At 40.4% G+C, this 118,015-nt stretch overlaps 6 protein-coding genes and 2 long non-coding RNA genes across 13 annotated transcripts; 6 read left to right on the top strand and 2 right to left on the bottom strand.

Annotated features, from left to right (window-relative positions):
* The first annotated feature begins 20,325 nt into the window (after positions 1 to 20,325).
* On the top strand, positions 20,326 to 26,422 carry LOC145436903 (RNA-binding protein PNO1-like). The gene is made up of 5 exons (XM_080314093.1): positions 20,326 to 20,521; positions 21,780 to 21,929; positions 22,815 to 22,959; positions 23,921 to 24,038; positions 26,201 to 26,422. The coding sequence occupies exons 1-5, from the start codon at positions 20,393 to 20,395 to the stop codon at positions 26,337 to 26,339; spliced, it is 681 nt and encodes a 226-aa protein (XP_080170219.1). The 5' UTR covers positions 20,326 to 20,392; the 3' UTR covers positions 26,340 to 26,422.
* Positions 26,423 to 28,017: 1,595 nt separating this feature from the next.
* On the bottom strand, positions 28,018 to 31,283 carry LOC145436904 (uncharacterized). The gene is made up of 7 exons (XM_080314095.1): positions 31,007 to 31,283; positions 30,440 to 30,597; positions 30,169 to 30,378; positions 30,033 to 30,107; positions 29,792 to 29,975; positions 29,331 to 29,476; positions 28,018 to 29,093 (listed from the first exon to the last, which is right to left on the bottom strand). The coding sequence occupies exons 2-5, from the start codon at positions 30,446 to 30,448 to the stop codon at positions 29,853 to 29,855; spliced, it is 417 nt and encodes a 138-aa protein (XP_080170221.1). The 5' UTR covers positions 30,449 to 30,597; positions 31,007 to 31,283; the 3' UTR covers positions 28,018 to 29,093; positions 29,331 to 29,476; positions 29,792 to 29,852.
* Positions 31,284 to 33,880: 2,597 nt separating this feature from the next.
* LOC145437981 (uncharacterized) lies at positions 33,881 to 38,408 on the bottom strand. Its single transcript, XM_080315348.1, has 4 exons — positions 38,405 to 38,408; positions 38,212 to 38,328; positions 37,538 to 38,169; positions 33,881 to 33,979 (listed from the first exon to the last, which is right to left on the bottom strand). Exons 1-4 carry the CDS (start codon positions 38,406 to 38,408, stop codon positions 33,881 to 33,883), a joined length of 852 nt encoding a protein of 283 aa, XP_080171474.1.
* Positions 38,409 to 41,821: 3,413 nt separating this feature from the next.
* Positions 41,822 to 45,882, top strand: LOC145436902 (uronyl 2-sulfotransferase-like). Its single transcript, XM_080314092.1, has 2 exons — positions 41,822 to 44,505; positions 44,890 to 45,882. The coding sequence occupies exon 1, from the start codon at positions 42,314 to 42,316 to the stop codon at positions 43,292 to 43,294; it is 981 nt and encodes a 326-aa protein (XP_080170218.1). The 5' UTR covers positions 41,822 to 42,313; the 3' UTR covers positions 43,295 to 44,505; positions 44,890 to 45,882.
* A 4,069-nt stretch (positions 45,883 to 49,951) lies between these two features.
* On the top strand, positions 49,952 to 65,688 carry LOC145436920 (carbohydrate sulfotransferase 1-like). 3 transcript variants are annotated; one of them, XM_080314114.1, is made up of 6 exons: positions 49,952 to 50,106; positions 50,387 to 52,733; positions 55,924 to 56,051; positions 59,188 to 59,290; positions 62,786 to 62,900; positions 63,240 to 65,688. In XM_080314114.1, the coding sequence occupies exons 2-6, from the start codon at positions 52,102 to 52,104 to the stop codon at positions 63,444 to 63,446; spliced, it is 1,185 nt and encodes a 394-aa protein (XP_080170240.1). In that variant the 5' UTR covers positions 49,952 to 50,106; positions 50,387 to 52,101; the 3' UTR covers positions 63,447 to 65,688. The 3 variants fall into 3 exon arrangements, with proteins under 3 accessions (XP_080170240.1, XP_080170239.1, XP_080170238.1); XM_080314113.1 differs by having other exon boundaries at positions 50,375 to 52,733; XM_080314112.1 differs by lacking the exon at positions 49,952 to 50,106 and having other exon boundaries at positions 50,147 to 52,733.
* A 7,691-nt stretch (positions 65,689 to 73,379) lies between these two features.
* On the top strand, positions 73,380 to 117,606 carry LOC145436918 (sialate:O-sulfotransferase 2-like). Of its 3 annotated transcripts, none has more exons than XM_080314110.1 (7): positions 73,380 to 77,392; positions 82,373 to 82,493; positions 97,690 to 97,841; positions 108,496 to 108,703; positions 111,445 to 111,545; positions 114,102 to 114,317; positions 117,121 to 117,606. In XM_080314110.1, the coding sequence occupies exons 2-7, from the start codon at positions 82,465 to 82,467 to the stop codon at positions 117,507 to 117,509; spliced, it is 1,095 nt and encodes a 364-aa protein (XP_080170236.1). In that variant the 5' UTR covers positions 73,380 to 77,392; positions 82,373 to 82,464; the 3' UTR covers positions 117,510 to 117,606. The 3 variants fall into 3 exon arrangements, with proteins under 3 accessions (XP_080170236.1, XP_080170234.1, XP_080170235.1); XM_080314108.1 differs by having other exon boundaries at positions 111,289 to 111,545; XM_080314109.1 differs by having other exon boundaries at positions 73,380 to 77,423; positions 111,289 to 111,545.
* LOC145436926 (uncharacterized) lies at positions 93,330 to 94,994 on the top strand. 2 transcript variants are annotated; one of them, XR_013914490.1, is made up of 4 exons: positions 93,330 to 94,488; positions 94,620 to 94,681; positions 94,782 to 94,838; positions 94,902 to 94,994. It is a non-coding gene; the product is annotated as an uncharacterized LOC145436926 (long non-coding RNA). The 2 variants fall into 2 exon arrangements; XR_013914489.1 differs by having other exon boundaries at positions 94,782 to 94,994.
* Positions 104,711 to 106,813, top strand: LOC145436931 (uncharacterized). The gene is made up of 3 exons (XR_013914496.1): positions 104,711 to 105,651; positions 106,019 to 106,149; positions 106,658 to 106,813. It is a non-coding gene; the product is annotated as an uncharacterized LOC145436931 (long non-coding RNA).
* Positions 117,607 to 118,015: the final 409 nt, after the last annotated feature.

Here is a 118,015-nt window from a genome sequence, read left to right as displayed (position 1 = left end):
CGTTCAAACTGCGTCCGGGAGGAATTTCTAAAATATGCCGAAATGTCCGGAATTTTGAAGGTTTGGAATAGGATCTAAATGTTTTCGTAAATCAACAGAAACGATATTAGTTTTGGGAAGATTTATGCCACTTGAAATTTTTTCTCGCGCTACACCCGATTTAGTGTTGCATTCATTGATCCGCCGCTCTCGCAAAACATGCAATCAGAAACTATTAAAAATATCCAGCATTTACTGAAATAATAAAGTCTAATTGTAATCGCAATTATAGGATAACGGTAGCCTATATTACCGGAATCGGTTAAGGCCATTTAGATGCTTCTTTAGGCAAAGCTATTGGCTCTAAACCAGGAGGTCGTTTGTCTTTATTCTGGGGTTCGCGAAGATGTTGAAGGTAATCAGCTTCCAAAATAGGCCGTGAGTAAATCTGGGCAAAGGCGCTGACCGTTTTTCAGTAATCAGCTTATCAAATTCTGAGCTGGCGGGCCGCAAAACATTTTCAAACTAAAAATGGATTTGCGACCATGAAGGGTAGAAAACCACAGGATGTGCATTGTGCAACCTGCTGGTGCGGATATGCATTCAGGCTTATAAATAATCTTGTCCGTGTGACATGACTTGAGTTTAAGAGGTATAATTCCGTTACCTGTATTTTCGAAGTCATCATCCTCCACCAGCTCTACTGTTCAAAAAACTTGTTGACAACTTTAATCGAACGCAGATGCCTGAATGACCTCAGCAGCTATTGAGATACATTAGGTTAATAAATTTATTAAATACTGTTGTTGGTCTCTCTGGCTTTAAACTTGAATTTTACGTGAAATACGATTTATTTCTAGTATAGGTGGATAAATACGCGATTCGTGTATGGATTCTGCCAAGTACTTCATTTTCCCATATCAGGCCTGCCGACCGGAGAAGTTGCCCACCCCTGATATAACAGAAGTTTCCAAACAGCGATTGCCACAACAATCGACGAGCCGCTAAGTCTTTGTCGCGTATTTAGATATACGGTTGCCAATCCGAATTTTACAAACCATCAACCTGGTTATTTGACGGTTAACTAACTATCGTTTTTTATTAGTTCTAATTCTGATTGTGCATTTTTTTTCAATTCAGTTGACGAGCGCCTTAAAAGTACGTGTCATCGGTTGGCGTGAATCGAGATACCCGCGTTCTGTTGTGCGATGTTTTGCAGCCATTGCTAGCTCAGAGTCATCCCTTGTTACCTACTAACAGTTTCGTAGACAGGGGCGGGTTTTAAGGGTCGGAACCCCTATCCATTCCAACTGGTAGCCCGTCATTTTGAAATGCCGATTCTACCTCCAATATCTTTCCTCGCTCAATTACAATTGACTAATTCGTACTATCAGTTATTAGTTAGTGGTGTTTAAGTTAGTTCTATTTCTAGATGTAATTTCCAGTATTCAACAAATGAGTAGTTCTAGTTCTATTTTGAAAATCCAGTAGTTTGTACGTACGTACATGTCTGTCGGCAATATCAGTCTATCCATTTTTGACTCTTGTGTGAATTACACAATAAATATACATTGTGCATTGTACATTAGCATCAGCCAGTACTAGTAACACCTAACGCTGCGCGTTAGGATCGTATTTCACGATTTCCAATGCCGCATTGTCCCTTGCGTTAATAGCGCAGTAATCTGTGCCGAGTTCGTGAACTGGCCAATCGCGCAAAATATTTACTAACCTCCGCAAAGAATACATCAGCCACGAATAGTTCTGGATTAGATAACATCACAATAGGCCCGCGACTAGTGAGAGCCTGGAGTAATAACATGGCTACTATGGTCGCGATGTAGGCCTGAACTAATACCACTATCGTCAAAACAACAAATGCTACTTTGAATTAAGTTCATGTTTTTCTTGGCTCCGTTGCAGGATATCAGTCCAACTTCGTAAATCATATGCTTTGGCGGAATAGGTAAATGCAGATGCACACCAAAACTAATGTTTCATCAACGAATAATACAGTTGCAATACTTTTTCCCAACGTTACAGCCTCGAAACCTGGGTTTGTCATAACTCAGCAACGCAAAACATGCTGCATAAGGATAAGAATATTCATTATTCATAATGTTCGTCCTCACAATGACCACAGAGCGCGACGAATAATAGTCCCCGATAAAATACGAAATTAGATTGGATGGCGTGTGAAGTAATTAGCATCATTTCCTTGCGGCCGCAAAAATTATTCATATATGAACTATCCAAGTCATTTAATGTGAATGACGACAAAATCGAATTACTCCTACACTCGCTTTTATGTAACATTTATGCAAAACTAACCAGAAATAATTGAAATAAGTCGCTCAAAGCTATTCAGCACGCTGTGAGTGTTTCACTCATACTGAGTGAGCACTGAGCAGTGAGCACATACGTAGCGTAGGATCGTCCAATTTTAGAGACTCCTTGTGGCTAGTAGGTACTTACGTAACCACACAAGCTTCAATTTCTGTCGATATATCGACCCCAATTCCGTTGATTCAACGCCCCCGTCACCCAGGGGTGCCCTACCTGCGGCCGTAGAAGGAAAATAATGCGGCCGTCGACAACTAATTCGATTGGTATGTGATGGCGGCCATCAACGCGCAAATTGTATTTACGAATTGTGAAGAGATTTCAATTAATTTTCAATTAGGATGCATCTTGAATTTTCGATTGCAACGTAGCACCGCCCTTTGCAATCTGAGCCACATAGTACAGTTGCGAACAGCAGATAACGTCACATATAGAAATACCGCACTTATTTAATATCAAGCGAGGTTTTACATAACGAAAAATACAGACATCTCACGTAGTGGTCAATGACACGCAATAACTCGGGCAAGTTTGATTTGGTTTTAAAGTTCGACAGTTCCGCTGATTAAATACGACATTACTACTTGGAAAACCTCACACATCATAAATTTCGTAGTGACGGTAACCAAACGTAATATATCTACGGCTGCGAAAAATTAGAGAAATTCCGTACGGCAGCTCGATTCAGGGCCGAGGATTACGCTCCGAGTCAGTGCTCGACTACAACTTACCAAGCTGTTTTTTCACGTCATAACAGACAGACTTGAAGTGTCCATAAATGTACTCTCCGCGTGACCACGAAGTAAATAATTAAATCATAATTATAATTACAGCTATGCAGCTTTTTCGAAATTAGATTTGAAATTCGCAGAGACTTGAAAATTGAAATTCCGAACCAGAATGAAAAGCAACAATAATTAGGTTCAGTTCATTCAAACCATAGTTCATTCACACAAGCTTGGGAATCGCAAATGTCTGCGCACCAAGCTCGCGGTTCGTTTCGCACTATACCAGACGTTCTCAAACAGTGGGCCACAGCAGCATTTTGAGGTGGGCAACAGCGACTGAGCATTTTGAAAAATTGTAGAATTTATTAAAGTTCAGTTGTATTCGTTATGTCATTCGCTCAAAACTCGAATTATACGTAGGATACATAAAGCTTTTCATCCGACTCTGATGAGACTTAGTAGCACGTACGGATCACAATGTACAAGTCGAAAATAGAAGGGGGAAACGGCGGCTTTTGTACAGTGTACAGCTTGCATATTTAAAAATTCACCCTCCTACGCCTCTGTAGCATCCCATTAACCAACTTCACCACCCCAAACCCACAATTATGGGGATCTCGAAGGGGCCCATAACTATTTCGTGGTTCGTTTGTTGGAAGTGATTTATTCAATTGGAAATTTACGTCGCGTTTCGCGGGATTTCATGTCCCTAGCTGTCTAGATTTAAATTGCAAGAGCAAAATGCGCGTGTCTTCGAGAAAGAGGAATATCGACGCCGGCGAGTATCACGCTTTGAACAGGACTATGACTCTAGGATAAGAGGTGGCCCACAGAACATTTGCAAACCGGAAAATGGGCCACGGCCAGAGAAGGGTTGAAAACCACTGCACTATACAGTTCTTCTGTAACATTTTCCGGAAAACCAGAAATTAGATAACAATTAAAATGAGAGTGTAGAAACAATACACAAATTATATTAGAATTAGATAGCCGGAATTTCGCTTATTTAGTCGAATTAAACAAATAGAATTATTTAGTTCTCCATTTCTGCTACGTCGTATCGAGGTTGCAAGGTTGCCGCCTTCGTTCATAAATTAACACCAGGCGTATAATTGCGACACTCGAAAACATAGGCTCTCAGCGCGTGAAGCGAGTCATAATATTGACAATCGATAAATTTGCGGTACTAAAGCGAAAATTTATACAACGCCGCACACGTCTTTCGTTGGTACACCAATTTGCTACCGGTATACAAACCAGACGATAATGTTAAACAGCAGTACGTTGTACCATCAGTGTTTTTGTTGGCGCTACTTTGATGGTGTTGGGCTTGGGTTAAGTAATAAGTATGTCATCAGCCGTAGCCGGCAAACGTACTGGCGGTTAACGTTGTTGATGACAGTTTGCTGCGAAAAGCAGAATGGCTGATTGCGCGACAAAACGGTACGAAGCACTGACATACCGTGGGTCTATATCGCCATCAAGCGGCGAAATGTCGTCAATGTTTACAACAGTGGTTCTGAAATCTGAACCTTTGCTATCCTGCGGAATACTTGCGCTAATCTGGAAGCCCAAATTTTCGCTACGATATAAAAACAGAAATCTAGCGCAACACACATTTAGGGACATATGTAGCACATTAGAATAGATTATACTGTAGATTAGGGTGCACAAAGGGACCTGTGCATCAATAGAGTTTTGAAAGGATAAAACCTATTAGCACTAGGGATGGGCAAAATCGAGTACCCGAGTGATTCAATTCTGAATCACGTATTATATTTCGAGTCGAGTAATCGAGTATCCCTCATTATGACGCCACGGCAGAATGTAATATGACAAAGTTCCAATAGGTACCTTTTATGTCACCACAAAGAATATAATGCCTGTTATCCATCACATCAAAGATACTTCGATATTTTTCGACCATACCGATTTCATTGCACTTGGTGACAATGTTGTGGGATGATCATGACTTCGGAAATGTGCTATCTCCAGTAACCTTCGTAGCTTTGTTCTATATGTTTCGCATGCTACAATACGGCCAATCAAGGTTTCGAGGTTTAACAGTGAAAATTAGTATCGAAACTATAGTTGTCATTGATAAATTAACTTTCAGCGGAGAGGAGCGTATAATTTCAGGCCTATTCGAAAAAATCGTCCTTTACTACTCGACTCGAATCATTAAAATTATTACACGATTCAGATCTGAGTACTGGAATCATTGTGCCCAGCCCTAATTAGCACTAGCGTACCTTAAAAGGTGGTGCTTCAAAACTTCTCCCAATTCTACTTGAAATTTTTATAGGCAAAACTATTTACTTTAAACACTATGATTTTATAAAGTAGAAAGTAGTTTTGCGAATATGTTCAATCACTGTTAGTGAAACCGTTCCTGCGGACTACATGAATCAGATCTTGCGTCACGGTGACAGACATTCAGTGGGCCCCTCAATGTACACTGTACAGTAGGGCTGTTCAAAAATAACCTTTTTTCTTGAATCTTTCTGGTTACTTGATTAAATCGTTAGGTTGCCTTAAAAAACGACGCACACCAAATTTGAATTCATTCCAACCAATATTCGCGAATTACGTAGAGTTCGAAAATGTTGAATTTGCCTAAAAATGCAAAAAAAAAAATTTTTCAAATTTTTCTGTCAACCCCATGGAATTGTTGCGCTGTCTTCAAAAACGATGCAAAACAAATTTGACTCAATTCGAAGCCGTAGAAGTGGAGTTATTTCAGTTTTTCTTTGGTAATTCTGGGATGATCCTTGATTGGTGGATCATCCCAGAATTATCATCAAAAAACTTGAATAACTCCGCTTCTGTAGCTTGGAATTGAGTCAAATTTTTTTTCCTTCGTTTTTGAAGACAGCGCAACAATTCCATAAGGTTGAAAGGAAAATTTGAAAAAAATTTTTTTTTCATTTTTAGGCAAATTCAAAATTTTTGAACTCTACGTAATTCGCGAATATTGGTTGGAATGAATTCAAATTTGGTGTGCGTCGTTTTTTAAGGCAACCAAACGATTTAATCAAGTAACCAGAAAGATTCAGGAAAAAAGGTTATTTTTGAACAGCCCTACTGTACAGGCTTGTTAATTAAATTTTGTGCCCATAGTCTGGTGTTACTAACGTATCTAAATAGGTGAAAAAATAGAACATGCCTTGAAGAGGCCTTTAAACCCTGAAATCAACAAAACTGTGTTTTTTTGGGGGAAAAATTGTCAACGCGTCGGTGGTGCAGCAACGTCAAATGCAAAGACTAGGCTATGTAAACCATGATTTCAACTCTAGGTAATTGTGAATCAGAATCAGTCACAGTGGTATGGTGGGATCTAAATATTCCATACTGCCACTTAGAGTCAATAGGCTTAGGCTATATCAAGATGAATTATAGTTTCGATACTATTTTCCGCCGTGAAATGCTGTAAACATCGATTGATCCTATCGCAACAGACGGAACAGGTAGGCTAGGGCTGTTCAAAGATATCTTTTTTTCCGCATCCCGGGTATTCACTGATTACATTGTTAGGTTGCCTAAAAAAACGCTGAACACCAAATTTGGCTCAATTCCAACCAGTATACGCCGGCACAGAGCCAAGTGAACTTTTTTGTATTTAATATAAGAAATTAAATATAATTTTTTTTCAATTTTACTGTCAACCCCATGAAATTGTTAAGCTGTCTACAAAAACGATGCGAAACAAAGTTGACAAATTCCAACCCGTAGAAGCAAAGTTACTGTAGTTGAAAGTTTTGGATTTGCAAAAATATACAGATTGACGGTGGAAAATCCCAGAATGATGAATGAAAAACTCAAATAACTTCACTTCTACCACTTAGAGGCTCAAGTAGGCATAATCGATTTTGCGCAATCTTTCAACAACGTTATTGTAATGGCATTTGAAAATTGCAGAATTGGCATAGATCTTTGAGATTTACTTGATACTAATCCATCTCATCTCTCCATAATCGGACTAGACGCTCATTAATTGACCGTCATGATACTAAATCGGATAGGACAGTCATGAAAACACAGACCTTCAATTTATCTGCACCAGAAAAATGTAGAGAAACACTAGCCTACAGAATATACAACTTTGTGCATGGCGGTTCCTAAAAATGCATATTTGCAGACGCGATGTTGGTGGCAACTGCAAAACATCCAACAAAACTTCTGACTAATAGAAACGACCATCAAAATGGGCGTATGGCCCACCCAAGACAGAGGTTTGGTCAGACTCGGTAATATTGCAATACATAATACTAAAGATCATCTTGAAAAAAGGGATGACTTGCTAAACACTACATGTTTCTCCCTTCATAGTAATTCTTATCAAAAATCTACCAATGTTCAACAAGAAAATTACAATGTTATTCGAATTAAAATATTCTAACCATGAACCAAGATATCTACTCTGTAGTTCTACTGATTGATGCCCAGTTAACGCAATTCTCTCTCTCTCTAGAGATCTATCAATCGCGCATATCAACACATGCTGTATTGAATTGATTCATTATAGGTGATAGGAAATCCAAGTCTCCAGAATTCCAACAGTTTATGAAATAGCTTCTCTTTCTATAACTCAAAAGCCAGTACACTGAAAAGACAGAATTATTGAATTATTATATATTGAATACGGTGTCCCGGCGCATGCAATCACGCAGAAACCGTTACCTATGGTATTATTGCCTGTTACTACAACCTGTCTCATTGTGAATCTTGTTACCCTGTATGGAATCGGCGTCCTGTGCTCACACTCACACTATGTTCTATTTTTTATTATTTTTTTATCAAATTACTTCAACTTGGAAAATGGAAAATCATCGCTGCTCGCCTGATATATCAGGCAAAACGGCCAGCGATTCCAGTCAGGCTTGTTACCATGTGCATGCAATAAATGGAGGAAGGGTACCGTAAATCAAACCAGGCGGACAGGCTTAAAAATCATGTATTGGAGTGAAAACATTAGATAGCCTGCATAGCCAGATAGAAGATTATGGAATAAATCATTGCAGCCTACATAAACTCAGAGAGTATGTACTACCGGTAGCTGAAAATATCATGGATCTCTGGTGATACCGTAACATCAGTACAGCAAGTTCCAACTCAAATATTTATATGGATAAATTTGGAATTCAGAGCAGAAATACAGTTTAAAGTCTGTGCAGCGTTTTCTTGCAGCTATTTAGAAACTACTACGGTATGGTAAATGTGTATTTTATCGGTCATTATCCATCTTATATTTTCTCATCTTCACAATGGATGTGACACCCGTGATTCAAGTGCCGGACGGCGGACGTCAAAGAATTACGATTACGGCCGCTACTGCATAGCGAATATCGTTTCCTGTCCGAAAATTTAAAGCAAATATGCTTTTCCTGACGCTTTCTCGCATTGGACACAATTACTACGAACATCTGCAACTGCCTGTCTATTTCCACCGCCTCGCTTCCTTCACATACCTAGTCAAGAAGTAAAAACGACACTCATTAGTTTTGCAATCAACAAATCTCGGCATTTGTATTTGCCGCTTCGCAACCGTTTGCTCGTCCAGGAGCAAATCTTTATTTCTCTTTTATGGCTCACTTCAACGGTTATTGACTCGTTTCAATAACCACGCTACCTAACGAGTGACATCCACAGGGTTGTGGAACAGCCTACCTATATTCATTTATTTGGTCGTTTATTATTTTCATCTGCTCAAAAATCGATGACAGAAGACTGCGAGTTTGTTTGTTTGCTCGTTGTCGGTGTTGTTTCCACCGTGACCTTGTCATGAATTTGGTGTCTTCCAAAATGACCTGCCGGAAATCAAGTGCCTGGCTGAGGTCTGGATCTCGCGGTTGATAGACTGGAGGTTTCCCATTTGGAACTCAATTGCCCCTCTGTTTTAGGGCATCGTCTCTGCCCCATTCATTTCAAACAAATAGGCTACAACCAATAATGTTGTGATCTTAACGACAGGGTTGTAATGACTCGAGTCATGAGATGACCCGACTCGAGTGAGACTCGACTCACGATTTTCTGATAACTCGACTTGACTCGAATCATTTTCTCAAAATACGGAAATGACTCGACTCGACTCGAGTCAATTTCTGTATTGACTCGACTTGGACTCGAGTCATTGTGCATGACTCGAGCCAAGTCATAGGGCCTATGACTCGAGACGCAGACCGCCAAGACCGACATTTCATTGTAATTTCGAAGAATATTAAAGTAACCACACTATTTGGATTTCGTCTATTGGTACTGGTACTTGAAAATGCGACCAGAAACTGATAAAAGTGAGGAAAATTAGTATATTATAAATGAGAACCATTCGATATCACCAAACAGAGTTATAAAAGGTGGGTTTAACAAGACATAAACAGGAATCTGAGCAGTCAACACAATGACCTGGACTCGACTCGAGTCATAATACCGTGACTCGGACTCGACCCTATTTTCGCTGACTTGGACTCGGACTTAATTGACTCGGTTGTGAATTGAAAATGACTCGAGACTTGACTCGAGTCAAAACTATAAAATTGAGATTGACTTGTGACCAGAGGTGGTCAGTAACGAAGTACTTCTACTTTTTGAAGTACTTGAAGTAGATTTTGCCGACTCACACTACTTTTTAAGTAGTTATGATTTTAGACTATTTCTACTTCTACTTGAAAGTTTTCAGTTTTGTAAGCAAAAATAAGCGTAGAATACCTACTTACTTGTGAACCTCCACTCCTACTTCTATTTGAGCAGAAATTCTGGCGTTACTTCTACTTCTACTTGAGTAGCGACGGTGACTACTTTGACCACCTCTGCTTGTGACTCGGTGCCTTGTGACTTGGTTACAACCTGCTTAACGAAGTGTCGCCAGTTTTACGCTTCTGATACTCTTATTTAAATCCCTAATCCAATCGAAGCTACGATATGGCATCCTCCATTGGCGGGGGGGGGGGCTGCCAGTAAAACTGCACTCGAGCCACTGTAAAAACTACAATATAACGTACTCCGTATCATAGCTAGGGCCCCATAAATAGCCAGGTTGTCCATCCAACAAGTCGCTGTTGAGAGAGATTGATTCCGTGTCCTAAACATAAAAGATATGAGGAAACAAGAAATCGCCAAGTTTATATGTAGGCTATCAGGTTCCACAGCGGTCATTGCCCCGAATATTTCGATGACTTTTTTACCTCGGAATCAAAAGCGCACAGTAGGCTACGACATACCCGCCTCCACGCCGTCCAATCATATGATCGGCTGAAAAGATCATCGCTCTTTCAAATATGCCGGACCTGACGTGCAGACTGCAGGTGGAGCAGTATCCCGCCGGCAATCAGACAGTCGACGAGCGCGCATGTCCACATTCAAGTCGAAATACAGGCAATATCTACAAAATGAATACTAGTCCACCCTCTGGAGGAGGTATGGTAACCCTATAGCAAATATATAGCGAAACCCGAGGATTTCAGTTTTGATCGAGAAAATTTTCTGATGTCGTAAAAGTGTCCTCCTTACCAGATTCCAAAATTCGGTAACCCTATTCTCCTCGCCATATCATCCGCGTAAGCGGGTGTCTTACAAAAGCCTAGAAATAGGCGGTGCTACTATAAGTAGGCAATTACGGAATCAAACACAAGGCCTAAATCATCATTGTAGTTAACAGTGAATATCATTAACATCAACGGTGTGTGCCATATTGATACGAATTACCGAGCGCTGCACGACCAACGCTGTTTTACTTATCCGTTGCTTATACCCGAATCTTTTGATGTTATCCGTCGATACAATACATTGGGTTATAATTTTCATCTGAACAAGCTACACATACAATGCACAATACGATAAGACACAATGCAATGTAACGAACAGACAGGGGGATGTCGAACGACACGCATCAGTAGCGATCATTTTACTCAAACATCCACCTCGGCCTGGAGTGACCGATGTCACAGTTCTTTTTCGATGTTGATCTTTTTGAAGCCGCGGCCATTTCTACTAGTTCTTTCCATTCCTTGTGAGTGCTGCTTTCTTTCTTCAGGTCTTTTTTCTGGTAAGAACGGCGACAGCGGGGCAGGAGAAGCCCAAATGAACCTCTGACGGGAATCGGACCGGATCCGCCTGCTTGGTAGGCGCTTATCGTCACCACTACGCTATCTCCCCCGCAATACAGTTTAGGCCAGGGGTCACCAACACGCGGTCCGCGACCTGATTTGAGATTTCGCGCGAACGCTTGGTAATGATGAAATGATTGAATTGTATTCGTAGTTTGAAAATATTGTTGTCCTTGCCCAAAATATAGCTCTTCCGCTGTGTACTATTCCTCAGCACTAGGTGATGCGACTTCGGCGATGGTAATAGCATTCCATGGAGGAAGGATTAACTCGTATATGAATGTATGGGCGTATTTTCGTGACGTGCAATGGTCCCGACACTATAACTAGCTAGACCAGTGGTTCCCAACGTGGGCGATATCGCCCCCCAGGGGGCGATTTGGCGGTCTAGGGGGGCGAAAATAACGAAGGGGGCGATAGGGGGGCGTAGACGGACGAAGGGGGCGATAGGGGGCGAAAACAACAAAGGGGGCGATGGCGCGTTAAGACGGCTATATTGGAGTCGGGACCGTAACTACCGCACCCGGGGGGCCCGAACTCGAAGGGGGCCAAAAATTATTTCGTGAATTAACATAAATTGTAGAGTAATTATTTAGAAATTCATGCAACTTTTTCAAAAAAATTTCCTTGACTTGGGGGTACCCGTCCCCCAACAAAAATACGCATGATTTATGGAAATCGGAGACTTCGGCGTAAGCCATTACTGCGCCACGACGCACCAAGACATATGAAGTTAGAGGCCATGTAACATGCGACTCCGAGAAGTGTACCAGAACGATCAGCAGCGAGAAGACCTTGGCCGAAAACGAATGCCCTTGTGCTGACCGAAAACTTCGATATATATACATACATGTTTAATTGTCCATATGTGCCTCAATGGCTGGCGTCGAATGTTCCTGTCCTGGCGACCTTAACCCTACAGGACAAATGCCATCTCCCAAAGAAAAAATTATTTGCCAGATAACATCATGTAACGAAGTCAATATAACAACTATTCCGCCTAATTTCGTGGCAAAAGCAGACAACGTGATGGGGGCGGTTTATCACGCTATGGGAGCCCAAGACCAAAGTTTATTGGGGGGCCTGACGAAGTGCTGTTTCGTTCCTGCCAACGGGTATACGCCCGAAAATGTATAATTATTATTTAGGCGTGTCCTACCTTTTCCAACACACCACACTCAGCTCTACCGGGAAATCTGATTACGTGAGCAGAAAGAGGATGAAAAAATTCATAGCAATATATATGCAATTCCCGACCATATTGACCGATTCAAACATGAATTGTATAAATTTGTGGCACTTCACGCGTTTGGGCGAAATACGGTGACTCACCGAACCTTACATGAAATAGGGTATAGCTGATATGTAGCGAAAAAAATCCCACTGACTGACAGGGGGTCTGAGGTGGTTTATCACCCTATGGGGCCAAAGACCAACGTTTTAGGGGGTGACGAACTGCTGTTTCGCGGTTCCCAATATTTGGGGGGCGATGATCGGTGTAGAGCTTCAAAAGGGGGCGATGAGTCGAAAAAGGTTGGGAACCACTGAGCTAGACCTAGACGCTTATAATGACCTGGGACTTTCCCACATGATCAAGTTTTACGGGGAGATAGATAAATAGAGGGGGGATAAATAGAGGGAGATAGACAAATACCAGCTGACCCCGATAGCGATTCTTAGGTCGCTGAAAAATGTTGTAATGCAATGTATCATGTGCAGCTTATAATTTGACATATAAAGAATTTGATGATCATGATATTTTTGTTGTATTTGTATTTTTTCAATAAAATACTATTGTATTTGTGGGAACTTTATGCCCATCGCCCATGTTGGAGAGCACATCGTTGTACTGACGTAAAGTTTTATAAAGTGGTTGGTAAAATGTATCTCTTATTTTTCATCGATATTGAATTCATGCAGCCCGCGCCCTCTACGAAATTTGAAAAGTGGCCCGCGACTCGTTTTGAGTTGGCGACCCCTGGTGTAGCCTAATGCCACGAAACATCAAGGACAGAAAACTTAAGACATTCTATTGACTAAGAAACACCTACTCTGTCATGTTTCAAATATATGTACCCACTGGTATATGGACTAACATTCCCACACCACGGGTTATATATGCGTTAACATTACTCCGCCACTTTTTGTCGCTATTATACATTATACAGGTATACTAATAAGTCCTCAAGATTATCGGACCGCGATCTGGCATATATCAACCTCGTCTATCGAAACATATGCTTCATTCCTTTCTATCACTAGTCCAGTGGTTCTCAACCTTTTTCGTCTTCGCGGACATCTTTTGGACCGTCACGGACCCCCGCGGACTGCCTCAAGTTTTCCTTCAAAATTTTCTCAATTATCGTGTACCAGTCATTTGCCTTACACAAATATTAACTGCAGGCTTGCGTGAAACAGCCACAAAATAACTTTTCGTGAGAATAACATCATAGTAGGCTAAGAAATTGGGTAAACTTTTATTATTTCAAGGCGAATTTTGCAGGTGTGTTTAATATCTTGAAATTTCGCGTATTCGATTTGATGGAACAATTGCCGAAAGTATTTCCACAAAGATACGTGCTGGCGAGTGTAATATTAACGCGTAACGCTTCGCTTCCGATGACACCTCTTGGTGTGATCGCAACATATATGGCACCAAAATTGAGAAACAGAGTTGTTGTTGTTTGTGGTAGGCCTATTCATGGTGTTTGTCGACTTCTATGGTCATTTACACCAGGCCGATATGTTTGATTTTTATTCCGTAACGCCCGACTTATAGCACGGCCCACTTCTAGGCTTTTTGTTAGACACCGCTTAGGCGGATGACGTGGCGAAGTCCTCCTCGCTTAGGTATAGGAATTCGGAAGTCGACCTCGGACGGACTCGAACCCACTACCTGTTGGTGTCGAAGCCGCGAATTATACCACCGCGCTATCTCGCCACAGAAACAGAGTTGCAGATGAACATATAACGTCCAGCCTAGTTACAATTTCTATCTAGCATCTCATCTTGAAGTTATTCTGGAAAGTGGTTATGTATATAGCACAGGGGAAAATGGATTTCGTGGCGAGGTTTCAATCCCTTCATTGGGACACATTGGGGAGAAAATCAAGAATTTGTATTTCAAATGACCTAACAAAACGTCTCTAAACAGCAATATGTTTGTATCTGTAGGTAGGCTATTGGAAATTTGGCAATAGAAATGAGTTTTCACAGCAGAATATTAAATCTTAGACGACCATTCTGATGGTGCGAGTCCTGAAGTTCTAGCGATTATGAAGCAAAACTGCTTTCCCCAATTTAAAATAAAATAAAAAATAGGTTATCATTTTATCGTTTTAGGTTATCATTTTACAAATTTAGAGGTTTCGCGGAACCCCGTTTGAGAACCACTGCACTAGTCGTTTTACGTTATTCCTTATTTTAGTCGGGGAATGGCTTCGATTGGTTTTTAGTCAGTGCTGATGGTGACAGTTTTTAAGATCTCAAGATGCTTCTTTGAAGGCAGCGATGTCAGAAATGTTAACCCACTACCGGCCAGAGTTGGATCAATTACATTATTTCAGTTCAATTACAATTACAATTACTTTCATGCATGTTTCAATTACATTACAATTACAATTACTCCATGCTAAAAATATCAAATTACAATTACAATTACAATTACTCCTTGCATGCTTCAATTACATTACAATTACAATTACAATTGCTGCTGTTGAACATGTAATTGCATATTCATAAATTCAACCGTGCTCCTTGACAACCGTAGCGTCGTATTTAACAACAATTCAAGTCTAGTTCAGGTTGTGTAGTAATAAATGCGTTTATGTGCGTACATAGTATGCTACGTAAGATGTCATTGTGACGTAATATAAGCGTGTTTTGTATGCTCGGTAATTATGGCTCACGTAATTGGAAATGTAAAATGTCATTTACCTAATTTCCTATGGGTTAGGATTAAGGATAGGGTGCAGTATGTCGTTGAAAAAGTATTATAATATGTGCACTTGTTGGATTTGCGTATATAGTATATGATTAAAGAAATAATATTATTTTTATCGAGGGACGTAGGAATTAGGATGAGGAGTAAAAACAAAACCGTGCTTTGTCAGATAAGACGTTATATAATATCCAGTGGTCAGGTTAGTTAGCCAGACGAAATAACGATGCAGCATCGTGATCTGAAATCGTATTGTAGATTGCCAACCCACGGATGGATGCGCAAGATGTGAGTCACGGATGAATGCACCGACAAACGTACTGCAGAGCCAGCTAAAAGCAGCAAACTTTATAGTCCTAGAGCTGGCGATCCATGCGTCCAAATTTGATGCATCTGGTCTTTATCGTAAGCTATTGATGTACTAATTCCGAAAATACAAAATAAAATCTCGTCAGGGCTATGTAACTGCTCCAAAATAGCCGTTTAAGACCGACTGTTCTGAAAAGTGAGAGCGCTGCAGCAGCATGACCACAACAATTACCAATTACGCCCAGCGATTGTTTAGAACAATGCCGATTCCCAGATTTTCACGACTATTTTGGGATGGTACCATTGCCTGGAAATAAATTTTATTGCGGAATCAGTTCGACACTAGCTTTCGATTAGGACCATAATATCAAATTTCGACGCTTGGATCGCCAGCTATGGGACTATCAATTCTGCTGCTTTTAGCCGGCTCAGCAGTTCGCTTCTCGACGTATTCAATCGTGAGTCACGTGTTGCGAATCCATCCGTTGGTTAGTAATCTAAAATTGTATACAATGGCAGCCGAGGCCAGCATAGCAGTAAAAATAAAAATAAACTTCGCCCGCAAGGGCGCAGTCAAGGGCTTCCGCGAATGGATCCACCAAATTCCTTGTCGACATTTAAAGAGAATGCATTATAAGTCAATTATTTTATGCTGTGCTTGTCAGCCGTCAGGTCTCAATAGCAATTTAATGTAATTGAAATTGTAATTGAGCAAAATTTTTGTCAAATTACAATTACAATTACAATTACACAAAATAAAAATGCTTCAATTACAATTACATTACAATTACATTGAAAAATGTAATTAATTACATTCAATTACAATTACAAATTACAATTGATCCAACTCTGCTACCGGCTACCTCTATAATACAGACTATAGGCCTAAGCACCAGCCAGTTGTCCGTTCAAGTTCGCGCCGGAAAGTGCCGCGCATGCATCCAAATACTTGACAAAATTAGAAACAGACAACACATTAAAAGTAAGTGGATTATGCCAGGGTTGTAATGACTCGAGTCCGACTCGAGCAGGGTTGTAACCAAGTTACAAGGCACCGAGTCACAAGTCAATGTCACTTTTTTAGTTGAGACTCGAGTCAAGTCGAGTCATTTTCGATTCGCCACCGAGTCAAGTCCGAGTGCAAGTCATCGAGCAGAGGTTCGAGTCCGAGTCATGGTATTATGACTCGAGTCCGAGTCCAAGTCATTGTGTTGACTGCTCAGTTTCCAGATAAAGTCTTGTTAAACCCACTGTTATAACTTTGTTTGGTGATATCGAATGGTTCGCATTTATAATATGCTATTTTTCCTCACTTTTAATAGTTTCTGGTCGCATTTTCAAGTACTAGTATCAATAGACGAACTCACAATAGGGTGGTTATATACTTCATTACTCTTCGAAATTACAATGAAACGTCGCTCTTGGCAGTCTGAGACTCGAGTCATATGGCTTGATTCGAGTCATGCGTAATGCGAGTCAATACACATATTGACGACTCGAGTCGAGTCGAGTCATTTACGTATTTTGAGAAAATGACTCAAGTCAAGTCTAGTCATCAGAAAATCGTGACTCGAGTCTGACTCGAGTCGAGTCATGACTCGAGTCATTACAACCCTGGACTCGAGTCACGATTTTGTGATGAATCGACTTTGACTCGAGTCATTTTCGCAAAATTCGGAAATGACTCGACTCGACTCGAGTCAATCTGTGTATTGACTCGACTTGGACTCGAGTCATTGCGCATGACTCGGACCAAGTCATATGACTCGATACTCAAACGGCCAAGACCGACATTTCATTGTAATTTCGAAGAATAGGCCTAGTTAAAGTTACCACATTATTGGGATTTCGTCTATTGATACTGGTACTTGGATATGCGACGAGAAACTGCTAATAGTGAGGAAAATTAGTATATTATAAATGCGAACCATTCGATATCACCAAGCAGAGTTATAAAAAGTGGGTTAGCAGGACTTTAACTGGAAATTGAGCAGTTAACACAATGACTTGGACTTGGACTCGAGTCATAATACCATGACTCGGACTCGACCCTCTGATCGCTGACTAGGACTCGGACTTGACTCGGTGGTGAATTAAAAGTGACTCGACTTGACTTGAGTCAAAACTATAAAAGTGAGATTGACTTGTGACTCGGAGTCTTGTGACTTGGTTACAACCCTGGAGTATGCTATAGTTTGACTTCCAAAACTGGCGAAGTAGAAGTGGAAATTGAGTAGGTAGTTCCAGGGATATCCCTCAGGTAGTTCATATAGAAAAATCTACCTGAGTACTTCGAAGTATAAGCACTGGCGTAGCAGCATGTGCTGCCGCCCCTGGCTTTCTTGAAAATGCCGCCCCCTAGGTAGACCGCATCAAATTTCGACATAGATTGATGTTCAAGTAATCTTGTCTATAGGAATAATTACAAAAAATATGCCGCTTCTCAGCCTCACCGTCTTGACTTTAATGACGCCAAAAATAATAAAAACAAGAAATAGCGAACGAATGTATTGTACAAATAGAAAATCAATGGCCTCAAAGCAAAAGCAGCGATAATATCCTCAAATTCAAGTTTTTGAACGTATAGTCTCTTTCTATAGACAGAATGGATGGAGCTGATAGCTGATCATTATTCATGATAGAACTAAATATATAAGACTTATTCAGTTTGAGCTTTGAGAAGCTCCTCACACAGCTCGCAGTTGAAACACCAATGTTCAGATAAAGTTTCAGACACGAGCATAAATACGGTGTCGAATCAAGTAGCTTTGCATTAAACAACCACAGTAAAACATCAAACGTTGTTGCACTACGATCAAACGTGGTTTCACTGCTCCGCACCAGCCTCTTAACCCTTTTAAAATCTCAAGTTGAGCAACTTCATATGATTATAAGTTAATTTGTGTTCGTCCTAGAGCAGTGGTTCGCAACTTTTTTTTAAACACGCCCCCCTTTAGGATAGTGAAAAATTCCGCGCCCTCGTATCGTCATATTACAAGATCCAACCGGGATGCTAGCAACCCTAACAGATTGTTTGATGGCATGGAAGGTTATGACTGTTGATGAGAGAATTCAAAAATAAGAAACTGGGTCTATATATAGAGAAACACGCGTGAATTGGAGATAAATCGCGCATAGCGCGAAAAAAAATTCATTTGACCGATTCTTCGCGCTCCCTTAAGATGCTTCCACGCCCCCCCCCCCAACGGGGGCGCGCCCCCCAGGTTGAGAACCCCTGTCCTAGCGGCCTTATATTGGTTTGTACGAAATGTTAGCAATCTTCTGCTTTATATGATTCCTAATTCGAGGTATAAGGCATGACAATTTTCGCAGCTATAACTCCAAAAAGTCCACCTCGTCGTCATAAGTGCTTCTAAAAGCGCTGGTGAATAAATTGTGACTTTCGCTTTGCAGCAGCGCGTGGGAATTCAAAAATCCAAATATATCATTTAAGTGGTGAATGCCGGAAAACCTAGTTTCAGCTTCAAGTTTAAATCTGTCCTATGCTTGAAACATGCATCGTCTAAATTCTTCAACAACACTGAGGCCAGCATCTTCTGTTTGATCGCCAGACATTCTCCTTTTTCTGCGAACTCTCCGAACAATCGGCCGTGACTGCTATTTCGGAGTGATTCCATCGCCATGTTAACATATTAATTCGTGTTTTCGGAATCAGCGCGACACTAGCTTTCGATTGAGACCTGTTTGATTAAATTTTAGCTGACGGGACGCCAGCTATAGGACTACCAAGCACTCTTCTTTTAGCCGGCTGTCTACACGCCGCGCGAGATAGTGTAATGGTGATGCGTTCGGCTTCTTGATCGGTAGGTTGTGGGCCCGATCCCCGGCCGGGTCAGACAGAAGACTCGAAAACTGGTATCCGCGGTTATCCCGCTAGACGCCCAGCAATCACGGAGGAGAGAAAAACGGGGTGCAGACTAGATGACAGCTTACTATAAAGTCCTTATCGCATCTCCGTCGTCAAAGCATCACGATGATGCAGGCATCTCTCGCTCTGTGCAGCCTCATTTTGCCGCCCCCTTGGAGCCTGCCGCCCCTGGCGCAGAGCCAGAACCGCCAGGTGGCTGCTACGCCACTGAGTATAAGCACTCCGTTGCCGACCAATGACCAACTCTGACTTGCAGTATATTGTTCCGGATTCATTCGCCATCTGATCATTATTTAGTTTGCTGTGTTATAGCGTCATCTAGCGTGTAGTGAAAATGTGATCACTTTCTGGTACCGTTATTACAAAAGATTACAACAACAACAACAACTTTACCAGTAGAGTGCTGTAATAAATGTAATACGAAAAAACAATAATATGAGATGTAACGGGAAAAGTTATCACATCCATAAAGTCTTCGCGGAATGGAGATAGATCCCAATGACGATTGAGCGAAAATAACACTCACGATGTGGCGGAACTGGTGCATTCGGGTTTATTATACTCTGTATACTATCGCCAAGAATACGTATGGTTTCTAATCAGGCCACAAGGGATTTAAAAATGTAATGTAAATCCTTCAAGTCCCAAATCATTGGATTCTCGCAAGAACAGAAGCAAAAAGTAGCTATGTAGGTCACGCCGCTACCGCTGTGACTGTTGTTAGCGTAGTTTGCTGAGAAAACACTCCGGCAGAAAGCAATCATTATCATAAAGCTGGTCGCGTGTTGTCTTGTCTAGTAATCAGGGAAGCTTTATACCGGTATCTGTGAATGTGAATTTGTTCTGCTGTAGAGTTGTCATACGTGATGTTCCGTGGTGTGTGAATATAATAAATATAATTTCGTCATTCTTTGCCCCATCTAATTTGTTAGTCGCATCTGTGCAGCCATTCTTCATCTGCGTCTGCGGTACTGCGACGGGACTTGGTATAGTTAGTTAGTATATACATATATAATATTCGTGTAATTTATCCACGATCATAATTGTCATTTCACAGAAACAGCTTTGTCGATTAATATATAATACATTGGAAATTGAAGCGATGGCCAGTAATGAGTCCGAATTTCAAACTGTCAAAAGCAGGAAGAGAAAATCGAACACTAGCATGGATGTAGAGGAGGGATCCTCGAAACGACCAAATTTTCCACAAATTAGCGGCGAAAAGTTGCTCGTAAGTGCTATCAACCGTATTGGACACGCATTGACTTTACTGAGGCCTCAAAAACCTCGATGTAGCCTACACGGTCTTGTCAGTTTCAGCTAATGAATGACCCTTTGAATAACAGCCTGATCACCCCTGATGTATGGCATGTGTATGTGTGCAGTGTCATTTCACTGTTTTATTGCCAATAATATCCCTACATCTTGCTTGTAAATGGTGAAAGGTATTTTATGCAAGAAAGAAGAAACCCTTCAGTCGTTCGCAATCTATTGTCGAAAACAACCATTCTTTCCAGTCATCAGTACCTACATAATATTACAATAAATAATAATAAATCACTCAAATCTTTTATTCCAAAGCAATGGTGGTTCTAGTTCAAGCATTGCATTTCATTCCATGTTCATGTGTCCTCTTTCCATCACCTGGGCGTCCGGCCCACCCGACTATAATGTTTTCTGGTACTGGTATTGGTAACCCAACCTCCAATTTTAATGCAGCTCTCAGATAATTCTCAGCCATCCAGTTTTGCCTGCGCCCTGCACTATTTCGGATAGTTGAACCAGGGAAGACCTCGATTTGTGAACCAATCATTATATGATGTACAGTTCTTCATCATGTTTATTGGTCTGCTCAAAGTCAAAATTCTACTTCAAGTTTTGTGTCTTGTTGAATTTGATCATCAGCCACTGTAATTTGTCAAGGCTGTGTGTAGTGAAAAAGGCAGGTTACTGCAACATGCCTTGCTTTTACTGTAGGCCTACATGTAATTTTCCCAATGGCTTACAGGCATTGGGACAAAATTGGCAGGTTTTTCGGGTTCTAAAATTTCCCTAGGCTTGCTTTGGATACTTTACACTTTACAGGTTTTGGTTAGGTTTAATCAGTTATTTCTCTAATATCTAAAATCTTGGTGGGTACGCAAGTCGATGTAAGAGAAACATACATTGGGCGACATGAATATACCTTGCTTTTGAGGTTACTTTTATGCGATTAGCGTATTGTTGCATATTGCATTCATTCATGATCCTTGGTAGTACAAAAGGTTGTGCTGGGATAGTAGGCTATTACTGCACAGTGCACATGCCTCACTTTTTTGCAATGGTTTCCTTAGTCTCTTGCTGCTCTAGTAGTAGATGTTAAGAGTTTTACAGGTTTTGTGAATCCCACAGTGGTACCACTCGCTCAATCGTATTTTGACATTGATTTGCGGTTCATTTTGCAAGTACGACTTCTTGACTCTGATACTAACCGTATGCTTCTGTTTCAGAGTGGGAAAAAAGACTTCAGAAAGGTTCCAGTCCCTGCCAACAGATATTCTCCGTTAAAAGCCAACTGGCTGAAGATATATACGCCTATCGTGAAGCAATTAGGGTTACAGATTCGGTTCAATTTGAAGACGAGAAACGTGGAGCTGCAGGTACAAACAAATCTTGTCTGCCCGATCATTTATGATTCCTTGCGCGTGACGCCTTAAAATAATAACGCTTGCGGCCTTGCGTCACCGAGAATATTTTTTGACGTTTCTTTGGCTGTCTCAAGTCATTTTTTGTGAACAAATGACGGTTTCCACTAGTTCCTTGTGCATGTCACCACTTTGGAGAAACAACGCAAGCCCTTTCTGCAACCGAGAACATCTTTTGGTGTTTTTCTGTCACCGCAAGATATTTTTTGTTGACTAATGATGGTTTCCAAACTGACCAGAGAGGGGGTGCCGGTTTTCGAACGTTATTGGGGTGAATGAACGGTCCGTGTTTCGGCAAAGTGACGCGTAGACTCTGACATACATCCTTACTCCGGCAAGGGAAATCTTCCTCTACGTCATTGTCCATCATCCCCCCTTTCCAAGATCAAATATCCCCCAAATCTATGCACGACGAGAGCGTTTTACCCAAACAATGTATGCGGCAACAGAAGATAACTTTTTTCTCTTAATCTTCTCTCGCCTGTGAAAACTAGAACTATTTGCCAATCATGTTACCATGCTGTAACCTCGGCATGGTTTCTGGTGCCATACCTTATTTTACAAATACAATGTCATTCTTGAGTTTAGCTTAGAGTAATGAGTCTATAAAACCAGGAAAGTTTAAGTTTGAAAAAATAGGGGGGCCTTCGATTTTTCAAAATTTTAAACGGGGCCACAGCGTAAGAACCGCTGGGAAGCCCCGACTAGAAGCACCCTCCTTTTTTAAAAATCTCCTACTTTTTCTTCTCAACTGGCTATGCGCGCGATTGTACATATGGGCATAGCATGTTTCGTACAAGTTCTGCTGTAATGTGATCAATATTTTTGCTGTCCTTTCAGACGTGTAAAGAGACGACGGAAATCAGCGCGCTCCAACGTGGGGCGGATTTTGTCAAAGCTTTCGTTTTAGGCTTCACGGTGGAAGACGCGTTGGCCCTCGTCAGGCTTGATGAACTTTTCCTCGAATCTTTCCAAGTCACAGACGGTAAGTAGTCTTCTACTGAAGCGGATTTTGAATTTTGAAAAGTAGAAAGCAGTTTGAGATAAGTTTGCGTCGCTTTTACGAGTGAAACTTCCATTTGAATAGCCCCTGTGTGACGGTGACTGAGTAATAGGGCTCTTCAAAAATGACTTTTTTTCTCAAATCGTACTGGCTACTTGATAAAATTGTTAGGTTACCTAATTTAAGCCTGCACACAAAATTTGGTTCGATTCCAACCAGTGGAAGCGGAGTTATTGCCGTTGAAAAATTCGGATTTGAATAAAATAGTATTTACGGTGACCGATTCTTAGTTTATTTATTATAGTTGTGCTCACCGTAAATACTATTTTATTCAAATCCAAATTTTTCGACTGCAATAACTCCGCTTCCACTGGTTGTAATTGAACCAAATTTGGTGAGCATCGTTTCTATAGACAGCCTAACACTTTCATGTGGTGAACAGAAAATTTTCGAATTTTTTATTATTTATTTTTATATAATAAATAGAAACTTTCTTCTCCTGTAGCAAAGCGGTTACTGGCTGGAATTGGACCAAATTTTGTGTGTAGGCTTAAAATTAGGTAACCTAACAATTTCATCAAGTAGCCAGTACGATTTGAGAAAAAAAGTCCTTTTTGAAGAACCCTACTGAGTACGTTTTCGATAGCGACATCGATTTGTAAGGTCATTAATCGCAAAGACGGATCTTGCGTCTTCGAAAGCAGCCATCTCCGATTGACAGCCAAATGTATGCGAACCCTTGACACGATCTACTTTTCGGAAGTAGACTTAGTAGACCTTTATTTTCTACATCCATTCAATGCAATTTTTACGGCTTGGAAAATGCTCCTTCTTATAATTTAACAGAAATTTATCTATCTACCAACTACTTTGACCCCCGGAACCCTGTTGCGTTAGCCGATGTTGTCTTGTGATCAACTTACTCGCGCTTTTTATTTTTCAGTGAAACCGTTGAAAGGCAGTCATTTATCGAGAGCGATCGGCAGAGTCGCCGGTGCGGGAGGAAAAACGAAATTCACGATAGAAAACGTCACCAAGACGAGGATAGTTTTGGCCGATTCGTAAGTGTGATATCTAGAACAGTGGTACTAGACCTGAATTCTGCAGCTAAATTTCCTGAAACACGCGATCATGTCTTGAAAATCAGCGCGAATGTGCTGAAAATCCAATTCCACAAAGATAGGTGGTGGCGAGTGTAATAATAGCGCGCAACGCTTCCGACGACACCTTTGGGTATGTGATCGCAACATATATGGCACCAAAATTGAGTAAGAGTTTTTAGTGAACATATTGCGTCCAGTATAGTCCTTTCATCTTGAAGTTTTTCTGGAGTTAGCTATACCACACGAGAAAATGGATTTTTGCAACCAAATTCTTTCCATAACCCCAACAAAACATCTTTGAACGGCGATATTTTCGTATCAGTGCGCAATGTGGCAATTAAAATGAGTTTGCACAGTAGAATGTTTCATCTCAGACGGCCATTCTGTTTATTGAAGTTTTAGCAGTTAACCTCTAATTAAAACAAATCTAAAATTTGGTTATCAACCATTTTGCAAATTTGGAGGATTCGCGTACCCCAGGTCGAGAACTACTGAACTAAAGCTTCAATCGTTGGTCAATTTTGTCGAACGAACTTGGTTGGAGGTGTTGGATGGAGGATATGCGATAGCTTGATATTTTCTCAAAATGCTTTTAGTTACTAGGGCAGGGCACAATGACTCGAGCACTGAAAGTATACGCTCTTCACCACTGTGTGGGAATTAAAGGGAATTGAAGTTACAATAGAATTTTCAACTGTGGTAGCCTTGAAACCTTGATTCGCGTGATGGATAGCAGGCATCGTATTTTTTGTGGTAGCATGAGAGGTACATATCTGAACCTTGTCATATTACATTCTTTTGTGACGTCATAATGAGTGATAATCTCAAAGCATAAGACGTGATTCAGAATTAGATCACTCAGGTACTCGATTTCGCCCAGCCCTATTAGGTTTTGCCCACTTGCTCTACTCAAGTGGTTATGTATTTTGTAAAGTAGAATTAAGTTGTTAAAAGTCCATTTCCATCGTCTAGTGAAATTGATATAACGAGATTTACGTCTTTACTTCTGCTTCTACGCGAGTGTCATCTATGACTGCTTTGACCTCCTCTGTTACCCCCCTTGGTTTCATTACTGTTTTGCAGAAAAATGCGTGTGTACTGTGGGCAGTGTATGACTCGCGACAGGCATTTGCCATACACAGACTAGCCCCAGTTATTCTCAATTTTACTGCAGTTTACCTCGGCCTCGAAGCAATTTATGATCTTCCGTTTTGGGCGATTGTATTCGAGGTTGGAGCGAAAAATAAAAAGTTTTGAATTTCAAAAAGTGGTCTTGATATGTGGTGCCAAATATCAAATAAATAACTTGTGTCGTGAATTCGGGTTCGTGCAGTAGCCCCGCTTCCGCTTGTTGGAATTGCGCCAAATTTGGTAAGCATCGTTTCTGTAGCCAAGTAACAATTTCTTGGAGCGAACATAAAATTCTGAAAATTTTTTGATTTATTTTTATATAATAAATGAACAATTTTCTTCTCTTGTGGTTGGAATTGAAGCAAATTTGGTGTGCAGCCTTTAATTAGGTTACCTAACAATTTCATCAAGTAGCCCGTGTAATTTGAGTAAAAAAGACATTTTTGAACACCCCTGTCGGCGCTCGTTGTCACTAAGAGTTAATTTGTCAACGACAATTATTGTTCCGATTCTATTTTCCACTGTGAAAGGCTGTAAACCTCGATTTCTTGTATCACAATTTTGTAAAAAATATGTGGGCTCCGACTCTAGGTCTGGCTACTGTGTCAACCATGAAAACAAAATATACAACATTAAGATTATAACCTAATCAATATCCTGATGAAATATTTTCGTACAGTAAAAATTCTAATTAACCAAGTCTCTCTACTAATTAGATTTGTACTGCGCATTTGATTAATATTTCTGTTACATGTCTCGATGCTTTCGCGGCAGCACAACGTGCCTTCACTGGTCGTATGTACCTCGCTGGCCGTAGTTTGTTCAATCTGCACTAATGTGATGTAGGACTGATGTCACACTAGATTCACAATTGAATCACCGAGGTTCCTGATTTTGCCCAGCCTCACTGGCGGACCCTGAACTCCCCACACCAGCACGTGACGTGGGAAATTGGTCATGAAATTTACCACATTTGTGTGTTGTTTCAGGCATATTCACATTTTGGGATCCTATCAGAACATCCGGCTGGCGAGAACGGCGATTTGTAATTTAATATTGGGCAGTCCGCCTTCGAAAGTGTACGGGAACTTACGGGCGGTGGCAGGTCGCGCCTCTGAAAGATTTTAGTTTTCGATTCAATTGTTGCCGTACTTGAAAAATTGTGTTGATGCTGTTTGGCTCTTGTCTTTTTCAACATGGTGGCTAATGCGTATTGGTCTGGTTTTGTTGAGCGTAGAGGCCGTTGTGGAATTGAAATTGTAGCAGGGTGAATGATGAAATATGGGGTGGAGGTATCATTTGCTGGAAAGACACGCCATGTATGGTTTATTTTTGGAACTGCCAATACGTCAACACAGCAATTCGATTTGTCTTTGATTTTGCACAAGGATTTGGTCAGCCTTGGACAAGTAGATAATTCTAATCAAACCCATAAGAGTAAAATACCAATGGTTTGATTATACCAGATTACGGAATGTTTTATGCTCTAATTTTAATTGTAGTCTAATTTCCGGTTTCGTGAAAATGCTATGGGATAATCGTGCGAAACGAGTCAAGCTTGGTGCAAAAACATTTGTCATACTCATGCTTACGAGAATGAGCTTTTATTTGATAGCAATTGAACTTGATTTTTGTTTAATTTCTTTCAAATTATAAAATCATTCAAATTTGTGAGGATTTGCGAATTCGGTAATTCTAATCAAGTTTTAAAAAACTAGCTATAATTTTAATCTAATGTATAAAAGCTGTTCCACTCCATTGGCTTGAAAAATTTTACCGGCTACTACACATCACTGATGGCATAGCTACGTCTAATCAAGGCGTTTGGCGTTCTTGTCATTCTTTGCTCATTGATCAGACTACAATGGGGATGTGCGGGTTACAGTGGACGTACTGGTAGTTTGGAATAAGTTAACCACCAATATCATATGTGAAATTGATGGATTCAAATATGCAGTATCAATTTACGCGGGTTCAATTGATGTGAGTGCAGTCTGCGATGGTACAGAACGATGTGGCATCAAAGATATCATTGGCATGCAGTTGTTGTTTGCGGTATTCATGGTATGTGTCGACTGCAATGGTCATTCACACCAGGCCGATATTTCTTATTGTTTTGATTCCGTAGAATTTAGGGTTACCGTGTTTTGAAAATCTGAAAAGAGGACACTTTTTCAAACTTGAAAACCGATGGAATATTCTGAATAAATCGACAATTTTTGCCACTTCGTGGTTGGTTGACTAAAAAAAAGGTCAACTTTCGGATCATGCAGCTCCCGAAATACCCGCCGGTATTCGGTGAAGATTGACTTGGCCGTAAATTTGACCAAAATTCTCAAAAAAGAGGACAAAATATCAAAAAAAAAGACAAGTTCTCCTAAAAGAGGGCATATGGTAACCCTACCGTAGATGCAGTGTTGGGAACAAGTCACTCGATTTGTGGAGGTGACTCAATTTCAGTCAAGTTGATTTTTCAAAGTACGAGCGAGATAGTGTAATGGTGATGCGTCCGGCTTCTTGATCGGTAGCCCAGCAAACACAGAATATATTGCAGATATATTTTGTATATGACTCAACTACTTCAAAATATATCTAGTCATATGTACTGTTTATATAAATCTGTCGACACATTTGCACATATATAGGACATCTTCAAAGATACCTGTATGACATTGTAATGATATCTTGCTTGACCCTAGATGAACCCTGACCCTAGGTGAACCCTGAACCTGGTTGGGTACCTGGACCTGCCACATCCTGCACTGCCCTTATCAATGAAGACTGACTGATGATTTTACAAATCATGCATGGCTTTGTTCGTGTATTAAATCAGCACAGAACTGCGCAATCACTTCAGCAAATATTGCTGCCTAAGCATAAGTTCGAAATCGTTGTCGGAATTGTCAGACTCTGTGATGACAGCCTTGCTCCTGTATCTTCTTTATCGCCACCCTATAACATAAATGAGTAAATTACTACAATTGATTATTATCACTGTAGAACAGAAGTCGTTATGTGTTTGGTTGTGGGTAAAATGGGATGGTGATCTGAGTTACATTAACCAAAAGACCTCAAGCCCTCTTTCAAAAGCGACATGACCTTTACTTTTACACTGAAGATATAATTAACGCAGTTACGCTTTCAAGATGAGAAACCAGAACCTGTTCAAGTTCATTAATGCCTGTCATTATAGAGAAGATTTTCATGCTATTGGCGTCATGAAGACGTGCTGCTGGGAACGGATTTCAAAACCTATCGTTTGGGCACGGGGTGAAGATTGTTCTTTACATTATCATTTTAATATGAATATGGTAATAGTTGCCTGTGAGAGGCTGATGTGATAATGATCGCTCATTCCATGTACGGCATAGTAAATATATGCAGTGGTTCGCAAACTGGGGTCTGCGAGACAATTTTTATGACTGCGAAGTACCTTCCAAAAATTCACACGATCCAGAAATTTTCGAATATTTTAATTCCCAGAGTATAAAATTTTTTAGACAGGTTATTGTCTGAACCAAAATCGAAGTTGCTTAAAATTATTTTGTAAATCAACATGAAGTAGAGTTATTCAAATTAAATTTTATTCTCCCCGTGTGAGACAAATGCGACCCGCGGAGGGAAATTGTCAAAGGCCTGTCTCGTAAATTTTCTCGTAAAGTTTGGGGACCACTGATATACAATGTTCTGAAGATGAGCGGTAAGAACAATTCACTTACAGTCCAATAATATCATAAAAGACACAACTGTCACACCACACAATCATCAAACTTAATAACAAACTTACCTTGGAAGATCCAGCAACAGTTAGAGATCTTGCAACCTGATCTTTAGTTCTTTTATCTGGGATCTCGAGGTCAGGATGAGCCAATCTGCATGCTTCTAAAAAGAGATATAATTAGATGAAGATATCCACTGTCCAGTCATGGTATATTATACATCAGCCATCAGACAACGAACAAAACTCATCAAAAACTAGAGTACTAAAGTAGATAACTTTGCACATCAGTGACGACATATGACGTCAAACGATTAAAATGTTGAAAAATCGAGGCTTTGGCTCAACTTTTTTTTACGTTGATTACGTTCAATTTCCGTCAATAACCGTTGATAACTTACGTCTAATAGTCTTTTCAAGTGTCACTCTTGCTTTTTTGACCCTTAAGACTAGGATTTCCATATACTTTCTTTACAGCTATGCTGGTCATCATATTTTCGACAGTTTCCGGCAATTGTACACCCCGGAATCCCATTAAAGCGGCTACCTGTAACAACATTATATTAGCGGTACACAATACAGATGTTACTGCCTTGCATCAATGGTTTGCACCAGAATTAACAATGACATTTATGGGCATTCTAGATAAAACCATCCACACCATAAATTTCATGGTCACGCTCATCAAAGGCTTGGTTGACTTTGCGATTTCGCAATAAATCACATTGGCAATTCAATTTTGGATAATAGAACTAATTTCGAAAAGGACCCCTGCTGTGTCTGAAAATGATTCCTTGGTGTCGGCGGACACCCCTGATTTAGACTGTCAATCGCTTTGTTCGAATGAGAAACAAAAATATACCAGTTCAGACTTTGCCGTTGTTCAAAGGCGTTTCAGCTGTGACAAGGTTTCACAGGGATCTTCAATTATATCTTTCAGCAAAATTGGGGGACTCGATTGAGGTCTTTTGGAGTAATTGCCGATATGATGTCTGAGGAAATCCATCATCTGGTTTTTCTGCAACTTTATGTCTTTGATGCACAAGCTAAAAAGGATTCGATTACAAGGAAGTTGGATTGATCTTCATATGTGATAAACTTACCATTACTTTATGACAGGCCGCGTTGTTGATGGTCAAAATTTTGTAGCTCAGCGATGATTTCAAATGAAGGAGCATCTGAAAAACAGCGAGACTTTATTCTCAAATTCGAGAACGCATCAAAGTGCTAGGAACTTACTGCAGGACTTAGATCTCTGGCCGTTACATTCAATGATGGGATTATGCCATTCTTGAACACTCTTTTCGCTAATGATGGCAAACTTGCATTGCGAGCATCATTGATATCACTCCTGCTTGCCAGAATCATAAGATGACCGCATTCTTGAAATTGGCATGTCTTGTATCTGAATACTTGGATTACGTTTCTTCCTTGCAGGAAAAACATCATCTACAAATTATAAACGTTTTACATATATATATACCATATTGCACAGAATAAAAGGGTATACCTTGACCATCAGTTGACGCCGAACTATTCAAAAATTGTTTGTTCCGCTGACGTTTTGGCCGCTGCGCTTCATTTTCAGTCCAGACAATGACAAAGATGTGGGCAAGCCACTACTCTCCGCAACTTTTATTATATCACTAAAAGCTACCTTCCATACATCTAAAACAGATGAATAATGTAGATGGCAAGGTAGGCCCATTTGGAAAACAGTACGCTAATCTGAGTAAACAGTACGCTAATCTGAGTTTATAACTTACTGGATGAGCATTTCATCTGTATCTTTTATACAGAGACCAATTGCGATTATCATATTACGGTTGCTTTTTGTTCTTGGCCTTACTGTGCTATTTGCATTCTTACGCAACCACCAGCCATGCAATACTATTATAGATACAAACAATTTCGCACAATTCACAATTCATAAGATATAAGCTATGGAATCAATGAGATCAATTCTACATCGGTTTTCCAGCTTTTATGTATTACAGCAACAGCAACCTGTTGTTCTTGTTCAACAAAAAGCACAACAGCAAATGATTGCTCGATTTATTGATCGACTAATACCCACCTATATTCATTTGCAGCAAATCCTTAAAGTAAGGTTTGAGTAAGTTGATATCCAGAAAATGTGCTCATGATAAGCCGCACGAGTTCTATAGTTTATTAGTCGATCTGAAATGAATCACAGAATTATATTCAGACATAGCCGCCTAGTTATGATGTGGACATCACATTACCAGAAAGACTAGACTAGTTCTATGAAGTTATATCGTATTACCTCAAGTCCTTAACTATGATTATATAAGAAGCATATATAAATTACCTTGCACAGTGCAGTTTTCGGTATTCTGCTATAGAAATATGCTTGGATTAGCCTCAATTAACTGCGATTTCCCTGAATTCTACTAAAACCAAAACGACAACGATATCTGCACTGCAAGCCGCCGTTATCAGAGCGCTTCTGTCTTTTGTCTGGCGGTTTGAAACCTGCGCGCCGAAACGGGTGTTCGCGTGAGGAGAAAGTGCCTTAAGCCAGTGAGTCACTCGGCTATGACGGCTGGACGGCTACACTACGGAGTACGGATGAGCAGCCGGATGGTTTTCAGCGTAGCCGGAGTAGATCCGTATTCTGAATTTGCTTTGACAGTCGGATTGTAGCAGGATTTTTCTATTGAACTATCAAATAGTATAGCATTATTTTGGCAGCAGTTTTTCGGATTACCCAGAATTCATAAGACTTTCAAATTGCCGCCTGAAGCCGTAATGGATTCGGATTCCAAAATTTGGGATGGCCAAGAATCAAAATATCTGCAAAATCACGCGAAAGCGGCGTGTGACAAAAGGAAAAACATTCGATCATAGAAATTTACAACGATGTAAATTGCTATGATTCGATAGTGGCAATTATGGTGACATATCACCCCATAAGAGTAAGACATCAATAAAATTGATAGTATAGATAAATTATACCATAAAATGAAACAATAATCGAATTTGATTCATCACAAATATATTTTCGGCATTTTGACGAAATTTGTTGGATAAGAAAAATATGTACTCAAGATACGTTTCCGTACAAGATATGCACAAACACAATTTTGAGATAATTAGGATAACAAAAAGATATCCGAACATGTCCGAAATATATCTCGTGTTTGCTGGGAGGTCATTGGTTCGATCCCCGGCCGGGTCAGACCAAAGATTCGAAAACTGGTATACGCGGCTATCCTGCCAGGCGCTATCAGAAATGACGACGGATAGCATGGAGGAGAAAAAGAACGGGGGCGCAGACTAGATGACCTTGCTATAAAGGCCGTATCGCATCTCGGTGGTGCAAGCGAAAAAGAATATGCCTACCAGGCATCTAACTCGCATTTTGCTATAAAAATGACCAAAATTCTCAAAAAAGAGGACGAGGGAAAAGTCCCAGAGGACGTATGGTAACCCTACTATAGTTACATCATTTCATTTGATAGCTGTTTAAAAGTCGCCATTTATTTTGAATCGAGGGGCCGATATAGCGAGTTTAATAAAGATGCAAAAAGGCGTCGTATCGCTCACGCATATGTACGTAGAACTGCTACGTAACTTTATAATATAGCCTCATTCTATAATTATTTTCTGCCAAAATAGATAATAGAATACGAAACCTCAAAAAGTTAAAACTAGAGCCCACCTAATCATCTGTGAGATTCAATTTAAGTCTGCGTCGATGGTTGGAGATGAGTAAAACTATTCAAATTCGATTTAGATAATACAATAGGTTTGGTCGAGGTGAGCAGCAGGCCAACAGACCACATTGGGTCAGTCTATAGAACAGAGATAGATATACTTTCACGTTATATACGCCTACTTTATTATTACAGATTTACGATAATTTCGTGTGTGGTCAATTTATTTGTGACTTGAAATTGGATCGTAAATTTTGCTCCGAGCCACTAGTCAATCCACATTTCTGAAACGCCGAGTGAAGTCAAGTCATTTTTGCGAAGTGACTCATCCAGTTAAGTCAAGCCATACGGAAAAGGTGACTCGAGTCATCCCAACACTGTTGACAATATATCTAATGAAAAAGACGGGCCCTAACTGAACCTTGAGGTAAAGCTACACCTCAATTGACCATCGTTGTGGTGAATGAAAAATAATTTTTTAAAACGAATGCATTAATGCTGGACACGATAGCCTACCAAGAGACGACTCAGGCCACATTATGCCATAGATCTGAAAGTAGGCTACATGCCGACTTTTTAAACGTCACCAAATGAAGCAACTGGAGCATTCAAATGCTATAGATCACATAAAATCAATGTCTTTGTCACTTTGCCAACAATTTCGACGAGAACTTGCAAGGGAATATATAAGCTTACACCTTATAACGGTCTAGGCCAGACTGGACAATGAATTCGGCGTCTGATGACTATTGCTACATTGATATTGTGCGTATTGTAAAACGGTTATCCATATGCCTACTTGCTACCGATATTACCCCATGAACAAGTTATACGATAGCCAACACCCCAATCGCACGAAATGGGTTTTTATGATACAATAAACATATCAAATCAAAATGGATCCCGTATACGCCTGCTACATATTTTTCATAAGAGAACGATGAATTATTTATATCAATCAACAATCATAATTCGCTGACTATGCCTATTGCCTACATGTAGTGTATTTCGCTCTTGATGTTGTGTGATTGCGGCTCAAGCTCACATCAAATAGTCACTAAATATTCACAAACGGAAATTTAATATTTCGAGCAAACTTTTGTATCAAAGCAAGTAAAATTTTTGAGATTAGTAAGGTGCATGCCCGTTAAGTGTTGATTTTTATATGCTGCCAGCCAATGTTCCCTATAATTTTTCACGAGTCTGGGTGCACTTACCAACTCACTGCGCGGTCCTTTAGATAACAGTACGTAACGACTTAAAAATGGTCATCACTGCGGCTTTCTTGTGGGCGGCACAAGTTTTTCGAGCATTCGAACTTTACTGCCGTCCAAAGCATCGAAAGAATACCTCTCGTTGATAAGCTTAGTCTTAGTAACAAGGAGCGTATAATTTCAATAGACCTATTTAACGAAATATATTGGTATAACGCCATTTTAATAATATTCAATAAGGAGTTGGTAAACCTTACGTAATTCCCTGAACTGAGACCCGATAAGACCTTTGTGAGTCGTATATTTTGTCGTGTGAACGTAGATAACAAAATATGAAATCGTACGATGTTTTGTGCATGTAGCCTACTCTCTCGCGGCTATGATATGTATACTATTGTATACGAATGTATTACAGCGTATATACACCAGAGTTGGATCAATTACATTATTTCAGTTCAATTACAATTACAATTACAATTACTTTCATGAATGTTTCAATTACATTACAATTACAATTACTTCATGCTAAAAATATCAAATTACAATTACAATTACAATTACTCCTTGCATGCTTCAATTACATTACAATTACAATTACAATTGCTCCTGTTGAACGTGTAATTGAATAATCATAAATTCAACCGTGCTCCTTGACAACCGTAGCGTCGCATTTAACAACAATTCAAGTCTAGTTCAGATTGTGTGGTAATAAATGCGTTTATGTGCGTACATAGTATGCTATGTGAGATGTCATTGTGACGTAATATAAGCGTGTTTTGTATGCTTGGTAATTATGGCTCACGTAATTGGAAATGTAAAATGTTATTTACCTAATTTCCTATGGGTTAGGATTAAGGATAGGGTGCAGTATGTCGTTGAAAAAGTATTATAACATATGCACGTGTTGGATTTGCGTATATAGTATATAATTAAAGAAATAATATTATTTTTATCGAGGGACGTAGGAATTAGGATGAGGAGTGAAAACAAAACCGTGCTTTGTCAGATAAGACGTTATATAATATCCAGTGGTCTGGTTAGTTAGCCAGACGAAATAACGATGCAGCATCGTGATCTGAAATCGTATTGTAGATTGCCAACCCACGGATAGATGCCCAATATGTTTGTCACGGATGAATGCACCGACAAACGTACTGCAGAGCCGGCTAAAAGCAGCAAACTTTGTGGTCCTAGAGCTGGCGATCCATGCGTCCAAATTTGATGCATCTGTTCTTTATCGTAAGCTATTGATGTACTAATTCCGAAAATACAAAATAAAATCTCGTCAGGGCAATGTAACTGCTCCAAATGCGGAATCAGTGCGACACTAGCTTTCGATTAGGACCATACATATCAAATTTCGACGCTTGGATCGCCAGCTATGGGAATATCAATTCTGCTGCTTTTAGCCGGCTCAGCAGTTCGCTTCTCGGCGTATTCAATCGTGAGTCACGTGTTGCGAATCCATCCGTTGGTTAGTAATCTAAAAATTGTATACAATGGCAGCCTAGGCCAGCATAGCGGTAAAAATAGAAATAAACTTCGCCCGCAAGGGCGCAGTCAAGGGCTTCCGCAAATGGATCCACCAAATTCCTTGTCGACATTTAAAGAGAATGCATTATAAGTCAATTATTTTATATGTGCTTGTCAGGTCTCAATAGCAATTTAATGTAATTGAAATTGTAATTGAGCAAAATTTTTGTCAAATTACAATTACAATTACAATTACACAAAATAAAAATGCTTCAATTACAATTACATTACAATTACATTGAAAAATGTAATTAATTACATTCAATTACAATTACAAATTACAATTGATCCAACTCTGATATACACAATAATACATTCTATTTGATTCGCTGATTCGGAAGCCCATTGCATTACCGTACGCGATTCAATAAAGTTAGAAGTCGTGGAGACAGAAACAAAATATATTCGTCAGTGTGATCCATCGAATACGTGTGCAATAGACAGGCTTCGTGGTACGTCAGCCAACAAGGCCGTACGGCGTGGTTACGCCGGTCCGTCGAACGCAAGGGAACGCGCAGCGAATCGTAAACGCAACCTTCTGGAGTCAGATTTTACAGAGAGAGAGAGAGAGAGAGAGAGAAAGAGAGAGTGAGAGAAAGAGAGAGAGAGAGAGAGAGAGAAAGAGAGAGAGAGAGAGAGAGAGAGAGAAAGAGAGAGAGAGAGAGAGAGAGAGAAGAGAGAGAGAGAGAGAGAAGAGAGAGAGAGAGAGAGAGAGAGAGAGAGAGAGAGAGAGAGAGAAAGAGAGAGTGAGAGAAAGAGAGAGAGAGAGAGAGAGAGAGAGAGAGTGAGAGAGTCTTTATTTTCATCCAACCAAAATACATAACAAACGGCAGTGATGGTGGTACAGAAAATATGCGTGCACACTATTCGGTATTAGATAGGAATGATCGATAAGACCGTGAAGGTCCAGCATCAAACAGGTACACTTGACTCTGAACAGCCTGGCTGTGTATACAACTGTACCATCTACAAACATTCGCTCTGCGTTATATGGTTGACCTCCGACGTTCAATTAATGAAGACCGACCGGCCGACCGAAAACAATCAATATAAAGATTCGCCTTGCACCAGGGTTGTAACCAAGTCACGAGGTTCCGAGTCACGAGTCAATCTTACTTTTGTGGTTTTGACTCGAGTCAAGTCGAGTCATTTTCAATTCATCACCGAGTCGAGTCCGAGTCCAAGTCACCGTTTAAAGGGTCAAGTCCGAGTCATAGTGTTATGACTTGAGTCCGAGTCCAAGTCACAGTATTGAAGTCATGTTCAACCCATATTTTCAATCCTGCTTGGGCGATATCGAATTCCGTGCTTGCCAAACATGCTTATTTCGTCCCTGTCAGAGTCTTGGCACATGTTTATTTAGGCAGAATACGGATAGTTCCTGGCCTCATTTACCGATGCTACAGATAGACGAGACAGGCCGCCAATATGATGACCTTACAAATCTTGGAACTTAAAATAAAATATCTGTCTTGTCAGTCTGATACATCACAAATACAAGCATTCAGTTTTTATTACGAGCACATCGACGACAGCTCACCCTCACAAATAGGTGATTGAGAACCAACGAATTCAAGTCTACATACTATCTGATAGAGAACCTACGAATTCACGTCTACATTATCAGGTGATAGAGAATCAAGAGATGCATGTTTATGTAGATGCATTTTCGCCAGGCCAGCATGCTGTAAAAGCGTGCATGCAGCTATGTGCAGTGATGAAAAAACATATACCTTTTGATATTACTAAAGGTTTTCCCAATTGCATTACGGACTACATCGCAGTTACAGCATTGGAGAAATAATTGTACAATGGGGCTGCTAAAAAACATTTTTGCAAATTTTCCGGCTACTTATTAAAATTGTTAGATTGCCTAAAAAAAATGTCCCAATTCCAACCGGTAGAAAGCAATACTATGAGAGAAAATTTTGGATTAATTACGAATTATTATTATTATAGGTAAAAACATTGGCATGAGTGGCGCTTATCACAACTGAAGGCTTTTTGCGCCACGGACAGAAACAAGTTAAACGCTACAGAAAGTTCATGATATATAACTGAGATAGGTACACATGTGCACATGAAAACGTTTTACAATATTCCTCGAGTCGATCTAAAATATTCAACAACATATCGCAGTACTTGTGGACCAGTCAGTAGGGTTTGCATGTCGAAATTTACATTCTTCGACTCTGCATGGCGTCGTAAGCATTCTCTTTGATAGCGGAATTTTCTGCAATTCATCAGATAATGCTCTACGGTTTCCTCAATACCACATGCTTCGCACAGTTGCGAGTCGATGCATCCAATCTTGTTGAGATGGTGGTTTAGTCTGCAATGCGTCGTTCTTAACCGCAGCATAATCGCGTTTCCCAACCTTGTATCCATTTCAGATAGTCTGTCATGTACCGAGGGTCGCAGATCTTTGTACGCTCTCCCAGTATCTGTGGATTGATAGATGCGGTCCCATTCATCTTTGCAGCTCTTTAGCAAGTACGACCGTACGTCGGCGAGTGGGATGGCATGATTCCGGCGTATGTGTGTATTAGCAGCTCCCGCCCTTGCTAATTGATCTGCAGATTCATTACCGCGTATTCCGGAGTGTCCAGGTACCCATACAAACGATATGGTAATTTCTGCTGTCCGCAACTGATGATTCAGCTCAATAATTTCATTCACCAGTGCCGTGTGATATAGTCCAGAATGTTTGATCGCGTCCAATACACTCAAGGAATCGCTGAATATTGCAACTTTCGTAGTAACTTGACTTTGCCGCACCCATAGTAGGGCATGTTTGATTGCAGTGAGTTCCACTGAAAAGATCGAGAGAATTCTTGGAAGCGGGCACGCAATACTTATATTTTGTGCTGGAACGTAAACCGAATATCCGCATCCCGTTTCTGTTTTAGACCCGTCTGTATAGATCTCTGTGCGTTCTTCATAGTTGGCAGATATGTGATCCTTGAAGAGTACTGTAACAGTTTCTGGAGATGCTTGTTTACTAATTGAGAGTGATAGTGCGGAATCAACATCGGGAAGTGACGTTACCCATGGTGGTATCGATAGTATCACGTTTCCTGCAATATTCTGACAAGACAAGGCATTGACATGAGTAAAGGTACGAAAAGTTGAGGATCGTTCATTAATAAGAGCATAGATATCCTCCCACGACTCTTGCAACACCGAATAAGTAGGGTTGTCCTTCTGGGTGGTCAATTGATATCGATATCTGGCACATGCGTACCAGTGCCTTATGTGAAGAGGCATTTCATTGCTTTCAACTTCAAGTACACATACCGGCGTACTACACATGGCACCACAGCATATTCTCAGGGCTTGGTTCCTAATCACTTCAATTTTCTAGAGGTGTGTTTTAGGAGCAAAAAAGTAGGCCTCCATTCCATAATCGATCACCGAGCGAATTAATGATTTATACAACATCAATAATACATCTTTAGACCCGCCCCAGGTGGTGCCCGATAGCATTTTTAGCAAGTTAATGCGTTTGGCACACTTCCTTATAACGTAATCAATATGAATTTTGTAGTTCAACCTCTTATCAAAGTACACTCCAAGATATTTAAAATTGTCTACGTATGTGAGATCATCTTCACCCAACCGAAGTCTTGGTGCATCCAAACTGCGCTTTCTTATATGAAATCGTACGATGTTTTGTGCATGTAGCTGTAGCCTACTCTCTCGCGGCTATGATATGTATACGAATGTAATTTGATTCGCTGATTCGGAAGCCCATTGCATTACCGTACGTGATTCAATAAAGTTAGAAATCGTGGAGACAGAAACAAAATATATTCGTCAGTGTGATCCATCGAATACGTGTGCAATAGACAGGCTTCGTGGTACGTCAGCCAACAAGGCCGTACGGCGTGGTTACGCCGGTCCGTCGAACGCAAGGGAACACGCAGCCAATTGTAAACGCAACCTTCTGGAGTCAGATTATACACTATAACATCTACAAACATTCGCTCTGCGTTATAACCTACTACAAACAATAATTTCTCTACTCGAAGCATTTGAATTAATCCGAGATCCGAGTACTCTAATCATCGCGCTCAATCCTTTACTTACCGCACATGTATGTAAGCTGTTCGGCAAATCATAACTCAATTCAACTGCGCCCCGGGCGCTGCTGTCTTCATTTTCACGCAGTAATGTACTAATTACGCAGAAAATCTTGCTTCAGTATGACGATATGCGACGAAGTTATAAAATGTATTGGTCTATTTAGTTGGGCAGAATAATAAACAACAATATACGAAGCATATATAGGCGTGTATAACCTACTCAACTCATCTATGAGTAGACAATTGTGCTGTAAGCAGAATTGTGCAGACTGCAAATCTAGTTATAACTACAGTTGAATGTACAGTTGACTGTAAACAAGCTAATATTTGTTGGAATAGTTCTAGTTGTAGTGGTGGATTTTGAAAAGTGCTGTTCAAGTTCTAGTTGTGGTTGCGCGTGTATAAGAGGTTATAGATGCCGAGCAACTAGAAATATGTGTCGTCGTTTGGCGTGAATCGTGATAACGGTCTCCCGTTGTGTGATGTTCTAGTTGTGGTTGCGCGTTTAAAAGAGGTTATTTTAAAAGATTTAAAATATTTTTACATCGTAGCCTATGTAATAATAGACTATGGCACTGGGTAAGGGGATCACGGGATCCCCAGGGTCCCCTGAGCCAGTCTAGGGCTCCGTTAAGGTCAAGACGCACAGCCAATATTTCGGGGAGATGTGGTACCGATGAGACACTGGGACCGAAAATACTCGGAATATTCTCTATGATAATTCCATGATTACACTCCGTGAATTCGTTTACTACTGGATGCTGGCGGAATTTTTCCACACATGCAATTAACTTTGACCTGCGCGAGTTATGGGGTCTGTGACAGATGTTTTCTGATTTGGGGGGTATAAAATAAATTTCCATCGAGGTATACATTTTCCTTAGTAACCTTCAACACGGCCAAACCAGCAATCATTTTTAATCTGAAGTGTAGGGGTTGCATCAGGCTATATAACGAAACTTTTTTGTTTATTCAATATCGTCCATGAGTGGACTTTTTAGCAAATTAATTACAAAATTTATAGCGTGGGGCCGGTGCTAACATAACCAAATCAAAGCAGAGTAGTTCGACTAACTAATCATACTACAACAGAAACACGCCTATACAGGGGGCTGAGGCTGTATTTTAGCGCTATAACGATCTATTTGGAAGTCGAAATGTTGATTTCTGGGCAGTACCCTCCAATGTGTAAGTTCGAGCCTAAATCTAAACATCATTTCCTGCCATCATGTGAGGTAATATTTATTCTAATTTTCTAAGGTGGCCACAAAACATTCTTCTTTGACTTGCTGTACGTTCGAGCAGCAAATTTTCGACGTTCATAAATATATCCGCGGTAGGTAGAGCTTGGATTAAAGCAGGGGCGGGCAACTTCTCCAATTGGCGGGCCGGATTTAGGAAAATTGAGTACTTGGCGGGCCGGATTGCTGAATCGGTACATTATTCGCCCATTTATCCACCTATACTAGGAGTAAATCGTATTTAATGAATGTATTTTAACGACAGCAATGTCACTTCAAAGCCAATTCCCGCCCCTGATGGCGAAGACAATGTGTATTTGAGAATAACATTGTCATACAGGCGCCGTCATGTCTGCTTCTATCTGATCAATCAACACACGGTGCAATCCCTAATTAAGATTTCAAGGCGTTCGATAAGCCCGGTAACCCTAATATACCTAGATATCAATTCATTAGGGTTGAATAGGTGACAGGATAGCGTCGTCGTTCAACTGTGTGGCCTAATTAATCTCGATATTGAATTCATGCGGCTCGCGTCGTCTACGAAATTTGAAAGGAGGCCTGCGACCCGTTTTGAGTTGGCGACCTCTGGCATATGCGGTGCATAAAGCTTAGAAGTGTACCGTGCTACAAGTCGGCGGTTATGGAATCAAAAATAAGATATATCAGCCTGGTGTAAATGACCATTGTAGTCGACAAAAATCATGATTACCACAGACGACATTAGGGTTGAGTGCATCGTAAATGCCGATAATGCAAGTCTTCTCGCTTCGACGATCTTCCGGTCATACACGTATATGATAACATACAGTCACTAAAATTTGACGTAGTAAGCAAGTAGTGGGGAGTCTCGGCAGACTGGGGCCGCGGGCCACATTATCATGCAAGACGGAAAACTGTCCGCGGGCCGGATCCGGCCCGCGGGCCGTATGCTGCCCGCCCCTGGATTAAAGTGTTGAGCTAGCAAAAGATCTGCTGTTATCGGCTAAACATTTTGGGAGAGGGATCATTTTGTAATTTGTGATCCATCGGTACCACATCTCTCTTACATATTATTCGTGATGACATGCAAGGCATGGCGATAAATTGGCTGCAGGCAACTAAGGCCTAGGTCGTACGTCGTATGTATTTATTAGCTCGTCTGCAATTTAGCAATTGGCATGGACATGTTGCGTTTCGATCGAACAATACGAAAGCACTTTATAAGATGAAGCCTCGCATTTCAAACTGGTCTCTCCACGGCAATGGCAGAGGTCACACTGATTTGCAATCAAAATACATTTTACCGTTTCGTTTTGTGTGAAAATCTTATCTTAATAGTTTTGTTATTTTACGCTCTGTTGATGCACCGTTCCTTTGTGCACTATAGATCTACAGCAACTTTTAGATGTGTATGCCTAGTTAGATGTGTAATGTGGTACAATTTTGTTTTTATGACTTAACGAAAATACGGGGTTTCCCGAAGTCTTTCAGATTAGCGTAAGGGTTCCACTGGTTATGAAAGGTGAAAAACTCTGTATATGACTCAAAAATCTATCCAATGGACTGCAGTAAAAATGTTCAAAAACTATTAGTACTAATACTCAAAACTGTGTATTCTTCCTTCCAGGCGCTTAGTTCTCGGCGTGCGTATGGCGTTTGCATTGAAAGTTTTGAAAATCTCGTTTTACTCTTCCATTTTCATATTGCCAGTACTGGGAATACAATTTCTGATCCACAGGAGACGCTATTACCTTAAAAACCACGAGAGAATCGCAAGGGAAGTACACAGAACTCACGATATCGAAAGCTCTGTAGTACCTGCGACATTTCATAATCTGACTGACGTGCGGTCACGGAATATCTTTTACAACAGGCTCAAGAAATGCGGAAGCCGGTCCTTGTTTATGACAATACTGGAAATCGCCAGCGAGAATAAAATATCTGTTGCATCGTCCACAGTTTATCACGATGAACACCCTTCTGAAAGCCAGCTTTCGGATGAAATAAATAAGGTAGTCAGATTAAAACCGCCGACACTCTACAACAGACATATTCACTATATTGATTTCGAAAAGTACGGATTTCCTCAACCTATATATATTAATATGATACGCGACCCTGTGTCAAGGTATCAGTCGCATTACAATTACTTTACGTACGGTGATACTCAATTAGCCAGCTATAATTCGCAGGGAAAAGGTAACATCAGTCGATGCATACTCGAAGGTGAACGGTTTTGCCGTAAATCGGAATTGATGCACTATTACACTAACTACTTTTGTGGTTTTGATCCGATTTGTCAAAGCTCATCGCCCGCTGACAGAGTGGAGATGGCGAAAAAGCACATCAGCGAGAAATACCTGGTTATAGGTACGACTGAAGATTTCGACAATACTTTGAAGCTGCTGGAAGCGATGATACCCGAATATTTCCGAGGCGCCCCGCAAGCCTGGCGCGGGATACGAAAATTTGCGAAGTACAAAACGAAATCTCGCACGAGAGAGGCCGGGAAGATGACGGGAAACGCGTACAAAAAGTTACGTTACGGAATACTGGCTGCCGATTATGAAGTTTACGAGCACGCGCTCAAGAAATACGCGGAATTAAAAAAGCAGCACGGAATTGATTGAAATGTGTTTCATATCTTATACACGACGTCAAGAAAAGTACTACCACAGAGGTGTGGAACGTACGCAGAGGTGATAAAAGTAGCCTGCATCGCTAGATACTTCAGATTATTAGAATGATTAAAGCGAAATTCCGTCAATCTAATTCGTGAAACGTTTCTTTGTTCTAATTCTAATTCCAATCTAGTTTCTGATTTTTTTTGTATATGCTGCAGGAGATCTGCGTATCGTGCGAAACGATCCAAGCTTGCTGTACGGACAGTTGCCAATCTCATGCTCATAAGAATGGATCCTTCTTTGATATGTACTAATTTTGATTCAATTCCCTAGTTTTCGCGAATTCGATCATTCTAATTTTAACGAAATTTCGAAAATACTGTGCAGTTATAATTGAATGGTAATTTAATTTGGAGATGCTTTGTAGCTATTCGAGTATTCAGAAAAAGTAGTTACGTTAGTGACCACCTCCGTCTCGCAGCGAAAAATTTCCGCCCCGCTACAAGTGCTAATTTTGAATGTTGTTCGGGCCCGAAATGGGTGTCTTGTTTAGCCTAGTCCAATACGTTTGAGGCAAACTCGGGTGGGCTCGGAGAATGGAAATAAAATCTAAATCACGAAAATATGCACACGAATATTTCTGAGAAAATTTATTCAATATATTATCAAAACTATTCTTGTCACTGAAATATGAATTCAGTGTCAATAATATCCCGTAGATTTTAGTTTTGTGATGTTGATTTGTAACGTGGATGAATAAACATTGTCTCTCTCTCTCTCTGCATAGTAAAAATCGAACAAGCCGGATCATCATTTTAAATTCAATGTTGTTTTGCACATCGTGCGATTTTCGTTCAGCAAACCGCGATTAGGGTTGCATTTACAACAAAAGTCAGTTCAAAACGAACGTATTCAAAACTAGGCCCATGTTTTTTATTGTTTTGTTTTGAAGGTTGAGGTCACGAATTGTGACATCATAGTCGATTGACATTGCCAATTGAAAATATACGGTATATATAGCTCCTTTGATGAAAGGCTTCCAACCCTTGTCGTACACGGGCCAAAAATATCGTTAACCAGGACTACATCTTCATGCAGCATTTTTGACGGTCGGCGGCCATCATCATTAGAACATTCATTCCTTACTAATGATCTATGCCTGCGTACTGCGACTATTTCGAGGGTTACAACCATCCCATATCGTATACGTCGGCTATGTCGGATGGTAATCGTCTATAGCAGTGGTTCCCAACGTGGGCGATATCGCCCCCCAGGGGGCGACTTGGCGGTCTAGGGGAGCTAAAATGACGAAGGGGGCGACAGTGGGGGCGAAAATGGACAAAGGGGGCGACGGGGGGCGAAAATAGCGAAGGGGGCGATAGGGGGGCGATGACGCGTCAAAACGGCTGTATTTTTTTTTAGTCAACCCACGGAAATTTAGTTACAAAAGTGTGTCAAATTAGACATCGAGCCCAAAATTTGACCTTTTTTTTTAGTCAACCCGCCGGTGATTACAGTTTGTATGCTCAATTTTCGGTACACAAAATTTGGGGGGCGATGATCGGTGTTGACCTTGAAAAGGGGGCGATGGGTCGAAAAAGGTTGGGAACCACTGGTCTATAGGCTCATACCTCATGTTTGGTGGTGGTGACTTCTGAAAAAAGAGGACAAATCCTCCTAAAGAAGGACGTGTGGCAACCCTAGCATAGACAATCTTGTCTACAGGAATCAGTTGTATCTAGCAAATTGAATCCAGTTTTCTTACGATTCATTTGTGTTATGGTGTATTATTAACGCCAATTACCAATACCACTGGTACATTTGACTGAAATAAGTCATTTGAGAGCTATATGTGGTACGCGTTGTAGCCAAAAAACAAATTAGTGGTACGCGAGCGGAAAAAGTTTGAGAAACACGGTTGTAAACAGATTCGTACAGTACTTGCTCTATTGTGATGTACGCCGAAAGTAGGCCATGAACTTTATTACGACAACATGCAAAGAAATACGCTCCAAACGTGATTTTTATTTATTTATTTATTTGTGTGATTAATGGACATACTGGACAGGCGTCCCACTTTCTTGCATTTTGGAATTTGGAAATAAAGTTTTATTATATTTGGAGGACTGGAAGGATACTTGCCACGGACCGGAGGTTGAGAACCACTGCTCCAGACTACACTGCAATTTCCATCCATCATCCACCCTATTTAAGACTAAATGTTCAACAATCACTCAACTGAATATTGTATGTTTGGGCCTTTGTGGTGATTTGCAATATCCAATAAATAACGACATCTAATGACCAGCAACATCATGGCACGCAGCATTTGCGAAAGGCTACTCTCGGTCATGGTCAAGCGAGGACTTCGGGACACATCCTGAGGTACTGCATGCTAAACAGTCGTTTTTCATTGTTCTACATGCTCAAATGTCGGGCTATCGATATCTTGAACAGAAGAGTCGGAATACAGTAATACAAGTTATATTTGTAAAAATCGTGAGTATGCAATAAAAGACAATGATTCACTCTACAATTAGAGAGGCAAATGTCATTTTTGCAATCTACTTCGATTATTACAATTCTATGATGTTTCATTCATCTACGATTCATATAAGTTTACAAAGGTTCTAGAATCAGACAGGCTCCTCGGAATATTTATCTGGTCAGTGTGTGAAGGGTGGGGTGCGTACTGAAGCTATAACCTTTGGTATAGGCTACTAGAAATGCTAATTAGGTCCGTGACTATCCATGTCACGCCCGAGAAAATTCTGTTTCCTAGTTTCAAGGGCCACTTTCCTCATAATCATGTTATCACGAAGACGAATACATATACATCGCCGACAAATTACGAAGCACGCAATTCTAGAAATGTGCCCAAATCAAGGCTCCAGCAATTCATTTGTTGGGATTGATTTTTTCGTGTCTTGTTGATCAGGACCCCCCGCTGACTAACATTTGAGTATAAACGTCTCCATGTATATGAGTATGAGCCGGGGAATTCGATGCAGCAGGTGCTGGTCTGCTTGATGAGGCATCCGCGATATCATTTCTCGATGTTGATAAAGTTATGTTATCTGTGAAATGAGTATTTGACAAGGATGACAAATCAATATTTACCCTAATTTCCAATGAACATTAGTGTTTATTTTTTCTAGTAACAACTTGATCACTTCATGGATTTCGATTGCAGTCATTGGAAACGACCGGAGGAAATAGCCATCGAGTTGAACCACTATCGATACACGCCAATATTACATATTACTAATTTGGGGATAGAATTCATTCATTCCGTCGAGGCGGTGTCCTTAGTTTGAGTAAAGATCATCCATCAAAAAATTCAATTCGTGCTGAACTGGGACGGGATTAAATTCGGACCGATGTAAATTGAGACGTAGGTAAATTAGGAGGTACGGAAATTATTGGGTCGCATGGTGCATAATAAGACTTTTTTCCGTGATGTTTTACGGAATATACACCAAGCACTCATGTAACTTGCCATCACATATGGTACACGTACATACGATATGCGAAGATGCATATACCATGATTGCATGATGTGCATATGCCGCTGGACAAGGAAGTTTCCTTGTGTAACTTGATAAATCTCGCTGTATCACTCATTCAATCCAGGAAACTCTGAGCGCCAACCGGGTAAGCAACGGATATTGATAAGGTAGTTGGATTGAGACGGACTACGACCCACTGATCAACAATCCGGACGCTCCTCCGTTACGCTATCTTTTCGTATGAATCCTTGTTACTAAGATACCGGTTACAGTTAGGTGTCAGGTCAGGGTTAAGTAAGTTTGTGCGATAGGGTTAGAGATAAGGTCGGATTACACCGGGTTAGGGTAAGGGTTGTGCTTTAGGTTTGTTTTACTGTTAGGGTTATAATTAGGATTCGGGATAAAGCCAGGTTATAATGGGTTAGGGCACTGTTTCCCAACCTTTTTTGTCTTTATACCATACTTCAGATTTATTCTTAGTCTCCTTCCCCCACTGCCCAACACTATCGCCGTATTTCCTTTCAACTTTTGTCACAGAGCAGCTATTTGCTTGTTTAAGTACAAAAGACGCATAACCACACCAGTACGCAAGACGATCGCTTACAACTTCAACATATAACGCCTTGTGAACCGATAAAGGTAACCCTCAAAATTTAGCGAAAAAGTTAATTCATGGCATACTTTTCGTGCTGGGTCCGTTGGTGTCGTTATCATTGGTTATCCATAGTTAAAAATGAGTTTTTGTGAACAACACACTATAGAGTTTGCGGTTCATTCCAGGGCAGTTAACTAGTAACGGTAACCCGCGCAAATGTATTCGCAAATATGAAGACTATCCTGCATTATTATTATTATTGATACGTCACAGTGGCGCTTATCGCTGTATCAAGCTATGTGCTGCCACACATAGCGTCTTTGCCTTTCATAATCTTGGGGACGGCTTTCATTCTCTCCTCTCAGTCAATCTTCAGTCCCTCTCACTAGCACGCGTCTCCACCGTCGTCTCAGCTGCCGACTCCTAGCACGGCTCACTTCCGGTCTGGGCTTTCCAATGCACTACCGTAGTAGTGAGATCGGCGATGAGGAGCCCAGAGAAACCTCCGACACGTAGAAGTTGGTCAGAGCTGGGATTCGAACCCACTTCCATCAGTGTCGTGGTTGCGGTGCGTAACCCCACTGCGCCACTCGCTTCCCCAAACTACCCTGTGGATAATGTTTAACAAATGCGTCCATTCTCAACCAGAAACCATTGAATTCCCCAGTATAGTGCGGATTTCCTCACCAGATGGGAACCACTGGCCTAGGGTCCTGGAATATGGTTATCGTACGACGTTGATCTTGTTTGTGTGGAGGCAAGATGTTAGGTTTTAGGATCTTGGTCGTAAGCGAAATGTCCTTATATTCGAGGACTTGCGCAATGCCCGATAACGACTCTTTCCGACTGTACCAATACAGTTCGGTGCTCAATTCTTTCTTACACTTTAGCTGCCAAGGCGTATTATGGAAATTACCAGTAAACGCCAGCAAACACTGAATTTTCGACTACTTGGATATTTAACTGGAATCTAGCGTGCTTACAAGTGTGCATCTTATGATTTTTTACATATCAAGGAACTATAAAAATATTCCAATTACTAAATTAGGGGTACCAGGGTTATCGAACGCCTTGAAATCTTAAATAGGAATTGCACCCCTGTTGACTGATCAGATAGAAGCAGACATGGAGGCGCATGTATGACAATGCTATTCTCAAATCCACATTGTCTTCGTCACTATCGGCGAGAAATGGCTTTGAAGTGACACTGCTATCGTTAAAATACATTCATTAAATACGATTTATTCCTTGTATACGTGGATAAATGGGCGAATAATGTATCGATTCAGCAATCCGGCCCGCCAAGTACTTCATTTTCCTATATCCGGACCGCCGACTGGAGAAGTTGCCCGCCCCTGATTTACCGCTACACGCGTATTAATGAAAATGACATTTCTCTGAGGGTAGTGATAAATCAATGATCAACCTGTGTGTTTTTAGGATGCTTTACGAGTTTACGACTCAGTTCTGGTTCACACATGAATAGATAGGATTTCTGATTATGTGCATCCGATAGTAGCCTATATCATTTGAGGTCGCGAAGCGGCACAAATTTGCACTTTGCCGCGCAGTATGAAGTCATTCGGGTACTCAATTCGCCAAGCCCGAGCAGGTTCATCACAATAATGTAGTTTAAACACCGACTTCCGCGATAAGTCTGAACAGCTCATAAGCGAAATCAAACACGGCAAGACTAACTTAGTTCAAGATGTACAATATTATTTCTCTCAGAGTATCATTCAATACGAACATGGTCACGTTCTTATTTATTTAACTACCAGACAGTTACGTCATGAGGCGGTCTCTCAGTGAATGCGGGTGAAACACAAACAATCGCGGTCGAGACGAACATCTTCCCCTCGCTTTCGATGACGGATTTCAATGGCCGCCGTAAATAAACCGGATTTGTCCCATAATAGATTGTTGGTTTCGTTGACTTGAATACCGTTTCGAGACGCAATCCACCTTGAGATCAGCGACGATTCGGTATGGTTCACTTACATTGCAAGCGTCCAAGTTGTCGAATTATGAATGAGGCTTTCAAGTTGATAAAGATGGAGAATCCATAACATACGACCGCTGATTGAATCTGTCTTGTTTGATCCTCCGTTGAGCAGATCACATCCTCGCTCTGATTGATTGCACCAATAGAAAGGCAACGCAGGAACGAATTCAGGGTTTGTCCATTTAACTCTTTCGACGCCCAGCTAAATTTGACGATTGTCTTCAAAACGGCGCGATTTTCACCAAATAACCCCAAGAGCGAGAGCGAGATAGTGTAATGGTTAATGGTTATGCGTCCGGCTTCTCGAGCGGTAGGTCGTGGGTTCGATCCCCGGCCGGGTCATACCAAAGACTCGAAAATTGGTATCCGCAGCTATCCTGCTATAGGCGCTCAGCAATCACGGATAGCATGGAGTAGAAAAAAACGGGGCCGCAGACTAGATGACCTCATGGGGTCGTATCGCAACTCCGTCGTCAAAGCATCTCGATGGTGCAGGCGAAAAAGAATATCATATCTCTCTCTCTCTCTCTTCAACTGATCGTAACATCGTCGCTACCTTAGCTACCGAGACGTACCTACGTCCGTATTGTAGCCGCGAACGGTATCTATCTAATGATGCGTAACGTGCCTTGATTGATCCTGTCGTGTTGCTAGGACAGGCTTCGGTACGAACTGAAGTTTGGCTGATTTCAGGCGCACTGCTGCCAAGGTATGGATTTTGTTAGTGTTTCTATGGTACTTATAGTTTAGCTGTGACGTTGTAAATTTCACATAATGTTCTTATTATATTATATATTGATAGTATATTATCCTTAAATCGTTAATTCCTTTTCAACGGCAATGCGAAGGTTCAGAACCGTCGTGAAATACTGCTGCCGACGTAATCTTCGGCCGTCGATGCTTCAAGGTTATCATTGTGACGTCAAATCCACAATAATGGCTCGAAAATTTGACTTCTGGTAGTACCGGTACTCAAGTTTGTTTTTCAGGCGCAGTAACATACCGACGGAGCCCATTTGTGTACGATTACAAGCAACGATCTGCACAAAAACATCATTATTTGTCTCCATTGAGTCCTCGTCATCTCCCGAAGCAATTTTACGATTGAAAAACTTGAATAAATACGGATATATTGGTGTGAAGTCTGTGTTGTCGCAGTACAATTGGTGGCTTCAGTAGATCCGTATATTAACTTAACGCGTTATGTGTCGCTAAAGATTGGTGCAAAGATATGCAAAATGTCTTTAGGTATTGGCATCTGTTGAAAATCATTGCCGTCGTGGAAATATATATCAAATAAAGTTACTATTCCGTACACGTAATCCAGCGAAATTGCCTCTTAGTAGCAAGTCTTGAATTTTGAATTCATTATTGCACAATGCCACGACTGCCATGACTGTCACGACTGCTATGTCGACTAGCAGGTTACGCTAGACAGGGAGTTAGTGAGCTGCGGTACGAGAAGTTTGATCGTAATTCACGCGACTGATCAGTGAATGATAGGTCCAGTTGAGCGAATACGCCGTATCCTGATTAAAGGAACAATTAGTTAGATATTATTCATATATAGGACCTACTCAATTAAACATAGAGACTTCTATACTCTTTGATTGTGAATCGGATATGCTGGACTGCTTGTGGCTCGTCCACGCCATTTTATCAAATCTTATGCAAGAATTGCAATTTATAGTTCTACTTCGTCGGCTCTTAATTAAATTCATACAGAATACATATTAATTAAATTGTAATAATTATTATTCCATGTCTTGGTTTTGCACGTAACAAATCGTCACCAGCCGTAGTTGTGAACGTAAAGCCGATTGAGCGTCGTAAGGCTTCCATAAGGAGTCCAAGCACAATCGTCCTACTTACCGGACAATTACAACGTAAACCGTATGTACATTTCCCATTCTGATATCCATCGTGATAGCCACTCACAAACGTAGAAGAATGTAGCTTACTAGTCAGTCGATCGTTGCTATGTGCAACCAATCACGTGGCCGAAGTTCTGCAAATAGCCTGCTGCAGTTAACAATAAGTTCGTATTGGTAATTTATTCTCTAAAAGCTTTTTGACTGATTTTCACCAGCACCAAACAAAACGATGTGGTGAATCAATTTCGTGCCATTGTCGGATTGTGATGCACTGATAGTTATAGCAAACTAATAGACAGTACAAACACGCGTTCGCCAGTCTATTTATTTCTTGGGGTGACCTATATTTCTTGTAATATACCGTTTGAACTGCGTTATAGGAACCAACATATGTTTCATATCAAAGTGGCGAGCATAATTATCTTGATCTGTTATTTCGCTGGTTTCGCATGCATATTCATATTCTAGCTAGTAAGTATATATATTAATATATATTTTTGATAGATGATGACGCCAATGATCGAGTAGCATTCATATAACTAAGAAATGAAATTTCGTTACAGCTATTTTCCAAATAGGCAAATAATGCGATGCATTTTAAATGTATAAATGTGTTCTGACTATACACAGAATTATTTCAAAATTACCTTCATAAGAAGGTTTATTTACTGAGCATTCTCAAGTCAATAATCACGTCGAGGGGGCGTCTTTATCAATAAAACATCCAACCAATTCCGACGATAATAATCAGGAATCATCGCTCCTTCATAATTGATGTATGTGGTCAAAGGAATCACTTATACCTCGTCTGCTGTGGTTATCTCTCGATAATGGATATTCGTCGACGGCAGTTCTCCGTTGCAACCTCGCTGTTCATCAGCGGAATCTTAGTACTGAATTACATCAATGACTCGCCTTTGTCTTTCGGCCGTTTTTCAAGCGAAGATGACCGCCAAAAGGTTTTAATTATATTGACACAAACCCGAAGTGGTAGCAGTTTTACCGGCGAAGTTTTTGCCGCCACCAACAACAGCGTGTACTTCTACGAACCTTTGTATCCATTCGGACTGGACTGCCAGTTATTTAGATCGGAGAAACTTGACCTATTGAAACAAATCCTCAGTTGTAATTTCACGAATATCGACGATGCGTACAAGTACGGATTCGGCGTATCGGGCTGGCAAGACGGGGCATTATGCAGGAAGCACGGATTTTGCTTTACAGGTGCAAGTGTCGGTCTACAAAACAGTTACCGTAAAACATGTGAGCAATTAGAACCGGATATTAATGACTGCGGATATCCAATGCGCGGTGATATTCTGAGAAATGTGTGTGAAAATTCGAGTCTGCTTATCACCAAAATTACTCGGGTCTGTTCGGTGGAAGAATTGGAAGATACATATCGGCATCTGAAGCGGATGAAAAAGGAGACTTACGTTCTTCATCTAGTTAGAGATCTCAGGTGATTTGCTGGAATTGTAATTGTAATTGTAGGGGGGGGGGGATATGTACCATATGGCTGTCTTAGTGTCCACTGCCCATCAGAGTTGGATCAATTGTAATTTGTAATTGAGCTGAATGCAATTAATTACATTTTTTCAGGTAATTGTAATTGTAATTTGATAAAAATTTTGCTCAATTACAATCTTGATTACATTTTCATGGACACCTGACAATCATAACAGAAATAATAATTTAATCAATCATTTATTTGTCGCATCAGTGAAAATTCTGTACGAACCAGGATGACGACGAGGGCCTTAGTAAACAGTCACCACATAGCCTATTTACATCGGTGTTCTATGCGTGCTGCGTTATAACTAGATAATTCAGTCACGCTAGACTGTGTCCCATACTTCAGTAGCAACAGAAAACTTTGTGAAGTACAATATAGGCTAAACCAGTGGTTCTCAAACTGGGGGCGTGCCCCCTCCCCATTGGGCGGCGTGAAAGCATCGGAACAGGACGCGACGCTCCAGTGAACTGAAATCTTTTCCGCGCTTGGCCCGATTCACCTCCGTTTTATGGTTATTGCTCGGTGTATAGTCTGAATTTCGTAGTTATCAGGAGGTTCTTTCCTTTTGCATTTATTTTAATTTTACGAACCTTATCGTTATCATCCTTATCGCTGACGCCTTACCAATTACATTTCATTATCCTGACTCAGCTCTGAGTAGCCTAATCGCTTGATTACATTTCATTGACTGTCCTTTAGCCTATTCCCTGGGAGTCGCTCAAACCTTTGGTTCTTAACAGTCGCTTGAAACCTTTTCCTGTGCTTGTAGTTTTCAGTACCCATGATTAGGAATAGTTCTAATACGTTCGAGTTTTTTTTAATTCAAGGGTATCTACATATCAGAAATGAAACATGAATAGCTTGAGATTGTTGCTAATTACGTCGCTGCGGTTGTCAAAGAACACCTCTTTACTGAATCAATTACCTGTTTAAAAGTAATTGTAATTGTAATTATAATTGTAATAATTACATATTTAACAGTAATTGTAATTGTAATTTGATATTTTTAGCATTGAGTAATTGTAATTGAATTAAAATATTGTAATTGATCCAACTCTGCTGCCCATACATGTACATCATACTGGAATGACTTGATTCGAATCAAATTCGGAAATCACTTAGCTTCGAATACACAATATACACCTCAACAACATTCACCGTCAAGACCAGGGGCGGGCAACATACGGCCCGCGGACAGATTCCCGTCTCATATTATCATTTGGCCCGCAGCCGATATTACCCACTACTTGCTTACTACGTCAAATTTTAGTGACTGTATGTTAATATATACGTGTGTGCGCAGCGTGCGAGTGTGGATCTTCGTCGAAGCGAGTCGACTACAATGGTCATTTACACCAGGCCGATATTCTTCTTATTTGTTTATTCCGTCATCGTCGACTTGTAGCACGGCCCACTTCTGGGATTTTATAACACCAGTTACGCAGATGAGATGGCGATGAGGAGCCTAGATAAACCTCCAATTCTGGAGTCGACCTCGATCGGACTCGAACTTGCAACCCATTGGTGTTGTAGCTGTGGATTACACCACTACGCTATCGCGCCAGCACCCACTAAACCTTAATGAATTGATATCTTGGTAAATTTGGGGTACCGGGCTTATCGAACTCCTTGAAATCTTGCACCGTGTGCTGATGGATCAGAGAGAAGCAGACATGGCGGCGCCTGCATGACAAGGCTGTTCTCAAATCACCCTTGTCTTCATCATTGTCAACGAGAATTGGCTTTGAAATGACATTGCTGTTGTTTAGGGTTACCATATTTTGGAAATCTGAAAAGAGGACACCTTTTCAAAATGTTCAGACCTGCAATACCGGAGGAAAATCCTGAATAAATGGTCAATTTTTCACACTTTGTGGTCAGTTGACTAATAATAAATGGTCAACTTTCCGGCTAAAACCCCGAATTACAGTTTTTCTTTCGCATTATCCGCTGGCATACTAAAAAAAGTCCGCTTTCCGGCTCAACTTCCGAAATTGCCGCCGGAGCATTACGTCAGTGCTGATTTACTGTATCTCAGTCGCATTTTGCCTTGAGGACACTTTTAAAAAAGCAATAAAGAGGACGTATGGTAACCCTATTGTTGTTAAAATACATTCATTAAATACGACTTATTCCTTGCATATATGGATGAATGGGCGAATAATGTATCGATTCAGCAATCCGGCCCGCCGAGTAGGCCTACTTAATTTTACTATATCCGGCCCACCAACTGGAGAAGTTGCCCGCCCCTGGTCAAGACGCTGTGTAATATCGCACTATATCGCGAGATGTAGCTGTCACCGTGTTAGTTCAATTACAAACCGTGTTTAGAATACCGCTTTGCAAAAGTGAAGCGTTAGGTCAAAAAATGTCAAAATTGTAAACGAAGTCAAAATTTTTTACAACCTGCATTTCGTTTGTATCGTAGATTTTGCACTGTCGGGGAACTTATCATTTGACATTGTACCGCCTGTAGCCTACACTATAGGCCTACTGTTGTGGACGGCCCCTTGTCTGCTCATTGTGAATCATAAACATTCAAATAAAACAAATGGGTTGACATGGTGTTATATTCTACGTACCGCAAAATCCTAACTGAAGCAAGACTGCGTGGGCAGGGCATTGCATGGCTCGTATATCGAGAAGCGCTTGATGAATTTTGATGCAGACACCATTGTCAGAATGAGCCAACAACTGCTACTGTTGAACGTTCTTTCTTGGCAAGCAAGTAAGAACAGACACTTTCCACCCGAGAATGTAGGAAAGTATCTGTCGTTTCTACAACAGATTTTAACTACTGGTGATGTAACTACTGGAATTCTTCATAGGGCCATATTTCGTTACAATAAAGTTTTTCATGAAAACATTTTCATTTTTTAAGTCAAAAAACATTTTTCAGGCCGAACTACTTCGTAAGGACATACAGTTCGAACCAGAAATTAGCAGAAATTAGGATAAGTAGTACAATTCTAACATTATATCGGAAAACACCTAATTTGCATACGTTAGGTCAAAATTTTGTCAGAATTAAGTATTTTGACGTCAAATGTCTAAAGTTTGATTTTTTAGGTCAAAATCTTCCGTTTTTTAGGTAAAAAAATTGCCCTAGTAATTATATTTCGGTCTACTTTTGCAGGTCGATAGCATCATCCAATATCAAAATTGCGGGGAGATCAAAATTGCAAGGAATCAAGGAGGGTATCTTGAGTGTGTTTTGCAGCCGTCAAAAAGAAAATGTCGACTACCTTGACCGCGTTGTGCGAGGTTGGAATATGTTTCTTGACTCTCGCAGATAGTTAATATTTGTTGTACACTCTGAGCGAATAGAGTTCGTATTCACACCATCATTGGGATTCAAATGTTGTGTTTGATTTATACCGTGCTGTAAGTCTGAGGTATGTTCTGGTTTCATGTACCCTACTATGGGTATATATTCGCACTCGCACATGACAGGTCGTACACAGTTGTGAATACAGGATTTTTTCGGTAAGAGTGTAAGTCACGAGATGTGTCCGTTTCCGCGTTTAATAATGTTGCATATTGTGTACGCAACTGGAAGCCAGATCACTACAAAGTATGTATTTTGTGTTTCAAACATCATCACACTGCAATGCGTCGCGGTGGAATGAATTACCTTGTGTCCATTTTTCAAATCGATGGAAAATGAATTTTTTGTAGAATATTCATTTTCATCGGCCATATCTTTTCCATCTTCATGTGTATCACATTGTTTCAAAGTTAATCATGGCCAAAATATGGCTGAAAAGATATGAAAACTTTTACGTAAACACAATTATGCAGCATAGTTATTATTATTAATGGCAAATTTACAGTGGCGCTTATCGCCTTTTTCAGGCTTTGTGCGGCACGACGCGAATATTTGTAATGTTCATATTTCTTTGCCTTTCGTATTGTTGCGGACGACTTTCACTCTTTCTCTTACTCAGACTATTGGTCATATGCGTCCCAATCGTTGTCTTTGCTGCCGACTTCTAGCACGGCTCACTTTCAATCTGGGCTTTTCAATGCACTGCAACTGCAGTGAGGTCGGCGATGAGGAGCCCAGAGAAACCTCCGATACATAGAAGTTGGTCCGAACCGGGATTCAAACCACTGCCATTGGTGTCGTGACGTTAGTGCTTAATCAACTGCGCCGCTCGCTTCCCCTTGCAGCGTAGTTAGTTTGAGTCCACTTGTGTGATATTGGCGGTACAATCCATTAGCAAATCTATTATAGGAAGTGTTTATTAATTGTTAAATCTATCACCGTGAAGGATAAATTATGTTCAACGGCAGATACTATGCTCTTGCATATGCGAGAAAACCTTGCTTACAAGTCAAAGCTGTAAGTGGAGTGGGAGGTTAAAATACTCTACACTAGGGGTCGCCAACTAAAAACGGGTCACGGGGCACTTTTCAAATTTCGTAGTGGCCTCGGCCCTAAGTTTGACATCGGTGTTTTAAAACTTTTCGTCAGTTGAACGCTGTGCTCTCTAAGATAGGCGATGATGGGCAATGGGCATAGTTACCACAAAAAAGTAATAATTTATTTGGAGAATACAGATATAGCAGAAAATATCATGATCTTCAATTTCATTTTATTTTGAACTGTTGATTGTGTTGATACCTGTCAACGCCTTCCAGCGTCTAGGATTCGATATTGGGGCTATAGCGAACCACGGCACTAGCTGAAAGACGATCTGCTTGTAAAGCTCGACCTTGTTTGGAAGCCATAAACCCATTTCTATCGTCCCAGGTGGCAGGGGCCATTGTACGTCAAGGCAATATTCCCATTCATATCAGCTGATTCTACCTCGATGAAATGCTGTAGCGTGTTGCCATCAACAAAGCCATTTTAGATTACAAGCCATTTGGGGTACAGAACTTCAGAATAACGCGAAACAATAACTTCATATTGTAGATTTATTCGCCAAAGGCTTTTCGACTGACTCTCATCAGTAGCGAACGTCAGTGATAGTATAGATAACTAACCTACGAGGAAAACAAATATTTACCCCAGTTAATGTGGACGAGCCGAGTAACGTGACACGGCGATGTAAAACCGTGGCGGCTTGAAGATTTAATCAATAAAGGCGGCATTTGATAAGCTCAAACTTTTTTCTCGCTTGTCACAGACATGTTGGAACCAATGTTCCCTCTAATTTTTAACGGGTCTGCGCACACTCACCAACTTACTGCGCAGACCCTTGGAAAACAGTGTGTAACGACCAAAAAAAGGTCATCACTTCGGATTTTTTGTGCGCAACTTAGATTTTCTGTGCGCAGAGACCGTGAAAGCACTGCGCATTTGCGCACGTGCGCAGCTTAGAGGGAACATTGGTTGGAACTGTTGTCGCAGAAAATTTTGACTGTTTCAGAAAAATGAATTTGCTTGCTTACCCCAGATTCAGAGCCCCTGGTTTATATGATTGCTAATGTACTATATCGAAGTGTTGGGATCAAGTTACTATCTTCGAGTCACGAGTCATCTAGGGTCATTGCACATTTTTACTCGAGTCGAGTCAAGTCAATCGATTTTCTAAGGTAACTCGAGTCAAGTCAAGTCACAGTTTAAGTCAAATTGATTTTTCAAAGTATCAGTCATGATTCAAAGTCATTCTCATCATATTTTGCTGGCTGTGTGAACGAAAGATTAATTGACCGTTTATCTTTAATCAAAAACCGAATATAAAGTTAAATATGCATGCAAAAAAGGCGTTGTATCGCGCACGCACACGTAGAAATGCTAATAAAATAGGTGAGTAATTGTATAGCTATACAAGCTACAGTCTGTTATTATCAGTCAAGAGGATCGAATACGAAGCTTCCAGAAGTTGAAACAAATTGATATGGTCGTTTTCCACCGTCTATACGCATCCGGGAAAATAGAAACGCAAAAATAAAGAGGGCTGGTAAAGGGATTACTGCGCATTGAGCCGTCCAAGAAACCGACTAACCGAGACAAGTTGCTATTAAATTGTTCTATACTGCTACTACTACTTCGACAACGTAAGCTATGATGATTTCGCTTTCGATCAGTTTATTTGTGATGTAACAATAGAGGAACGGTGAAATGTACAATCAGTGAACGAAGTACTGGTTGCTCTCACAAGTGACACCGGCGTATCGCGAACAATCCAAACTTACACTTGATGACTTGAAATTGACTCGTACATTTCGCTCCGAGTCAGGAGTCAATCCGCATTTCTGAAGCTCCGAGTCAAGTCAAATAATTATTGCAAAGTGACTCGAGTCAAGTCATATGAAAAAGTTGACTCGTGTCTGACTCGAGTAAAGTCACGACTCGAGTCATCCCCACACTGCTATGTCGATTGTACATGTAAATGTAAAACACATTTAGTTTGTCCTTATCATTAATAGCCAATTATTTCACTCGCAGGCAAGACCAAGCATTCATCCATCATCGAGGACGGAAGATACATCAGGATGCGCTACGAAGATTTCGCGACCAATACGATCGAGAGAGCAAGGGAGGTTTTCCGGTGGGTTTCGGCTACATGCTATATCTCATTACCTTGATTTTTCCTCACACTTTAATCAAAATGATGCCATCACCTAGGGCAGTGGTTCCCAACCGCGGGGAATTCCCCCCTTGGGGGGAATGTCGAACTTTTTAGGGGGGATTTGGCTTTAGCGTTGTAACGCAAGATACACTAGATTGGCAACATTTTTCGACTTTTATGTTAGAACTGCAAAGTATGAAACTAGTTCTTAGGAGGTCTGTTTCGGCGAATTCTTAGCTAGATATATATTTATATGCCTCTTCAATCTTCCACCCCCTGAAAAAGTGAGGCGCGTGAGACGATGTCGTTGGGCCCGCGACAGCCTCTCGACCAAATTGCAACCAGCCTGGGAAAAGTCGGGGAGAATTCAGCACAAAAAGGCCGTTGGGGAAAATGTTTACTTTTTTTAAGCCAACATCTCTGCTAACGTGCAAAACACGAAATTCATTGATTCAACTCAAGGCCATCGCAAAAGCGAATTTGGTGATTTATTTGTAGTCAGGAGCTACCCGACCAGTAAAAAAACAGGCCAAATTTAGAGTAATTTTACCACAACGGAAAGTAATGACCAAATTTCTTTTGATTTAGATAAATTTTTGATAACAATCAGTGGTGGCCCTACTATTGGGGGTCCTGGGAGAGACTTCCAGGGTCCCTATGAGTATGCAATCGCAGCATTTTGGGGACTTCACCCCCAGACCCCCTCGCTTCTATTATTAACAACTTCAATTAATGCGCCATATGGACCGGAATTACGTCAGTCACGTGTGTGACACTGTAACACGGTTTTGAAGCAGGCTTCAATGTTGAATTGTTGTAGCTTCTGGGCCTTCTTTTATTATACATTGAAAAATTATAAAGTAAGTGACCCCGCTAAATATATCTCATGTCTTCATGTTAAAGATGTATGGCATGTAGCGTGAAATAATAAAATAGCTGCAGGCTAATATACCATTTGGCAAGCTATCGGGTGACATTAGTAATAATGCAACACACCACGTCAATTTTTGGTTATGGGTTATGGAACTCTACTAACAAATGCAGAGATTTGATGATTGACCCATCTGTACGGAACCATCTTCTTGACTGATACACGGATTTCGACTTTTATTCGCTATAATCCTTGAAAAGGCACTTAAATCAAAGATGGGGGTCCTTCGTCCAAGGGCCCCTGGGCGACCGCCCACACCAAAAGCCACCACTGATAACAATACACCTATAGTGTCAAATAATTTATATGGAAGTTGTCAGCGGTACCTTACGAAAGTGTCATGCGGTACGCATTCAACATAGTTAGGGCATATCTGAATACGTTTTGGCATATATTGCTCAGTCAAAAAATGGCTGTGCGTTAAAAAGCACCTTTTTAGTAACCGGGCAACTTTTTTTAGGGGGGAATTTCGACTCAAATATCGGCCTATAGGGGTCCACGAGCCGAAAAAGGTTTGGAACCACTGACCTAGCGACGTCGAGAGAGGCGTACATGTAGACACGTAGTATTTGTAACTGTATCTTCCACCCAACCTCGTTACGGCTTGATTACCAGCTGGATAACAATTATTAGTGTTGTTATCGTCCGTGTGGCTATATTATGAACTTCGGTGAGGGCTGAGAATATGACATAATACGATCAAGTATAAGGACGCATCTCTTAAATTCGGACACTATAATTATATAGTTGCAGATTCTACATGACCCTTTCATGAACCCCTTGAAACTATTACGATAAGCCCCGCGGAGCCATGAACCCCAAGTTACGAACCTCGCCGCTTAGCGAAATCCCATATATATACTATGAAGAAAATATGCACACGAGAATCGAATACCACGTAATTGTCACATATATCATGTCAGTAAGTGAACATCATAAACACAGTATATTAAATGACTGTAGCGACGTTCCTTTCATTGAAAAAAAAACGAAGAAAAGACCAGGGAATCGTTAACATTTAACGTCGATAACACTGGTCAACACATATTTTTAGGCAGGCAAAGTAAGAGTGGTTTTGGAGGTTCTGAAGGGCACTGATTCCGAATATGACTTTAGTGTTTTCAAATCGGCTCTTGTTGTGGAGATAACCCAGGGGGCTATTTTGACCAAAATCTACCATTTTCGCGGTAATGGTTGGATATAAAATCGGCTCAGTCGTACTATAAAGTTTAGAAAACCAATCTACTTGTTATTTTTACACACAGAAGACTCTTTTAAATCAAAATACAGCAACAGCACTATATTTATGGGTAATAGATTTATCATAGTTACAGATTTTCACGGATATTATGTACATAAATAAACTTCAGTCATGTACATAAGTATTTACCTATATACTCAAATAACGTGGCATTATTTCAATCAGCTTTACGCCAATCACCTATTGTAAATTTGAAATAATAAGTTGGAATATAATATTCTTGATATATTTTGAATCAAAATTGTTTATTTGTAAGATTTTCGCCTGCAAGCTATTTAGCGCAGTTTCTTGAAAGGTTCCGGCAATGGTCTGACATAATATGTTCAATTGTTCATCTCATCTGCCCTGATATCTCTCTTTTGTTGTTCCGATGTCTTGGTAGAGCCTCTCCCCTTGCTAATCAACAAGATGATCAGGAAATATATCAAGATTTCTGAACATGAAGTGAACTTTTATGCTCATGTTTGTGCCTTAAGTGTTCGATATGCAGATTGGAATTTTCGGACCAACTGTTTGTGGTTTGGTGCTTTATGATCACCTGAAAAGTTTTATTTACTACATTTTAGTAGAAATTACATGCAGTGAACTCCTTCCTATTGTGAAATGGGAATCTTTCATCGGTATTCGAATATACCAGATACCAGATTTAAGCTTCTCGTTTGATAGGGTTACTAGGTATACCCACTTTGTTGACTCAGCGGAAAATTATCAATTTACCAGTCAATAGAAAGGAGACGCATATGAGTATTGTAGTTACGCTTTTCAAGGACATATTTTATAGTTTTACACTCCTCTTTAATCTTGGTAGAATGACCAATTGATGTATGAGAATATGTATTTCCGTTGTGCAAAAGTTCAATTTACATGCTTGTCAAACTGCTTTTTTGACAAACAAATATTTCGCATCATGTCATGTTGATATTGATAGAATGACTGAGAATGACATGAGGGTTTTTTCTAGTCAATTAGTTATTTATTCACAGTATAAAATTAGAAAAAAAACTACGATTTTCTTCCTACCAAATGAAATATCTAAGGGCAAATACAGTATTTTTGGGCTTTTTAGGGGTATAAATTTCTTCTGACAAACAGCCAATCTGACAAAACTAATGTGAAATACGTAATTAGCAACCTCAAAAACCCCAGAAACGGCACTCATCTGTTCTGCCTAAAATAAAAATTTCATTTTGTTGACCAGCGTAATTGATGTCAATACATCACTTCAGAAATGAAAGTTTTGATTTATCTTTGAATTGCCTGATTTCCAATAAATATTTTTTAGAATATTCAAATTGCCTTTGCCATCAGAGGTAGCTCTCAATATACGCGAACGTCTTCAACCAAACATAACTTTCTTGAAAGAAAGTGTTAAAAATGGCGGCGATGACGGCAGACAGGTAAAGCTTAAAAAGCCTTCTATGTGTCATTTATAATAATTTCTTTATGTTGTATAGTGCGACTATTGACACAGGCTTGCAATTAGTGTACTCGCAGTATGAACTTTGGACAATTTCGTGTTATTATCGGAGGTAACGCTGAGCACGTTTTGTAACAAAATATTGAAACTTTATTGGGGCTCATGCACTTTTGGTAGCATATTTATTATTCAAAATATTACATTCCTCAATATGAGCGAGGATAGTTCTCCCGTGGACCGATTCGATTCAATATGTACGCTTCTAATATTGCAGGATCATTTTCATATCATCATGTAAGAGTAAATATTCGTTTCACAGGCCAAACTGTTGCTCAAGGGACTCAATGCCTTCGGAACGGTTCGCGACCCATTTAAAATAGTCAATGAATGGAGAAGTATCGTCCCGTTTGAAATCGTGAAGAATATCCAAGAGAAATGCGGTGACGTGTTGAAGAAATTGGGATATAAATTGTTTGAAAACGAGCAGGATATGAAGGATATTTCAGTGCCTGCGTACGGACATTAGAGATGCAAGGATCATGGCTGTTCGCGATCCAAATCCGATACGATAAAACGGAATTATGATCCAGTATCGTGTTTCCGTCTTTGATGTTAAAATCACGATTCAAAGTCTTAGCATCGGGCACCCCTGTCGCGGACAGACGTGGTCAGTACTCAGTCAGTACTCAGTCTGCTTTTCGGAGTACTGAAGTTTGCTTTGCTAACTTATTGAAATGCTTAAATTTAGGACTACATCCACGTCTACTACATAAGTTTCTTTTATTCCAAAGCTACTTAATTTTTACACTTTGAATTTGTTACTGAACTAGGATTTAGCTTTCTCACTACTTGCTGATGTGTTTATGATTTTCAGATTACTTCTTTTGGGCCTAGAATATTTACATTGCTACTTCCACTTGAGTATTTTAATATCTCTGGTCGTCGATATTTTTCTAAGTAAGACTTTCGCATGTGGCGACTAATTTTGCCACAAACGAAAGCCGAAATTTGATTAATTTATGAAAATGAGATAAATACATACCGAAAAAATCTGACGTGATAGAGAAATTCTGAGCATAGAATCGGATTCAGCAATCTAATATTAGCCTAGATCAATTATAAAAACTTTTAGGGCAATATTCTTTTGAAATTCGGAGACCAGTGTAATTATATGGGCCGAGAAGAGCTTCTGAATGAACAAAGATATAGAATCACTGGATTCCAGTTCACCGAAAACTCATTCATTCCGTACTACAACAACCAAGTTTTCATGATAGATGATTTAAATAACATTATTTGATCTGTTGCTTACCATGATGTCACTTACGAAATCCGAAATTTGAATAATTTATGAAAATAAGAAAAATTCATAAAGAAAAAATCTGATGTGATAGAGAAAATCTGGGCACAGAACCGGCAACCTTAAACTAGCCTAAATCAATCATTAAATTTTTTTGGCGCAAAAATCCTTCCGAAATTTGTAGACCAGTGTAATTCATCATGTTAATTTGACGAAGCCGATATGAAAAGGGAGCGGCTCTATTCATAAAGTTGAGATGGAACGCGAGTATAGAATTAAGTTTGCTCAGCAATGACGGTAATCAGGAAATAAGATTATTCTTCAGGGGCGGGCGACTTCTCCAGTCGGCGGGCCGGATTTAGGAAAATTGAGTACTTGGCGGGCCAGATTGCTGAATCGATACATTATTCACCCATTTATCCACATATACAAGGAATAAATCGTATTTAATGAATGTATTTTAACGACAGCAATGTCACTTCAAAGCCAATTCTCGCCCCTGATGGTGAAGGCAATGTGTATTTGAGAATAACATTGTCGTACAGGCCCCGCCATGTCTGCTTCTATCTGATCAATCAACACACTGTGCAATCTCTAATTTAGATTTCAAGGCGTTCGATAAGCCCGGTAACCCTAATTTACCTAGATATCAATTCATTAGGGTTGAGTAGTTGACGGGATAGCGTCGTTGTTCAACTGTGTGGCCTAATTAATCTCGATATTGAATTCATGCGGCCCGCGTCCTCTAAGAAATTTGAAAGGTGGCCTGCGACCCATTTTGAGTTGGCGACCCCCTGGCATATGCGGTGCAAAAAGCCTAGAAGTGTGCCGTGCTGCAAGTCAGCGGTTACGGAAGCAAAAATAAGAAATATCAGCCTGGTTTAAATGACCATTGTAGTCGACAAAAATCTTGATTACCACAGAGGACATTAGGGTTGAATGCATCGTAAATGCCGATAATGCAAGTCTTCTCGCTTCGAAGAACTTCCGCGTAAGCTCCACTCTCGCAATGCTGCTCATACACGTATATAATAACATACGGTCACTAAAATTTGACGTAGTAAGCAAGTAGTGTGGAGTCTCGGTAGACTGGGGCCGCGGGCCACATTAGCATGCAAGACGGAAAACTGTCCGCGGGCCGGATCCGGCCCGCGGGCCGTATGTTGCCCGCCCCTGTTCTATATTATCATTCTTGCATTACTATTTGATCCTCTTTTTGCGATACTGTAGAGCAGGGGTTCTTAACCCGCAGCCCGCAGACGGTTATTTTGCGGCCCGCGACATGTTTCATTATGAACGCAATTACTACTGGCACAGTATTGTTACATGTTAATTTAGCTACTTGCTACCTTACTCTCTTATCGCACCGTCTGTGTTTCGTTTGATTGATCGTTCGAAATTGCTTGGAATATCGCCCAAGAAATCTACTAGAGAATGTGTGTTGTCAATAAAACGTTAACACACTGTGCGAATATTCGCTGATTCCGAAACTTAGCAGCAAGGACAACATCACCTGGCAAATTTCGAAGCTATACAGTTGTCTGATTCAACCGTGACCAGAAGATTAATAGCAAGGTCCGTCGATTTTTCATTGCATGTTGTGAAGCACGTTGCCTCGAAACTACTTTAGCCTAGCATTTGACGAATATACCGACTCCACAGATATTGTACAGCTAATTATCTGGGAACATTTTTATCAGAGTGGACATATTTGCAGAGGAAATGCTGACAGGGCAAACGTGGGGAGGGGACCAGCGAAAAACATCAACTTGACAAAGTTGACTTCCATAACTATTGGTGCATGGCTCCAGCCAAGAAAATGAAAGAGAAGGGTTGATCACTGATTGGTCAGAAATGACCCAGAACTCCAGACTTTTTCCCATATCACCGAGAGCTCGAAGTGATAATGTCCCCTGTAACGAAAAAAGTTATCGTACTTTTGTACTTGCTAGCTCACGCTTTGAAACAGATGGTTCGGTTATCTGGTGGAGTTTGAAGGTGCATATACCGACTCGCAACGAATGCAATGCACGCTCAATGGAAGGATTTACTTGCGCCGCTGGAAGATACATATTCTCACAAAAACAGCAACTGCGAACTTAACGCTGTCTAATAATGCTTTAGAATGCATAAAAATGTACTAAATGGCCGTATACGACTGGTAAATAGGCTACAGCAGCCTAAATTTAATATTAGCCCACAAATACATGGTAATAATGTTCTGCGGCCCGCAGCGTCTTTTGCTGTTAAAATGCGGCCCGTTATACAAGGGAAGTTGAGAACCCTTGCTGTAGATTAATGAAATATAGCCGCACCACTGTCAGACCGCCATGTCGGCGTTTATACCCCACCATAATTGGCACCGCCACATCGAATTTTGCATTTTTCAAAAGTTCTCTTTTTAAGAGTAGCACTTGGTCTTACTAGGCCTAAATCGAGAACGTTATATATTACACCAAGACTCTTCAACCGGACCCCACCCGTTTTAGTTAAAATTTAGCTCTAGTATCGTGCAACTATTAACTGTAGGCTAGTGACAAACAGAAACTAAATGACCTTTGTTAAAAAGTAACATCGTACTGTACATGCAAAAATTGGGAAGACCTTCACTATTTCATAGCGAATTCTCTAGCTGCATTTCTGGAAATACGCGCCGTCGATCTGATATGAACGAGAGCCGAAAGTCCATTTCCACAAAGATAGGTCCTGGCGATTGTAACAACAACACGTAACGCTTGCAACGACATGTTTGGGTATGATCACATCATATATGGCCGCAATATAACGTCCAGCCTAGTCATTTTGATGAAGCGGCTCATTTTGAAGTTATTCTGGAATGGCGGTTATAACAGTATATGTCTTGGTAATAATAGATAACACAAAGTCAGTAGAATATCTTGAAACATGGCATGCAATGAAATATATCGGTAACGCCGTGCTATGATTATCACATATAATACGGCATTTGGAAACGTTGTACAGGAAATGATCAACTCAGCAGGACATGTCATGTGATATAATATATGTGTATGGTGAAATGCGTGTATATATGTATATATTTATGTGATACAACGTAATTGATTCACTCATTCGGTTATATTCATTCAATATTTCACTTTAGTACGATTGGCTCAATAAAAGTTACAATTTGTGGAGAGGAAAAAAAAAAGTTTAAACGTGATCAAATTACGTGTGTAGGAGACAGAACAGACGCTGCCGTAGGTTAGCTGACAAGTCTATTACCACTGCCGCTGGACGACGGTACGTTGGAAGGAAGATCTACGCAGCGGAGCCTACAGTAACCTTCTAGGGTCATATTACACAACATCGTGAAGACAGCGGACCTGCGTTATTGCGGTTATGCATATTACAGAAGAAAATGGATTTTGTAAAACCCCAACAAAACTTCTCTAAACAGTAGTCTATTGGCAATTTGGCTATTAAAATGAGTTTGCGCGGTAGAATATTTCATCTCAGACGGAAATTTTGTTTATGTCAGTCCTGAAGTTTTAGCAGTTATGAAGTGCAAGTGCTTCGTGATTTCTTCAATTAGGAAGAAATAAAAACGACATTATCAACCATTTTGCATAGTTGGAGGTAACGCGGACCCCCTGAAAATGATTCGCGGATCTCCGGTTGAGAACCACTGCGGCCTAGGGTGTACCATAATGTTTAACGAGTGTACCACTCGGATGGGGTGTACCGGGGTGCACCAGATTCGAATTACAATGTACTTATAGCTAGCCGAGTAGCTATCACAATAGGCATGTTCATGCTTCAGAACAGGTTGATCGAATGTGTGATAACGTACAATGTTCATATCAAGTGTACGCAACCTGTAAATTGCATTCCTTTTGCGATGTCATTAGCAAATGTTTCTCCTCATCAGTTTACAGTCAGTAAGGAACTTATTGGTTCCTTTTGGAGTAGAACGGGATAGAAGTAGCATGTGTTCAGTTTGCGATATTTGCCTATGTTGATTCTCGAGGAAGCCGTCGCGATATCTCACACATTTTGAGTTGGTACTTTCTGCCGGATGTTTATAAATAGCGCACTGTACATAATTGCAGAGGCATGGCCAGAGGGTCGCGGTGTCGTGTTTCAGAACCACTGTGTTAGATGGTGGTCCGGGAACCTCATGCCCTGATCAGTAGAGATGGTGTGAACCTCTGAAAGGTTCAGGTTCGTGTGAACGCGAACCTTTTTGAAAGGTTCTGTGTGAACGCGAACGTGAACCGCATGACGTCACGTGACGTCATATTGCTAATTCCAGCCCTATATTTGAATGAAGTGATAGCCTATATTAATGTACACGATACATAGCGACGACTCGGGCCACATAATGGCACAATGCTGAAGTACATATTGACGTTTTAATCGTCGCTAAATGTATCAACTGAGGCAATTAAATGATAAAATAATCCCATAAATCAATATCATTCGTCGCTTTGCCGACAATTTCGACGAGGACTTGTCAGGGAATATAAGCTTACGATTTAACGGTCCAGGCCAGACCGGAAAATGTATTCGGCGACTGAGTATTGCTACACGGATATTGAGCAGAGTGTAAAACGGGTTTCTATACTTGCTACCGCTATTACCCCACTAACAAGTTATACAACAACAGCCAACACCCCATCGCACGGATTTCGTTTTTATGATACAGTAAACATGAAGACAATATTGACCACGTAAGCTTGCTAGATTTTTTCATCAGAAAACGATATCAATTAAATAAGCATCATGCGCTATCTAGATTTAGTGTATTTCGCTCTTGATGTTGTGTGATTGCCGGTCAAGCTCACAGCAGAGAGTCACTAAATATTCACAAACGGGAAGCTGGATATTTCGAGCAAAGTTTTGTTAGAAAGCAAGTAAAATTTTTCAAATTTTCAAGGTGTTGATTGTTTATGCTGCTAGTGCCATGCATAGAGTGGCCCGCCGTTGAAATGCAATAAATTTGAACCAAATAAGTTATATTGAAGTGAATATTGTAATATATATGAAAAAGGTTCACAGTGCAGAACCTACCAAGGTTCTGTTGTGAACGCGAACCTCAAATTTTCCGAGGTTCACACACAGAACGCGAAAGTGAACCTCACGTTCACACCATCCCTACTGATCAGTATTTACATTTTCTATACGCTGCAACCTTGCTTATTCCTATTTCGATTAGGCCAAAGGTGGTTAACCGTCGGACATACGGTCACATTAGAATTATATAGCCGTCTAAACATATTTATCTTAGCGTGTGTTGGCGGCCCATAATATGCAATCTGATTTCGTTCCCAAAGATCTGAAAGATTTTTATTCAACTTGAACATTTCCGTCACGCTTAGCGCGATTCGGGTTGACTTGGATTTTTTGATTATAATATGACAGCTTCCTTGTTATCAGACCCCCACCGTACAAATGCGAAACGCATAGGAAAGTAATGCGCTCTATGAAGATATACCAAGTGGGAATCGTGTGCAAATTTTTCATGTTTGAGCTATTCTAATATATCTTTGCTATACCGACTACCCTGATGGGAGGACAAGAAATAACAACATGCTAAAAATTGATTGACAAAACCGGAAGATGCATCATCCTTAATTTTGTGACCAAAATTTTTGAATCCGCCTCAAAACGTGTGCAAGTTGAAAGGGTTTTTGGTTATGCAAAGGCATTCATAATGTCTTGCCTTACAATCTCTTGCATTTGGGAAATGAAATAGTCTTTATCTGCTTCATGATAGTGAATTTTACGAAAGGCATAGTTGGATATACATAACAGCATCTGTTGCGTTTATTAATTTGTGTTTCATTAAGCAGTATATAGTTGGTCAGTGATAATGATTGTCTACTTTCAGTGATGCATGGATCTTCTTGCTTCCACATTGCTATTAGATCCCGTAATAAGAAACCTGAATCTCACTTGACTGGATGTGATGGCTGTACTAGAAACGTATTACTACCTAGACGCCAATTTGATTTTAATTTAATAAGCGAGATACACAAAAACTCACAATATATAGGTAATTAACATGTAGCCTACGTAATCATCAGAAAGAATCATAGAACTTGCAAATACCAATAATAAATACAACGGCAGAAACGGATTTGCTCAGAAAAATATTGTATTCAATGCCACATTGCATTCAGCAGTTTTTCATCATGTGGTGATAGTATCATGGTCAATTTTCACACTCGCGAATCGGTTTTTCCAAGTACAGCACTAAAAGTAATAAACTTGCCCGTGTTGCCAATCCAAAATCTCACTCGTGGTCCTAATTTAGTCATTTACGTTTCACTTTTTGTGATGTTTAGCAATTAAAACCTTTCAAAATGCATGGCCCTCGAGGCCGGGCTATCGCGCCAACCATGAAATAAAAAAAAATACTATGGAAAGAAAATAACTTATCAATATTATGTTGAAATACATATAAAGAAATAGTTCCATCAAGTACGCACAGTAATTTGATATTTATTACTCCATTTATCAATATTTTCACGTTTCTTGAGGCTTTTGCGGGCCGCATAAAACGGTGTTGCGGGCTGCATGCGGCCCGCGGGCTGTAGTCTGCCCACCCATGGTCCAGAGCCATAAGCTGAGCTGCAACTTTAAATCGATAGTGTGAACGAAACCAGATTTGTATTTTTTCAAAATCATCATTAACACGTTTGATTCTTCCAGCAAATGCCTCTTTGTGTTTATCATCAGAATTTGACAATGACGTGAAGTACAGAGTGCATCTGTCTCTTATGCACACCCGTGCATGGTTTTAGTCCACACCCTTGATACATTATCGGTGATGCCCTTGCTGATGACTCCGCCTTTTCCTTTCGAAGATTTGATGATAATCTGTTCAATAGACAAATCGGTCCGGATTCCTGCCCAGTGGTTGTTAGAACTCCTGACCGTACATGGATTGCTGGCAGATATTTGGGTGACTTGTTTCCAATTCTGCAACTGTTTGAAGATACAGGCGACATGTTTTTGCCTAACTGTTGTGGCCTGTGGCATCAAATGGGTTCAGCATGCTTTTAGACGCAGAAATGTGTAGTAACCAGTCGCTTGTTCTCTCTGCTCGAATTAACTTCCTGCACAACTGCAACGATGTACAAGTCCATATCATCTTCCATTTCTTTACACGCAGCATTAAACAATGTCATTTTTTCAGTAGATGTTGGACGACCAGGTGCTTAATACTGGGCAAGATTTTCAAACATTGTTCTGCATGGTACATGGCATCTGGCTTCAGCAGCCACCAGGTCGCGTGCACTAAGCAGTCGTGCCTGAACAGCTCTAGCAAGTTCCTATTTTATCGTCTCTACTTTGGCATAAAGCAAGTGTTACGTAATATATTCGTGACGATTTCGTCCTCACCTCTTCAAATTTATTTCGATCAGGGTGCCGTTTATCAAACATACAACTATATCCACAGTAAAAACACTGCTTCTTAAAGTCGAACGACTGTTGATCTGAGCGGTTCGATACTCTCTTGCCACTGGATTGTTCAGTGCTTGAGGCTGGACGTTTCTTGAATCTCGCATGGTTTCTCAAGAAATTACGGCATGAGGTGTGTATGTACGTAATATCGCTATTTTCTTTATTTTTCTGCAAAGTTGAGACCGGAGTTTCACAATCCAGTTTTAAAGCATGACCAATTATAGTGTTCAACGGGTGTGTGGTACTACCACTCTCGCAGAAATAAGCTCCAACATTACACAGTGAATCACCAGTCAGAAAGCCTTTTCTACACCAACAAAAATTGCTGTTTCTTTTTGACTAAGCATTATCTAACAAACAAGTTGGGTAAATAAAACCGACCATAGTAAGTAAACAATAACATAATGGAGGTATAACGAACAACGACAGCTCTACCGGTGCCCCCCGTCTTACTCACACTTACTCCCTGAAACAGGTAGGCTATATACCTCTATTTTTATTTTCATTTATACCTTTTGCATCGATATCCTGCTTTGCTGTTGATAATTCATTAGTTTCTAGCCTTTTGTTCATACTTTTATGTTAAATTTTTCCCTCATTTCAATTTTACCCCTTGGCACGTTTTTGGTCATAACTGATTTCCCCCAAGGTAAAAAAAAATGACAAAACCTATCATTGAAAAGCTGATGAAACTATCTTTCAGACAGACAGACAGACAAACAGACATTTATTGATTTGTCAAACAAAAATTTTACCAGAGGTGACGATATGACCTATAAAGGCCTTGTCACTCATCACGTCCATGACAGTGAAGTAATCGAGTGTATTAATTGTATAAAATATAACAGTGGACAGTCTGCCATATAAAAGAAAATATTAAACAAAAATATATAACAAAGACGGTAGCCATGGTTATAACGTACGTTTTGGTCGTTGCCACCTCACTTTCTTTGCTTCCTACAATCCGAGCCTACCCCTGAGACCCGGTCAAGAAAGATCACGTCGACATCGAGGCAATATTCACAATAGCGGTTAACAACAGTTAACTCTCTAGGCTCTAAACTTGCCATCTAGATCAATAAAATACAATCACCTGAATGATGGCCGAAACTTACAATACTTATACAATACAAATAATGCCCTATGGTACATTATATCCTTAAATTTAGCCTAACTTCAATCACTGATCCAATGATATTACAAGCAACAAAGCGACTAAACTTCAATAAGTGACTATCAAGACACGAGGGGAAAATCCAACCAGAGAGGGCACTACTGAGCTGTGAGGCTCACAATCACTTGACCATTTCTCGTGTTACAATGGTAACATATGAAAACAATATATAGACATGTAATATATAAATTAACGGGTACAGACTCCCAGTTCTTATTGTAATATGCAAAAAGGTAATCCAGGTATTGGCTCTTAAATTCATGTTGAGTAGGCTTACCATATTTTGGAAATCTAAAAAGAGGACACTTTTTCAGAAAGAAAAGCTCAGACATGCAAAACCGGAAAAGAATTCTCAAAAACCGGTAAATCTTTCCCACTTCGTGATCGGTTCACTAAAAAAAAAAAAAAAGGTCATCTTTTCGCTCACCGCTAAAATCACCGTTTTTCACTCCGAAATACCCACCGCAGCTTAACTTCTGAGCTAATTTGCGGCATATCACTCGCAATTTCCTCTAAATCTGACCTAAATTTTCAAAAAAGAGGACGTATGGTAAGCCTAATGTTGAGGCAGTTTTTTGAAATTGTATCCTAGAGTCGAATAACCAGGAGTAGCAGATGACCTGGAATCTATGCCACATATATTTCTTATTGCTCTTATTGCTTTCTAGGTTGACCCAATTTTGGACCAAATTCTACAGGACTAGCATTTATAAGCGATTGTCTTGCTTACTGGTGTGGTGTTCCAACAGCAAGTCCCTGCTAAACGTCTGGCCAAATGTTATGGAGCGGCATTTTTAAAGGGTATATAGGAGTTTTGGGTAGTGGGAATGAAGACTTGGAATATGTCAGAAGTGAGGAATTAAGACAAAAAGGTTTGGAACCACAGAAGATGTTGTGAAAAAAAGTCAATGGAATTGAAGTACAATGAGTCGGTAGGCGAAGTAGATCTGTCAGGTTGTGGTCAAATAAACTTCGGTCGAGGCTAGCATTAGTTAACGAACCATAATTATCACCCGTCAATAAACAATCGCATTTAATGCACAGCTATAGCTTGAAATAATTATGCTGACGTCGTCATACAACCTGGTCATTCATGTAATTATGCATAGGCTTTATTACGCCGTAATGTCAGTTCTTGTTTGTAGCTGATCGGTGACAGGACGCTATGTTTTGCGCCATTCATAGCCCAGCCGGGCCAGCATACGTAGAATGCTTACTAAGCCTGATTGGTCAAACGAATATTAATTGACAATTCCAGTGATATAATTAGCAATACAGTATCCTAGTATAGATTGTGCGTATCAACAATTGAAATGAAATATCTCAAAAAATTTCGATTTCTCGTCTTGGTCACAATTGCGATCCTGACCATCCGCTGCATCCCTTCTGACAGGCAAGTAGATTTATTATATCATTATCATTCGCTCACTTTCTGTCTACAGCAGGGTTAAGTAGCTTTTGGGGTAGTGCGGACCGCGTGAATGGCAAAGCAGCATGTTGTATTGTGAATTGTCTGGCACAGTCGTTCTCAAACTTTTTTCGACACGCCCTCCTTTATGATAGTGAAATATTTTGCACCCCCCCCCCCTATCGTAATAATATGACTATCCAAACAGATAGTTTGATAGCTTGAAAGGGTATATGAGTGTTGATGAGAGAATTGTCAAATACGAAATTCGTAATTCGTAATAAGCATGAATCGGAGGAAAATCGCGCAAGACGCGACAAAAAATTTCAGTTGACCCCAGCTTCCCACCCCCTTCAGATGCTTTCACGCCCCCAGTTTGAGAACCACTGCAGCACAGGGTGTACCATAATGTTTAAAGGGTGTACCACTCGGATGGGGTGTACCGGGGTGTTCCGGATTCGCATTACAATGTACTTATAACTAGCAAAGTAGCTATCACAATAGCCAGGTTCATGCTTCGGTACAGGTTGACCGGACGTGTAATATCGTACAACGTTCATATTAAGTGTACGCAACTTGTAATTTACATTTCTTCTGTGATGTCATTAGCAAATGTTTCTCCTCATCATTTAACAGTTGAAAATTGACTTATTTGTTCCTTTTGGAGTAGAACAGGATGGAATTAGCATGTGTTCACCTTGCGATATCTGTCTACAAAGATTCTCGAGGAAGCCGTCGCGATATCTCACACATTTTGAGTTGGTACTTCCTGCTAGATGTTTATAAATAGCGCAATGTACAAAAGTGCAGGAGCGTAGTCATGGGGTATCGGGGTCGTGTTCAGAACCACTGTGTTATACAGTGGTCCGGGAACCTCAAGCCCTAATCAGTATTTACATTCTCCATACGTTGCAACCTTGCTTATTCCTATTTCGACTAGGCCAGGGGTAACTACGGACATACGGCCGCATGCCAGCCGTAAAAAAATTATAAATATACGGCCGTCTGAACATATTTATAATAGCGTGTGATGGCGGTTCTTATTATGCAATTTGATTTCGTTCCCAGATCTGAGAGATTTTAATTCAACTTTAAAATTTTCTTCACGCTTGGCGCGATTCGGGGTGACTTGGATTTTTTGTTTATAATGTGATAGATTTCGTGCAATCAGATCCCCAATGTACAAATGCGAAACGCATAGGAAACGCATAGGAAAGTAATGCGCTCCATGAGGAAATACCGAGTTAGTATCGTGTGCGTCTCACGAATGACGGTTTTTCTAGTTTGAGCAATTCCAATACATTTTTGCTATATCGACTATCCTGATGGGAGGACAAGAAATAACAATATGCAACAAAGTGATTAACAAAACCGAAGATGCATCATCATTAATTTTGTGACCAACATTTTTAAGACAGTCTCTCCATCAGCTCTACCGGTTAATCTGATCATTGGGCTGAGAATATGGATAAATATTTGACTGTACTATGTGTGACACTACCAATATTGGCGTAGTGTTGAGATGACTCGAGTCATATTTTTCGTGCGACTTGACTTCAGTCGAGTCACTTTGTAAAATTGATTTGACTCGGCGTTTCAGAAATGTGGATTGACTCGTGACATGGAGCAAAACTTACAAATCAATTTCAAGTCATCAAGTACCGGTGACGATGAAAATGGTTGATCTTATGTAGGCTATATTCAGATTATTGGGGACACACTGGTGTGACCTGCGAGAGTTAGCAATCACTCAATGTATGTGCGTTTTATTGGGCCCCAATTGTTTTATCACAAATGAGTTGACCGCTAACGAAGTGATCGGAGCCTCCAGATTACGTGGTAGTAGGTGCCCACCTTATGGGTTTCCATTATAAAATTAGGATATGTTGTTCCACCAAATCGCGCGAAGAGAAATTAGGTCGAATTCGTCCTTTCGTCACCTTACTACGCCAATGTATTGTGTTAGTTATACGCAGTTTAGCAGTTCTACGCATGTGTGAGCGATAAGACGCGTTTTTACATGTTTATTTACCTCTATATTTGCAACTGGAATGGCGTAATTTTGCCTCGTACTTCGAAAAATCATCTTGAATGGAATTGTGACTTGACTCCAAAATTCGACCGACTTAACTTGACTCGAGTCATCTTCAAAAATTTATTGGCTTGACTTGACTTGACTTGACTCGAGACAAAATGTGCAATGACTCGAGATGACTCATACTCAACATCGGATTGGGGTGCATTAATAGTAAGCCTGTGGGAGTGTGCCGCTTCTACAGTTAGAATATTTATACGCAAGGCATATCACAAGAAAACAGTGATGGCACTGAACACACGAAGGTCTCGCCGCGGTGCGAAGTTCCCGGTAGCCAATTTAACATGAGTATTTGTCATCCAGATGGGCCATGACGATTGTGCATTGAAATGTGTGTCCCTCTCCACTGGACGCTATTCTCCACGTGGATATTAAAACGCATTTAGCCAGGAGATCATGCGGCTCAATCCCCATGCAGTAAAAGAGTTGGTTATACGGCTGACACGACCATATGGTATAGGCTACTTATGCTCTGTTGTGTGAAATTGTTCCATCATGAGTTCCTCTGACTCTAATAGAAGAATATTTGGAAGCTCCACAATACCGAACTTTTGCGGGCCAAAGAGTTGACGAAAGATAACCAACGAGTTACACTATTATAACATCTGATGATAAGATATTCGCTCCAGTATTATCGGTATGACTCATGTTAGGTATCGTTCCGCATTTTAAATATTGACTACAACGGGGACAAAAGGCACATTCTCAACTACCCCTTCGTTCGATAAAACGAATAAAAAGGTGGAAATTAAAGACAATCAATCCCGATTCTTGGTATTTTTGAGAATCAGGTGTGAGAATGCAACGTCTATCAATCTTACTAAATATACCCACAGACACAGGTAAGTTGGTATATTTTTACGCACCAGTGATTAGTAACTGGAATTGCGCATGCGTTCCCTATTAATATGACATGTCAATATAATACAGAAATCTATTTTTTAGGGTCTATAACCTCACCAATGTTGTTATCAAAAGAGGGAATGGATCACAATTGTCTTCGCCAACTCAAGACGATCTGTATGTCATTCCAGATCCCGAAATATACTCTATCAGATGTAAAGGTGAAGGAAACATCGATTCTATAGTGCCCCGGTATGCTACTGCGACGACCGTCTTGACCAGACATGTTACGATTACTGCACCAATGTAATCGATTGTATTCACGATATACTTCGGAATAACGCGATTACGATTACAACAAAATCTTGTAACGGTAGAGGATTACAGATTGCAATTAAGCCATGTATGATGTTGGTAAAGAATTCCTCGAATATTCCTTCAAACATTCATGTTTACGACAATGCATCCACTACATCTATGAGCATTGAATGTTGTACATGTCGTCGTTGAACGTGAGTGGATAAAAGTCATATCACTGACCAGCCTGTACGTTAGGCATACTTTACTATGAGAACGGTGTCTCAAGTTTCGCTCTTCTTGAACTATGTATGAGTCAAAACATATACATTATAATAATGCAGTAACGGTGAGCCTATAGCCGCAAAAAGTCGTTACTTTGGGTGAGTGATAAAACATGAAATCAGTTTATGGCCCCTGAGCTGTATAAACACGACTAAGTAATCGCGGAAAATAAACGTAGAGAACTCGTCACGAAGCCGGGAAGACAGTTCATAAGAATCGATTATGGATATTGCGTTATTGGAATGAGCCCATTGCAGTTTTTTTACAACCGCCTGAATGCCTGACTCGGCATACCATTCTTCCGAGATGTCTTATGAGCTGTTCAGTTGTGTCTACAGACCAACGATTCCCAAACTGTGTGCCGTCATAGATTCTCTGGTGCGCCGCGAAACATTTGGCAATTTTCGAAAATAATTGTTGAATATTTTAATGAATCAACTCATAAACAAGAAATCCTCCCGCAAATCATAGGCATATTATCTGGAGTTCCACTTGCACTGCAACAATGATTTTCAGAGTCTGCTGATAACAATTTTGGGTGTAGATAATCCATTTGGAAGCCATGAATTACGCAGTCTTTTTGTAGAAGAGATCAGGCCATTTACTTACGGAAGAACCCGATTTAATATTAATAGATGTGTTTTGACTGTCTGCTTTCGAATATTATTCCTCGATCGGTGCAAAAGTAAGCTATTCGCTGCATCTTCACAGCTATGTGAACGGGGCTGTAACTGCATTACCCAACCCCCTCTATTGAAAGGGTCCAAGATGGCCAAAATCATATCGCAAATCAACTTGAAATTTCTTCGCGCTAGGCGAGATTCAGTCTGGTTGGCATTCTTGACTTTTATTGGGGTACCACCCCTTCCGGTATTGATTCGCGGGCCGGATGAAATCATTTGGCGGGTCGTACGTTTGACACCCGTAATGTAGCTATAATGTTGCCGATGTATTTTAATTGAATAGTATATTCATATTGAAATAAACCCGACTATTTTCGGCTGACACTCGTCAGGAGTAATCGTCAGCAACTAGTATAGAATTGGAAATAACATTGTATATCAACAACATCGTATCACAAAATATGACGTCACAAGCATTACATTTCGAATTAGAGAACGATGTATGTTATTAGCAGTTCTACGCGTGCGTGGGTGATACAACGCATTTTTGCATGTATATTAAACTGCATATTCGTTATTTGATTCAAGATAAATGGCCGATTAATCTGTATTTAACACAGCCAGCAAAATTTTATGACTTGGAATGATCACTCATACCTCGAAAATCCAATTTGACTTGGAATTGTGACTTGACTAGTGTGACTTGATTTGACTTGATTCGAATCACCTCCAAAAACGAGTGACGTGACTTCACTCCAGACACCTTCGAAATCGGTTTACTATAGACTTGACTCGAGTCCAAATATGCGATGACTCGAGATGACTTGTGACCCGAATGTATAAGTGGCTTGATCCCAACACCGACTTGGCATGAACATAGCTGTAACCAAAAGACACCTTTTGAAATTGGCGACTCAACGCTCGTATGTTTGGCAGCAATGCGACATGGTTTCAGTCGTATATGTTCTTATAAACGAGCCTAACGACACGCGAACATATTTTTGAGGCATCTTTTCTCCTATATAAGTGTGCCGCGAGCGTTTTAAATTTTTTTAGTGTGCCGCGAGCTGAAAATTTTGGGAACCGCTGCTATAGACACTTCAATATTGACTTTATCCGGTGTCCGATAATATAATATGTCCTAAACTCACATCTGACAACCAATGTTCCCTCTAATTTTTGACGAGTCTGCGCTTACTCACCAACTCACTGCGCAGACCCTTGGACAGCAGTGCGTAACGACTAAAAAAGGACATCACTTCGGATTTTTTGTGCGCAACTTCGATTTTCTGTGCGCAGAGACCGTGTCAGCACTGCGCATTTGCGCAGCTTAGAGGGAACATTGCTGACAACCTCTGATGATGGATAGAGGACCGCACATTCGGGCAACTTTCCGAAGATAGTTTTCGACCAATTTGATGTGATTTACCTCACATTGTAACTGTTACTTAACTATGTGGTGCCTAACGCGACCTTTTTGAAATTGGAGTGTGTAAATGCTCGTCAAGTATTATACAAAAGAAGTCTTGGCTTCGATCTTCTAGGATTAATTATAATTATTGCTCGAATAAACGGCTTCTCGGTTAAGATACTTCCTCTTTCGCCACTTTTGATTCAAGACCCTGCCCTTCAGTAAAATATATACATAGCAACAGAGTTCAAGCTGCGGCAGTTGATTAATGATTAGGTACCTAGGACGCTAGTGTAACAGAAGAGTTACTAAGGTACGTAATAAAGGTATGAAAAGATATCAATAACTGCAGCAACCAGAGAAAGCAGATAAACAGCAATTTCTTGGCATCCTGTTATGTGTTGCATTTCTACATTATACAATAATACTTCACTTTTTGATGAAATACTCAGTTATTTTTGATAGGCTTTGATATTTCCGTTGATTAAATACTGACTGCTAAACGAAAAGGACAAATGAAAAAAACAAATAACATTTTATTTGGGTCCTAATTTCGGCTTGGCGACCAGTTTCTTATGATAACATTAGCACTCTTGCAGGCTATGTAACTAGCAATTACTTGCCACGATTCAAGCTAAGCAGATACATCGGTAAGGAAATGTAGTAGCCGTCGACACTGCGCAATTTGTACCATAACAAAGTCGGTTTCCGAAGTCAGTAGAGCAGTGGTTCTCAACCTTTTTTCAGACACGCCCCCATTTTTGATAGTGAAAAATTTCGCGCCCCCCTTATCGTCATATCACAAAATCCAACTGGGATGCTAGCAACCCCAACAGATTGTTTGATGGTATGGACGGTTATGAATGTTGATCAGAGAATAAAAATGTATGAAATTGGGTCTATATAGAGAGAAACACGCATGTATTGGAGGTAAATCGTTCCGAGCGCGAAAATTTTTTTCAGGTGACTGCTTCTTCGCGCCCCCCCTAGGATGTTTCACGCCCCCCAGGTTGAGAACCCCTGCAGTAGAGCGTTTCATTGTGCTGCGATTGTCCGACTTTCATGTAATTGCTTGAAATAGCAACGTCTTCGGTGGAATTCTGTTCCAACGATATGAAGTAGAAGGAAATCACGGGGACCTACAATCGCCAATATATTTGTTTGGTTGTATGCCCAGAATATCAATTTTATCGAAGATTTCCGCGAGGATTTCTGTTTGAAGTCATGTCTAACCCAGCCCTATCGCCCACTGTTGCTGAACTTGTTCTATCAAGTGCTAGATACATCTGAGTGTCATTTTCATGCTGAGTTCCCTTTTCCTAAACTTATTTGCGTCCATGGCACGCAAGACCTTAACAGGTGACAAGTGCCACTGACAACTTTCAATAATAATAATAATATTTGTTTTGTTCATGAAAATAAGCTATTTTCAATGCCTTGTCAATTATATCTATAAATACTATTTCAAAATATTATATTCGTTTTGAAAAAACCGGATATTTTCTGCTGACGCCCGTCAGTTGTAATCCCGAGCAAACAGTAGAGCATTGGCTCTCAACTTTAAACGCGCCCCTTGCTGATAGTTAAAATTTCACGACCTCCTTGATCGTTATATCGAAAGATATCAAAAAAAGCAACCAGAATATTCGCAATCACAGCGGATGGCAGGTTTTTACTATTGAGAGGAATTCGCAAGTACGAAATTGAAATTAGGACGACACATGGAGCAACAGTCATGAGCTGGGGTAAACCGCGCAATGCGCGAACAAATTTTCGGTTGACTGTTTTGTCAAAAATAATTATGTGCAATGGTGGTTCGTTGCATATAGATATTTTAGGGATTTGGGTGTCTAATCTCTTAACATCACCTGGTATTAGCTCGCTCGTGAAACAAAAACAGATGGCACGGGCCGCGTGCCATTAACGTGGCACTTTTTCGTGGGCAAACAAGTTTTCTCCATGGGCCGTAAGAGTTCGGCAAGAGAACACATCAGCTGTATAATCCTGGGCTTCCATGAAATGCGCTTCCCAAGAGTGGCCCTTTTGCGCACTCGGCAGAGATACTTGACATACAGGTAGTAACAGCCAAAGCCAACAGCTAAACACGCATTATTCAGATAATCTTCATTCAGACACCTCCTCTGATCGGTGCAAGTCCGGTATGAGTCAAAATGTACCAGCGTTTTACGCAATTACATCATTTAAAATCGTAAATATTTAGGATAATTGACGTCGTTAAAACTTGGAAGTTTCAGGACAAATTAAACTCATTCCGAGTTCAAGAAACATCATTTCTCTCCGACACCTTCGCGCCCCCTTAAGATGCTTTCACGCCCCCAAATAGCCCACCCTCCCAGTTTGAGAGCCACCACAGTAGAGAAGGAGAAGAAAATGGCATTTTACCGATAGCGTCACTAGTTATGACGAATTATGATTGTTGATGTACGATGTTTTTCTCAAATCTATACTATAGTTGCTGACGATTTCTCCTGATGAGTTTCAGCAAGAAATGTTGGGGTATATATCAATATGAATATATGATTCCATAGTATACAGAAGTTCTGTACCTCAAATTATCTTTACAGAGAAATATCTTGGTTGCTTCGTCCCAGACGGCTCCGAAAGAAGATCATATCGCCAGGTGGAACTTGGAAGTACGACGGGAAACGATCGTAAAATGGAGTGTTTAGACACATGTTACAGCAGGTATAGGCTCGGCGCACTTTTCTAATACTCCTAAAGTAGGCTAAAGCAGTGCTTTCCAACCTTTTTAGTTCTCGACCAACCTTTTATTCAAATTTCACTGCGCGACCCACAGGACACTCTTTCGCGACTAAGTTTTAAACCACTGCTCGTGGGCGCCAGTTTTTGTTTTCAGTGCGTTACAGTTACATGGTCGCGCCTAGCATGAATATTTTCCCGACTCCATGATAGCATTTGGTCAATTTTATTGGCAATTGCATATAGCCTACTACTAACAATTTTTGGCGACAGCAATATTTGGAGACAGCTATTTAGGCGTCTCTGTAGTCAATAGAAAATTCGGTCGAAGGTGTCGATCCTTTCCGGCAGAGTCTTACTCACTGTCGAACATTTTGGCAGCACATTTCACGGAGTCGCATGTTGGCCGAAAATTCATACGTCTTGGTACGTCGTGGAGCAGTAATGGTCGACAACAAAAGGCCTATTTCCATACGTAATGCATATTATTTTATTAAGGAAATGTGAACCCCAATTAAAACCTAGACATTGAATGATGTCAAATCGCGCACGGCGCGAAAAAAATTTGAAACGAGTTCACGAATTCTCCAAACAAATACTTCATCATTTATGTTGATTCATGAGATAATTTTGGCCCCTCATCGAGCTCGAAGAACCAATTGGAGATTTGGGGTGAGGCAGTTAAGGTCTTGCACGTAACAGATCGTGGACCGTGCTCCAAGTCGGCAGATGCGCAATGACAATGAATAACATCGGCAGGTGTTTATGACCATTGTAGTAATTATTCAAGACACCTTGAATACCACAAACAACAACAGACTAAAAAGCGCGAACACAAAGAGGTTATGAGGCGCTTGCGATACGGCAAGCGTTTGATGATTATAACAACAAATCGGACTTGATTACTGCATTCCCCGATCAGCGTTCGCAAAGACTTTGGTGGAAAGAATGAATTTCAATTTCACGCAAACACAATAACGCACTGTTGGATTTCACGCTGCAATCAATATGACTGTGACGAAAATCTGGCTCACGAATTATTGCGAGCTCGGCAACGTGATTTGTGGCGCTTGTGGCCGTAAAACTATCTAATTGGAGGAGGAGAATGTGAATTTGCTCTTCTAATCTTGAGAAAATAAACTATTCGGTAAATTTGGAAAATTGAATGGGAAAGTGTAACATTTAATACGTCTTTGCGACCGACCGGAAGTGGGTCGCGACCCACCGGTTGAGGAGCACCGGGCTGAAGAAAAGTGTTGGAAATAACAAGTGGTGGGTCGTCCTATAGGGCAACTGGTGCAATACCCCGCCAATGCAATGGCGATAGTTTGCTATTTATAGAAGCACGACAATAAATATATATAGCGAACATCACATTATCTTCTGTGCTTTCGCTTGTGAATACCTAGCGAAATTTCAACTAATATCTGCATATCTTCTATGTTTTCGCTAGTAAATGCCTAGCCGGGGCACACATAAGTCGTGCCCAGGTAGGGCTCATAACAAGCTGTCCTTTAAAATACGCTCACAATGTAGAAACAGCTACTGTCTTTTTTCATCTTATTCGGCCAAATTACTGAGTAGGTAGGACAACGTTGCGACTTGCCCTATATGTATGATGTAATATTGGTATCTGAATCCTGTTGTATTCGTGACGTACCATTCAGAACTTATAACCTCTTAGTCCTGCCGGAATTATTAACCCCTGTTGCTGAATTTGTGATATCATCTTTTAGAATCCTTCAATTCTTGATCCGTATGGTCGAAGATAAATTATGATTCAAAGTAACTTATACCAGAAGGCAATTACAGACCGTGGCGCACCATACCCTTATGCAGCGGTTCCCTACCTTTTTGGCTTCATTCTCAAATTCAGATTTTTACCGAGTCTTCATTCCCCACTACACCTAAACTCCCATATACCCTTTAAAAATGCCCCTCCATAACATTTGGTCTGAAGGCAAACAACACATTGTGGCACGATTTTCCTCAACAAACGTGAATCCGATTAGGATGTTTTGGCGACCGTCAATATACAAATTGAATTTACAAATTTATGCAGCACAGAATTAATAATAACTGTTCTAAATTTTTGAAGACCCCCCTTCATCAACTCTGCCGGTAAATCTGATCACATTGATAAATGGATAAATATTTGACAGTAACATTTGAAACTAAACTGATATTAGTGACGAATTTCCCCCTGAATGAAAAAATTTCGCGGTTTGCACGACTAGAGAAGGAATACATAAACGAATACATAAGCGCATAAGCCGATAAGAGTAAATAGATTAGTCCGAAGTTCAGTGACAATGGAGAGTAGGACATCGACAGTTTAACGTGGGTATTTGACGTCCAGTTAGTTCATTACGACTATGCACTGGAATGCGGCCGCAGGTTACAATCAAAATACGGCCGTGAACAGCAGAAACGTTGCCACCCTGCATTAGTTGCTGAAGAGTGTTATCAGGTATCGTGCGCAGTTCATAGTTCAAAATAGAAGGGAAGTGATGATCATGATATTTTTTGTTGTATTTGTATTTCTTCAATAAAATAATATTTCTTTTGTGGTAACTATGACTGTCGCCCATGTTAGAGAGCACAGCGTTGTACTCATGTACTGACGTGGAGTTATCAAAACGTGGATGTTAAACTGCGTTGCCTATTTTCATCTCGATGATGAAAATAGTAATAATCTGATACTGATATCATGCGGCCGTGGCCTCTACAAATTTTGAAAAGTTTTGAGTTGGCTACCCCTGCTGTATATAATATTTACCAAATGCGTCTTTTCCCCATCAGAAACCATTGAATTAACCAGCAGTGAAAAATTCCCCACCGGTTGGGAGCCACTGCCCTAATGGGGGATAAGCGCCACTACTACTTTTTACAATACTAATACTAATAATACCAATGGTATCTGTATCTGAACTCAGTTCGCATCCTATGCGTTGAGTCGACCGTTGCATGGTATATGGCGATTTTGAAACTTGTTAATATGGTATGTCATGATGGTGATATCTAACACTTCCCTAAGTTTCCGTTTGCTACTGAAGGATTATGGTGATAATTTCGTTTCCGAAGTATAGTGTGAGCTGATTCGTCACACATCGCAAATAGATTTACTAAAGCCGTTATACGACTCCATTGTTTTCTACGATGTTCCATACCGAGATCGGTCATGATATTCGGTGTGGTATGCTGTGATATAAGTATCGAAGTTTCAAGGTCGACACTCAATGATTAGTGCAATAATTCCGTTATCGTGTTCGATTATGGTACAGGTGTGCGTTGACCTGGCATCTGCCTATCGAACTGCGGATTCCACGCAAAAGCCGGTATACTGGTCTGTGCTAATTTTGACGATGTTATATATCGAGATAGGTGATGAGTAGGGCGTTTTTTTACCTGAAAAAGAAAAATTTGACCGAAAAATCAAAATTTGTAAAATTGTACTACTTATCTTCATTTCTGGCTGGAACTGGCTGTCGTAACGAAGTAGTTTGGCATGAAAAAACGTTTTTGGCTTGGAAACAGGCAAGTTTTTACATGAACAAAAAACACTATTTTAAGGAAATCTGGCCCTATTGGCCTATTGGTTACAATACGTATTGCGGTAGAAATAATTAAAACATTTTGTAGTACAACGAGAGATAGTTTCTTACATTCTTGGGTAGAAATTGCATGTCCTTACTTAAAAGCTTGCCAAGGACGTTCAACAGCAGCAGTTGTTGGCTGACAACACTCAAGTTGTGCGTACACTGCTGGTGACACACCGTGTTGCTTCAATCTGACAATGTTGTCTACATCAGTGGTTCTCAACCTTTTTCGCCTCGCGGACCGGTAAAATTTCAAGAAAATGTCTGGCGGACCGGTGAACTGTCAAAATTGAAATGAAGCCAAAATGTAAAGTATGCAACCGTTTTCGGCAATTATATGATACTAGAGAGTGACATTTGGAGGGTTTTGGTCGTATTTAATAATATTCATGATGGCATCCATGTGATTTTATGGTAGTGAGTCTGCCAAGTCGAGGTAAAATTGCCTTGTCCAGATAAACGTGCTACCGCTGAGAGTCGTTTACAGTCTTTCGCGCCAAAGGCCGTGGGTTTAAACGGCCACGCCAACTCAATACCGACCGACAATATCAAGAGAAGAAGCGTATCGGAGTCGAACCAAGCACCTTGTCGTGCTACTTTGCTCATTGCCCACTGCCACCAGATGCAGGCTACTCCGGCAACTGCGAATACAGTGCGTGTCGCAAGAAAACACATTACAGCAGCTATACCGGCCATCCGCAAATCCGGGCTGAAAAAGCACTTCGTCAGCCCACCCCCAAAAACGTTGATCTTGGGGCCCCCACAGGGCGATAAGCCAAACTTCCGGTGGCTTCGCCCCAAGACCCTACACTTGGGTGGATGTTTTCACCTGTAATTGTGATCACATCCATTCTACTCAGCGTAAGCAGAGAGTTTACGTAGCTTATCGCGACAATGGCGACAATTTTCGATCATTCACGACTGAAGCGCTTTTCTCGCGGTCGAATTTTAGGCCCAAATTTCGGAGTCCCATATGTTAACCTAAACTTCATTATGTGTGGATACGTCGTGGTGCGGCAATGGCTGACGCCGAAATGCCTATAAATCATGGGTATTTCTCGGAGAAGGGCACCTAATAAGCAAGACATTTAGGGACACTAAATCGTTCAAAGCCCGAAAATAAATTGAAAAATGTTGGGAAAAGTTTCAAATAAAACGCTATGATTTATATTCATTTGCGAAATAATTTTGGGCCCTTTTCAAGCTCGGCCCCTCTCCAATTGGGCGGTTTGGGGTGCCCCAGTTACGGTCCTGCACAAAATAAATGAATCGAAAACCAATGATCAAACTGCGCTGCTTAGCGATGAGTGAGCTCGTATCTGTTCTGTATTTGTCGCTCGCATGTCGTCAAATGAAAAGTCTTGTACTTTAAGTCAAATCGGACATGTTTCTAGCCCTAATGTTACCTCACGAAGTTTTGAATCAGTTTAAAATTAGATGTTTTATTTATTTTACCAAAGGACAAGCCTTCAACATTGCATCTTGAAATTAAAGTATAAAATTGTAATATTCCTCGCGGACCGGCAGGAATGTCGTCGCGGACCGGCACCGGTCCGCGGACCGGCGGTTGAGAACCACTGGTCTACATCACAAGTTTTCATCATGCGCTTCTTAATATAAGAATGATGCAATATGCCCAAGAAGTGTTTCTTCAGTTAGGATATTGAGTACGTTGACCATAACACCATGTCTACCCATTTGTTTTATTTGACCGTTTATGCTTCACAATGAGCAGACAATTAGCCGTTTACAACGGAGGGCCAATAAAGTAGGCTACAAGCTGTAAAATATCAAATGATAAGTTCACCGACAGTGCAAAATCTACGATACAAACGAAATGCAGACGTCAAAAAAATTTTGGCTTTTTGAAAAATTTTGACAAATTATGACCTAACGCTACAATTTTGACAATATTTTGACAAATTTTGACATGTTAAAAAAAAACCGCTCTAGTGATGAGTAACGCAAGTTTTTGTAACTTTTGCAACTTTTGTACACCTTCCGGGAGCTTACGAAACACTCAGAATTTATGTAGTATGATGTTTTAAGCTGATAAAAGGAATTTTATATAGCAACTTTTTGCAAGTTATTCTATTGTTTTGTACTACATTTTAATGCAACTTTCATCAAGTATTGCGCAAAATGTAAAGGAGTGTGGGTGTCTGATCGCAAGACTACTCCTAGTCGTTTCGTTATCTTCCTATCATTCATTGTATTGCAGTCTTGTGATGTTTTGAAGTGATGAAATTTTATGAATAAACTCGAACTCTGTTTCTAGTATGGTTCTCTCTTTGATTTGCCTAATAAAGAGCTATGTGATTGAAAAGCTGCATCTCAATAGTATTTATGATGCAATGGCGTGTACGCTAGAAGTTCGACAACCCAAGCCAAGCACGATAATGACTGAAATATATGTAAATATATCGCATGATCGATCACTGTCGTTTAAATTTGAGGCCTTTCCTATTTGACGGAAGCCCAGGCGAGACCGCCGCAAATTACATTTCACTTGGTCCTCTTTTCAGGCTATTGATTTTGTTATCGTCACCAACACTGAGTTTTGCTGCAATGCCCTGGGTCAATTTCGCACATCTACAGGGGGTCTAGGTGTGATATTTGACTTGTTTTATGGGTTATTGCTTTTTCTGTTTGGCTTTTTTTGCAGAAAATTATTCACGCATTACGATATTTCTTGCTTCGTACCAGCAAAAATGTATTTTTTTGCGGTCTCGCCAGGTCGCCCGTGAAAAGAGAAGGTACCAAATTTGACAGCACTGCAGGAGCTGACAGTGAAATGCTGCCATGTACGATTCAAACGTAAGGAACATAAAATGTACGTTTGATCGATTACATAGCGACGAAAGAAACAGAGCGAGCAGACACTCTGCAGATCTTAAACTGTTGGGTTATACAGCGGCACATTTCGAGTATCTCATACCTTGATAGTTCCAAAAACTTGATGAAAGTTTTGACTGCAACTTTGGTGAAAATTAAGTACAACTTTCTTACGATTTCAGTGCAACAAAAACTTGCCCAAGTGATGAGATTTCGAATGGTATATTTCGATGATCACATGTAACAGTTCAACAAGTTTTTCGGTTTGCTTCCATCCCAAGAAGCTTGGTTCAGAACAGAAAAAAGCCATACTTTCGTTTGGGTGCCTTGGAGTCGCCGTTCATCAAAATACGTCAACCAAGCCTGTGGCTACGGAAGGAGCTTGCATACCATCTAAAAATATTACTTTCAGCTTAAGCGCTCTCTCCGCCCCGATTAATCGAGATTTTATGCCGGTGACGTTATATTTTTTGATACGATTGTTGATATACAATGTTCTTTCCAATTCTCTACTAGTCGCTGACGATTACCCCTGACGAGTGTCAGCCGAAAATATCCGGGGTGATTTCAATATGGATATACTGGTCAATTGTATAATCAAATATTAATTCTGTAATTCTATATTATTCAATGCAAATATAGCAGTGAAATTACAGATTTCATGCCGTTTAGGTATAGTGGCGAGTTGCGTACAACTTCCATAGTCACGTGCAATAGTTATTTCGTTTTCCATGTCGACTAACAGCTGATCAGCCTAATACCTTCAATTATATTTTACTCAAAGTTTGGCGTTGCTCCGTATTGATATTGAGGGTGCTACATACCCAAATGAGTGGCAACATTTATAATGATACATCTCGATGAAGTCATCTAACAGCGTAGTAAGTTTACATCATTCGACGTCAAGATTTCATAATGAAAAAAATCGCGAAATTGTAGGCCCTTTCCCCACCATCCAACCTTGTCACGAGCTACCACTGCAAATACCATTTCTGACCCAGTTAGAGGTCGAGGTGGCCGATACGATGTTAGAGTGGCCGTAATTGTTCGTTTCGACATCCTGCCACCCTATTACACTTTCAATAAATCGCTTCGTCAATCGTGTGTGTCTTGAACGGATGAAAATAAGAGCACCGACGACGTTTATGGTAAATATTATGCAGCTAATACATAGGCCCAACCACCTCATCCGCGTCAGCGATGTCTTACAAAAGACTAGAGGTGGGCCGTGCTATAAGTCGGTAATTAAGGAAAATAAGGAGAATATCGGCCTGGTGTAAATGAATATAGCAGTCGACAAACACCATTAATACCCCAAACGAAACAAACGTAGGCCCAACACGTCTATTATAAGGCAGATGCATCAATTTCTCTTGTCGGTTAATCCAGTTGCGAGACTCATATGAACTGGGGATTTCGGGGATGTCTGACGTTAAATCATATTGACTAGGAACTGTTGAGGAGCTCCCCTGTCTTCCTCAATCAGTCTATCAATCACTTTTGCCCGAATGTCCCACTATCAAGGAAACTACGCAGAGGTAAATTGCTCATGCATCATGATCAACTATTCATTGTACATACTGACATACCTCGGTGAGTTGAAAATATTTTAGACTCTTCACAAAAACAGTCCTTGAACTTTTGCGACTCGGTCTTTTTCTCTCATTTTACTTGTACTTGACAAACTGTAAGTAGCGAACGGGAAGTAAGTAAGTCGCAATCCGAATCTGGCGTTATTATGTTTCTATCACGTCATGTTTTTAAGATAAAATAAATTATATTCATGTTAAAATAAAAAATAAAATGATGAAATATTCATCTAATCGTACTTAAATGTAGCAGTTGTTGCAATCAGAACTCGAATATTTTAGTTTTTAAGTTAGCATAGGCATATAGGTGAGACATTCCCTCTTCAATTTCCAGCGCTTTTCAATATCGCTAAGATCTTGAAAATTGATATCGCGGGAGTTTTCAGGAAAGTGCTGATTAGGGTTTGTCCGACATTGTAGCTTTATAACACCGGCGGGCAACTTCTCCACTCGGCTGGCCGGTTATGGAAATATTATGTACTGGCGGGCCGAATATCTGAATTAATACATAAAATGTCGATTTATACACCTATAAAGATAATATATCATATTTAATGTAAACTTAAGTTTGAAGCATGGAGAGCAAAACAGTATTCAATGAATTTACCAACTAACGTAAAATACTTCAATAGCTGTGTCAATGACATATCTGCACAGTCACTATAATTTGACCAAAAGGTTGTGAAGGATTGTGGCAGATTGTGGCGTGGGACAGTGTTGGGATCAAGTCACTACCTTCGAGTCACGAGTCACATCGAGTCATTGCACATTTTGACTAAAGTTAGGTCAAGTCACTCGATTGTTGGAGGTGACTCGAGCCAAGTCACAGAGTTATGTCGAATTTCCGCCGTACGAGTCATGAATCAAGTCATTGAATTTCTCAAGACGATAGAAATACAGATTGAGTCGCTGTTCATTCTGAATCGAGTAACGAATATCGAGGTAATTATAGCATCAACGGGGGCCTGTATGGCTTTCATATATACGCAGACAGGTCTGCTAAAAAGACTGCGTCGGAACTGTCAGTCAAATAGATGATAGAATATGAAACCGCCGACAGTTGAAACTAATCGATGTGATGATATACATAATCCAGTTACACAGCCAGACGATACAATCTATGCCCGCACCAATTGTTGACATAGCTCAAAATCTTTTCGTTTACGGCCAATATCTTTGTAACATATCGACGGAGGATCGGTAAAACCAGGCTTAGTAACAATGGTTAAAATGACTAGTTGCTGACACATGTTATATCAGCGTGTAGGGAACATGTACGTATACAGGCACAGCGTCCACAGCGCTTAATCGATGACTTGAAAATTACTCGAAATTTTGCTTCAAGTCACCAGAGTAAACCAATTTTTTCGAAACGTCAAGTCACGCCTAAGGGTGCGTTCTAGGTGACGTTATCGAAATGATTTCAAAACCAATTGCGAGAACACGACCGTTCGAAGTGGACCTGGTTTCGGTAGTGGTTTCGAAATGATCACGTTCCGACTGGTAGTTTTCGCGCCGATCTTCTCGAAAACCCAACCGTTCGTAGTGGCTCTTGCTCGACTACCGAGGGCGTTCGTAGTGGCGCGAAACGCGAAATTATTATCGGGCTAGCAGGCTACTACGAACGTGTATTTTCGCGCTTGTCGTTGACGCGAAACTACCTGTTACAGGTGGTATGAGCTTGTCGACATTGGTGATATTGCTTATGGAGGTGGCAGATATTGGATACCGGTAGTTGTTCTATTCAGCGAACTTGTAGTTGGTCATGGTCACACTGGTCACAGTATATATTTATGTACGTAGTGTGATCTGGTAGTTTTTAGGGGTAGGGGAGATGTGGTACCGATGGATCAAAAATTGGAAAATGATCGCTGGCCCCAAAATGTTCAGTCGAAAACAGCAGGTCTTTTGCTGGCTCAGCACTTTGATACAAGCTCTACCTATCGCGCACATATACATGAATATCCGTCTTTTCAAAAAATATTTATGGACGTTCAAAATTTGTTGCTCGAACGTGTCATCGGTCCCCACCCGGTGGGTCCAATGACACACGACCCGGGGACCTACGACACATATACCCTAAATACCTCAGATGTGACAACTTTTCTTGCTCAGTATTATATTCTTAGCTACAGTAAGCCAAAGAAGAATGTTTGATCGCAACCGTCAAAAAATAGAATAAATATTACCTCAAATGTTGTCATAAAATCACGTTTCGATTTAGGCTCGGACTCATAAATTTGAGAGTACATACATATTGCCCTAAAATCGTCAGTGTGACTTCCGAATACCTCGTTATAGCGATAAAACATCATATGAAATTAATACATGAAGATTTTCTGTACGTAGGCATGTTTCATTTGTTTCATGATTAGTATGCTTGATTATTTTGCTTGATTTGGGTATTGTATCATCGGTCCCCACCCTACGAATTTTATACATGAGTTGAAAAAAAGTATACTGAAGGAAAGTACTCAAAAAAATTATAGGTGCCATTATATAGCCTGGTACAAGCCCTACACTTCACAATAAAAATGATTGCTGGTTTGTTCGTGTTTAAGGTTACAAAGAAAAACGTATATGTCGATCTAAATTTAGTTTACACCCCCCAAAACAAAAATCATCTGTGAGAGACCCCATGGCTCGCGCACGTCGAATTTTTTTGTATGTGAGGAAATATTTTGCCAGCATGCAATTGTAGACAAGTTCACGGAGTGTAATCATGGAATTATCATAGAGAATTTCATAGAGAATCATAGAGTATTTTCGGTCCCATTGATCCATCGGTACCACATCTCCCCTATATATACTGTAGATATGCGGGTTTTCGTAGTTTCTATAGTAATGATATATATGTCTCTCAGAGAGTGTTTTTATTTCACAGAGTTGATCATATGCTAGATACGAGTGTAAGGATGTCGAGGGGGACAACTTGGAGTGACAGGGAAATATTGCAACTGGTCATATCATGGTCCAAATCCGAGATACAAAATATGATAGCATCAAACCAAAAGAACGCTGATATTTTCAAGATAGTATCCGAATTGCTGTCAGAACACGCTATATATCAAAGCCCAGACTGTTGCCTTAAAAAAATCCAGGCCCTCAAACGAATTTACCGAAAGTACAAGGATGAGGGCAACAAGACGGGGGTGGTGGAGATCGTTATCCACCAAAAGTGTTGAGCCCTGTTTACGAAATCCTTGATGAGGTTCTCAGCACCAAACCCCTCACCAAACCGAAATTGTTGAACAGCATGGAAGAGGGTATATCATAACAGATATCTATCAGAAGTCATTTTAGAGAAAAATACAGATGTTTCAGATAAGCAGTCTTTGCAGTAATTACAGTTTTGGCATCTATACTTATACCTGGTTCAAAATGAGGCATAGCTTTGGATTTAAGAAAAAAGATTGCGATCTGACACTCTTTTGGTGCTTCAGTGCACTTATTCACGTGAATTATAACCATACTGTTTTTCAGGGAACGGAGAAATCTCAGACGAGGAGAAGCTTAGTGGTAATGCATTTTGATGTATGAACACAGTTGGAAATCTGTCCATGTGTCCTTTTCTGTCCAGGTTCATTTAGCTCCACCTCTACTGCTTCACCAAATACTTCTAAAAAAAGGGGGGGGGGGATTATCAAGACACCCCCCTTTAAAAGAAAATTGACATGAGTAAGTTTTCATTCGTTATCTTGCTCAGGTGACTAGTAGGCCTACATTATTCCTGAGGTCATGTAGGAAGTATTAGCTGACGATTTCCATCGATGTTGCATAATATGTTCATAAATAAGTAGCGACAAATTGTCCATATAGGCTATATATATGATATGACTATTGTTCCGGATTATTGTATTAAAATCATGCATTTTCATAGGGACATATATTAGCAACATTGTCAAGGAAGCCGAGCATGCGCAGGAAGAGAGAATGCAGAAATGGATGGCTTTCCAAGTAATAAATAGCTTAGTATAGAGTTTAACAGTCGGTGGATTTGGAAGTATAAATCATGAAGATTCTTTCCCATATGTATGGAAATGTTCACCTAATTTTCAAGCGATAAGTGAATAACATTGGTATTTTAGGAAAAGCAAGAAGAAAAAGAGAGGGAACATCAGATGAGAATGATGGAGATGTTGATGCGAGGGTGAATATATTTCAGTTACCTATCAGTCATTTTATTGAGCCATGACAAACTTCATTTTACTGGATCTGATGCCAATTTTTGACTGCATATATAATTTTAGCCAGCGGACATCGACGCTTACCACAGATGCTCCAGGAACTTCTGCGGCAGAACCAAGGTTACGAGCAATCATATTTTCTCTCCTGTTCACTGTACCAACTACCTACACTTATTTCCACAGCATTGTTTCGGTTATCCTCGAGGACGATGGGGAACTGTTTGATACTAATGAAAACTTGCCTGCTGAATAAAAAGTATTTTTCAGGGAACGAAATTTTTCGATTCTGTCTGGCGGCTAGTACATAAACGTTGACAATTCGACATATCAATTCAACGAGGATTAGTATCACACAAATAGGATTCAAGAGTTATTGGATCAACTGATCCCACCGAATTTGTTTTATACAATGAAATCAACTAATGCTTCTCTGATGCGTGTTGCAGCTGTATCAGCATCCAGATTTGCATGACTTTCAGCATTTTCTTCTACAGCTGCATCCAAATCGTGTATAATGTCTTTCTGCGATTCGCAGATATTATGCAGCGTTACACAAGCGCCAATAATGATCCTTGCGTTGGTTGGGCTAGCATCGCATCTTTTTAGGATGCATAGCCATCGAGATTTCAGACGACCGAAGGCTTGCTCCGCAACCATCCTTGCTGAGCTGTGTTTCTGAAATAAATAGGCCACTATGTTACAATCAGGGCGGACATAGGATTTTCGAAAACCTAACTAGAGTAGCCTAAGATGTAGCAGTGATTTTATAGTCATCTTAAATCTTCACTGTTTGATGACAATTACTAGGTGGGCACTGTGCAGTTCAGGACTAAGTAAATCATTTCAAATCAATGACTTTATAGTCAATTTTGAACCTCAACTGCTCCACGATAATTTTAGCTGTGCCCTCGGAAGCAATTGTTTTTGATAGGAATACTACCAACAACCTTAGTGCCACATCTCATCCAGTATATCTTGCTTACCTTGTTAAAGGCAGATTTATTTTCTGTGTCACAAGTTTGAAATGGTGTGACACAGAAAGTCTTGAGAGGATATGCAGAGTCGCCAAGAAAATAGTATGGTATTTTAATACCTTCGTATTCCGTTGGACTCTGAAAATAGATTCATTGTTTGAGCAATCAGCATGAGTGAGAAACTGAGTATAGAATAAATGCTAAAACTTCAAGGACATATACAAGGGAATTGATAAGAAGTCAGTAAGTAGTAGATAAGTAGTATATCAGCCTCATTCGTAACAAAAATACCATAAGATGCTTACATCGGGAAACAATGTACCGTCTTGGCATTTTTTGAACAGCATGCTGTTGGCAAAAATTCTTGCATCGTGGCATTTCCCTGGCCAACCAATTACTACATCAATGAATCTGTTGCAAAAATATACACATTTTATCCAAGCAATGCTCCATAAATATACACATTTTATCTGAGGAATGCTCCATAACAGAAATCTATACCCTCACCTCCCTCTATAGTCTACCAAGGCTTGCATATTGATGGAAAAGAACATCTTCCTATTGAAATAGTCGTCCCCATCTAAATGTGGCCTCGGTATGGCGATGTGGCAACCATCAATCGCACCTATGCAATTCGGCAGTCCTCTCTTAGTTGAGAATGCCAAAGCTGCTGACTCTATATCTCTTGGAATCCGAACACATGTTGGCATGACTCTTTTCACTAATATTTTGCAAATTTCAATTGTGATCTAAATACAAAATGTATGTTAATAAGAAACGCATTTAGTAACGAATATAGGTAATATCACCTCAAAAACAGTTGTCTTCCCAAGTCCAAAGTGTTCGCCAAGTGCACGGTAGCTCGGTGCACTACCAAGACGCCACAATGCTATGGCAAGTCGACATTCCACAGAAATCGGAATGCAAAAGTTTGTTTCGACAGCCAAAACATGTGGTTTTATCATGCAACACAGCCGTTCAAATGTTGACCTATTATTGACAGTGCTTATAAGAGCACATGTATCACAGTATTAAAATACCATTTTTCACTCACTTGTTTAATATTAAATGGTACCGATAATCTGCTACGGACCATCTTGTGAGCACCCTCTCCCAGTAGTTACTGTTTGCTTTCAGTTGTCGTGGACGACGTACTGTGCCAGTAATACAGCAAGCAATCAAGTGCAAATGCTGCTGACATAAATCCAACAGTATTTTATTCTGGTTCTTTCGACGAGACCTTCTCCCTCTCAAAATAGTCATTACCGCATACATATGTTGTGCATTTTGACTACCGGTAGGCCTACTGGACATGGTAAATACTTGATTACTGAAAAAAATAGAGAACTTTTTTACTATCTAACCAAGCAAGCCAACTGTATATTGGCGACTATCAAAACCTCTCATACCTATCTTCTATAGACCGCGGAACGCCAACGACCAACGTACACAGACGTGGTACACGGACTGCACTAAGAACGACAGCGCCTCGGCGCCGGTTTGACAATCACGGACGTCGAATCACGTCTGCGTTCCAAGTGACTAGTTCGTCGAAATAATTACCAAAACACCTGTCGTTCGTAGTGGTGGCGAAAACAGGTCTTCCGTTCGTAGTGAGGTGTTTTCAGAATCAGACTCGAAAACTTTTGGCACGAAACCGCACCTAGAACGCACCCTAAGTCGTGTTTTTTACAAAGTGGCTCGAGTCATGTAAAGTAATGTAAAAATGTCGATTGGAGTCTGACTCGAGTCGTCCCAACGCTGCCGCTGGTCACATTATATCATGTATGACCGGAAAATGTCTGCAGGCCGGTACTGCACTAGAAGTCTGACTCCGGGCGACTCGGCGGAACGGATTCAGCTCGATACGGCACGAAGCAGCTTACATTCTTCTCTTTTTCGAAAACGAGAGAGTCGGATTGAGAGGACAACTTCGAAACTAACCCAAACGGTCATGTAATAGGCTTACTGACTTAATCGGCAATTGATTGTTTCAGTGGTGGACTATACGCCGGACTGAGGAATGAAAGGTGTCTGTGCGGCAAAAAAGCGGATGGTTTCCTTTCCCCTGAAGCCTGGGATCTCGCTTCGGGATGTAAGTCATCCGAAAGTTACGACATATATATGAATGTGAGAAAGTGTGAAAAAAGTAAGTGAACTAGAGTTATCGCATTATGACCATTCTCATCGACAACGGATCTTTGAAAAGTGAAACAGTGTTAAGCTCAGATGACAGATTACCCCTATGCGTCATATAAATGTTTTATGATGAGAGATGTTGACGAAGCGCTGTGGAGGTGACAGTCTGACATTCTCCGCCATGTGATCCATTATTACGAGAGCTGGTAAATTAACATTCTTTGTTACTCATTGATGGCATGAATCGAGTCAACTCTTCACCATGAAAGCTCTTGTGGTGTTCATCTGCCTTCACTGACTTCTTGAGATATACCTTGTACATAAAATTTTATTGTATCAGCAAGCCGATGTGATCATTGAAGCATTTCTCAACCTTTTGTCTTCGCGGACCCCTTTGTTTAGACCGTCACTAGGGTTGTCCATAATTTGGAAAATCTCAAAATTTATGCGTATCCATGTCCCATTTTATAGATTATAGATAAAAAACGTCAATGAACCTGCAATAAGCTCACAGGAAAGTCGTTAACATTTGTCTAAATGCGTTTGAAAGTAGCTGCCGTAGAGTGGGCGTGTCAGCGACCATAGAACGGCAGGCAGACTAGTAATCACAATATCACGGCGCTTGATTAGCCAATCTGCTATGCTTCAATGATCAGGACGGTGGCGGCTTGCTGATCAGCTGGTCAAGGAGTCGGCTAACGGCGGTGATTCTGTAAGCGCATTGTAGATTGGTCCGCAGATAATGATTCAAGATTAATTCAGAACATGTTGAGTGACGAAATACATGTTGAACAAAGAACAGCTGCTTCACAAAAACTTTAAAAACATGACTTGATGACTTATTGTGACGGCTACTGTTGTAGCCTGTATGCCTTGTTTTCATCGAAGGAAGGCACAAAATCACGATAAGAAATATTGCAAAGGCCCTTATGCAAGTGACGAACGAACTTCTAGTTTCAAAGGGGATGTACCATGATTGAATACAAATATAAAACTTGACATTGACACTACTGTGTCTGATCTTATCTTGTCGTGGTAGCCTATATAATTGAAGTATTAAAAGCTGTACGGGCTGGATGAATCAGCCATTTATGCTTGGCACTTGTCACATTCTTGCAGCATAATGAATCATACCCGCGAGTGCTGTCAAAGTCCTCATAATGATGCCCCGGATAAGATAAAGGTCCAAAGGCAAGTATAGACTATGCCAGTAGGACCAGCAAAAAGACTGTTCGCTTGCATTGTTTAGCATGTCCATAAGGAATCTTAGATCATTGCCGGCTGCATCACGACTAATACTTGAATCAAACCAGACATGGACATAAAAAAGAATGTATTGAAGCGGTGCCGTAGTTACATTTCTTCAGAGTCCCAATGTAAGCTACGGTCAGCCCACATATCTTCTTAGCATACAGGATTGTGTCGAGAATCCATCTCACATGGTGTGATGCACCAGATTGGCGATAACTAATATACATTTCCTGCACTGCACCCGGAAAAGCAGGACCACTTGGCGTAATCTCAATCATATCAGATAGGTATTTCTCGGATCTATAAGTTCACAAGCATTCGCTGTTTCACCTCTGTCATGCCTGCAAGAGGGTATTGTTGTTCTGAACCTATCGTTATCTAGTTTTAACACTAAAAATTCAATTACCAAGTGTCTCCATTTTATTATTTAATCACCAACGTACTATGCGCTTACAGAATCATCATTGCCGTTAGCGTACTTGTTGAACTAGTAGAAGCGCAGGTCGCCGAGCGAGATAGTGTAATGGTTAAGCGTCCGGCTTCTCGAGCGGTAGGTCGTGGGTTCTATCCCCGGCCGGGTCATACCAAAGACTCGAAAATTGGTATCCGCAGCTATCATGCTAGGCACTCAGCAATCACGGATAGCATGGAGGAGAAAAAAACGGGGCGCAGACTAGATGACCTCATGGGGCCGTATCGCAACTCTGTCGTCAAAGCATCTCGATGGTGCAGGCGAAAAAGAATATCATCTCTCTCTCACATAATCAGCAAGCCGCCGTGGTCGTGACCATTCAAGCATAGCTGATTACTAGTCTTCTCGCCGCTCTATGGTCGCTAACACGCCCACTCTATGGCAGCTACTTTCAAACGCATTTAGACAAATGTTTACTACTTTCCTGTAAGCTTAATGCAGGTTCATTGACGTTTTTTATCAATAATCTACAGAATGAGACATGGATACGCATCTTTTTTGAGATTTTCCAAATTTTGGACAACCCTAACCGTCAAGTACCCCCGCGGATCCCTAATTTTTAGTTCAAATTCAGCTCTATTACCGTTTAACCGCACCTGTCTCGTGCAAATTTTGACTGAAGGCTAGTGATAAACGGCAACAAAATGACCTGTCTTGAAATTAATATCATACTATAGTTATGTAGAAATTAGGAAGACGTATAATATTGCAAAACCAATTATATGTCTGCATTTCTAATAATACACTGCTGCGCCGTCGATTTGACGTGATCGAATTCCGAAAATCCATCAATTTCCAAAAAAGATAGGTGGTGGAAAATATATAATAGCGCGTAACGCCTCCGCCGACACCTTTGGGTCTGATCGTAACTTACATGGCACCAATATAACATACAGACTGGTCATCTCTATGTATAGCAGCTCATCTTGAAGTTATTCTGGAATAGCGGTTATGTATATCACAGGAGAAAATGGATGTTTTTGCAAGCAAATTTATTCCCAAACCCCAACAAAACCTCTCTAATCAGCAATATCAGTAAGCTATCAGCAAAATGACGATTAAAATGAGTTTATCGGTAGTATATTTCATCTCGGAAGACGATTCTGTTTACGTGCGTACTTAAATTTTAGTATATTGTGAAATGAAACTGTTTCGTGATTTCTCTATTAAAAAAGTAGAAATTAAATTATCACACATTTTGCAAATTCGGAGGTTTCGCAGACCCCCAAGAAATTGCTTTGCGGACCCCCCGGCGTCTGCAGACCTCCGGCTGAGATCCACTGTCATAGCCGATTAGCCAACAAGCGCCACGAATATACTGTGCTCTCAAAATTGTTAAAACAGTTTGACCCTATTCTGTAAATTATGGGTATTTTTTGTTGATTTTTCATTCATATATTTCTGGAGAGGGGTGCCCATGATAAAAAATAGATATCCAGTAACAATAATTCACGCGAAGCACACAGTAATCTTTGATAAAATTTGATTAGAAGTACCCAATTTCAATAATATAGTTCATGACACTTTACAAAAATTTTAGGGGATGCATAGTCATTTCGCCTCCCCTGACTACGCCAACGCTGTGACCTAGAAAATACATAAATCGAACTAAAATAAGTCGTTACTTTCCGTTTCGCTTACTTTGGCATGATTCTTCTCGCTTGAGTAGCTGTTGACTAACAGTAAAATAAGTTCGCTTGCGAAGACTTCGGGTTGAGTCGAGTAATTTCGCCTGATTTTTCAAGATCCGGCTGATGTTGATTTGAAAGAAAGATTCACTTTCACTAGCAGCCTCGTTGTTATGGATTATGCATGACTTTTACTCCGATAAGGAGCATTTTGGTCGGAAGCTATGGCGAGCCAAACAAAATCGTCTCGCGAGCTGTAACATGTCCGCACACTTGAACTAGTTTTTGAAAAGTAAGGTGGGAATTTATCTCGAAGAAAACAGGATTTCAAGTAGCATTTTAATATACTTTCAGTTAAAATCAGTCAAAAGAAACACACGTTTGACAAGAACTAATTGCATAGTTTATAGTTCCGCCATAAAAATGAATTTTGAAATCGGGTAAATGAAATTTATTGATTTTGGTGTACCGTATTTTACTATCCGAAAGCCAGATTCCCCTTAAAATTACAAAATTTCTTTCGGTTGAAAACCACTGGATCAGTAAGCAAACGAAATTATGCGGATTTGGCAGCCAGTTGGCAGTGATGACCCTTTTTAAGTAATTTGCACACGACGATGATATACTTTAGTTTAGTGTTGTTGAGCTGACTAAGGCAGCATAGCGATAAAACACAACGAAATGCGCCCCTTACGACGCAGTCCAGGCCAGGGTTCCCAAACAAACAAACAAACGCGTGCGGGTCGAATTCAAGCACTTTGATCGCTCGCTGGCTGGACCAGTCAAATGATTCCAAAAGGTTACCTTCAAATCAATACATTGTTTTTTCACTGGAATGCTTTATTAATCAAAGATATAAGGCTACATAATAGTACTATAGTATACATCAGTGGTTCCTACGTTTTTCCTGTAGCACCCCTCCGGAAAACTGCCCAGGTCTGGCGCCCCCCATATTTTGAGGACGGTAGTATAAACAAGGGTTACGAGTTTGAAGTCCGTTCGGTCCTTTCGGGTAGGTAATTCACCATTAGGAATAGCTTGAATTGCACCCGAGGACCACTCGATTAATTAACGTTATAATAATGGTATGCGCTATGTTCGAGCCCGGTGTACACACCCCAAATTCACCTCTGTGACTGGCAATACGGGGACGTTGTATAGGGTTTTGTTTGATTGCTTTCTATGACCAGTAAATCAACTGAGATAGTGGCAGAGATCTTTGCTCACATTGAATTTATTTCTGCACCCAGTAACCAACTTTAACATGAATGTATTCCAAACAAAGCAAACCATATGAGATAACGTTAATGCGAGGTTGCTGGTCACACCATTGAACAGTATCATCCTCTATGATACGACGAAGTAATATTCTGAACATTTAATTTGGTAGCTCTCAAATCCAAATATATTTAGGTAATCATTTTGACCACAAAGCTTCAAAGCATCTTTAATGTATAAAGCGCCTCTTTCTTCGATTTCGACACGCTATTCGTTACGGGATAAAATATTTATTTCGACGCATTTTATGAAAAAGAACCACCGCATACATGAAATCATGTGGCAAACACTGTGGTCATATGCTTCGAGAACTTTTGATATTTGACAGACTTTGTCGAATTTTAATTCGCAGTGAGAACTCGGGGATATATAGAATTGTTGTTCTAACTATATTCAATTTATTTAACACATACAGCAGTGGTGTTTATCGCCTATTAAGGTCATGTACACCACGACAATGATATTAGTAATGTTCAGGATCTTTGCTTTCGTATTCTTTCCGGATGACTTCCACACTCGCGCGCTCCCAACTTCAGTATCTCTCTCTTTCATGCATCCGGACTCTTTCTTTACTGCCGACTTCTTACTGGCGCGGCTCACCATTAAACTGGGCTTTTGGAGACGCTGCTGTGGCAGTGAGGTTAGTGATGAGGAGCCCAGATATACCTCCGACACATAGAAGTTGGTCCGAACCGGGATTCGAACCACTGCCATTGGTGTCGTGCGCTTAACCAACCGCACCACTCGCTTCCCGTTCTAACTATATAATCATATGTCCCTACTGTACCCGCTACTGCGACGCCATTTTTCTTCAGCGCCCCCATACCGTCCCTAAAACAAACGCCCCCCATATCGCCCCTGATCATTTCCGCCCCTTAAAAATCAAAATCGTCCTTCGGGAGCGCCGGCGACCAAGTTAAGAAAAACTAGTATCATATGACAAATAATAGATATGGCCTATGCTAGCAATGACGTTATTTGTGAACAACGAAATTGACGAAAATACGATGATCGGTCGATTGAATACAGTTATAAACCAGATAGCTCTTACGTTAATATAAGTTGTCATATTTCTATGCTTCCCCCTTTGTTTTAGTCGTGATGCGACTTTGACCCTGCATATTTACAGAAGATAAAAGAATACAAGAGATTTACCTGAGAACCCGAACGTTGGATCCAAATATATTTGAATTGTATTCTTCGTGTAGGCCTAACTATTATATTATCAATGTAACCTATATATACAACGGTTTCGCACTGGCATTTTCATCTCTGTGAATAATGTCACTGACCAATTCCTAATGGTGACTGGAGTATAAACGCAATGACGCTGCTGGTAGGTTTTATGTGACCTATTCACAGGTTCGACATTTGCTGTCTTGTGGGGTTATTTGTTGCAAAGTATTTATTACTCAAAGTCTCAATTTTTGTTAGTAATGCCTTGTATAATACAAGGATATTTGTATTTGCTTAGAATGGCTTCGCGTGCCGGACTAAATCAGCTGGCGGGTCGGATGCGCCAAATTCCTTGTTGAATTTTAAAAAGACAACGCCTCCAGCATGGGTCGTGAACCAAGTATCGAATACCCCCTAAGCCCCTGCCTACTCCGGGAGGGTTTGTTTGGCTCAGTGCGCAGACTTTATTGTGTTGATATAATTTCATTGGCAACTCAATATACGTTGTCTGCGCTATGTCCGTGTCGTATTTCGTACGAATTCTGGAACAGTCCCGATCATTGAAAACAATAGTATAAGACAATGTCTCTTCCAAATAATCGCACTTTGATTTGAAGCGATATGCCCTTTCAACTTCATCGTATAGTACAATGTAGGCTACATGCATTTGAATGTTTTGCTAATAACTTGCGCGCAGTTAGTGTCAGTGAATACCTAGTTTAGTCGTTGTTTGATTGATTTTTTTGGTCAATAAGAAGACTTGATATTGCGTAACATTGAGCAAATTTGGAGAGCCTTGGTGAGGATTTTCGATTGACTACACCTTATACGAATGCACACCATGTTCTCACATATCCATAAATCTGACTTTGGTGCATAGATAAAGCTACTAATTGACGGATTTCCCAGAACAGTTTCCCATAGTGCTTACCACTCCACACTGAAAAAAATCTGGTAGATTTACTGGGAAATCTCTGTAAATTTTGCAACGAATTACCAGTCGTAGCCAATAACTGTGAGTAGCTTGTAATATTACATTTTGATATGTAATATTACCTTAATTTAGCTGTAAAGTCAAGTTACCAGAATTTCTTCGCAGAATTACTGGCAGCTACTCGTTCCTGCAGTTTATCAGGCTATTGGCAAAATTGATTAGCTTGAAAATCGCAGCGGCCAATGTTATACGTTGAACTGAATGTTACTGATATCATTTTTGTGGTGATTTGACCTGATTGAACCACGTTCGCGAGACTGGGTCTATCATACGCAAGTTGTTGGCCCTAGTACCAATTTCAGTAAAGTACATACTAGAGTAAAAGAAACAACTGACAATCGTAGCTAATGTGGTACACCATAGCCACTATATTGTATTATAAGGCTATGGCTATACGGCCGGTCTCGTTGGTTACCACGGATAGGACTGATAAGTTAAAATATCAGTTTAGGACGTATAATATTGTTCGGGAAACTAGAAATGTCAGCACCGCATGCTCAGTTGACCATTTGTTAATGTCGGACATGGCGATCCATCATAGGTTACAGTAGGTTAGGGTTACGCGTTACTGCTTTTTCTGAGTTTCGTAGTGAACAACCAACGCACAACTGTGACATCACAAGCAGCGTCTGGTTAAGTAAGTACAGTAAGTAGTGAACATCACGTGGAATATATATCAATTTATACGAGATTAGATGGAAAAGAAAGGGACTATATGTAATGATAAATGTTTCTGTATGAAAAAATACGACCTAAATCAAACATTATAACATGGCCAGTGAATATTATTGGTGGCATGTCTGCGGATGAATACCACAAATTTTGAAATCGGTCGAGTGTCATATCGTCGTCTGTCTGGCCATTGTTGAGATTTGAGCAAAGGTAGGAGCGCCAATATGGAATCGCTGTCTCGCTAAACGTACCGGGATTCCAACCCGGGTGAAGCGAAGCTTGTTGTGCTTGAAGAAAGTGGAACGTTGAAGATTCCTAGAAATGCTGAATGGGATACGCATCGTAAAAGGTACAGTACTGCATAGTATTTGTTACCGTGAATATCTACGACTGTGCACACCGCCGGGATGACTTTGATTTCATTCGCCGCATTCTCTGTTCTATTTTGGGATATTAGTCGACTTAGATAGTGACCTGTGACACCACATACTCCGCCACAGGTGAGTTGAAACTGTTGGCTGGTTCATGCAATTTTCGGGCCATAGCATAGAGATGTTTCCATCCACTGCTGGATTTGTTTGGCATACATGCCACCTCAAATGAGCAACCTTTTGCTTCAATACATTAGATCAGTGGTTCTCAACCTGCGGAGCGCGAGAAATTGACTAAGTCTGTCTGAATTCTGACTAAACATGTGTTTCACAACCCATTTTCAGAAGACGATTGTTGAAGAATAAACTTATTTCGTATTCAAGAAAGCTCGCCAAATTCAAACTCCAGCAGTCGCACTCAACTTTATTTGAGCAAATTTTTGATATTCTTTGAAGATTTATAGCAATTCCCACGTGTAAGTCATTCATTGCTTCGTAGATTTGGCAGTAGTCTAAAGTTCAGTGCGCTGCGTAGCTGTTGGTAATAGCTGGCGAACTGCACTGCTTAAGACAGACTTAGATGCAAAATAGGTTGCTATGCGGCGGCTATGCCCTGGAATACGGCCTTGGGCTACCTAAGTAATTGAAATGTGACCGTGATTAGCAAAAAGGTTGCCTATCTCTGTATTAGATGATGTGCTCTTTTTGACGTGACGATAAGTGCAGGGGGGCGCAAACTTTTTGGCCATCGCCTAGGGTGGCGCATGTCCAAAAAGGTTGAGAACCGCTGCACTAGATAAAGTAAGTCATGAATCTCTGCTATATCATGTAAAAGGCGCAGCCGTCATCACACAATGTACCAGTGCCGGTACTTCAAAAATTGTTATATTTTTGTTAGCCTATTTGTCTTAGTAGTTATTGTAATGTCATGTCTAGGTTAGGAACTTTGCTTAATATAGCGACTTACGCATGAGTTCTTTTTAGTGGAACTGCAAAATACTAGTCACACAGAAGGAATGAAGACGAGAAAAAAGAAACAATTGGAAGTTTATCCGGCGGTGGAATTAATTCACCTTTTCTTGGGACCACTTGTGCTATATTTGCATTCCTCCTAAAGAAGAATTAGACCTCCAGCAGCAATACTTTTTCATCGTGAATCATGAATGACTATACACTGTTATATATTATACAGTTGTCCCAATGTCGTTTTTAGAGCGTGAAGATACTTTTGCGGTATTTTGGCATCGCGTTGCTTTGGGATAGGTATAACTATGGATGTACATGAATGTAGAAGCTGGCATGTAATCTGATTTACTAAGAACAGCATGTAGGGTTGTAGGTACTAGGTAGGCGGTAAAATTAATCTCGCTCGTAAATGTACAGGAGAGAATGTGGATTGATTAAAATACCAGAGGTGACTGTAACATTACAGTCTGGCGTGTAAAGCTAGATTACCGGACGGGTGTAAGTTGAATTTACATTGAGTGACGGTAATGTTATATTACTGCCAAGTGGCTGGCCAACCTGCTTCCTGACATTTCGCGGTAAATCGAGGTATTTTTTTTGTGTGCAGTTCACGATCAGCGCTCGACAATCGCCTAATTTATAGCTAGCGCCCGCTTCGAGATGGAAAGCGCAATAAGGGTCGCTGACCCCCACTTTCGGAACCACTGCTCACTGGGTCGAAATTTCATGGGCACATGAACTTGTCACGACTATACATTATGTGTGCAACTGTGCATGCGTGCACGTGTCAGAAACGTGTTGGCGAGATTTCATTGGCTGGTCGTCCTCAATAACTAATTTGTCCAAACTATGGAGATGAAAGTTCCTAGAACAGGATTGAAATTTGAATCTGTGAGCAGCGATTTGTTCATAGAATTAATAATTCCACTTTTGATTCAGTTCCAGGACACACAATGCTGACAGCATCATAACCAATAACCATGTAAGCTTTAAACACGCTTCTACTATGTGTAGATAAAATATAACTACCCCGGATCTGCGCATACAGAGAACGAATCTACCTAGGACACGCGCAAATCGTTTTTTATAGGCACATCACCAAAATAATTAAAACTGGAGTGGCCAATATGAAATCACACTCGTGATCCGAATTATGTCCATCTCGTTTAGGATTTCTGTGATGTTCAGCAGTTGAAACCGTTCAAACTGCGTGGGCCTTGAGATCGGGCTGTCGCGCCAGAAATTAAACATAAAAATAATATAGGAAGTATGTACCTTAGAACAGTGGTTCTCAAACTTTTTAAGACAAGCCCCCCCCCCCCTTTATAATGGTGAAATATTTTGCGTCCCCTCCATATCGATATACCACAAAATGCAACCAGGATGCTAGCAAACCTAATGGATAGTTTGATGGCATGGAGGGTTACGACTGTGGATGAGAGATTTTTAAATATGAAATTCAAACTAAATACAGAGTAATAATCACGAATTGGACGTTATCACGCGAAACGCGAAAAAAAATTTCAGTTGAGCTCAGCTTCGCGCACCTCTTTGGATGCTTACACGCCCCAAGTGGGGCGCGCACCCGCCAGTTTGAAAACCACCGCCTTAAAATTATCATGTTGAAATATACTAAGAAAAATTTGAAATAGGTCCCTGCATTAATTCGATTTTTAGTACGCATTCTATTAATATTTCCTGCAATATCCCAGCAATATTTTTAATAAATTTCTTCAGGCTCTCGCGGGCCGCACAGAACGGTGTTGTGGGCCGTAGTTTGTCCATCCCTGAATTACGGTGATACGTATTGAAAAAGAGCTTAAATTATACTTTCCGAAATTCATTTTTCTGGACAGAAATGATATCATCAGCAATGGAAAAAGATCTTATCGGATGCCTTGATAGCGAGCCGAAATTGAAGGGGGCTATGGTAGCTCTGAAAGTTTCGTCGGGCGTACCTCACGTAACTCAGACATGCATTTTGAGCTGCGAAAGAAGAGGATTTACGATCGCGGTTGCGTCGCAGGACAGGCAATTATGCATCTGTTCAGATCTCCTATCGCTGTAAGTGATGGCTTTCCAAGTTACGATCATTGTGGTTTGGCGGAGGTAAGACTTAATAGTAGAATATTATATCTAAGGGCTGCCGGACTTCATGATGAGTTCAACACTCAACTTCACTCTGAAGTCTGTAACGGTTGACCTTATGACACCCTAACGAAAGGGTTAAATCAGGTGCGGCAAGACTTTTCGGCCAAAGGGCCACATGCGCTTCGCGAATCCTTTGCACAGGCCACTTGAATGTTGATGACCTTTTATTAGTCATTCGATAGGAGCGAACCGAATTACGTAACGATGAAAACAAGACAGCAGCTCCGCTGAAAATACACGGCTTCGGCTGCTTGCTCTGGCTCCGGCTCCGTATAGCGCTGCTTGCAGCTACCGAATACACATGGATATACAATAGGCTCGGTCACTACATTCATCTTGAATTAAGCAAACACCATAACATCACCACTTCGACAAAACATTATTACGAATACAGCCCAGCACAAGTAACATAAAACGACTAAGTAAATATTCTGTGGGATGTAGGGGGAGATGTGGTATCGATGGATCACTGGGACCGAAAATACTTTGAAAATTCTCCATGATAATTCCATGATTACACTCCGTGAACTTGTCTACAATTGCATGCTGGCAACATCTTTCCTCACATACAAAAAAATTCGAAGTGCGCAAACCATGGGGTCCCTCACAGATGTTTTTTGTTTTGGGGGGTGTAAACTAAATTTAGATCGACATATACATTTTTCTTTGTAACCTTCAACACGAACAAACCAGCAATCATTTTTATTGGGAAGTCTAGAGCTTGTATCAGGCTATATAATGGAACCTATTATTTTTTTCAGTACTTTCCTTGAGTGGAATTCTTCTCGATTCATCTACAAAATTAGTAGGGTGGGGACCGTCGATACAATAGGCAAATCAAGCAAAATAATCAAGCATACTAATCCTGAAACAAATGAAACATGACTACGTACAGAAAATCTTTATGTAATAATTGCATATGATGTTTTATCGCTATAACGAGGTCTTTGGAAGTCACACTGTCGATTTTCGGGCAATATGTATGTACCCTCAAATTTATAAGTCGGAGCCTAAATCGAAACGTGATTTTATGACAACATTTGAGTCAATATTTAATCTATTTTTTGACGGTTGCGACCGAAAATTCTTTTTTGGCTTGCTGTAGCTTAGATTATAATACTGAGCAAGAAAAGTTGTCACATCTGAGTTTTTTAGGGTATATGTGTCATAGGTCCCCGGGTCGTGTGTCATTGGACCCACCGGGTGGGGACCGATGACACGTTCGAGCAACAAATTTTGAACGTCCATAAATATTTTTTGAAAAGATGGATATTCATGTATATGTGCGCGATAGGTAGAGCTTGTATCAAAGTGCTGAGCCAGCAAAAGATCTGCTGTTTTCGGCTGAACATTTTGGGGCCAGCGATCATTTTCCAATTTTTGATCCATCGGTACCACATCTCCCCTACCAGTTATAACTGATCGCGAAATCAAGAGCAACCGCCCGGATATGATAGTCAAAGTAAAAAGGGAATGAGATCGATTGGCAATTGTGCTGGCCGTCTAAGCTGATTGAAACATGTGACAAAAGGTATTAAAAAACGATCAAAACACGCAGGCATTAAAATAGAATGTGAGAAAATGTGGAGATGTAGAATACACATTGTTCCGATAGTCATTGGCGCTACAGGGGTCGTACGCAAAAAAAAACTCATCGGATATATTCAAAAAATTTAGAGGAACATTCGACTCGGCATGATCCAGAAGATCACTTTATGGGGCACTCTGCATATCCCATATTCTTCTGAGACCTTGAATGTACCACTAGACTAAATTACACTTGCACAGCATAATTTCTGAATAGTATATTCATATTGAAATAAACCCGAATATTTTCGGCTGACACTCGTCAGGGGTAATCGTCAGTAACTAATAGAGAAATGGAAAGAACATAGTATATCAACAATCGTCTCACAAGATATGACGTCACCAGTATGAAAGAGAGAGCGTTCAATGTAGGCCTACTATTTTTAGGTGGTACGCGAACTGCTTCTGTTGACAGAGTTTGGGTTGGTGTATTTTGATAAAGGTCGACCGCAAGGCACACAAATGAAGTGTGAACGGCCCCTCCCAACGACGCGAAATCTGTCGTCTCGATAATTATTCACACAAATCGGATTATCTAATAGATGTTTGCCGATGGCAGAATTAATGGCCTTTGATCTGTCAGCATCAAGCTTAGTACGTATGCGATATAAAAATAGTACAATAAGATTACGCCATCGTTTTGCCCCGGTTATCTGAAATTTCATGACGGTGTCGTCATATTTGGTGATATGGTTATAAATGCAAAATGTTCTTTACAATTTTCTATTAGTTTGTGACTATTACCCATGACGAGTGTCAGCCGAAAATAGTATCGTTCATTTCAATATGAAGATATACTAGTCAATTGTAAATTGAAGTTTTGTACATCCGAGAAGCTGTTATATGGGCCTGTCCGTGAGCTTGGTCACTAAACGATTAGAATATTTCTTAGTTGCGAATGTATTTTAAAGGTTTGAAAAAGCAGAGAATGTGAAAAAAATGTCAAACAACTGCATTCCTGGCGACGCAACAGATCGAATCCAGATCTACGAAACGTTCAATGAGGATCCAAGCTGCCATATTCGTTTCTACGACCAAAATGAAGGAAAGCCCGTTATGCTTTTCAGCTTCCCTGGTTCTGGAAACACGTGGATTAGGCATCTTATGGATATATCTATGGGAGTTTACACAGGAAGTGCTTACAACGACTTGTCTCTGTACAATAGAGGTACGTAAGGATGTGTGGATGTTTCTCAGTTTCGGAAAGCACGCGAATGAGATGTGGGTGGCCGCAACTGCCTGAAGTAATCACTGAATTTACTTGAACGTAACGGAGATTGCAGGTTTAAGCGATACAGTGTTTAGCCGCGTGCTAGAGCAATGGTTCTCAAACAGGGATCCGCGGTCCTTTTGGGGTTCGTGAGACATTTTTTAAGAATGCAAAGCACGTTCTAAAAGTTTCAAACGATCCAGAAAAAAAATTTGTGAAGTTAAAAATAGAAGGCATCGTAATTTTAGTACAAACTCTAATGTAGCCCGACAATATATCGGTTATCAACATTAAGTAGGATATTTCGGTGCAGAGTCATTCAGTTTTATATTTTAGTCGCGCTTCACTTGCTTTAGTATCACTACGCCTTTTTTTTTTATTCTATTCCGTTTAAAGACTCCCAAATAAAATGCGCATAATTTTACAGAAATAAATCCACCCGTAATCGCAATTATGAGAGAATCGCTTGGTCTCATTGGGATGCTTTAGTCTAGGGCAGGGGTCGTCAGCTCAAAACGGGTCGCATGCCACTTTTTAAATTTCGTAGTGGCCGCGGGTCGCATGAATTCAATATCGATATACACTATAGGTAACCACGTTTTAAAACTCTACGTCAGTACAACGCCGTCCCACCTAAAATAGGCAATGGACATAGTGACTTCAAAAGAAATATTATGTTATTAAAGGAATACAAATACCACAAAAAAACCATTAACATCAATTTCATTTTATTTTGAACTCTGAGCTGTGCACGATACCTGGAAATGCTTTCCAGCGACTAAGGAATCGATATTAAGGCTAGCGAGATACGTATCTAGCTGAGACACCATATCATATACACATTAAGCTTGATCTTGTGGGTAAGCCATAAGCCAGTGGTTCTCTAACTTTTCTAGACACGCCCCCTTTATGATGCTTAAAAATTCCACTCCCCCCTTATCGTCATATCACAAAATGCAACCAGAATGCTAGCAATCCCGACAGATAGTTTGGTGGCATGGAAGGTTATGACTGTTGATGAGAGAATTCTATAATATGAATTCCTGACTATCCACAAAATATGAACGTGTTGGAAATCGCGCATACGGAGAACGAATCTACCTAAGACACGCGCGAATCGTTTTTTATAAGCACATTACCTGAATAATTAAGACTGGAGTGGTCAATCTGAAATCAGACTCGTGATCCGAATTATGTCAATCTCGTTTAGGATTTCTGTGGTGATTACCAGTTGAAACCTTTCAAACTGCGTGGGCCTTGAGATCGGTCTGTCGCGCCAGATATTAAACATAAAAAATGGTACAGGAAGTATTTACCTTAGAACAGTAGTTCTCAAACTTTTTAAGACACCCCGCTTATGATGGTGAAAGATTCCGCGCCCCATTTATCGTCATATCACAAAACGCAACCGGGATGCCAGCAAACCTAATGAATAGTTCGATGGCATGGAGGGTTACGACTGTGGATGAGAGATTTTTAAATATGAAATTCAGACTAAATACAGAGCTATAATTTTGAATTGGATGTAAATCGCGATGAGCGCGAGAAAAATTTTCAGTTGAGCTCAGCTTCGCGCTCCCCGTCAGACGCTTTCACGGCTCCCAATTTGAGAACCACTGCCTCAGAATTATCATGGTGAAATATGAAAAGAAAAAGTTCAATCAAATCCCTTCATTCATTCGATTTTTAGTACGCATTTTATCAATATTTTTAATTAGTTTCTTTAAACCCTCGCGGGCCGCACAGAACGGTGTGGCGGGCCGTAGTTTGCCCACATCTGATATAGGCGAAAATGGAGCGTGAACAGATCCACACAGCACGCTATCTAAATTATATTCATCGATACTGTCGTAAAAACATAGCTGTCAGCCCATATGTGGGCTACTTTGCTCGGAGCGCGACAAAAAGTCTGAGATACACTCATATTTTGCGAAAATTGAATTATTGTTGGTACTTCGTGAAAATATGCAATGTTATTTTCAATTCTCTACTAGCTGCTGACTGTAACCCCTGGCGAGGGTCAGTCGATAATAGTAGGGTTCATTTCAATAGAAATATACCATCCAACTGTATAATCTGTATCTCAAAGGTATTGAAATCACACTATTATCCTTTTCCTATCGTTACTGAAATGGATTTTCAGTTCTCATTTGTCTCAAAGCGAACGCGCGGAATTTCAAGATGACAATATTAATAACATTATTTGTGATTTACTGACGGAGCCGGCCGATTAAAACGAATCTGCACAGACACCGCTTACTTGATGACTTGAAATTGACTCGAAAATTATGCTTCGAGTCACGGATCAATCGAAATTTTTTTGCGACGTCGAGTTAAGTCAAGTCATTTTTGCAAAGTGACTCGAGTCGTCCCAACACTGGTATCATACAATATTTGTAGCCTGGTCTTATGTAACTAGCCTGCACACGACGCCCTTAAATAGATTCACCGCCAACAAGAAAGCTATCCAATCCCATATTCATCTGACTCGGCAAGCTTCATTTCCATTCGCAGGTCTCCTGGGAGAAATAACAAATCCCTTCTCCGGCAGGTCAATAGTGGTGAAGGATCACAATCTTGCCAAGATATTTCCATATAAAGTACTCCCGAAGTATCGAGGGGCGATAGCACTCATTCGCAATCCATTCCATGCCATTCTGGCAGAATGGGCACGGGAATCCTCCAGAAACCATACCGGTGCTCCGTCCGAGGATCGTTACAAATCGGCAGGTACTATTTCGACACAATACATTCGGAACATCTGATATCGATTTTTTCTAGTTATCTATCATGTCAGAAGTAGTGATAATGATAATGCGAATTTACAGAAAAATATGAATACTATTTCTAAAACGCGGACAGTATAGTTCATGTCTTTTGTCCAGAAAGTTTCGATGGCCTGCTAAAACGGGTGTAACGCTTGAAAAAGTCAGAGTAAACTTTTCAAGATTAAAGAATGCCATGTGATGCTAGATTACGATACGACGAGCAGGAGCTAGAATTCGCAACAGTAGCTCCAAACGTTTTGATGAGCCATAGTTGCAGTGATGAAACGTATGATATGGGCAAAAATGCTGTGTGACGGATCCACGCAACCCGGAAAGTCATACTGGTGCTCCGTCAGAGGCTAGGTCCTAATCGGCAGGTACCATTTCGATACAATATATGTGGAACAACTGATATCGTGTTTTTCTTCATAGCTGTCATTGTCAGAGGAGTCCCGTTCGACCAATTGAAGACGATTCCCACTGATTGCGTATTCGATGAAATGCGTAAAGTTGTTGATCGATAACACTGGGCAACAATTTTAAAAAATTCACTGACTTTGATGTTGCACTTGATTTAGGCTAATTTTGTATGCTGATTCCAAAAATGCCGCTGGTTTTCTGCTGTCACGTCAAGTTCTTGCTCTACGAAAGGGGTGGGCAACCTTTTCGGCCGAAGGGCCACATGCAAGCGGCGAACCATTGCGCGGACTGCTATCCGCGCAAAGCGCGAACATTCTTCAAAGTTTATAGGTCAACAATAGGTCACTAATATTGTTACTTGAGTATATTGCGGGCCTGTTTTATATCGCTGGACTCAATTCGCAAGGACTGGACTATTTGGGGGACAACATATTGCGGGAAGCGGGAAGAAAAAAATTTACTTTACATAAATCCGCGGCAGAATATTCTGCTTTATTGCAATTAACGAAGATCTACCAAAAATGTGACTGGCCCATGGGTCTGCCAATGCGTCGGAACTGATATTCTAGTCGTCACATCCCAAGTGTTGCGGCCAGATTAATCGAATTTTTGGCTGGCCTTGCAAGTTCACAATCTGGGCAATGGATTTTTGATAATATTACTAATATCGAAAGTATAACCTCGCGTGCCACTCAAAGCCTTTTCGCTGGCCACGGGTTGGCGGCCGGCCCTGCTCTACGACATATGCCCAAAATATGCAAATCTTCCCGAATTTAGCCATATTACTTTTCCATATAGATATCGACACTTTCATCGTGTAATAAGTCATATAGCCAAGGTGTTAATTGTACTATTAGGAAAAAAGTTACTGGTATCAATCTAGGCCGATGCTTCCACGCATTTTTGATTAGAGGATGCAATCATCCAATAATTTTTCAGACGCATATATGATGCAAACTACAGGATATGACAAGAAAATAAACATAAGATTTACTATCAGCTATTGGTCCAATGCCTCATTCAGCTTACCCAGTGTAACTTCAAACTCCTATAAGCTCGATAATTTGGATAATGAAGAAGATCTTAGGGGTGGCAGGCCCAACGATGAAGATTTTGAAATCCAAGATGATTCAAAACATAGATTAGCCTAGTCCATCAACACATTATGAGTGATCTGTTATAGGTTATAGGACATGGAAAAGAAATATTCGGACCTTTTAGCATCCTTGCCAATTGAGAAAAGATTACTTGGCAAGAGAGTGAATATATCTCATTTTCGATCATGAGAAAACGCGTTTTGATCGTAGGGCAACTTTCGTTAGATTTGTGTATTGCCGTGATACTGGCATTGGCATGAAACTGTTACCATCGGTCGCTGGAGGAGATAGGATTAACAACTCAAGTGCATGGCAAATGTCTATTGTTAGCTCAAAAAGGATTCTAAAGTGTGACATTCTCCGAAATGGCAACGACTTAAGGTTAATAAGTAACAATGTTACACTTGCAGTCTTCGTGAATAATACAGAAACATTGAGAATAATACTCGAACGTTGAATTGTTGCAATATCAAAAGCACAATTGGGATTAGATCAATGCGTCAGCTTTGAAATATTGCGTTTTTTAGTGGTCAGACAATAAGAATTCACTTACAATCCTGATACACGTGTGCCACCGCCATATGTTTATGTCGGACAGCAGACATTCAAAAAAGCGAAAATATCTAAATAATTTCCCGGAAAACCTTGGCATAGTCAGCGTTAAGCAAGGAGAAAGCATCCCCCAATATCTGAAGATGATAGGGGTAAGACACCACAGTAGATTGGAGATTACATATGTTAGCTGACTATTACTCCAGTATCAAACGAGACGACCCACAGAATTATGAGTTATTAGCGTAAATTAGGACCCTGAAACTCACACTTCATTTGTCCTGCAGAAGCAATATCAGTTTAAATCAACCTAATAAAGCAGTGCAAATGCTTATTTGGACTCTATTGACTTACTTTCGGATGCTTGTGGTTTTTGAAACGTTTGATACAATAAACACCAAATAATAAAAGTAGCACTTTTATGCGGGTTATGAAACAATAGGGTGGGTGCCTACCCCAAAAACTTGACGGAATCGAGAAAAACAGAAGTCCTTTTTCAATTCAGTGCCCAAAACTTAGTCAAAATCAATTGTCTGATCAAAGTCAACAAAAATTGTGTGTTACCAGTGTCATTTTAGGAGTAACAACGAAGATATGACATACATGAGCGATGGGACTTATATTTCTACGTCTGCGTTTCAAGACACCTTATTTCATGGTACCGTGTCCTAATATAAAGTTGAGTATTGTTGACAGGATTTCTTCAATTTGCGCAAGAATCATCTATACGATGGAGAACGACTCTTGAAGACGTAATGACAGGAGTTGAACCAGCTCTTGTTATTTATTACGAAAACCTTGTCAACGATCAAGTGAAAGAGATGCGACGAATCGCTGAATTTTTGCAGTTGAACTCAGATGACCACAGATTGAACTTTGAGCGGAGGCTCATATGCATGCAGTTGGATGTAGCCGGGAGTTTCAAGCGACGCAAAAAGACTTTGACTTTTGATCCCTTCACGGGATCATTGAAAGAGAAGCTCGATAATGCGATCGTCAGAACGAACACTTTTCTTGTTGATCATAAACTCCCCTCTATGGTACTCTCTTATTTGTCAAATTCTACAGCAGGGAAAGGGGACTGATAACTTTGATCTTTCACGGCATCCATTCATCTAGGTGTGTAGTTATGTGGAAATAAAATGCTTAATGGTGCTTGTACCATGTAGGCTCGGACCCAAGATCTCACCCAATCAACAAAATGGGAAGCGATCGCCAGGCGTAGAATACGCATTCGATGTCAAAATGATGCTTCAAAAGAAACAATTTTCGCACTTCTGCCGCAGACTCATTAATCCGTTGTTGCCGTCCGTTAACCCTCTCGCTACTGCAGCTTACAACCGCTATTAGCCCTATCGCTACCTGGATCATTGTTGCTTTCTTGCATACATACTGACCCTTATGTTGTAAGACATCACAATTTGACAATACGTTTTCATCACAGTTTTAGTTAAAAGTAAATCCACCACGAGCATATACATACGAAATACCGGTCAAATACAGACGGGCAGCCATATAAAATGCATAAAAGGACGTATTGATTTCAGTCGAGATACAGAGATCTTCTTTCCGGTACAAGTTTGATACAACT

Source organism: Botryllus schlosseri, chromosome 4 (assembly GCF_051294905.1).
Source record: "Botryllus schlosseri isolate E-star chromosome 4, Bs_hap1, whole genome shotgun sequence".
In the NCBI taxonomy this organism is placed as follows: Eukaryota; Metazoa; Chordata; class Ascidiacea; order Stolidobranchia; family Styelidae; genus Botryllus; species Botryllus schlosseri.
The sequence above is the reverse complement of the archived record's forward strand: the minus strand, read 5'-3'. Positions and strand labels throughout refer to the sequence as shown.

What these genes read in the sequence shown, in the direction of transcription:
- LOC145436903 (XM_080314093.1), top strand. Translation starts at nt 20,393, where the DNA reads ATGGCCAGTAATGAGTCCGAATTTCAAACTGTCAAAAGCAGGAAGAGA. An exon ending in CGAGAAACGTGGAGCTGCAG is followed by an intron (nt 21,930 to 22,814) that starts GTACAAACAAAT and finishes CTGTCCTTTCAG; the next exon opens with ACGTGTAAAGAGACGACGGA. An exon ending in ATCTTTCCAAGTCACAGACG is followed by an intron (nt 22,960 to 23,920) that starts GTAAGTAGTCTT and finishes TTTATTTTTCAG; the next exon opens with TGAAACCGTTGAAAGGCAGT.
- LOC145436904 (XM_080314095.1), bottom strand. An exon ending in CCAGAGATCTAAGTCCTGCA is followed by an intron (nt 30,108 to 30,168) that starts GTAAGTTCCTAG and finishes GCTGTTTTTCAG; the next exon opens with ATGCTCCTTCATTTGAAATC. An exon ending in CGGCCTGTCATAAAGTAATG is followed by an intron (nt 29,976 to 30,032) that starts GTAAGTTTATCA and finishes AATCCTTTTTAG; the next exon opens with CTTGTGCATCAAAGACATAA.
- LOC145437981 (XM_080315348.1), bottom strand. An exon ending in CGTTCCAGCACAAAATATAA is followed by an intron (nt 38,170 to 38,211) that starts GTATTGCGTGCC and finishes CGATCTTTTCAG; the next exon opens with TGGAACTCACTGCAATCAAA. An exon ending in GCCATGCAGAGTCGAAGAAT is followed by an intron (nt 33,980 to 37,537) that starts GTAAATTTCGAC and finishes CTTGTTACTAAG; the next exon opens with ACTAAGCTTATCAACGAGAG.
- LOC145436902 (XM_080314092.1), top strand. Translation starts at nt 42,314, where the DNA reads ATGGCGTTTGCATTGAAAGTTTTGAAAATCTCGTTTTACTCTTCCATT.
- LOC145436920 (XM_080314114.1), top strand. Translation starts at nt 52,102, where the DNA reads ATGGATATTCGTCGACGGCAGTTCTCCGTTGCAACCTCGCTGTTCATC. An exon ending in AGAGCAAGGGAGGTTTTCCG is followed by an intron (nt 59,291 to 62,785) that starts GTGGGTTTCGGC and finishes AATATTTTTTAG; the next exon opens with AATATTCAAATTGCCTTTGC. An exon ending in GCGGCGATGACGGCAGACAG is followed by an intron (nt 62,901 to 63,239) that starts GTAAAGCTTAAA and finishes TTCGTTTCACAG; the next exon opens with GCCAAACTGTTGCTCAAGGG.
- LOC145436918 (XM_080314108.1), top strand. Translation starts at nt 82,465, where the DNA reads ATGGAGTGTTTAGACACATGTTACAGCAG. An exon ending in TGTTCAGATCTCCTATCGCT is followed by an intron (nt 108,704 to 111,288) that starts GTAAGTGATGGC and finishes TGTATTTTAAAG; the next exon opens with GTTTGAAAAAGCAGAGAATG. An exon ending in CTTGTCTCTGTACAATAGAG is followed by an intron (nt 111,546 to 114,101) that starts GTACGTAAGGAT and finishes TTCCATTCGCAG; the next exon opens with GTCTCCTGGGAGAAATAACA.